This window comes from Rattus rattus, chromosome 14, assembly GCF_011064425.1.
Source record: "Rattus rattus isolate New Zealand chromosome 14, Rrattus_CSIRO_v1, whole genome shotgun sequence".
Classification (NCBI taxonomy): Eukaryota; Metazoa; Chordata; class Mammalia; order Rodentia; family Muridae; genus Rattus; species Rattus rattus.
The window spans coordinates 17,886,953-18,031,131 of NC_046167.1; the positions used below are offsets into that span (position 1 = coordinate 17,886,953).

A 144,179-nucleotide genomic window follows, 5' to 3' on the forward strand; every position below is an offset into this window, starting at 1 on the left:
TCCTCTTCCTCCTCTTATTCTTCTTCTCCTTCTTCTATGAGACATCTCTGAAACAATGTCCAGTGACAAAGGAACCAACTTCAGTGAACAAACTAAAAAGCAGTTTAGTCAGGTGCGGTGAGCACCATTGAATTGCCGCTTTCCCTGTCACCTAATTCTTCTGGACTTCTCAAGAAGATCTATGAGACTTAGAAAGTGGAAGTCGGCATGGTAGGAGGCTTGAGAGACTGAGGCAGGATTGCAAATTTGAGACCAGCCTTGACACCATAATGAGTTTGAGGCCAAACTCAGCTATATATACTGAAACTGTGTTTCTAAAGAATAAAATCAAAGTTGACAAATAGCTGAATTTATGGTATTGGTAATACTGTTTTGAATGTCAATCTGATTAGCTTCCATTAAACAGTTTGACCTCTGATAATTTGGGAATGTCTATACCTTGAATAGTGCCTCATGCATTTTTTTCCGCTTTCCCCAATTCTGACATATAAGCATTATAAGGTTTTAGTTTTTTGTTTTTATTTTTATTTTTTTTTGAGACAGGGTTTCTTTGTGTAGCCTTGGCTGTCCTGGAACTCTGTAGACTAGGTTGCCCTGGGTCCCAAGGATCTACCTACCTTTACCTCCCAAGCACTTGTAGGGGGTTAAAGGCACACCACTACCCGGCACATTGTAAGGTGTTTTTTTTTTTTTCCTCCGTCTTTATTAAATTGGGTATTTCTTATTTACATTTCAAGTGTTATTCCCTTTCCCGGTTTCCAGGCCAACACATTGTAAGGTTTTTAGTACATTATGCCAGAGTCTATTTTCATCAAGTACAAGTATTTCGGAATATCTCAGATCATTTCAGGAAATGACATCAGAGAAAGCTTGCCCTTCTATCTGATTGGGAAAGAAGCTGCCAAGTTGTTTTAAAGACAGGGTTTCATGTAGCCCAGGTCTGCCTGCACCTAGCTTTGAGGCAGATGACCTTTAATTCCTAACTCTCTTGTCTCCACCCACCAAGTGCTAGGATTATGGGTGTGAACCACCACACATAGCCTGATTCCAAGTTCTTATAGTATGGACGTGTTCTTCTATGTGACTGCGTAAGTGGTGAATGCCTGTGGAAGCCAGACTTCAACCTCAAGTGCTGTTTCTCAGGAGCGATCTCTTATTCTCCAAGACACAGTCTCACTGGGACCTGGGACTCATGGATTGGGGTAGACAGGCAGGGCAGCAAGTCCCAGGCACCTGCCCATCTCCACCTCCCCAGTGCCGTGCAATCACGAGCCCGGGTCACCACACCAGGCTTTTTGATGTGTGTTGTGGGGGTTAACTCTTATTACCAACTGTACCTTTTCCTCTGTCCTCAACACCACTTTCTTACCATTTGTGTTATAGCCAAGTCTCAGAGCCTTAAACCGTGCATTTATCTCTCTCAACGCAATAGGATTGTGACACCTGGTACGACATACCTGTTGAAGACTTTAAGTTAAATTTAAACACAGTTCTAGATGGGATCTAGACCACTGCTGTATAGGATCATCCTCCAAGCTAACTGGCCACCAACCATTTTCAGGAGTATAGCTGTCCCTGGTTGCCAAAGGTCATCACTGATTGGCTTGTGGACTTCTGGCATTCCCTTTGGAGGAGCCATTGCATGGGCCATAGGACCATCATCTGAATGCTGAACGTTCAGCCACCCTTCCCAACCAGTTATGTGCAATACTGCCCCAACTGAATGTGACCTTGGTGGTGGGGATTGTGGTGGTGGTGGGAAGGACTAGGGTATATAGGTGGGGGAAGGATGAGAAAGGGGATTCCATCTACACAGTTAAGATGTATGTGTGTGTGTGTGTGTGTGTGTGTGTGTGTGTGTGAGAGAGAGAGAGAGAGAGAGAGAGAGAGAGAGAGAGATCTTCATGAGTGTTGGGTTAGATTTTCCAGTGTTCCCCAAACCCTTCATCCACTGCTCTGTAAATGATAACTCGATGGTACTCCAGAGTGAACTGTGGTGGAATTTTATATAATTGGTTTGTCCTGAGGACTGTAGAAGAGGGTAGAGGGAGTTTATAAGTCCTCACGAGAAGGAATTTTAGCAATACTTAGTAAATCTTTGAAGGTTTTCTTTTGATTCTCCCGTGATGGCCGTAAGCCCTGCTGCAGAGCATGGAGAAAGCTGATCTGCACACAGGCCTGGTTGGTCAGAAGTTTTACCCCATGAGGCAGGTAGGCCTGTTTTGACTGACTTCAAACAGAAAGACCGCTGTATAAAAGTGTTAGCAGAATCACAGCGTTCACGGAAAGATAAAGGGAATAGTCAATGTGTAAAGTCCTGGGTTTGCTGCTCAGATCTTTCATCGTCTCTCCAAAGAAAATTTCACGGCAGCAACTACTGATTCCCAGGAAGCAAATTTGATTCCATTTTCAGTTTGTGTTCATTACCATTCTAAGTGTGTGTGTGTGTGTGTGTGTGTGTGTGTGTGTATGTGTGTGAGAGTGTGTGTGTGTGTGTGTGTGTGTCCCTGCGTGGCCAGAGGACAGCTGTGGGGTTGCTTCTGTTCTTTTCACCTTGTGGGTTTTGGGAGTGGAGTTAGGTTGTCAGGTTTTTGTGGCCAGCACTTTTACCACAGAGCCACTCTGTCAGCTCATGGCTTTGGACTCCTTTAGATCCTTTAAGTACACTGTAGCTGTCTTCGAACACACCAGAAGAGGGCATCAGATCTCATTACAGATGGTTGTGAGCCACCATGTGGTTGCTGGGATTTGAACTCATGACCTCTGGAGGAGCAGTCAGTGCTCTTAACCGCTGAGCCATCTCCTCAGCCCCAAGACCTGGACTTCTTGAATTGGAAAGAACTTTTGTAAAATAATTATTTCTTCCGAAATTAAAAAAAAAAAAAAATCAAGAAAGAGAATGTGCTCAAGGCCCTTACATGGGTTCCTTCCTCTTAACTGTACTTTCCAGTTTGACTCTTAAAATTGTTAGGATTTTCACCCAGCTAACAGATGGGACCACTTAACCAATCTGACTTAGTAAATGTTGGGGGCAAAGGCAATAAAAGTTGGCTGAGAATACATATGGTGTGTTCATGTAACTTTTCTTCTCCTGAGTAACTGTCATCTGCGAGACTTACCGCCCAGTCTGCTAACCTAGGTCTAGTCCTGGAAGCTTCTAGCCTCCATACAATCTAATGTTTTCAGCCTCTGAGACTGACTACTGAATAAACTTGCCCTTTCTAGTTCTTTCTGAACTCTGCCTGGCTGGTCAACTCAGCCGTTCTGGTTGGAACTCCTCTCCAAGCTGACTGATTCGATCTGGCTTCTCTCTGCTTCTCCTCAATTGCTGTTTGACTTTAAACAACTGTAGCAACCTGTTTTGATCGTCAGTCTCCTTCTCTGACTCTCGTTTTGCCTTCAGCTGTGTCTAACCTGTCCTCTCTGTGCAACCTGTCCCTCTATGACTGTCACAGTAAAACTGCTTCTCCCTCTTCTGTACCGCCTCTTAAGTAGCTCTTCCCTTTTCTCTTTCTTCTTTTGAGAGTTCTGCATAACCTGTCAAATCTTTCTCTGATTCATCACTTTGCTACTCAATTAGACATCACCGTTAAACACGGGGGCTTACTTCTACAAACTTTACATTTACTGTCTGGGATCAGAGGTGCGCTAAGGGCGCGCCTGTATTCCATCCAGATTAAAGGTGTGTGCTAAGGCCTGCAGATATTGCTTCAATGGTCTTGAGGGTTACTGGAAGGTCTACTTTGTACCCCAACAACCCCGCTGGCTGAGTCCCACTTGCTTGGTTATCAGGGTATATACTCTTAAATTTATAACCTGCTTAGCATCTCAAGCTAGAATGCAGAGACCATTATACAGGAAGGCCATTCTGGACCACATTTTACCTAAAGTATGGATACATTTATTTGTTGGAACAGAACCATACAAGTTTAAAACAGGGCAGACAAGAATCCTGAGCTCCTCCCAGCCCCGCGGGCAGGGGCAGGAGCCAAGCTGCAGAGGCAACGAGGCTGCCAACCTTCCGAGTGGCTGGTGTTCTCACGACTTGGCCCAGCACGCACGCACCGTGCGGTGCACACCCCACTCAAAGTCCCAAGGGCGGAGTTCGGGCTCTGGGGCCTGAAGACTTAACCGAACTCCATCTCATGTCTAGGTGCCGGAATCAGGCACGTGGTAGCCCAGCCGCAGTTTCCGCCCTGTTCTCCTATTCAACTCTACCCTAGGCTTCGCGTGTCGCCGCCCAAACCACCGTAGCGCAAGACGGGTAGGAAAAGAAAAAACCCAAACCGGAAGCCAAGATGGCAGCCTCCCTCCCTTCTCTCGCGAGACGGGAAACGAGGGGGAGGTGGGGCGAGCGAGAGATGCACCAATGAGATAGCAGGTCTCCCGTGACTGACAGCACCGGCGGCCTCTCGCACGCCCCGCCCCGGCTACGGAGCTCGCTCTCCTCTCCCCGCGCTCTCCCCGCCTCCCCTCCCTCCCCTCCCGGCTCTTCTCTTCCCGTTGAGGTGGCGGCCGGCCTCGCCTCTTTCTCAGCTCCGTTTTTCCTCTCCTCGCTTTTTTCCCTCTTCCCCCCGGGGCCCAGAACGGCCGGACTTCTCGCTCCCTTCTCTACGGTGGCCTCCGAGCCCCTGTGTGCGCTCCTTTCCCCGCCATGAATGAGGAATACGACGTGATCGTGCTGGGCACCGGCCTGACGGTGAGCTGCGACGGGGAGACGTGTCCGGCCGGCCCCTGCCGGGCCCGGGGCGAGGGCGGGTCCGGTCGGTGTACACTAGCCCCGCCCGCGCCCGGACTGCCGGTGTCTGCACCCCATTGGCGACTGTCCCAAGTCGCCCGTGTTGGGTCGTCTCCCTTGGGAGGGAGGTCGTGGCTTGGTGGGATGCACTGATTTGAAGACGCCCTAGTGTGTTAGGAAAAACCAGGATGTGGAACCCGGGACGTGTATGTGGGAAGCCAGCCCATTGGGAAGTTGAGGGCTGAATCGCCCAACAGCCGGAGAGAAACAGCCCGGTCCTCCTGCAGGAAGGAAGAGGAAAGGGAAAACAGCTCGTGCTCCTGGCACTTCCCTTTTGGGTGGATGACCTCTCCCGCTGGGAAGCAGGCGAGCCCCGAACCGAGCGGGAGGGAGTCGCTGCTGGCGCTTGCCTTTCTATGTGGCGAGCCACAGCAGCTCGCTCAGCTGGTCACTTGGCGCAGAAAGCCAGGCAGAAGAATGATCGCTGATTGGTGATTTGTCCTAGAGTTTGGCCAACTTAAACTTTCTAGAGAAAATAATGAAACGGGTTTTTTTTTTTAATTCCTTTTTCTAATAAGCCTTAAGTATTGTTTTACCGTCCTCTCATCCTCTCTCTCTGGGAATGGGAAATGAATTTTCTCAAAACTTGTCTATTAAACACTTTTCACGCCGGGCCCTTGCTATGTTTCCCTTTTGTTCGGTTTATTGCGTGTCACCACTGTTTCTTGAGGAGGAGGAGGCCAAATTCTATGTACTTCAGGCAGGTTAGAAAGTAAATGCGCAGCGTGAATATGCTGGTATATAAATGTAAGGGGCTATCTAATGCTACAGTTATGTTTTCGTATCTGCTTAGGTCTGGAAAAAATAGAGACAGGTTTTTATATCTTGTGCTCCCCCCACCCCCAGCCTCCGCTGTAACAAAAGAGCTAATCATTTGCAAAAAGGAATTGGAAAGAGAACCAACCATTTTGACTATCAATTGCGGTGTGTGTGTGTGGGTGGGTGGGGGAGTTGAGCGTGAAATTATGAGTGAATTACTTCATCAGGAACATTGATGTATGCATCCTATATGTATGTCCATCAAGTCTCCAAGTCATTTAATAAGAGCCGAGGCTTTTGAGTTTGTTGAAATGGATCGACATTTCTTAGGATCAAATTGATATCTTTAAGATAAAACACTCTGAAATAACTCTTTTAGAGAAAACCTTCATTTTTCTATTTTTTTATACTTTTAGGAGAAGCTTAGTTTTCTCTTTACAGCGATCAATGATGATTGCTAGAAGAGATTGTTGTATTCTGACAAGGTCTCACTATGTAGCCCTGGTTGACCAGGAATGCAGAGCTCTGCCTATCCCTGCCTCTGGGCGTTGGGATGAAAGGCAAGGCCAAGAGGTCCTGCGAGGCTCAATGAACATGTGATTGCCCAAAGAGTAGACTGTCAGATAGACAGCATTGCTCATCTACAAAGCCATCTACTTACTTAAAATGTGAATGATTGAGTCAGTCGATCTCTCTCTCTCTCTCTCTTCTCTCTCTTCTTTCTCTTCTCTCTCTCTCTCTTTTCTTTTTTGGGGCAAAGTCTTTTTGTATAGCCGGCTATCCTGGAACTCCCTATGTAGATCAGGCTGGCCCTGAACTCAAAAGTGATATTTCTACCTTCTCACTATCCCAGTGGTCAGTGCTGGGATTAAAAGGCACATACCATCACACCCGGGGTTGGGGTAGGGGGTGGTTGTCAGTTGGGAAGACTCAATGCCTAAATTAATCACTCTACCCTGCTCTCTGCAGGTTTACCTTTTTTAGTGCCTAATTGGGATTCCAATAGTACAGCATACTGAGTTGTTTGTGTGGCCTGTTAGCTGGCCCTGTGGCTGCCAGTGTATTGTGAGAGCCAATTATTTCCTTTTTGTATTGTCATTGCTAATACTTCATATTTGCCCATTAATAAGGTCGGTGAACTGTAGATAAGTGAGTGCACAGCCATCATGCAGGCTTCCACAGGCCTAGTTTAGAAGCATCATTTTGTATCAAAGACAGCACATCTCTTTAACAAAGTAACACCCTTTATTTAAATTTTCACTTGAATTGTAAATTTCTTAGTGATTAGTGGATACATATGTAACTAGAATTTAGAAGAGTTTCTGCTTTCTTACAGCTGGGCTAACTTTCTTACCGGCCTTCCTAGATACATACTAGATGGTCTTTGAGAATTGTATCAGTGTAGGATTGTGATCATCACTGGCCCATCCTTGATAGAAGTAGTAATAGGGGGATGATATTAGTAGGACTTGGGTGAAATCTTGAATTAGGTTAAGTCTTGAAGAGACACTCAGTCAAAGTTAAAAAAAATCACAAATTAGAAGTAACTTTGAATATCAGAGTGTACACACCATTAGTGTTTGACTTGTAGACATTCAGTGCTGGAGATTTAAGAACCTAATAGAAGGGTGTATGCCAAATGTATAATATTAGCATGTCAAGGGCTTTGAGTGAAGGAAACTCGTTACTTCAGTGTTGCTTGGTGTTGGCATTGTTTTCTATCAGTTACATTCACTTTAGTCCACAAGCATTGAAAGTAACTTTAGTAAAGAAGACCTTTAATTTTCTATGAGAAATAGCAGATTCTGTGTTACTCTCTAAGGTTGAGAATTATCACTTTAAAGGCTGTGAGGTCATGGTACACACCTTTAATCCCAGCACTTGGGGGCAGAGGGTGGGCACAGACACAGATGGACCTCTGAGTTAGAGGCCAGCCTGGTCAACAGAGCTTCAGGACAGCCCAGGCTACACAGAGAAACCCTGTCTTGAAAAAGAAAAGTGGTAGTACCCCTCCCCCCTCCAAACCTATAGTGTATGGACAAGCTTTTCTGCTGACACCAGAGTAAGGAGAGTGACAGTCTTGGTAACCAGTGTTTTGTGAGGCTAATTTTTGTGCTGTGACATAAGGAATGCATTAAGTCCTAGCGAGCTTTCTGGGGACTTCAGCCCCTTCAACTAGGTTCAGGCTGCTTTGCCTTTTGAATTATTCAGTCTCATTTTTGCTTCCTATCCCTTCTTTGTTGGTTGGCTGGCAACTTCTGCATTTCTATGCTTTGAGCATGTGTAAGCAGACTTTTACCACATAATTGGCACACAACACATATGGGCTTGGTAATAAATCACTGAGTTGTGCTGGATTAGTTTATTTGAAAAGAGCCAGCTCGACAGCCATTTGTGTTTCCCGAAGTCTTTGTTCTTGTTTTATTTTCTCTAAAGTAAGCCTGCACATTATGAGCAGAAACATGTACTTTGGCGTGTAAACAACTCATTCTCAGCATTATATGCTTGAAGATTATTTTATATCCCAGAGTACTCTCCATATTATTTCTCTTTATTAAAACATATTTATCAAATTCTAGGTTTTGTGCTTGATTTGAGAATCCTAAACTATAATTTAAATTTTCTCAGACTTAGATTTGATCTTGAAAACCTTCGCCATAGCTTCGAGAGGTATGGACAAAGGACTTTGTGTTCCTTGCAGTAGTAGTCACAGGCCAATGTTTTCAAATTCTTTAAAATCAAACTTTTTTTTAAAAAGGTTGAGTATTCCTAGCCTAAAAATGTTTAATTTAGAGTGCTCCAAATGAATCAAGACACAGGTGGAGGAGTAATAAGAGGAAATGTAGGCTCTGAGGCGTCTATGCATATAATCTCAGTACTGAGGAGCCAGAGGCAGGAGATTGGAGTTTGTAGCCAGCGTAAGCTACATAGTGAGACCCTATCTGACTTAAAAAAGAAAGGAAGCACGAGAAGTTCAGATAGAATCCCCAGAACCTCCATAAAAGGAAGTTAACTGACTTTGAAAATGTTGGTAAGCCTGTTGTGATGGTATACCCCTTAATCCCACTACTCAAGAACTCTTAAGTTCAAGGCCAGCCTGGTCTACGTAGTGAGTTCTGGATAGCCAGGGCTACATAGAGAGACCCCATCTCAAAACAAACTAATAAAGTATTGGTAAGCTTCAAGTAGCAGGGGCTAGTAGAGTAGATGGTGGAGTGGGAAAAGGGGCTTGCTGCCAAGCCTTGCAACTCGAATTTGATCCCTGGGACTCACAGGTCTCTGCTCTCAAGTGTTCCTATGACTTGCAATTTGCCCATGGTATCCATATGCACACATACAAAAGTGTCAATAAAAATGTGTGCAGAGCTAGGCAAATAGTGTCAGTATGCTGCTTGTGGAGAAGAGAGGGCCTCCAGATTCAAAACAAAAACCAAAGCGGTATTTGTTCTAAGTGACACTTTGGAACAGGTTTTTACGTTATTAGGCCCCTTATCTTGGTGCTGAGCCTTCTGTTTTAGGGCCATGGCTATGCATGTTTGTAGGCGTGTGAAGAGTTAGATGGAGATGCTATTCAGCAAAGTGTGCTGTGATGTCTGCTTTTATTAAGTGAGAATGTGGTGTTTTGGTCATACTCTTTTTAAATGCAAGAGCCTGTTATTCTGCTTTCATATATGTTGAACAGTATATCCTAATATGTTACTGAAAGAAGCTGGGGAGCTGGGTGAAGTGGGCCACAGCTTTAGTCCCTGTGCTGGGAGGCAGAAGCAGGCAGATCTCTGAGTTCAAGGCCAGCCTGGTCTGTCTACATGATGTGTTCCAGGAGAGCCAGTGTATATAGTGAGACCCTGCCTTGATAAAAAGGAAAAGAGAGAGACAGAGACAAGGTATTGCTTTTAAGTAATATTAGGGCTGATTATTGTATTTGTAAAATGCTTTCAATTCTGTTTATCAATATGACATTAAGACAGTGAATAGGTAGACAGAGAATGGAAAATGTTTTGTAGTACTTATGTGCATATGCATAGGTTTATTAAGGACTTCACATTTCTAAAATATATAAAGATCTTTTATAATGTGGCACAAAAATCCCATTTAAGAAAACGAGTCAGGGCTTGAGAGGTGGCTCAGCAGGCATGAGCACTTGTTACTCTTGCAGAGGACCTGGCTTTGATTTCCAGCACCCACATTGTGGCTCACAGCCATCTGTTGTAACCCCAGGCCCAGAAATGCATATATATACATGCTGGCAAAACACTCATGCATATAAAGTCAAAAAAGTAAAACAGAAATAAATTTAAGTGTTTGTAAAAAATGAGTCAGTGGCACCAGTGCTTACCCAGAATTCCTAACCTCCAGGCAGCTTACAGTGACGTACGTGCTCTGCAGCTACAGCCATCTGATGCTCTCTTCTGGTCTCTGGGCACATGCACATACGCATGCGCGCACAGACACATACATACATACATACATACACACACACACACACACACACTAATATGTGTAACTATCGATGAAATATTTTAAAAATTAAATATTGCAAACAAGGGGGGAAAGGGCTGAAAGTGTGATTAAGTTCTAGCAGGTTCTGCCAATCATCAATCAGTTATAAAGTGTTCTCAGCCTCATTTCATCAGGATCCATGAGGAAACCACACCCTGGTCAGAGTGACTAATGGGCCTGAAATAGGGATTTTCATATATGTCAACGCAGTGAGTCTGCAGTCATAATGGAAGGCTTTCCATGGTGTGCTGTAACAAATGGTGTGCCCGAAGTGGCCACAGAAGACTATTTAACTAGCAAAGAACTGGAAGTCAGTGCCCCACCAAGAGGAGAGTGTTCCCATGGTGTATTCACTCGGTGGAGTCCTCTTGCTTTGCTATCAGAAGTGCAGTTCCCTAGACTGGCTGCTTCCACAGCACCTGGGAACCTACCAGAAACACAGAGACAGACACAGGAATCAGAATCTGCATTTTCACATGAGCCCCAGGTGACTGTCTCTTGACAAATGCTACTCTAGTAGCTGCTCTTCAGAGAGCCGTCCCAGACCAGCTTTATCACCATCACCTATGTAGGAACTTGTTAGAAATGCAGGTTTTCTACATGGACTGACCCTGGGCTCCAACCTCATAGGTAGCAATGAATATCCTAGTAAGAGCATCAGTGGAAGGGGAAGCCCTTGGTCCTGCTAAGACTGAACCCCCAGTGAACGTGATTGTTGGGGGGAGGGCGGTAATGGTGGGAGCATGTGGAGGGGAACACCCATACAGAAGGGGAAGGAGGGGTTAGGGGGATGTTGGCTGGGAAACCGGAAAAGGGAATAACAACCGAAATGTAAATAAGAAATACTAAAGTTAATTAAAAAAAGAAAAAAGAAAAAGAAAGAAATGCAGGTTTTCATCCCCTCCTTTCCTAAGCAGCCCAAGAGGCAGATCTCAGTTTTTATTAGACCTTGGGGAGCTATGGATTCAGCCCGAGTCTCCAGAGCCTGCTTATAGTACATTTTTCAGCAAGACAGTAGATTGTGGCAAAGTAGGAAACATATCGAGATCCTCTGCTTGCAGGATTAAGCAGAATTTCATATAGGACATAATACTTTAGGCTTTGCAGGCCACATGGGCTCGGTCACAACTGCTGTTACTGGGAAATTAGCCACAGACTGTCTGTATACAAACAAGCATTGTGATACCCCTGTAAGATTATTTATAAAACGAGTCTGCCAGCTAGATTTGACCATGTACCCAAGAGGCCCTGTTCTGTAACAAGAATAAGTGGTTCCTTGTAAGACTTCAAACAAGCTGTATATGTCTTTGGCTCTAGCACTTACGAAGCAGACGAGGTGGATCTTGGAGTTCAGGCCAGCTAGGGACACACAGTAAGACACTGTGTCAAAAGGCAGAGCAACACCAATAAAACAAATCTTATCTGGGGGTATGTGTGAGGAAAGCCTAGGACAAGCACTGTCAGTCCTTAAGCACTGTTCATCTGTTTTGAGATGGGATTTCTCACTGGCCCTGAACGAATCTGGGTAACCATGGAGGCCCAGGGCTCTGCCTGACCTGAAGCACCAGCACTGGGCTTACAAGCCTGTGCTAGCCTGCTTGACCTTTTTATGTGGGTCTGGAGCTCTAACACTGGTTCTTGTGCATGGAAGGATTGTAGACCAAGTTGTCTCCTCAACCCATCCTTTAAACACCCTTGTGTTGGACTTCAAAGCATCTGCCAAACAGCACAGGGGTAATGTATTTTAGCTCTTACTTTCAGAGGTTTCAGCTGCAATGGCTGGGAGGCTGTAATGAGGCAGAGCAACCCACATACTGACACAGAATACATGTGCTGGATGGCTGTCTTTTCCTCCCTCCATACCAAATGCCTGCACCTTCCTTCCACATGACAAGGCTGCCACGGTCAGGTTAAGTCTACCCCTGCCCCGCAAATACACTCAGGAAGTCTAGTTTACTCTAAACAACACAGATCTGAGTGTTAGAATGTTTCACTTAATGATATGAAAAGTCTTGTCTGCCTTGTAGTATGGCGTGTTGGAACATGCTAGTACTTACAGTGTGTGTGCCAGCCTAGTAGTAGGAAAACTCAGTCTTACGATAAAAAGAGGAGAATCAAATGTAACCTTTATTCTCCTGTAGTAATTGTCATCTTGGAGCTGACTGCCCCCATCTGCTAACCTAGGCCTGGAAGCTTCTAGCCTCCATACAGTCTAATCTAGGCCCAGAATGTTTTCAGCCTCTAAGATTTAACTGGTGAATAGACTCACCCCTTCTTAGTTCTTTCTAACTCTGGCTGGCTGGTTCAGTTTGGCTGTTCTGGCTCAAAGTTCTCTCCATCTGATTGGTTCAAACTGGCTTTTCTCAACTTCTCCTGAAGTTGTTAAGGCTTTTCCTGGCCTTAAACTAAGTCTGTTCTAATCTTTTCCCTCCTCGTTCTCTAGCTCATTCTGTCTTCACCTGTGTGGAGCTTGTTCTCTCTCTGCAACCTGTTTGTGCACCTGTCCTGGTAAAACTGCTGCTTTCCTTTCTGTCTGCACTGTTATCTTTAGGAGGACTCCTTTCCTCTCTCTTCTCGTGAGAATTAGGAGTATCCTATTCAGTCACATTTTTCTTTCTTTTTTTTTTTTTTATTATTAATTTATTATGTATAAGTACACTGTAGCTTTCTTCAGATACACCAGAAGAGGGCATCGGATCCCATTACAGATGGTTGTGAGCCACCATGTGGTTGCTGGGAATTGAACTCAGGACCTCTGGAAGAGCAGTCAGTGCTCTTAACCACTGAGCCATCTCTCCAGCCCCAGTCAAATTTTTCTGATTCATCACTTTGTCTGCCACTCAATTAGACATCACTTTCAAACAAGGGTGCTTCCTTCTGCAAACTAACTTTACCTTCACTGTTTGGGATTACACTGCGCACTAAGGGTGTGTCTGCATTCCAGCCAGAGGGATTGAAGGTGTGCGCTAAGGCTGAGCCACACCACAACAGGAAACAGCTCTTTTCAATAAATAACACAATCTTGGGTTCACACTGTGATGAAATATGCTGCAACAATCAGCAGTTACCCTGTGCTGTTAGATGGGCTTTCCAACATTATTTTGCATTCATAAATTGTAATTATTAGTACAAATGATGGGTTTTATCTCTATTATTTTTTATGCTCATCGTCTTTTCCTTCAGTGTATGTTTATGCACCCTGTACTTGCCTGGTGCCCATGGAGGCTAGAAAAAGGTCATAGTTCTTGGAACTAAACGTTGTAGACGTTGGGAACTGCCTTGTGGGTGTTGGGAAACAATCACAGTTTTTCTGAAGAGCTTCTGGTGTTTTAACCTCTGCACCATCTCTGCAGCCCTCAACTGCTGCGTCCTTGTAGGTTTCCAGGGGTAGATCTGTGTCAGGTGGTGAGGGAGTGAAGAAAAGAGTCATCACACACATGGGGTGGCCCGTGCTTTCTGCTGGAGAAGACTCAGCCTCCCGGAAGCTCAGTGTGTGTTTTATATAGAATTGAATAGAGATGGTCATTGGGTACATCTGAACAAGGAGACCTGGTTTTAAGAGGTTCAGTTTTGAAAGAATTTACCAAAGCCAAATAGTCATAGTTTGTTAGTTATTTCAAATAAAGATGTTACCTCATGTAAGTTTTTACATTCAGTCTGTAAATGAATGGCACTGAAGGTTTTCCTTGAGCTGGATTTTGTCACATGCAGTGTAAAAATGGGTGCTACAAGTGTGCCTTTAAGTTAAATTTCAATGCCTCATAAAGGCCTCAGTGAATGCTTAGTAGAAAGGAACAGAGTAACAGGATGCAGTGAAAGCTGCCTTTGCTCTGTCTGCCCAGTTAAAAACCAGCTCTTCTGTCCTAGTAGTGGGAATCTTATTTTTACCTGGGAGCTCACTGGAGTCTAGGAGAGGCCTTAAACCTACCCGTTTTGTCATGGCGAACAAATGTTTTAATTACTAAGAGAAGGCATAGTGAGTCTACTTTTAATAAAGAAGACACGTATACATGTTGGGTATGCCTTCTCTTTTAAAAATATCCATTTACCTTTAGGAATGTATCCTGTCGGGGATAATGTCAGTGAATGGAAAGAAGGTTCTTCATATGGATCAGAACCCATACTATGGAGGAGAAAGTGCATCTATAACACCGCTGGAAGATGTAAGTCTCTGCTCATACCTCTTTGCAGTAGGGTTACTTGTGGTGCCCTCTTTTGCTTTTGGACCTGGTCTTGGTTTTGGCTTATTATTATTACTGCCATTTTTTGTGGGGTAGGAGGAGGGTTTGAGACAGGGTGTCTTTCTGCCCAGTCCTGGATCTCTATACAGACCATGCTGGCTTCAACTTCCCAGAGCTCCCCACCTGCCTCCACTTCTGTCTGAGTGCTGGGATTAAGGGTGTGGAGCACCTCGCCTGGCAGTTTTGGCTTATTAAATACTATTTAATATGTTGGCAGCTCCGATTTCTTAAGAGCTTCTAGTGTGGTGGTTGTAAAAGTGTTCAGTGAGGACGAGGAAGCATGGGGAGGGCTATGCCCAGTGTGCCAGCCGACTCCATTGCCAATACCTGGTCTGATTATGGCTTTAGTCTCTTGTCACCCTGTATTCCTCATCGCTGTTTCAATTGGAGTTGTGTTTGTGGGGTTAAAGTCAGAGCTGAGAGTCTAAGTTACTGCTGTTTGCTCCACTGTCTTTTCTCCTTGTCATTTTCTCCTCTTCCCTTTTTGAATAAGACATGAGTTATAAGTGAGTTTTTCTAAATTTATCTGAAGCTTGTAAACATTTGCATGTATGGAGATTAATACCTTTTTTTGTGAAAATAATGTATATTTTCCCCATAAGTATTAAAATCACTGCCTCATTAATTTAATACATATATCAAATATCCCTTTAGGAGTATAGGAGAGTTGAAAGTACTTTATTACCACTGTAGCAAAATCTTCCTTCTGAATCTAGAGTTAACATTTTGGTGCAGTCAGTTAGATTTTGTTGTTGTTGTTACTTGTTACTGTTTTTTGTTTTGTTTTTTTTTTTAATTTTCAAAGTTTTGTTATGTAGCCCTAGCTGGCCTTGAACTCAAGATTTCCCTGCTTCCAGTGTGCTGGATTATGGGTCTGTGCCATTAGACATAGCTTTCTTGTGTTTTTGTTTTGTTTTGTTTTGTTTTTCCAGAGCTGAGGACCGAACCCAGGGCCTTGTGCTTGCTAGGCAAGTGCTCTACCACTGAGCTAAATCCCCAACCCCTTCTTGTGATTTTGAAAAGTTGAAAGTAATAAAGACATTGTGGCACTTGACCTAGATATTTCAGCTTCCATCTATTCAGGATGACATTTTTTATATCATCATAATGTCACTACATTTATGAAAATGAACAGTATATTCAGGTAGTAGACTATATTCAGATGTCCAGTAGTCCAGAGAGTGATAGTTAGCTCTTCAGTAAACTTGTCTTTAAAGCCAGGATTCCCTGAGGGTTCAAGCATTGTGTGTGTTTCTTCTCTCTGTTCTCCGAATCTACAAGTCTCACCACCTTTCCTCTGTCTTTCTTACCTTTGGAGAAGTTCAGGCTATGAGTCTGAAAAAACTTGTTGATAACTTCATAAACTATATTCTGGGAGGCACTCATTGAAGGTGAATGCGTGCGTAGCGTTCTTTGGTGACATAATCATTGGTGTGTGTATGTTCACACTCATCAAAGTGTATACATTAAGTGTGTGCAGTTTTATACAACTGTCGTATTTCAGTAAAACTTCAGAACTGCAAGTTAACAGGAACTAATTCTATCGTTTCTAGTTTTGAAATGTGTAACATTTCTTTATTTAACTTGTGTAGCTAGAGAAGCAAAAATAGAGGGAATGAGTTTAAATGATTCTACAATAAGTGGGAAACAGACTCCTGCAGTGCTCATTAATCTTAGCATCATCCATAAATTAAATACTGTGTTTAATTACATAGTATATTGACACCTAAAAGCCTTATCGGACTAAATAGAAGTTTTTCTCTGACAACAGTTTATCTGACTCAGACTAATGCCTGTACTTTACCTCTTGCTGCGTTACACCGTAGCCACTCAGTCTAAAAACGACTGGTAACTTTTGATGAAAATTACATTTGTTACATTATTGATATTTTTGTTCTGCTTTTAGTTATACAAAAGATTTAAATTACCAGGACAACCACCAGCATCGATGGGGAGAGGAAGAGACTGGAATGTTGACTTAATTCCCAAGTTCCTTATGGCCAATGGTAAAGAGTTCTGATATAATTTGTGACAGTGTACTCAACCTGACCTGGATGGAGAGGCTGTTACCCCAGGCTGGATGCGCTGGGGCTTGTTTAGGCAGAAGTGGTTTAGCAGTGTGTTCCATTGTAAGTGTCTGCAGTCAGATTAACAATGGAGGGAAGTGGGGAAAGAAGCAAAATCATGATGTGGCACAGTGCCTATCAGAATTGAAGATTTTGTAATATATATAAAGTTCTCAGGAAATTACAGACATTTCACACTTGCTGCAGGTCTGGTATGGTGCAGTACAACCAAAATTCTCAATACAGTAACATTGTAAATATTTGTAAGACTCCCATTTTGAGGCTTACTTGATAATCTACATGAATACATGAAACCGAGTCTTACATGGTCAGTTAAAGGTTTTCTAATTTGTAAGCTTTTGAGATTAACTTCACATTAAAGGTCTCTGTATTTTAGGAGACTAAAGTATCTTGTACATTTTCTGTGGTATCTTTTTTTTTTTTTTTTTTGCTAGGATGGTATTGCATAGTGAACCAGGCATAGTGGTATATACCTGTAATCCCAGGACTCAGGAAGCTAAGACAGGATTGCTAATAGTGTGGGGCTAGCCTGTGCTACAAGTAAATTTTAGGTCAACCAAGTCTCACGTGGGATGCACTGTCTGGTGAAAAAAATAAAAAAAACAAGGAAAAACAAATTTTGTTACAAATTTATTTCCTATGAAATAAAGCTTTACTTTTTCCTTTCTTTTGTTTATGTTTTATAGTTTGTATTAGTACAGACTTTGTCTTAAATTTAAATAATAACGGAATTCTTCTGGGGTAAATAATCAACCAGTTTGTATAATCTAGGTAACATTAACAGTAAGTGGAAAAGAAACAATTTACATGGTCAGAGTCTCAATCAGATTTGGTTTTATAGTGCTAGGGATTGAGCCACCATTTAGACTTAATTTGCTTGATGTTTTGATGTATAAGATAAATCTATGTATATATGTATGTGGTTCCAGTTAGCATGTAGTTTTCAGCCTGTGTACACAGTGGTACCTGTCAATATCAACAACTCACACATTCCTTTCTTCCGTCCTCTTTTTTTTTTGGTTCTTTTTTTTCGGAGCTGGGGACCGAACCCAGGGCCTTGCACTTCCTAGGCAAGCGCTCTACCACTGAGCTAAATCCCCAACCCCCTCTTTTTTTTTTTTTAAAGATCTATTTATTTATTATTTATGAGTACCCTGTCACTGTCCTCAGTCACACCAGAAGAGGGCATCAGATCCCATTACAGATGGTTGTGAGCTACCATGTGGTTGCTGGGATTTGAACTCAGGTCCTCTGGAAGAGCAGTCAGTGCTCTTAACCACTGAGCCATCTCTCCAGCCTATCCCTCCTCTTTATTGTACCCCCTACATACACATTCGTATGTAGGAAGCATTGTGATTCTTTCCCAGAAGCCTTTTCTGCTTATTGCTGTGTTTGGATTTGCCTTTCCCTGTACCTTTATTAACTTTTGATAGTATTCATTCTGTTTCTGTCACTTTGTTATTGAAAGTGAGATTTGGATTTTTAACATAAATCTGTTGTCTATTAGAGGGCGGGGTGAGTTTTAGTTATTTACCAACTCCCCTGTTTCTTGGTGAGTTGGCCAGTGTTGTGCTCGGCATGTTTATAAAGTGTTCCCTTCGCAGTGAACTCTTACAGTTGATTGCCTGTCTCAGGACACAGGGTAGCCTCTCAGTGGGCCTCTGCTGTAGTTCTGCTCCAGGTCTTGTGTTACAGAGCGTTCGCTGGTGCTTTCCATTGCGCTTTTGATTGTGGTGCTTCCTAGGCTTAATACACTGACTGTTTTCTTTTTAACTACGTGATCCTAAGAATATCAGTATTTGCTGTCAGAGATTTTTTTTCTTTTAATTGGATATTTTTTATTTACATTTCAAATGTTATCCCCTTTCCTGGTTTCCTAGCCATAAACCCCGTATATCCCCCCACCCCGCCCCCGATTCTATTAGGGTGTTCCCCTCCCCAACCACCACAAGGTAATCCTCTGCTACATATGCAGCTGGAGCCCTGGGTCTGTCCTGGGAGCTCTGGTTGGTTGGAGTGGTTTAAAAATATATATATATATTCATTTTATTGCCATATAAAATTGCCTCTTTTACTGTATAAATACATGACTCTATGGTATGAAGTTCACCTACTTTTATCTCCTTTGAAAACTTTCAAAGAGGCTGGCCATTTGGCACTTGGTACCATTTATTGTTACCATTTTGTCTTGAAATTTTATCCTATTACTAGCCCAGGGCCTTCTTCCTCAGCCCTCTGACATGGTTGTCTGATGTGCCATATTGAATTATATAGTCAATTTGTAATTGTGGGTCTTCATATTGGGGCCAGTTGATACAGGTGTTCAGTGTACCTGAACTCCGCTGCATGAGTACCTCCTCATACTTTATTTCTTGACTATATTTGTTTTAGTTGTGGAGTTTGAACATAGTGGCTCATACATGATGTACTCTTCCACTGAGTCATGTCTCCAGCCCTAACGACCCTGTTATAGTGCTCCTTTCAGAGCAGCAGTAAGATGGTCTTGGTCTCATAAACGTGTTGGTGATTGGTGCATGAGCCTCCTAAGGCTTACAGACAGGTGATATTCCTAATTGTGATCTTAAGCTATCTGATGCCGGTGATAGCTTCTAATAAATATAAGTTGAAATATTGTCTGTGTCTGAAACAGAACAGAAGTGCAAAGTTGCCTGAATCACTTGCAGTAAAGCAGATCTCTTATCACTGCTGGTTCATATTTCATGGCCTTTGCGCATGATGGAGGTTCACTAGCCTACAAGTTGTAACATTGAGCTTAAACATGTGCTTCAGGTGTATATTCTAGCCGTACCACTTAAAATGTGGCTTTGGAAGCTTCTGGTAAGACCTGCTGTACAATGTCAGGAAAAAGTTGGGGGGCTTTAGTAGCAAGTTTTGCTCCTTTTTAATGGTGGTAAGGTTTGAGTGACAGTTTGCATTACGTGGCTTTTCTAGGTCAGTTGGTGAAGATGCTGCTTTTCACAGAGGTCACTCGTTATATGGACTTCAAAGTCATCGAAGGGAGCTTTGTCTACAAGGGAGGGAAAATCTACAAGGTTCCTTCCACTGAAGCAGAAGCCCTGGCATCTAGTACGTAATTCTCATTTTATTATCACAATGAGATTTCTAGTGAAAAGGAATCTCAGAAATCCATTTATCTAGGCACAAGTACTTACTGATTATGTCCCAGTTAACTTTGGTGTTTGTTCCATTTAGAAGAAGCCAGGAAAGGATATAAAACTAGGAGTTTTCCCATTTTTATCTTACTACCAGCTGTACGTTGGTAGGACTGACTCAAGGAGAGAGCTTAGGGTTGCATACATCGCCCTGTCTCTCATGTATATCATACTTTTTTAAAAAATTAATTTTTTTTTTTTTTAGACAAGGTTTTACTATGTAGCTCCAGCTGCCCTAGGTCTAGATCAGGTTGGCTTAGAACTCATAGAGATCCACCTGCCTTTATAGTCAAGTGCTGGAATTAAAGGTACGTGTCACCACAGCCAGTGTATTTCTTTTAAAGATTTTTTTTAAAAATTTATTTGCCTCTATATATGTGTGTGCACCACATGGGTGCCTAGTGCCAATGGAGGCCAGGAGGAGGCATTAGATCTCATGGGACTGGAGTTACAGATGGTTGTGAGCGACCATGTGGGTGTTGTTAACTGAACCTGGATTGGCTGCAGAGCAGCAAGTGCTCCTAGCTGCTGAGCCCTCTCTCAGGCCTGTGTGGAGCAGTGCACTGGTTGTTAAAGATTTCATTAAGCAAGTGTCCTACAGTGCAGTCACTACCTAAACTAAGTTGTGGTTACGTCTTCCTTGGTGTCTTGGTCTTTTCCCATGAGGTCTAAGTGTGTCGTAGCATTCAGAGGTGGAAAGCAAGCAACATTCATAATTTGGGGAACTGGCTGAGTCACAGATCAGCATTGTTAGAAGAAGAACATTGGTATAGATGCATTTGGATCAATTTTTTTCAGCATTACTTATTTTGTGTATAAGATACAGAATTTTTTCTCTGAAAATGCGTACCATTTAGTAAGGTTTTGCTGTGCAATTGAATATTGTGAATGACCTGTTTTAAAGTGTTGTGCAGCTGGTGTCCAGGTTATGTAAATGATATATGTTGAGTCATGACATTGCTGTTTAAAGTGCCCCCACATTCTTAGTTTCTCAGTCTCTAATTCCGTGTGCTTTTTGAAAAAATATTTTTCAGGCTTAATGGGACTGTTTGAGAAACGCCGCTTCAGGAAGTTCCTAGTTTATGTTGCCAACTTTGATGAAAAAGATCCTAGAACTTTTGAGGGTGTGGATCCTAAGAAGACCTCCATGAGAGATGTGTATAAGAAGTTTGATTTGGGCCAGGATGTTATAGACTTTACTGGCCATTCTCTTGCACTGTACAGAACAGATGAGTAAGTAGGCTGATGAGTGTCATTGGCTTGGCTCTACAAAGGCAGCGGACCATCTGCTAGCGGTGCTAGGAGGTGCTTTACTGCAAGTGATCTCGGCAACGTTACAGGTCCTGTACTGGATCAGTCATATTAGAGTGTCGATGACAGACAAAGGATGAGGATTCCAGTCAGGACTTTTGGGGTTTTCAGATCTATATTTTTCTTGAAACTTTGAACTGTGAGACTGCAGACTGTGAAACTCCAAATGTGAGACTTTGGACTTGTGTGTTGCTGTTTGGTCCTGGGAAAGAGGTTCTGGTTGCAAATGAGTGTGTGGGTGTTTAAAGAGAAATTAGGGGATAGTAGTTTGAAATCAACAAGAAAGAAATAGACTTCTAGGGGTTGGGGATTTAGCTCAGTGGTAGAGCGCTTGCTAGGGCGCAAGGCTCTGGGTTCGGTCCTTAGCTCAAAATAAACAAACAAACAAACAAACAAACAAACAAACAGACTTCTAATGTTCATTTCCTTTCCCCAGCTACTTAGACCAGCCATGTTGTGAAACGATTAACAGAATTAAACTTTACAGCGAGTCTTTGGCAAGATATGGTAAAAGCCCATACCTCTATCCACTTTATGGTCTTGGGGAATTGCCACAAGGATTTGCAAGGTGAGTGCTTGTTTTACCCATTACCTATAGCCCTGAAGATCCTAGACTTACTTCATCCTGACTCATGAAGGTGAAAAACGGCTCTGAAAAATGAAATGCTATTAGCTTGTTTTCTGTTTTGGAGATTTTTGTTCTTATTAAAATGAAATTTATGCACAATAAGCCCAGAGCTTCAGTTAAGTGAAATGTAGTTTGAAAAGTGTATACACTTTATAGACATGTATCATCGCAATTCCAACTACACAGAAATGTTTTCCTCCCACACAAAGGTACCTGAGATCATAGTTAGTCCCCTCCACATAGAAGAATACATTCTGTGCTCAGTGCGTATAAGATCCCCTTAGGTTGGTGCATGGGCCGGGGACCCACCTATACTGAGAGTCACAGTATTACATACATTGCATGGTTAGACCGCAGTCTTTGGTGGGATGTCTGGATTTCCAGTTTAGGGCTATTATGAATGAAGGTTTTATGAGAGTTCTGTGCACAGATAATATTGCTGACTTGATGTTGAAAGTATGATTTCAAAAGTAATAAAGCACTGCTTTCCTGAGCACTTGTGCCATTATTATACACACAGCAGTGAGGGTCTTATTTATTCCATACTTGGTACTATTAATTGACATTAACATTACATTTATTAATGTGTGTATAAGTGTGTGTGCATGTATATGTGTGTGCGTTTGTATATGTGGGATGGTTGCGGGCTCTGTCCTACTTAGTAGTTCCTGTGAATTGAACTTGATGTGAGATTAGTAAGTGTCTTTATCAAACTTTTTTAAATTTTTTTATTAATTTTTATTTATATGAGTACAGTGTAGCTGTCTTGAGATGTACCAGAAGAGGGCACCAGATCCCATTACAGATGGTTGTGAGCCACCATGTGGTTGCTGGGATTTGAACTCAGGACCTCTGGAAGAGCAGTCAGTGCTCTTAACTGCTGAGCAATCTCTCCAGCACCCTTTATCAAACTTTTTAATTAAAATTTTTTTGATGTTTTGAGACAAGTCTTTTGATGTTTTGAGGCCGTCTCTGTATGCGTCTCTGGCTGTCATGGAGCTGGTTTGTCATCCAGTCTGGATTTGAGCTTAGAGATTGCCTTCCTCTGTCTGTCGAGTTCTGGGAGTGAAGGCATGTGTTATAGTGCTCAGTTTTAGCTTTACATTTAATCTGTGTTTTCCGTGTGTGTGTGTGTGTGTGTGTGTGTGTGTGTGTGTGTGTGTGTGTGTGTGTGTGTGTGTGTGATGACATAATTTTACCTTTTAAAATCCTTTCATACTGTGTCTGTGCACGTGCATCTTCCCTATGGAGCAGAGGACAGCTTGTAGAGTCTGACCTTTCCTTCTACCATGTGGACTCGAGGCATCAGACTCGGCCATCAGGCTTACCTGCAGACAGTGTCCCAGCTCCACATCTCGCTGGCCCTCATATGGCTTCACTTTGCATGCCTAGAAAACTAATCTTTACTGCCATTTCATGAGCTATTTGTAATTTTGTTTAGGGATTGTCCAAGTCTTTTGCCAAGTTTTAAAGATTTGAGTTTTTGTTTTTCTTGTGGGTCATTTTGATGTATTCTAGCTCCAGTCTTTTGTCAGACCTGACACATTACAAATATTTCCTTCTAGTTGGTGCTTGCCTTTTATAAGAAATTTCATAGTTTGTGAAGCTCACTATGTCAAACGTATTTACATGTGTTTAATGCACTTTGAGAACTATGGAATCTTTGCTTGGCCAAAGGGCACGAAGAGATGTTAGAGCTTTGCCTTTTCATGTAACTGTCATCACTCCTCTTGAAAGAATGTTGATGCGTAAGTGATGGAGGGCTTGGGCCTAATTCCTAAGCCCTGGGATTTAGTTCTAGCTGCATTGTGTGTGTGCGTGCGTGTTAGCCGCATGTTGACATCTAGTTGGAGGTTGATTGAGTTGTCTTTGCCTTTTCCTTGCTGCCCTGCTTACTGTAATGTTGTAGTGAAGTCTTAAAAGTCAATTGGTATGGATCTTCAGATTTTATCTTGGCTATTATATTAGTGACACACAGGCAAGCACATCTGTGCCACATCTCCAGATTAGATTTTGTTTATTTGGAAATATTTTGCCTTCATTTTGAAGGACTTTGGCTCTTGCTTGTTTGCATTTAGCACATTGAAACTAGTATGGCCAGGGCTGCTTTTGACATGAACGAGAAGGCGGCTGTCTCTGTCTCTGAACCCAGGGACTCTCCTTTGGATAGTGTGGATTTTTCTCTTCTGTCACTAATCTGGCTTTTGGGTTTTCTTCAGTTTTTGACAGTCTTGCGGTTTGAATATTTAGATTATACTTCTAAAAGAGCCAAATTCAGAATTTTAGGTCATTATTTCTTAAACTATTTGGTCATAGTCTGCTTCTCTTTTGGAGCAGCAGTCTCTTGTGTGTGAGGTCCTTGGTGTTCACACTCTTTCATGAGTTCACTGAGGCTCTGTTCATCTGATTTTCTCTTTTTTCATTTTGGGTGATGTATTTTCATTTGTCCTAAATATTATCACTTTTTCGGGTCCTTTTTTCTATGTAGTACTAAGGGAGTACTGGGAGTATTGGTCCCGGGGCTTTACTCTGTTATGCAAGATTGCTACTGTTGAATTATTCCTTTTTTAGTGTGGTTATTTTTTTATATGAAAGAAAAAAGAGCTATATTCCTCTTTATCTCCCATTAATCTCCCCTGGGTTTTCCTTGCCCTTCTAGTTCTCTTCCACATAGACCTGTTCTACTCCTGTCATACATGTATGTGTGTGTGTATGTATTTATTGTGTTACATTATACATTAGAAATATGTTTAGAAAAATGTATTCACATCCAAGCCCTATATTTGAGAACTCTGATTTAAGTTTTATTTTGCTTAACATCATGATGATTCAGATCTCTTTTTATATACTTTCATTTTTATCTATGCTGGACTACTCCTTTCCCTTCATTTACCTCTCAGTATTTCCCTTTCTCCCACCTGTCAGACACTTTCTTCCTACACTTGCCCTCATACTTCCGTGTTGTATGTGCTTATGGTCCAACACCCTTATAGGAGATACTATAATCCATCTAGATTTAAGAAGGGAGATTTTAACAGTTCTTATAATTGTGAACATAATTAATTGATTAAAAAACTTTTTTAGGTTAAGTGCTATATATGGAGGTACCTACATGTTGAATAAACCAATTGAAGAAATCATTGTGCAAAATGGAAAAGTGGTTGGCGTAAAATCTGAAGGAGAGGTAACTATTCCTGTGAAGAAAGTATGTTGTCTGCTGAACAGCGTGGTGTAGACGTTGATGTTAATGTTGGATAGACACACGCACGCTCTTCATTTGGGTCTGCCTGTCTGGTTAAAGTTCTTTTTTAGTATTAGTATTCTATATATTAGGAAGTATTTTGTTCTTCCTTGTCTTCCTTTTAGGTCTCACGTGTGTCTTCAGGAAGCTTCAGGAAACAGAAGTGGGTGTGATGCATTTGTCGTAGACTGAGCCTTGACGATGGCATCCTCTGTTTACAGTGCCATAGCACACATGCTTCCTTCCTCCTTGCACACACGTGATGATAATGATCGAATAATAATCGAATTCCTTCTCATTACCCTGCCACTGCCCAGGGAAAACTTAGAATTATTGGCAAAGCTAGTTTAAATGCTTACCTGTAGTTCAGTAATTATGAACTTATGAAGATAATATAGTTGTTGGTTTCGAGATTTTTTTGGTGGTGCTTGGGGTGGACTCAAGGACCTTATACTTTGTAGGCTTGCCCCAATATAATGTTCTAAAAGGAAAAACACTATAAACACAGATTAAATTCTAAATTATTTACCCAAGTAGTTATTTTGAGTAATGCTCCAATGAGCACTGGTGTACAATTACCTATCTTCAAGACCTTGCCTTCAGTTCTTTTGATTATATTTGAAGAGGCTGAACCGCTGGATTAGCTTATTTTTATTTATTTATTTATTTATTTATTTTTTTTGAGAAATTGCTGTGCTGTGACACCAGGAAAATTATGCTCCATTTTCATGAGGAGTGCGCATACCCTGCTGTCACTTGGCTTTGGTAGTAGCCATCCTAATAGGGGTCTTGTGGTCTCGGTTTGCACATTACTGGTACTTTTAGTGATGTGCTACTTAGCCATTTGTAGAGCTCCTTTGGAGTTATGTCAAATTCTTTGTCCTTTTTGTGTGAGACAAGATTTCTCTGTATAGCTTTGGCTGTCGTGGAACTTGCTCTGTGGATCAGGTTAGATTTGAACTCAGATCTACCTGTCTCTGGCTCCCGATAGCTGGGATTAAAGGCATTTGCCATCACTGCCTGTCTCTTTGCCCACTTTTTAATCAGGTCTTTTTAAAAAAAAAAATTGATGAATTTTTCTTGATCTACTTTGACTCTTACTCCCTACCAGATATATTATTCACAAATATTTCTTGTCATGTTTCTGTTTCTTTTACCTGAATACACACAAATGAGTCTTTGTTGTACTAAAAACTCACTACCAAATTATAATAAATGAAGGTTTTCCTTACATTTTTTTCTCTTGAGAATTCCCCCCCCCCCCTCGGAGCTGGGGACCGAACCCAAAGCCTTGCACTTGCTAGGCAAGCGCTCTACCACTGAGCTAAATCCCCAACCCCTCTCTTGAGAATTTTTGGTCTTTATAGTTTGGGATAAGTTTTAGCTTTTTTCTTTAGTGTATTAATAGCTTTACAAGGACAATGGTTTTGTTCTGTGTTTTTGGGTCTCATGCAGGTAGCCAGACCTCACTGACCTAAAGTATAAACAGATTGGCCTCAAAATTTGATCCTACCCCTGTGTCTAAGCGCTGAGATTATAGGTGTGCGCAACATGGTTTTAAGACTTGCCATGTCCCGGAATTGATTTGTCAAAAGTCACTTGCAAGTATGCTATTTATTTCTGGCTTCTCTTTTCTGTCTGTGCGCCAGTACCAGGTACCAAACCGTATTGACTGCAGTAATCTTTAGGGGAGTCCTCCATCTGTGCTCTTATTTCAAGATGTTTTAGTTACTGAATTTAAGTCTTTAGCATTCAATATACATTTCCAGATTGATTTAGAGAGTTTAACCTTCCAATACACGAATGTTGCTATGTTTCCACGTCATCTCTACAAGATCTTTTAAATGTTTTGTTACAGATTGCTCGCTGTAAGCAGCTCATCTGTGATCCCAGCTATGTCAAGGATCGGGTTGAAAAAGTAGGCCAGGTAATCAGAGTGATCTGTATCCTTAGCCACCCCATCAAGAACACCAACGATGCTAACTCCTGCCAGATCATCATTCCACAGAACCAAGTCAACCGCAAGTCAGGTGAGTTTGAAGGACAGACGAGGGTAGAATTTTGTGAACCTTCTTAGTGTTTCACCCAGATTCCTGCCTTTACTCTGTACTGGAGTAGAGACTTTCCTGTAACCTGGGAAGCCACGTGTGGTCCTCCTAGCAGCAGTGCAGGGAAATGAGCTCAGCCTTGTAAAGACACTGTCTGGAATCGTGGCTTCAGGTCTGGAGTGCATGGATGACTCTTGAGGGCTTCTAGTTTTACTTGTTAGTTTCAAGTCAGGACTTCATCTGAAATTTCAACTCCCAATTTTGATTTAAGCAGTGATTTTCAACAGAGGGTGTGTATTTTGGCTGGAACACCACATCTCTGATTTCACTCAGATGTGGTTTTCAGTAGTTTCCCCCCTTCCACATAGAAACTAAACCACATAACATTTTTACTAAACAATTTTTTAAAAAATGATTCTCAGAATCTCAGACCTGTAAAAACTTAAAAGTTTCAGAAATTTCTACATTTGAAATTACTTAGTTGTAAATACATTGAATCTAGTAAATATGATTTTCAAAAAATAATTCACTTAGGAAGATGTGACGAGAAGAATGCGTGGTCCTTGAGCACAGGCCCCAGCCATGTGGCAGAGTAGGCTAGAATAGATCTTGTTATATCCAGTCAGAGAAGAGCCTACCTCTGTGGCCAGCGTATCTGTAAATATATTTTGTATCTGAGTTTTATATGTGGGAGCATGGGGCTGAAAGGAAGAACCAGACCAAACTTCTAGGATGCTGTTATAAACCCCAACACTAAATGTAAAAGTTAACTTGGGAGTGTCTGCAGACCCATGGCCGCCTCCTATATGTCCTTCCACTGTCTGGAGAGGACTGACTGATAAGTGTAAGGTCATAATCTGACCTTAAGAAAAATGTTAACCATCAATCAAGGTAAAACTTTAGCTTGTGTGCGCCCTCATTAACTTTTACTTCTCGTGTCTCTTCGTGACCTATTTGGACTTTTTGTAAAATGCTGAATTTTTTTTAAGAAAGTAAGGTTTTGTCCTCACTTTTTTTTTTATATTTTCTATCTTGGAATAACCTTTGACTTTAGTACAAAACTGCCATCTAAAATCCTTTCTCATTGGAAAGTTTTTTAAATTTAATCATTATCAGATATATACACTATAGAATTTTTATATGCTTTATTATCTTGATTAAAATATTTTAAATTATATAATAAGTACTTAATAAATCAGCTTAGTGCTGGGTGGTGGTCCATGTGTCTTTAATCCCAGCACTTAGGAGGCAGAGGCAGGAGTGAGCCAGCCTGGTCTACAAAATAAGTTCTAGGTCATCCAGGGCTACACAGTAAAAGGCCATCTTGAAAATCAGATTTCTTAACTATTCAAAACCTTTCCAAACGCAGGCTCATAGAGTGGTAGAAAAATCCCTTTAAGGTAATTTTTTTTGGAGACAGGGTCTCATTGTCAGGCCTTGAACTCACTACATAGACAACCATACACCCAGCTACTATCATTTTTTTAAATATTTGATGTGAGCCATACCTAGGGCAGTGTTCATTGCCAGGTTTGGCAGTTCATAGTCACATACATCCTCAGTCTCTTAATACTTTACAGAACTTTTTCATGGGAAAACCACCCTGGAGGAGGAAATATTTTGACTCATGTTTTTAGAGTGTGGTCATTCATGGCCTCAGTGGTCATGTCAATGATAGTATGACACAACAACTGCTTCTTACCTCATGGAAACTAGGAATGCAAAGAAAGACAAGAAACGGTCTTGGGCACAAGATTATACCCTTCAAAGATATGCCCACAGTTACTTACTTCTTCCTGCTTGAGTGGTTTTTAACCCCTTTGGGGGATGAATGGCCCCTTTAGAGGGGTCCCATTAATCAGATATTCTACGTATTAGATATTTACATTAGAATTCCTAACAACATTATCATTATGATGTAGTAACAAAGATAATTTTATGGTTGGGGTTGCCACAGCACGAGGAACTGTTTCGAAGGATCACACACAGCATTAGGAAGGTTGAGAACCACTGTGCTAGACCCCATTCTCTAACAGCACACTCAGCTCTGAGCTCATGAGTGGGCCAGTGATACTGATACTCTCATGATCCAGTTATCTTTCAAGAGCACCACTAACAGAAGACGAATCCTTCAGAGCATGTGTCTGTTTTGAGTGACATTTTATATCCAAATCATACCATAGTCAAGAGAAATTTCATTAAATATTTGCAATTTGCCAAAATTTAGTTTATCTCCATATATAACACATTGAGATGACAGTGCCTGTTTCAAGTAATTTTAATTTATAACGAAGTGAAAGCATGTGATACTTGAGTGCACTTATGTCCAGAGTTTACAAGTGTCATGTATGTTGTTATTTACTTCTAGATATCTATGTTTGCATGATCTCCTTTGCACATAATGTGGCAGCACAGGGCAAGTATATTGCCATTGTAAGTACAACTGTGGAGACTAAGGAACCAGAGAAAGAAATCAGACCAGCTTTGGAGCTCTTGGAACCAATTGAACAGAAGTGAGTATTGTGCTCATTCATGTCAATTAAAATCAAAGCTGAGATGTTGGTGTCCGTTGCATGGTCAGGTAATTCAATGCCTCTGGCTTAGAAAATAAGGCAAAGCAGTGTGATACGAATTTGTTTTTCCCCCATATAGATTTGTCAGCATCAGCGACCTCTTTGTACCTAAAGATTTGGGAACAGATAGTCAGGTGAGTGTGATGATCTGAAAAGATTTACTAGTCTTTACTGGGGAACATCCATTCCTAAGTAGTCTGAGTCTGTTTAATTCTTACTTCCAGATCTTTATTTCCCGTGCCTATGATGCTACCACACACTTTGAGACAACCTGTGATGACATCAAAGATATCTATAAGAGGATGACAGGGTCTGAGTTTGACTTTGAAGAAATGAAGCGCAAGAAGAATGACATTTATGGAGAAGACTAACAGCAGTACATATTATGTAATTAGGACAAACTTAAAATTTGGCAAATAATGTATATTGTATGAAATCAATATTGTAAGCCCTGCTTTTATGATCGAAGTGGAGATTGAAGAGTGCTATACCAGTGAATGCTCCCTCACTTTTCTAATATCATGTATTAACTTGTTTTCATGGAATGGCTAGTCAGAATTGGTTGGTTCTGTTCAGTTTAACCAAACTGCATTTTTTTTTTTTTTTTGTAGTGAAGGAGCTGTTCTAAACATATATTGATATCGATAGAGAACTTGATACAGTACTTGTATCTTTTAATCACTGTAGCCTTTACGATTGTGTGATGTTGCCCAAGAGCTGGATCCATACAATTTGTGCCATCCTGATATTGGGAGTCAAATTGAATATCCTTTGGTTTCTGAAAACGTTCAGTTTTCTCTATTTTGTTATGTCAAGTATTACAGCAGGGCCCAGATAGGAGAGCCACATGTTTTGTTTATGTGGGTATAAACTTTAACCAAACTTCAGACTTAGGGAGTTGTTTGGAGAAGCCAATATGTGGTATTTTAACCTACAATTGCTGAGAAAGGGAAAGCAGGTAAAAATATAGAAGCACCTTTTATCCCAGGTATGGCTTCTTCAACGGACCAAGCTGCAATGCAGTATTGATTTGACAGAGCCTCAATTTCGATGATGTCTGTTCCAAAATGGCTCCAAATGATTTCTGTACTGCAAAATAAAGCCAAACTCTGGAAACCACTGCTTTTGGTATTGTGTGTCTATGTCCTGCACATGCAGACTACAGAACAACTGCTGAAGAGGCAAGAAAGATTTGGGATGGGAGCCATTTCCTGGCTTCACTTTAGTAGTTGCATTTCATTAGTTACCAGGCTCACTGGTGACCTTAGTAGTTGTGCTCCCTCACCCTGTCCTGTCTATCATTAAGTACTGGACAAGCACCAACCGGTTAGTTTCATGGTTTGTAGTCCCCTACTTAAGGTTACTAAGATTGGTGTTACCCCAGTGTTTTCCTCCTTTACTTTGTGACCTCAACTCTGCTGTCCACATTGAGAGCAAGTTAATACTTTCCTTTCTGCACCATGCATAGCTTTAGGAAGCAAAAGACCATGAGGGCAATAAAATATAACCAAGGATCTATAAGGAGGATTCTTTCCTAAAGGTATCCTGGTGATGGCTTAAATCTTGCTAATACATTGCACAGAAACTACAAACGACTGCTTTTTTAATGTCTTTATTTAAAAAAAGACAAAACAACAACAAAAAAACCCAAACTAGGTATAAAAGCCTTTGTTCCAAATAGATAGTATACAAATGGTTTTTTTCTTGTTTGTATTTTAAAGATTTAAGAAAGTTCTAATACCATAAATAAAGGATTTCTTCCTCAATTGATTTTTTTTGTAGTGCTGCATTAAAAAACCAAGTGTAAAAGTGTAGAAATTTGTCATTTATGAAAAAAAAAAAAAGTTTTTACTATGTAGTGTTTCTTATGTAACAGCAAACAACCATTACAGACTATACGTTCTACAGTGTGGCAAAACCTCTGAAACATGCGGTTCATAAGCCTCTGACCACACGCAAAAACAGCCATTTTTCAAAATAGATTTAGCTTTAGCCACAAAAACGTGAGGTTCTTGAGTTTTGATATTTAGCTCAATAGTTTTGAACGCATTAAGTTTAGGTTAAAAGTAACTTACAATATTCAACATTATAACCCAAAGTTAATGGTGACTACCGTCCATGATGAAATGAGACATTACAGCGAAGTAGGAGAAACGAAACATTGATTATTCACTGAGAGCTGTCTGTATGTATTTGGAGTTTTTCAGACACAGGAAAACATGACTTTCTTGTTGGTGTACTCCATATCTAGTCTCAACTCCAAAATCACCTGTAGAAACACAAAGTTGGTAAGAAAATGACCAAAAAATTAAACTGGGACGACTATACAATTTAAAGAGCAGTTTTTGAACAGCATTCTTTCCATCAGTGGCAGTGTCTGTTGCCAATAACTCCACTTTTCAAGGGGAGTTTTACAAAAAGTTCTTACCAATAGCTACTCCTAAATGGAGCTGCTATCTTTTGTATATTTTCAGTGAAGTAGTTTACATCTGTAACGAGGATGCCATGATTTTCAAAGATTTCTGTAGAGACCGCAGGCTTGTCTGTAAAGGAAGAAAAAAAAAATGACAAAAGGCCAGGATGTTTCGCTTTTTCAAGGTGGCAGAATTAATTAAAGTGAGAAGAAAAATGAAGGCTTCAGGGCAGCAGTACAGGGTGGAGGGAAGGGACATAACTGACAATTGTACCAGGTCCAGCAAGGACTCAGAGATGTGTAAGGTAGGATATGTATGTGCAGGACCTGATTAACACTGACTGCAAGAGTTAACTAGAGAAACAGCACTCCTTGGCAAGCATCCTATGAAGTGTTCAAAACACATGCTATACTACTAGCTACGGATACTCATGTATCCAAGGCATACAATAGCTAATTAGGAAGGCTATTTGTATAGCTGTCCTTGGTTAGCATTAGCTGAGTAATGAAGAGTAGAATTTAGCTTATATTTACCTGTTAGGAAGACAGCAAACCTGGCACTGATATGTTGAATTTGCAGGTTTAACAAGCATTTCAAAATCTCAGCTTTTGTTGATGATGGAGAATCACAGTTGTGATAATGAAGTAAGTCAATGATGTTTACACTCTGATATGACTTTAGAATTAAGTTCTTTTTATGTGCTATTGAATCTACCCTGGAATATACAAAGAAATGTTAGTAGCTTTTCTTGCTTAAAAAAAAAAAATCATTTTAAAATGTGTATCTGAGGGTAAGAAGGTGCACATGAACGAGGGGCCCTAAGAGTCCAGAAGAGGGTGTCTGCTTCCTGGGACCTGGAGTTAGCAGTTTGAGCCATGCGATGTGTTGGATGCTGGGACTTGAATTTGGGACATCTCTCAACTACAGAACCATCGCTAGCTGTCTTTCATTTTAACACTTGGTGCCAATTCCCTGTGGCTTTTGTTCTTGATGTTCTTGTACGCACTGTCCCGATTAACTGCCTCTAGACATTATACAATAATGACACCTTTGAAAATACAGATTGTAACCTTGGGCCTGATTCCAAGGCAGAGTCACAACCCATGTAACTACTGCCACTTCAACAATGTCTGCTGGCAACTTCAAACTTCTCAGGCAGTCACACAAAGACCACGTTCTCAACTTATCTTAGCGGACGTTTGCACTAATTATATGCAAACCAACAAATCTCTCCTCAGTCAGGGAAAGGATGTCTTGCTCCACAGTTCAGGTTGGCCTTCAGTTTGAGGTTTCCCTGCTTTGCCCACAGCGCTGAGATCACACTGTGCTGCCATGCCTAATAGCAATAGGTCCACACTTAAGTCTTGTTTGTGGTCAGATCACCAAGCTCAGTGAAACTAAGCAGCAGCCAGAATTTTCTTAATTTTTTACCTCCATGAAGTCTTTAACCTTTTTTATTTCCTCCTAGAGGAAAATGTTTTTAGTTCTTTAAATTTACCTTTCTGTAGACGTGTACCTGATACTTTTACTACAGTCATGGACCATGCTAAGCTTTCTTCTAAACATATGCTGATTATCTGGGGATGGAGAGATGGCTTCGTTGTTGAGAGCACAGCTGTTCTTCCTAAGGGTCCAGGTTTGATACCCAGCGCCTATATGGTGTCTCACAACTCTCCCTGGGGATCCGATGCCCTCCTCCTGGCTTCTGGGTGGTACAGGCATGTAGACAAAACACCCACATACAGACAACGTATGAAAAGGCTGGTTAGCAAGATCCTGTGAGTTTCCAGCCACGCCCTCCAGTATGCTTTGCATCGTTCAAGCTCCCTACCTTGTTAGTGAACCTGTTTTCCCTCTTTGCTAGTTCCTGCACCAAGGAAGAACCTGAAATGCATGTGTCTGTGTGCATCTCCATGGCAGTATTAGTGTAGCATATGTGCGCATGGATGTACAAGTACCCATGGAGGCCAGAACAGGCCACTGGATCCCTTGGAGCTGGAGTTGCAGGTGATTGTGAGTCACCCAACACAGATGCGAACATCCAAACTCCTGATGGAACAGTGAGTGCTGTAATGTGCTGAGTAATCTCACTAGCCCGTTCTGCTAGGTCTCATGCAGTTACATGTGTCCCTAAGGTCTGAAGAAACCAGTGTTGAAAATATTCAATAGTTTAGTGCTCAAAGTCTGGAATGGATGTTTAGCTTTAAAATTAACTAGGACTTTACATACGGTCATGTTTGTTCTCTGGGAATTACTGTGTTCTACTGTGTAAACTGGTGTGAAGTGTAAGAAACTTTTAAAACAATGCCTTGTCCATTTTATCCTCCTTCAATCTACTGAACTTAAGCTCCCTTCCTATCTTTCTGTTCCCAGAAAACTCAGAGTCACACTTTGAATGCGTAGAAACTTTAATAGCTCTAGGTCTCCTGAGCAAAATAGTAAAAATTAATTTTCTTAAAAAAAAAAAAATCACTGTTGATGCTAGGGATATGTGCGGAGTCAGCAAAGAAACTGCTGAGTAAGCATGACAACCTGAGCATGGATCCCCAGCGGCCACAGAAAAATCCACGTGTCATAGCGCACATCTGTAACTCCAACCCTGCGGGGGTGAGGACAGGCTCAATGCCAGCCAACAGACGAGTAACATGTCTAATGTGACCTCTTCAAACATAAGCTGGACAGTAACAGAAGACACCTGCTGAGCCTGCCAAGCTCCATGCAGGAGTCAGCAACCTACACAGACACGCACACACCGAGACAGCGCACTGCTTTAGATTAGAGAGACTTCCTGCTAAATCCGCTAACCCCTGACAACGCAATATATGAATAAGTATCCAAAAAAAAGCACTATCAGCAAGTTAGCTCACTGTATTTCTGTAGTGTATGGCAGCAGAGAGAGCCTCACTGAACTGTGGGCGTTTTAAATCCCGACTCAAAATGTGGCTGTAAATACTTTTCACTGAATGCCCTGATAGAAAAGCCAAATCCTAGAGCTTTCCAGCAGACAGAAATCTTAGGAACGTGCTACCCATTCTAACACTGTGGCTGTGGTGCCTGAGTTACACTAAGGCATATCAAACACTGGAACTCAGGTTTCTGCACCCTTCTTCACACATACTTACCGGACATCTTCCTTGAGCTTTTTGTTTTCTCTGTAGTGAAGCAGCCACTTCCACCTGCTGTTTTCATTTAGTTTTTCTAGGGTTTTGAGCACCTCCTTCAGTTGAACTGTAGAGTAGGTTCAGCAAGAAAAGGTGTGTCTTAGTCTCGGTTGTAAGGCCACTGCCACTTAAGAACAACTAGACCCTTGTATCTACCTTACATGGCTGGGCAACCTCAGGGATGCTACAAACTAGTTCTGTCTGGTCAGGCTATAATGGGAAAGGGCATCTTAATAGCATGATCAATGCATGCAGCCATTAGGAAACAGAGATCGCCACCACTTTTTAAGATTTGTTGCAGCACAGAATGGTACCCATCATATATGGGAGCAAAGGCATCTCTCATTCACTGAGGGAAGAACTGGAATCTGAGCAGATGATTTAATAATTGGTCTAAATTTCTCTGAAACTCTAGAAATATAGTTCCCAAATGAAGCAGCTATAATGTGCCTGGGTTATATGCACAAGGCTTTGGTATCCGGCTTGTGCATGCCTGATTATTGGGCTCTGTTCACAGTAGCTAGGAACTAGAATTAACATAAATGTCCATCAACTGAATCACTATATTAAAAGTATGTAGGGCAGCCATTGGCACACATTAAGCCCTCAATATATAGTGATTTCTTTGTGATGAAACTGTCTGTGTTACTGGGAAATAAGAAACCAACCTAATTCGATTTCAAAGTTAAAGACCAACCTAAAGATAAACTTTCTAGTATGCGATCATCTGATACCACAAAGCCGCCTGACCGAAACAGCTCTTGGTAGGTGTCATTCAGAATGTCTTCAGGGCTGTCCACTCCAGCAAAGACGACACTGGGGAAGTGCTTTAGCTTCAGTAGAGAAGGAATCTGTTAAGACATAAAGGGCTTCTATGAGAAAAGGCACATTCAGGCAACGTTTAACATCCCCATGGGTTTCAGGGACCATGAATAGGAGAATAAAATATCTTCAACCAAGACTGACAACTTTGAGACACATGAAGAGTAGTTCTGAACTTCTCATGAGTGGCCATTAGTTCACCAAAATTAATGAAAAAGAGGACTCTGGAAATAGTTCACGAAAAAAAGAACATGTCTGAAGTTCAGGGGACTTATAATCAGCTCATGTCCCTGCCTACTGGCAATAGGAACATGCATCTATCCAGTGTCCACAAACTGCTTCTTGGGACAAGCAATTATTTTTCAACTAGCAGGTAAATATAAGTTCTTTTTTTTTTTTTTTTTTAAATTTTTTTTTTTGGAGCTGGGGACCGAACCCAGGGCCTTGCGCCCTAGGCAAGCACTCTACCACTGAGCCAAATCCCCAACCCCATATAAGTTCTTTTAAAGCATGATTTCCTTACAGATGTACAGTACTGAGTACATCTTCTCATAGTTCTTCGTCAGTTGACACACTTTATCAACCTGCCCCACAGAACCTGGTGACTGTACAGTATACCACACTGTACTCACACAGTATCTTCCCACCAACTGGTGACTGTACAGTATACCACACTGTACTCACACAGTATCTTCCCACCAACGAATCAATGGAAATGCCAGCTATACCCTTCACTGAATAACAATGACTCACAATACTAGAACACATTTTTTATTATGAGATTACAAACTTGGGCTGGAGAGATGGCTCAGAGGTTAAGAGCACTGTCTGCTCTTCCAGAGATCCTGAGTTCAATTCCCAGCAACCACATGGTGGCTCACAACCATCTGTAATCAGGTCTGGTGCCCTCTTCTGGCCTGCAGGCATACATGCAGGCAGAAAGCTGTATGACGTATACATAATAAATAAATAAATAAATGTTAAAAAAAATCTTTAAAGAGAGATTACAAACTTACTTGATGTAAATGTGCTATTATGTCTTCATTTTTGATAATAACTAATAGTGTCTCATTTTCTCTGTGAAAAGCTTGACAGAAATCCAGAAGTTCAATTTCTGTATGGCCTCCTTTCTTTAGAATGCTCTGAAAGATTTACAAACAACTGTTACTTGAAAAGGATACTTGTACAGAACTTTTTGATTTTTGGAGACAAATAAAAAAAATCTCTCTGTATATATAACCTGGGCTGTCCTGGAATGAAGTATGTAGATCAGGCTGGCCTCAAATTCAGAGATCCAGGTGTCTCTGCCTCCCAAGTGCTGGGATCAAAGCTATGTGCCATCATGCTCTGGTACCACTATTTTTGGATTTTATTTAAATCAAGCCACCGCCTGGGCGTGCTAGAGCGTACATTCTTGGCACTTGGGAGACTACTCAGCAACACATCTCAATATGAAACAAGCAAAACTAACAATATGCTAAAAAAAAAAAAAAAGCAAAATCCTATTTCTAAGGCAATGTAAGTAGCTACTGTTCTTCCTACTAAATAAACACAATTATGAACTGGATTTCAGTTTTTAGCTTAAAAATGATTAGTATGTGTTTCTGTGTATGTATGTAAGGATTCATACACACATGCCATGGACTGACTACATGTGGAGGTCCGGTGGTAACTTTCAGGATTTGGTTTTCTCCTACCACATAGGTCCTGGGGCTCAAACTCAGCTGTCAGGTGTGCTGTCTGGTCCCTCTTACTGAGCCATTCTAACAGCCCAAGCAAGAAGTTTATTTTAATGATAAAGCAGTTTATAAAATAGCAAAGGCTGCTTTAAAGAAAAAGATTCCAAAATAATACACATATATGAAGTTCAAGAGTGAGACTGGGCAGGTTTGGTTATGTTTTTACTTAATGTTGTTTTTATAGCCAGAATCTTAGCAAAATACCAGCGCATTCCTTTATTACCAATGAGAACCAATTTGAAGAGCTAATTGTTCCTTGGCTGTCCATATCTGAATAAAAGGGCAACTCACTTTAGAGTACACATTTATAGGTAACTATATGCTCTGACAGGTTAGCACTTTACCTCAGGGGCTCCTTGTGCAGCCTACTTGGGAAGGCTGACCGTGCAATATGAAAGAACCTCAACCACACCCTCCTTTGTGCCTCTTATGTAATGCGTCTGCATGAAGGATTACAGCTTGGACACCCCAACTACACTCCACATGCAGTCTGAACCTTTATTGAAATGTATTACTTTGTCTGCCTTGGATCTCCAAACAGGTAAATGTTTGGCTGTTTTATTATCACTCCAAAGGGACAGCAGACCTTCTGACCAAGGTCCTTTAATCGTCTACTGACTGCGCTGCCACTGCTCACAGATCCTATCTTACAAACATTCCTGTACCCCACCACTAAGAAACAGCTCACAACACTTTGTTCTGTGAGCTAGGATCTCTCGCTGTAGCCAGGCTTCAAACAATGTGATTCCCCCACCTCGGCCATTCAATTGCAAGGATTACAGGAGCCGGCTGTAATCCCAACAAACATTGTGTTCTTGAATGCTTATTATTTTCAAGCTAATTTAGGATGTGTTTACTTCCTTACTTAAAATTGTACCTTACAAACATGTTACTCTTCATTATAAACAGTGGCCTCATGGTGAAATACTGTCATCATTCACCATAGAAACAAGAGGATGCCATGGACAGTTATGAGCCTCTGTGTTGGTGCTGGGTACCAACTTCAGGTCCTCTGCAAGAACAGCCAAGTATTGTTAACAGCTGGGCCATCGGTCTGATCCCCGCTAGTATCTTTCCTCACATGGCTCTCTCATGTCTCCAAACTCATCTCTTGACGGTAAACTATGTCCAGTAGTGCTGACCAGCCTCTGTCACCCTTGCAGGCTGGGTTCTTGTCCCTTCTAATCCCTCTGTCCCAAACCTTGTGTCTTTTGCCACCCCATGTTTTTCTCTGCCTTACTAAGCCTTTTGTGTAGGATGCATCTGAATTAGTACAAAGATTACTTTTCATAAAATGTCACCATGGTAGATATGCCTTCATTTCAGAAGTCATTACCTACTTTCCTCCAGTATACACACCAGAAAAAAAGACATTTGGTGTGTGAGTTCTGTGTATAAATAAATGTGGGTGCCAAATTTGATCTTCTGGTGTCTTGATCTCCACCATTTTGATATAGGGTTGGCCACCAAACCTAGAGCTAATCTATCTAGCTAGAATGGCTGGCCAAGCGAGTCCCAGGGATTAACAAGTGTTTGCATTACAGGCCATGGACACAGCTTTTGTATGACCACTGTGATCAGGCCTTTAGATGCTTGTATGGCCCACATTTTATTATGCCATCACCACAGTACTGGAATATAATTTTTCTTTTAAACAACTGAATGGTAAAGTAATAATGTGATCACTGAAAACTAATGTAACCACGGTGAAAGTCTGGCCTTTGTCTTGATTCACCATTAGCCTTTTCACATTTGCTCTGTTGGAACTTCTGTTCCATTTGGGTTATTGACAACACCTGCCATGTAGTATGCAGAATAAGAACAGAGATTAAAAACTAAATATCATATCCCATACCATTTCTTTTTAAGCCCAAACTTCCAAGTTTATTACTTCTAAAATAAACTAAAATTAGAAGATAACGTAGAGTAAGCTAGTACTTTACCTTTGTTCTTAAAAAGAATGACTTATCTTCTGTTTCAACGAGGTAGAACCAGAAAGGGCTCTTACAAGCCTCTCTCATAACTCCTTTTAGTTTGACATGTAGAGTGGCACACAAGTCTGTAATCACATCTCTGTAGGATACCGACTGTCTTGGCTGGCAAGTCTCCTGGGACACAGCTTCTGCAGAAGCTGCATTTACCTCTTTTTCTTGGGAAAGAATTTGGTTGCTATTCATCATTACCTTATTAAATTCAGCATATTCATTTAGAATAAGTGAAATATCATTTCTAGATTCTTTAAAAGTACTGTTGTATTTCAGTTTATTGAGGTGGAATGGAACAGTCTGACTTCTTTCAGAATTTTTAAGATTTCTACTTTGGCTACATTTTTCCTTCCAAAAAGCAGCAGCACTGTCCAGACTGCTGTGTGAGTAGCCTCTTCTGTGATGAGGACTCTGCTGCCTGGTGTCTGAGTGTACAACTGTCACCAAGATGGGGCTTCTGCTCTTGCGTGGAAGATGCAGACCCGAGGCCTCAGATGTTGGTGTGGAAGGGAGTGTTCCAACCGAGAACTGCATTTGTGATTCCTTAGGGAAGATGGTGTTGGAAGGGGAAGATTGCTGAGAATCTCCCTTCTTTATTATCTGTTTTAGCTTATGGTCAAAACGCAAGTACTCTAGGTCTAATGTATTCTGAGTAAGGTCATCTGCTACATGCCAGGTGCTAGTCCAGGAACTTAGAAGGTCACAGTTTGCACTCAAATTCCGATGCCTCTTCAGGCTATGCAACCTTCTTGTGGTATCTTTGAACTCTTTTGTTATAGTAAAGTTAGCGTAAGTCTTGGGGACACCGTGGGAATCTGGGATCTGGATGTAGCGTGGCATACACTTAGTATTTGGCGAGACAGGACGTGGTTCTGTTTCCTGGTTTCTGGGTGGGATGTGTGTCTCAAGCGCTGAAATTTTGCTAGAGCAGGCCCAGGTGTCATCACTGTTGTTTAAGCTTGTAAAAGAGTCACAGCTATCTTTTACAGCATCTTTTTGGCTTGCGTGATTACCTCTCAAATTCTCCATATCGAATTTGCAGTTTTTACAATCTAGAGAATCCTGAACAGAGTCTCCAGAATGTGGTCCATGGCACATGGAAGCACTTGCACTTATCTCTGTATCCCTGCTCAGTGTTTCAGCATCTGCCTTGGTTTCATGCCCCATGCTAGGGTCACTATGTTCTTTGTAGTTGCCACAAACAGAGTCAGCTAATGCTGGGACAAAGGAAGCAGAAGGCTCTTCACTTTTACTGAAGTCTACTATATTTTGGCAAGAATGAGCATTTTGGGAGAAATCACCATTCAGGAGCTCTGTTACTTCACACTTTGTGTCCTGCGGCAGATGAATTGTTTTTTGTTCATCTTTTGCAGACATGGGATTGGACTGAAGGGCAACAGCACTGAGGTCCATCCTTTCTTCATGTAATTCTGTTCCAATATTCTTAAGCAAGCTGGCCATTCTGACTACTGGTATTTCCTGTGTTTGAAACCCTGGCTCTGCACTTACTGGAGTTGTGTAGTCGGTGCACTGAGCACACTCAGAGGAAGACGCAAACTCGGAGTCTTCTGGATGAAAGTAAGCCTGAACGTCAGTTTTGTCAATGGAGGCAGAGTTCACTGCCCCAGCCTGCATATTACTATCAGCCTCTGCTTTTATATCACTGTCACAAACATTTTTCTTAATGTTCTGAGAACTAGTCTGTTTTAATGACATATTCACTATTCCATTTGTGGTAACAGAAACCAATGTGTCAGACAAAGGTTTATTTTCAAGTTTTCTAGGACTACATGATGATACACTGGACTCCAAGGCAAGGGATTTCATGTCCATATTTCTGTTCACCATACAATCTGCCTCCAGTGAATTTCCTGATTTTACAGGTTTCTCAAGAGGCTTAAAATTACCTCCATATTTGGCAGGTGAGGTAGGCTTATTTAACTCTGTATCATAGCACTGTACCTTTTCTGAGAAAGATAAATTCTCATGCTCACTGGGGACAGTGACCTCGGTTACCTTCCCAGGCACAGCATCTCTGCCCTCTATTTCTGCATTAGTTGGTATCTGTGGCATTTCAGCTGAGAGCTGCACTTGTGTTTGAGCTAACTTATCTTGTTCCTTTGGACTCTCAGGACCAACAAGACTACTTTCTTTTTCTGGTATAGTTAAATCTCCTGACTTAATCTGGGAAAACGTGTTAGTTTTCTCAGACTGTGAGCCTTGCAGTTTTAAACAACATGGAGATGACTGTCTGTCTCCAGTTTGTACTATGGGGTCAGGACTTGAGGCTGGTGACACTTCTATTAGAGGGCCAAAGGGAAAGTCCGAGGTGACATTAACTTTCTCTGCAACCTCTGGGGTGTAATTTTTTGACATTTCTTTGGATTCCACAGGATACACTGAGATGCAGCTAGCTGAACTTATTTCTCTGTTTTTTATGTGGCTCCCCTGTTGTTCTGGTTCAACCATTTCTTCAGGTCTACTCTGTTGTCCTACATTTGATCCTGTGGCCCTCTGGAACTGTTCGATTTCACCAGCTGCTATTTCCTCACTGGGGCTTGTAGGCGGTGATATTGTTAGAGTTAGATCAATATCAGCATCTTCCCCTGACAACTCCATGCTAACCTCTTCCCTATTCAGTGATAGATCAGTTTCTTTGGGAAATACTGAATTAAAGATTTGTAAAACCTTCTTTTGGTTTAGACTACTGTTGTCACTGTTCATTATTTCTGAAGAGCCACCTGCTACATCACTCGTCACTGAAATACAGTTAGGCGACTGCTGTGCCCTCAAGGTAACAGAGGTTGATGAAACCACTTTAACTTGCGATGGTTCTAGAACCTCACCTAAAGACATGCTCAAGCCATTCTGAGTCTGTAGAGAGACATCTTGTGGGCACTTTGTTTTATCACTGGCTAATGAATAACTAGAATTCTTAACTAGTGAGAGTGCCTCCATTATCAATCCTTTATCAGCTGGTGATGTCAGAGGAATCTCTTTCTGTAATAGACACAGGCTTTCAGGAGGTGTTTCCTTGTTTACTGAAGAGGCAGAAAGGCACTTGCTATCTTTATATTCTGACATGGCAAGAGATGAAACATCCCTAGGGCTCTGTGTTTGTCCCTTTTCCAATGCAGACACAGGAGACTGAATACTCAAGGCAGGGGGTACTTGTTTAACCAGCTCGGTATTAAAACCTGTAGGTTTGTCGGCTGTATTTACTTCTGTATGTACTGGTACACTGGCACTTTTTTCAAAAGCAAGAGTAACTGGCTCAAGATTAACCATCATACATTCCACACTATCATCCCTCCTTTCCACAGAGGGCTGACATTCGTTATTTATGAGGCTGCTATGCTGGATAACATCCTGTACAGCACCTGTTTTGATCAGCAGTGATGGGTGAAAAGTATCAACTTTGTTCTCAAGGTTGTGGAACACAGACTTCTGACGCATCGACTCACTGCTGGCCCCATCGTAAGCTGTGGTCAAGGTGGCTTGTGTGACAGAGTCACGGCAAGAAACCACCTTTGTGCTCTGACAGGCTTTATCTTCACTGGGAATACAAGTTCCATTACTTTGGGCACTTACAACACCTGAAAGCACAACATTAGAAGTCTCTAGTTTATTTGATAATTCTTGTTTGGCTTTACCTCCAGTTACCTGAAATGACAAAAGATTTTTTTTAAAAAAGAGTTCAACAACAACAACAATAACAACAACAACAGAGTTAAACAGATAAGAAAAATTACATATATAAAAACGGCAAGGGTTTTGTTTTTTGAGTCTTAATATGTAAGAAATTATCATAGGGTAGAGATAAACAAACCCGTACCATTAGGGATGTGTCGGCCCCTTTTTTGTGGCGCACCCTTGTATACATTAAATGAGCACTCTACCACTTAGCTATAATCCAGCTTGTGGGGTATTGGCATATCCCTGTAATTCCAGCATTCAGAGGGCGGAATCAGAAAAATATTGAGTTCAAGGTAGCTGGCTATAAAGTAAAGTATGTTTCAAACAAAGAAACACACACACATTTAAAAAAACAAAAGAAAAAGCGAACAAACATCAGAGACCAGAATTCTGTACTTTTTCAAACCAGCCAACCAAGTCTTAAATGTGCCAGGTGTAGTGGTGTGTGCCTTTAACACTTGAAAAGGCAGAGGCGGTGGGCGGGCTGGGCGTGAAGGCGGGCGGGCGGGCAGGCGGCAGGGCGGGCAGGGGGTGGAGAAGATCTCTATGAGTCTGGAGGCCAACCTGGTATGCAAGGTCCTTTCTTAATATATAAACATGCACACTCGCACTACCTATTCCCACATTTCTTTCTTTCTTTTTTTAAAAGATTTATTTATTAATTTTATGTATATGAGTACAGTGTAGCTGCCTTTAGACACATCAGAAGAGGAAATTGTATGCATTACAGATGGTTGTGGGCCACCATGTAGTTGCTGGGATTTGAACTCAGGATCTCTGGAAGAGCAATCAGTACCCTTAACCACTGAGCCATTTCTCCAGTCCCTATTTCCAAATTTCTATTTCCCATCTGTCTTTTAAGAAACAGAGCATTAGAAAAGAAGTAGTTTTTAAATTTGCTGTTAGCAAAAAGATAACATTTAAAGCCCAAACTAATCTTTACTTCTTAAACAGTAATTTTCAACTACAGTATATAAACACTTGACATCTGGAACTTTCCCACAAGAGAGTAAATAATTACTATCCCATGTACTCTGAATAACTGATTTTATAAGTAAGGGTAAGGGTTCCTCCTCAATTCTTAAGTATCTTTGATTAAAGCTGGAGAAAATTACTTTTCGCTTCGCTGCCTTTTATTCTACACATCAATATGACTTCATATGATAAAAGGATGGAGTTAAACAGTATTTTTTTTTCTTTTTCTTTTTTTCGGAGCTGGGGACTGAACCCAGGGCCTTAGCAAGCGCTCTACCACTGAGCTAAATCCCCAAGCCCGAGTTAAACAGTATTAAATGGAACTTAGATTATCAGCAGGACGTCTCAGAACAATTATGATGAACTCATAAGGAAGTTCTCTTGTTAAGTCTCCACATGGTCTTGACTGACCATGAAAACCACAGATGGATACCGGTTAACACAGGTGGCGGTATCTGGGGTCCTATGCTCACAGCGGCCATGTGTAGAGGCATATGGTGAGAGTGAAGATTTCTGCTTTAAATATCATAAAAACATTTTCTGTCAGGAACTATGATGTCAGTTTTAAAAGAAGAATGGGAAAGAAAAGTCTTGGTGACAAGAAACCTGAGACTATTTTTATAGTCCTCCCAATGACACCGTATCTGCAAGTACCCAACCAAAATCCTAAAGCAACTATGCCTCTTCGTGAAACGCTGGACAATCTTGGTATATTTATTGTATTATTACATGTACATCTAAATATATACTAACACATATGCATTTAACTACAGGTATAACAATATTTCTAAAATAACATCTATTCAAAAGTTGGCCAAGTATACACCTAACCACAAACAGCATGCTATTGGCTTCTAGCGTCTTTTACCCTAAAGTGTTCTCTATACCACAATGTGTCCACTTACGGAACAAGGGAAGGCCATGTCTCAGTCATGAGCTTTGTACGTGCAGGCATAATACCCAAGAGAGCGCTACCCCTGCCCCCAAACTCTCAGAAGCACAAGCTGGAGCACCTGTCACCTGTAACCCAGAATGCTCTGATATGAAAGCCCTTAAATGCTGACATGATACTTAAGCTTTGCACACTGATCTATCCCAAGTTTGGGGTTTTCAGACAGTGATGGTCCACAAGTAAAGTCTGAGCAGTGTTCTAAAATCTTAATTTTTCTGAACATTTAACCAGTATATACTATAAAGATTATTAAAAACTACTCATTTTAATTATTTTATTTTTCTCACCAACTAGTAAGTTTGCTAGTAAAGAGGTTCTGAATGTTTTTCACAAGCGTTCTGAGTATAATTTTACTTAATATTTAAATTTTAAAAAATATATACTATTTTTATTCTTGAATGTCATATGTATTTTGGACGTATTCAGCCCTTAATCCTCCTCTCTCCCCTTTTCAAGATAGGATCACATGCAGGGAGTCTGGTCTTGAACTCCTGATCCTACTGTCTTTACACATCAAGTACTGGGATTACAGGCTTGGCCATGCCTGACTTACACTTTATTTTTTAAATAATAACAATAAAATTATTATTATTCCTTTTGTCAAGGCTCATGTATGGAGGTCAGAGGATAACTTCTAAAGATTTGGTTTGCTTTCCACAGAGGATTCCAGGGTCATAGTTAGGTTGTGGGACTTAGATAGTAAGTATTGTTAATCTGCTAAGCCATCTTACTTAGCCTTCTTTATATTCTATTTTATGTTTTAAAAATCACTCCTAAAATTAAGACTGGTAATTGTCTCATGAAATTACTTCTGTCAAATCAGGTAGTAGTGGCATGCACCTTTATCCCAGTACTTGGAAAACAGGGGCAGGGGCAGGGGCAGGGGCAGGGGCAGGGGCATCTCCGAATTTAGGGCTAGCCCGTTCTACAGAGTGAGTTCCTGGATAGCCAGGGCTACATAGAAAAAACTGTAAAAACAACAAAAAACAATTTCCATCTTATCAAAAAGGCACTTCATAAGAAACTAATATGAACTTATATTAATAACTGAAATCTGCCTAAGTATTTTCTTACAGTTGCTCTTAATCAAATTTTATCTATATCCTTGAAAACGGACAAAATTTCTGAACCTCATTTTCAGAAAAAAAAAAATTACTTAGGTAGAAAATATTTGTCAGATGTGCATATAATTACACCTAAAGATACTGACACAGAAACAAGATTGTTTGGATCTGAATCTTGGTTTGGTGAATTTATAATTTAACTTTAGACAATTTCCTTAGCCTCAGTCTCTTCATCAGTTTAGTAAGTAAGCTAACAGCCTCCTCATTCGTTCATTCACTTATCTATTTAACCTCGCGCGCGTGTGCGTGGACGTGTGTGTGTGTGTGTGTGAGAGTGTGTGTGTACACGCACCAAGAGTTCTGTGGAAGAGCAGCAGGTGTCCTTAACCACTGAATCCCCTCTTCAGCCCAAGTTAACAGCTCTAACTTTACTTGCCTTCTTTCAGAATTAACTGAGTTTCTGTGAGTGAAGGCTTGGAACACTATGTGGTATACAATGCTATAGAAATGCTAACTTTGCTAATAATGACGGCCACTTGGGATACGCACCTTCCGAGGTTCATTCTTGACCTTTCAAGTCTCCCACTGACTTCATACATGATACAGTCTACCCAATGTGAGAACAAGTTCTGTAGGTGCCGTTTGGGCTCTGTCAAGTTATCCTAGACTAATCCTGGGCCATGAGCTTTACAAAGTTTGGTTACCACATCCTTATTTATGGTAGATAAAATGTGGATTATTTGGCCTAGCTGACAGGGAAGGAGTAAAGCAAAGTATGCTTTCCATACTTAAAGAGTAATTACCCACGGATGACTTTCTTTAAAGGGGTGGTATGGTAGAATTCAATTATTGGCCTTCCAAACGAATTCAAATATAGTCAAGTTTAGTCTGCTTTCCCAAAGTCCTTACTAACATTTGATCCTTAGCATCTGGGCAAACCATAAGTGTGTGTCCCTGTGGTACATGTGTGTAGGTCAGAGGTCAACTGTGGTTGCCATTCTTCAGGCTTTATTCACCTTGTATTTTCTCTCCCTGGCTTGGAGCTCACTGAATATTCTGGGGATACTAAGCCCCAGGGTTTAGTCTGTCTCTACCCCCTGCCTATTCTCCTCGTGCTGGGGTTATAGATGCACAGGTCCATGCCTAAGACATGGGTGCTGCAGATTTAAACTCAGGTCCATGTTTGCAAAACAAGCAATTCATCCATTAAACTATCCCCCTAGTTAGTCACTTCTTTTAAAACAAGTTCAGAGTAAGTACTTTGTTCCAAATTATAATACTCATAAGTGACAAGCTGGGTTCCTACACATATACTGGATTCCTTTCTCTTACCCAATTAAGATGGCAGATAACACCTAGCTGTGGACAATGAGAGGGACACTTTTTAAAAAATGTTTGGGAAATTAAAATACTTTACTCAGCTGGATTTTTTTTCCTGAAAGATTACCTTGTTTTGAATAGTTTTACATATAAAATAAAAAATTATCAAAAAAATTAATACCGGCATTTAAAATAACATCTCACCTCAGTATTACAAGAATAGTTGAAATTCTGGCTTCCTGAAGTATCCAGGTGACACTCCCCTGTAAATACTTCTTTCTGGTCATTCTGTACACAGAGTTCCAAGTCTCTGGTAGTTGGTGGATTAATGAAAGGAAGCACGCGTTTAGGTCCAGGAAAGGTCATATTGGTGGCATGACCAATGTGTGTTTCCTTAGTCTCCAACAGAGGGTCTACAGACCCTCCAACAGAGGGTCTTTCCACATTGGAAAACTCCTCAATTTCACTGTGATCCAAAGATTCTAAAGACCTATTTATGCATACATATTTTGCTGGATTTTTGTGTTCTACTACCTTTCGAGGTGACCCGACGGCTTTGTTCTTTTTGCTGTAGAACAGAGCTACCCATATATGAAGTAAAAGCTTCACATCGTCCATATTTTCAGGAAAATCAGTGTTCCAGGGTCTGAGATGTTAAAGAAAATGCAATAAATAATGCTGCTTTTAGTTAATTATCATAAACAAGTTCCTTTATCAGTAATTTTTGCGCTCATTTTTATTTTAAAAATTATAAATATGAAACAGTAAGGGTTAATTTAACAAGTATAACCCAATCATTTTAAAGAGAAGAAAACAAAGGATCAAGAACACTAAGTGACTTATTTCAAATCATAAACCTTATATGGAAGAACAAACAAGTCTCCTGACTCTTGGCCTAGCATTTGTCGTTCCTAACACCCAAACGCACTCTGGAGACAGCCTGTCTATTGTGGTATGTACTAATGGTTCAGGTGACTCTTCAGATTCTTATAGCTTTAGTTTGGATGAGAATGGCTAGTTCCATTTAGTTTTCATTTTTGTCCCTTATAATAGTTGGAAAAGTATGATGACTAGAATATTCTCTGGGCAATGTAGCAAAAACTACTCTTTTCAGATTTTAGTTCTAAATAGTATTATGAAACTATAAGGAAAGTTACAAAACATTTCTGGCCTTAGGCAAAATGACAGCAGACAGTTTAAGTGGGCTGAACTGGAGTTAAGAGAACTGCAGAGTTAAGCTACAGTTATACAGGAATCAGAGTTAATTAGATAGTCAACAACTACCTGTGTGAACCCATGCAAGGAAAGAAATCTGGTAATGTGGAATGACATAGTTAATATGAAGTGATACACAAATGCTGAATGACATTCTGTAGTGTTAATTCTTGTTAACAATAATGGCTACCATTTATTATGGCGGGTAAGTCACTGCAAAAGCCTAGTAATATATTAATAACCCTCAGGACACAGCTTCCAATAAACCTGATAATATATTAATAACTCTCAGGACACAGCTCCATTAAACCCATACTCAAAACCACTATCCAGACTAGTCTACCACTGACATCTTGAAATTTGTTAGAGATATAGACCCCAGATGCACCACAATCTGCAGCTCGATGAGACTTCTAAAGGAGTTGTATGTACAATAGACTGAGAATCACTGCCTAGAAGCACACACTCATTCCAGGTCCCAAGAGGCAATAACTACGAAAGCCGTTAATGAAAGCTCCAGAGACCTGTAGTCTACTAAGTCTATTACTGCTGCCGTGACTCCATGCAGTCTGCTAAGTCTATTACTGCTGCCGTGGTTCCATCTTCTCTTTTGTTTATCACAACAGGGTTTCTCTTGTCACCCTGGCTGTTCTGGAACTCACTCTGTAGATGAGGCTGTCCTTCTCTGCCTCTAAGGTGCTACCACTGCCTTCTTAGGGAAGACTTTACAGAATCATTCATTCATTTAAAATAATTCACGCTACTCAACTAGTAAACATTGAAAATGAAAATCCACTTACAATGTTAAATCTACTTTAAAGTTCTCCATGAGATCAACAACAATGGCAAAAACCTGTCATTGTCCACTCTCAGGAAACACACACTTGACACTACCAAGGTTTTATAAAGTCATTATTAGTCTTACATCTTATCACAAAAGTCAACAAAAGCCTGTATCCCTCGTACTTACCCATGTAATGCTCTCACAACAGTTTTCTCCAGTGGGTTGCTGGTGTATTTGCTGTCTAAGCTGAAAACATATTCTCCTTCACATTTGAAAGTAATCTTAAAGGAGCCATCACAACTAAGAATAGTATGAGAGCAAAAAAACTCTCTAAGGCTCGAAGATACAAACAGACTTTTGCGCTTGGTCAATGAATCTTCAGAATGCTTTTGAAGAGGGGAGGTGTTCTGTAGATGCCGAAATGGCATGACCTTTCCGATAGGTGTTCCAGCCTCAGAGCCTTTGGTCCCATTCTTCACAAAGCCAGGGCTTGGTAGCTTTCGCGGATGCAGATGTTTCTTTGACTGCTCAGCAAGGAGCAAGGCGTACGAATGCTCCACAACAACAGAGTTCTGGCTGGCATCTGAAAACTCCTGGGCTTCCTCATGGGGTGCTGACTGGGCCACAGCGAGAGGCTGAGCACTTGGCACCAAGTTTTCTTCTTGGCTATGAGTTAAGTTTGACTCTGAACTAATCTTCTCGTCAGAGTACGGTTTGGGTAGTTGTACAGCTTTTTGACTTTTAACTCCCTTATGATATTCATGGTCAGAGGCACCATGCGATGCACTTTCTTTAGTCAGTAAAACATTGTTCTGAGGCAATTCAGAGAAGCAGGGAAGGCTCCTGAGCTCACAAGATGGTATAGGAGAAGCAGCAGAGCTTAATGCCAGATCAGCTAACATATTTAGGGCCTGGGAGTCACAGCTGACGATGGAGTTCTCAGGAGGCCCTTTAGGAATCACCGCAATGCTTTCTGGTTGAGAAGTACTTAGTAGGTTAAGTCCATCTTTTTGACCGTCTAATGACATTTCTGATTGAAGATGTAAAGCAATTTCCTTTTCGGCTTCAGAATAAAACACAAAAGGACAGATGTAATTTTTGTTCTTCTTAGAATAACCTGCATACTCCTATGTCTTAAGTGAAAATTAATAATCAACTCAATAGATTTATGAAAAGATGGGAAAACCAAACACCAGAGTCTTGACTACAGTGTGCTTACAAATAGTTAAAATGTAATTTAGGAATTTGAAGTATATATTATATAGTTTGCTAGCACAATTTCTCAGAAACCATTTCCCAAAACCCAACTGAGTTCAAAATAGAGACATTTAGCTTTATAATGATAGGTGTAAAACATTACAAAAGTGGTGAGTAGTCAACCGTCATTAATTTTACATTTAAAAAGTTTACTTTTGGGGTTGGGGATTTAGCTCAGTGGTAGAGCGCTTGCCTAGGAAGCGCAAGGCCCTGGGTTCGGTCCCCAGCTCCGAAAAAAAGAACCAAAAAAAAAAAAAGTTTACTTTTAGCAATAAAGGCATTATTAATTGCAAAAGAAGCAATCTTCTAATAGTTTTCTTTCTGTAATAAGATATTTGCCCTTATCAGAAAAATTACATTCTCGAATGGTTTGCAAGGCATTCTCTGTAGACTAATCTTTCTTAAATGCTGTTATTATAAAAAATAAAGTTTACAACTATACTACATAAGAATTCCCTTTACAGACAAATGGATGAAGAGAAAAGCCAAATGAAGTCTTTATCATCAATCACAGGAAGTATGAAATGAATCAACAACCTGCCTACAGAAGGGCAGTTTATACATTTAATTAATTAGTGCAGTTAAGGAGAGAAACATCTCTGGCCTATCATGTAGCATTTGGAATGTTAAGAGTGTTGGAGGAAGGGGTTGGGGATTTAGCTCAGTGGTAGAGCGCTTGCCTAGGAAGCGCAAGGCCCTGGGTTCGGTCCCCAGCTCTGAAAAAAAGAAAAAAATAAATAAAATAGAAAATCTAAGAGAGCTAGGGCAGAAAAGGGTCCACAGCAGAGAATTTTCTTGATGGCTCTTGAGATACATTGGAGATATGAATTTATTTTATGACCTAATGCACTTAACTCACAGTGGTTTGGTCTGCTTCTGTTAACATTGTAGTTTCCATTTACTCATTCATTACCTGTAGGTTATGGCTAATATGATAATGACTATTGATAAGAAAAGTAGTGTAAGAATGTACTATTTAAAACAATTATTGATTTGTTATAGGTTCTCAATCAATTAAAAGTGTAACAATGGCGATGAGAAAGATGGTTCAAAGGTTAAGAGCATTGTCTGCTCTTCCTAGAGGATCTGAGTTCAATTCTCAGCACCCACATGACAGCTCACAACTGTATGTAACGCCAGTTCCAGGAGATCTGATGCCCTTTTCTGTCCCCACCGAGTACCAGACATGCACGTGATACACAGATATATATGTAGGCAAAACAAATACATAAAAAATTTAAGAATACAATAATGATAATCTACATTTAAGGCACAGATAAGAATACTGCCAAGTGATAATTCAGGAAGAAAGAAACTGTATCACAAACTTTTAAAAGGACAAAAAATGAATAGTCAAAGAAAAAAACCTGGCTTCAGCATTTATTTTATTTGGACAGACAAAAGTTAAAATACTATAGATCAGAATTTGACTCAGTCTAGTCATGTTTCACCTGGTTTTTATTTTTTGAGCAGTTTTTTTTCTCCATGTAGCCCTGACTATCTTAGAACTTGTTCTGTAGACCAGGCTGGCCTTGAACTCACAGGGTCTATTTGCCTCTGCCTCCAGAATGTTGGGATTAAAGGCATGAACCATCATGCCAGGCTTACCTGGCCTCCTAAACACTTGATATTTCAAATGTTAAGGAAAAAAAAAAACAAAAAAACAAAAAAAAAAACCAGATTAGAACAAGTGATCGCAAAACGGAGGAATAAAAGAGTATTTAAAAGCCAGTAAGTATGTATTCTGTTTATAAACTCAGTTATCAAAGGATTAGAAGAGTGTGAATTAGATTCTATATTATTATGAACAGAAGAATTAGATTTCTGAGGATCAATGTTGTTGTAAAAATATAAAAAATAAAAACGCTGTCTTTTACCCGCTCTAGATCCAGCACTGCAGTGCCCCAACATATCTGCTAAACATCTTAAGTCTCAGCCAGCAAAGCCTCTCACCTGTTCTGCTCCATCCCATATCACACTGCTGAAGGCCTCTCTCTGAGCCTGGCAGCAACCTCTCTACCTATCTTGTTCCCAAGGCAGCTTTCCATGCCAGAAACACACATCTCAACTCCATGGCAGCCCAGACCAGCCACCGCACACTTTCTTACATTTAAATCGCTACATGAAAGAACAAACAACCCAATAACCTTTGACCCAATTGATAAGATATAACTGTCCACTTAAACATACGAAGCCCTGCACACATCCATCCCTTAAGAACAGTCCTAACAACTTGTAAAGGTACAGCGTGGAATCTTAACGTCAGCTTCCATGTTCTCTCTCTCAGCTGGCTACTCTCCCGTCTCCTCCTCTTCCTTCAAACTTTTCTCCTGCCCATCCTTCCTTCTTGTCCAATGACAGGTCTCATTCTAACTTGTACCTGCCTCACCTGTGACATCATCCCACAGATCAAAGCATAAGAAAATGTTTACAAAGAGAGAACTCCACTGGACAAAACCAGGAAGAACTGCAGTCAAAAAACTTATTTTCAGCTAGGAAGCAACTAACCAAACAATTAGAACCCACAGGGAAAGACTACATCATAAATTCCCTTCTGAAGAAAGGAAGGGAATCAAATTTGCATTTCTGTGCATTTTTAGAACGACAGATAAGCATTTGGCTTTGTTGTCTTAACTTTTGGCTCAGGATAAGCATTTTTTAAAATTTCAATCATAAAACAACATTAAAAGAACTTAGAAAGTTCATCTCTAATTGTGCCACTCCAACAGAAGTTCTGTGCTGAATTTCATCTGTAAAAAAGTCTAGTGGTGGCGGCGTACACCTTTAATCCCAGCACTCAGAAGGCAGGGGCAGAAGGGTCTCTGAGTTCAGCAGCAGCTGGTCTATAGAGTGAGTTCCAGTATAGCCAGGGCTACATGAAAAAACCCTGTTTCAAACCTCCCACCCCCAAAATAATAAATAACCCATGCACACACACATGTAGTAATAGGTGAGGGAGGAAGTAGGATCAGGGAAGTAAAACAGAAAATTATATATAATGTACACAGATGAGAGAACCAAATCTTGTTTAAACAGGACATACTAACAGGATTCAGTATAAAAATGAGGTGTACTGGAAAGACTTGGGAGCTGTCAAGATGGCTCAGTAGTGTAAAGGTGCTTGGCTAACAAACTGTGTTTACCAGAAACCCACACTGTGGGGAGAACTGACTATTGTCTGACTACTCTGACCTCTACAAGGGTTCGTGGCAGGCTTGTGCATGCGCACGCACTCGCACTCGCGCTCGCGCTCGCGCTCGCGCTCGCTCTAGCTCTCTCTCTCTCTCTCTCTCTCTCTCTCTCTCTCTCTCTGTCTCTCTCACTCACTCACTAGAAAATCAACAGACTTTGCAACTTGGAAGAAGAAAGACATTACATAAAGAAAAGTAAAATTAAGGAGAGAAATATTACTAAGGGTAGGATGTTGTATGTTCAGTTGTATCAAGGTTAAGCCCGAGGTGACAACTGTACTTTCTGATAAAGAAGTAATTTCTAGCAGGTGGAAATACGGGACTAATACAGTCAGCTTTTAGCTTACGTACATACGTTTATCAAACATAAAGTACATAAGTTTACCTTTACCTTAAAATTCCATTTTTTTAAAGAAATAGTTTGGATTACTGCTTATATTTATTTTCAGACCCCTTACAGTCTTTTCTAACTGATTATAAAACACTAGCAGAGGGGCTGGAGAGATGGCTCAGAGGTGAAGAGCACTGACTGCGCTTCCAGAGGTCCTGAGTTCAATTCCCAGCAACCACATGGTGGCTCACAGCCATCTGTAATGGGATCCCATGCCCCCTTCTGGTGTGTCTGAAGACAGCTGCAGTGCAGTTATATGAATAAAATAAATCTTTAAAAAACAAAACAAAACACTGCATATACTATTTGCAGCATATTTGGTCATAAATACAGATGTTTATACTTTAACTTAGAAAATTCATGTTCAGGCTTTAAAATTTACTGCATAAATCCTAAGTTTCTACATTACTTAAAGAGAATTATATGTAGTTTGGTCAAAACTGTCAACAATCTAGAATAATGTTATTTGGTGTAAAAGGCAGCAATTCAATGTTATTTTACTTTTCTATGTCTTAAGCAGTACAGTGAGACACAGGGCTCGGTATAGCTCAGTGGTTCAAAGCACTTGTTGCTCTGGCAGAGGATCTGAGCTCAATTTCTAGGGCCCACATGATGAGGCTCACACATATCCCCATTTCTAGTTCTAGGAGATCAGACCCCTTCTTCTGGCCCTCACAAGCAATACGTGCACACGGTGCATAGACACACGTGTAGGTAAAACACTTATATGTCTTATACGTATAAATCTAAAACTTATATGAAAAAAGAAACCAAATTATTTGCATTATGGACCAAAGTTATTAATCTATTTCGATTGCTATTATATATTCCAAGAGGGTTTCTTACCAGGTTGGAGCTTCTTTCTGACTTTGGTATTCCGACGGCCTCTTGCTACATTTACCTTCCGTTTTTGTGGAGACTTTTTAACAGGTGGCTTAGGCCGTGACGCAACTCTTCCTGGAGATTTCTCTTGCTTCTTTGCCCTTTTGGCATTTGTAGGCACTGGACCATCTTTAGATACAGAAACATCTTGCTTTTTTCTCTCTAGTCTGGTTTTCTGTACAATTTGTGCAGTCAGCACTTCTGCACCTTATGCAGAAAAAACAAGACAGTTTAAGTGTATGTATATGGATGGCCCAGAAACTTATCAGCATAACCCTTTCCTTTATTTTCTTTGTGTGTGTGTGAGTGTGAGTGTGTGTGTGTGTGTGTGTGTGTGTGTGTGTGTGTGTGTGTTAACTACTAATAGGAAATAGACTAGGGTGTTCTGGGGTACCACTAAGAGATTTCAAAAGTAAAGCACAAGGCAGGGAAATGACTAGTAGTTAATCACAGGGTCCAACTTAACACTCTGATCTTGGTGAGCAGTATATTCTATATGCTTCTTCTTTTTAGGCATTAACAGTTCCAAATTAAAAACAGAAAACCAAAGATTGGCTAACATTTTCCATCAAGAATGAGTATGTATGGGGGTTGGGAATTTGGCTCAGTGGTAGAGCGCTTGCCTAGGAAGCACAAGGTCCTGGGTTCGGTCCCCAGCCCCGAAAAAAAAGAAAAAAAAAAAAGAGTATGTACTTTCTGGTCATATAATCCCTGCCTTAGTTTTCCACCTCTTCTTATCTAGAGTGCCAGAGCCAAGAGATGATATATGTATGTATGAATGGGAACCTTAGGTATATATAGTGTATTGACCCTTTGCTTAGGAGTGCCCATAAAAAATAGGATAGTTCCCTACTTTTGGAGAAAATATAATAAACATAACTTGAGATGATACCATATAAGTCATACAGTTGGCCATACTGACTGAAGTTTATCTGTTAATAAACGGTGAAGATGGAGCGTTGGCTTAGTAGTTAAGACCGTATACTGCTACTGTGCTAGACTCCCAGCACCTGGGTAACAGGTAGCTCAAAATGACTTTCAACCCCATCTCGGGGTTGAGGGTAGTAGTGGGAAGTGTCCAGTTTTTGATGTTATCTTCTGGTTTCTGTGGGCACCACTCCCAATTAAATAAGAAACCTAAATAACTTTAAAAATTGATTCTCAATTTTAAGGGGTACCATGAAGTCCTTCCAGTTTGTTTCTAGGCTACAACATACTCCATTTTAGTAGGATAGTTATAAAATTTGGGTGATCCTTTAAAAGCTGTTAGCACAAGCTGGGCATGATGGCCCATGCCTTAATCCCAGAGCACAAGAGGCAGGGGCAGCCTGTTTTTGGGCCTGCCTGGTCTACAAAGAGAGTTCAGGACAGCCAAACCTTGTCTTAAAAAGACAAAAACAACCAAACCCAAAACCAAACAAAAACCCATTAACACAAAGGACTAGAACTTGGGTCCTGAACCATTTCAATACCGGTTTTCAGAAGATCCCCTTTTCCTACCACCTGTCAGAGCAAATCAGACAGTCATCTTTCTAATATGTGAGAGCCATCTTTACTAGAGAAATGTTAACTTCCAACGGGCAGGCTTTTAAGATTTTTCTCTTTTGGTTTCCAGCTTTTATCAAGATCACTGGTTTTCTAGTTTTCATATACGTACAAATCACTCAGGAAAAAAAAGTGGCATTTCTAACAAACTTCTAACCCCCTCTGCTAAGCTCTAGTTCACATGGATACAGTCGACAGGGTTAGAGGTGAAGTTGTGATATTAATAATCACATTTACTATTCTTACCTCTTTTTCTCTGAGGAAACTGCCCTTTAGCCAGCTTTAGCGTTGGGTTGCACGACCTGTCTGTTCTGGGTGCAGTTCTTTTAGAAGTGGGGCGGCCCAGGCTCACCCGCTTACTTGGCAGTGTGATAACTGACGTGCTAGCCTTCCTCTTTGGCTGAACTCTCTGATTTGAAGATGGAGTCGATGGAGTCACACCTTTCTTCTTCACTTTCAACGTTCTCCCAGACTTCTCTGCTGTTTTAGTTTCTTTTCTTATTTCCATCTCTGAGTCAAGAAATTCAGGATCTGGTGTCATAACTAATGAAAATCCAGCATCACAAACCCCGTCTGAAATACAAGGGAACTGAGGATGCTCTGGCAACAAATCCAAAGCAGCAGACAGATCCAGAGTATACCCAGCAGGGTCTGAAAAGTAACACTTCAACTGAGCCAAGGCCTCCGAAGGGCACGTTTCAGGTGCGGGAACCAAGTCAAAAGCGTGGGGCAGTTTCCCAGTGGACGCAGCATCTTTCACTCCACCCTGAGGAGGAGCCATCAAGGAAAGGCTTTTGTCCACCTTGTACAGCTCTTGAAAACTATGTTTTACTAAGATGTTTGGAGGGATCGCTTCTTCAGAAAGTGACTTCTTTGCTTCTAGAAGTGCATAACTAAGGGCAGGTAAAATAGGTATCACTTTCAAAGAGATGCCATCTTCAACTTTCAAGTCCTTTGATCCTAAAATATATACACACATACATCAAAAATTCAATCAAGACACACAGGGAAAAAATGCTACAGACATCAAATGTATTACCAGGTTAAATACATTATTGAAGATGAAAACAAAAAGGGCAACTAGTAAGAGTTTTATGGATATAAAGAACATCTCTGTGCATTTATATCACACACACAGAAAAAGATTTGATATGCAAATAACTGTTCCAAGAGTAAACAACCCTGCCTCCAGCTCCACCTCACTGACAAGGGGCTGAGACAGAGCCCGGTGGACACTAACGGTAGCAGCAATGCCCTGACAACAGGCAGACTGTATCCTCCTATGTAATCTGTATTTTACCTCATTCCCCTTATTCTTTGATTCATTTTGCTTTTTTGTTTTTAAATCAAACAAGTAATCTTACAAATGAGAAAAAGTAAAATGTTAGTTCTTTATGAACAAGATTCTAGAACATTTCAGTTACCAGTAATATAAACCTACAGAAACAAATGGAAATAGGAATTATGACATCTTTTAAAAATTATCTCCAGAACTGTGAAATACCAATTAGTCCTAGTTAAATACAATAATGCTGTAGCAAATACTGGAAAAGGTAAATGGGGCAAATAATAAAAAAGCAAATGTAGTAAAGTATTAAAACAAAGTTTATTTCTTCACAGCTCATCATTCAAAGTACAAAAAGGAAAAGGAAATATAGGAAGGTCTGTATGTATGAAAGGGGCTGGTCCCCAGATGGGTGGCTTACCTAAGCTGTGGAAGTGCACCTGGAACTCAGTTAGGGCTAGGTTAGGGTTACCGCTTCCTCTGGGCAGTGGTGGTGCACACCTTTAATCCTAGCACCCAGGAAGCAGAGGCAGGAAAATCTTTGTGAGTTCTGGGCCAGCCTAGTCTACAGAGTGAGTTCCAGGAGAGCCAGGACTATACAGAGAAACCCTGTCTGGCTGGGGAACAAGAAAAACAGAAGAATGAAACTGTCTCAAGGTGAAAGGTATGAAAAAGTAAGCCCACACTGTTTTTATTCATTTGCACAGCACCTGTGGTCTTCCTGGGTACAGCAATGGTTCTTTGCCGACCCCAAGAGGAGAGCTAAAGGCTGGGGTGTCACTCACTAGAACAGATAGAGTTTAAGAAGCACGATGAGGGGGCTGGGGATTTAGCTCAGAGGTAGAGTGCTTGCCTAGCAAGCACAAGGCCCTGGGTTCGGTCCACAGCTCCAAAAAAAAAAAAAAGGAAAAAAAAAAAAAAAAAAAAAAAAAAAAGAAGCACGATGAGGCCCTGTATCCAATCCGGGCAGAAAGGAAAGAAACCAGGAGGAGATAACAACATAAATAACCATAAATAAAGCTTTTAAGATCTTTGTACTTTTTATTGAATGATTACACACATATGTACAAGAGCTGGTATTGAACCCCTCTGGAGATAAGAGTTATGGGCTGAGCCACCTAATGTGGGCTCTGGGAACCAAACTTGGATCTTCTTTTTTCTTTTTTTTTTTTTTTTTTTCCGGAGCTGGGGACCGAACCCAGGGCCTTGTGCTTGCTAGGCAAGTGCTCTACCACTGAGCTAAACCCCCAACCCCAAACTTGGATCTTCTAGAAGAGCAGCACTGAACCATTTCTGCAGCTCTAAAATAAAAAAGAAATCTAACAAAAAATAAAGTAGCATGGTATGGTAGTTGAGAAGCCCTGGATGAATCAGATTAATTTTGTACAAAGTGGTCTGTTTCCTCATCTTTGAAATGGTTATAAACAATACTTTAAGAATTGCTAAATGAATTATCCTTGGAAAAATACAAAACACAATAAATGTGAACATTCTTTGTCAATCTGTTTGTATAACTGGTTGTTTTATTTGTTCCAAAATATCAAAAAGTACTGTTCTCTTCTTTTTTTTTTTTTCCCGAAGCTGGGGACCGAACTCAGGGCCTTGCGCTCCCTAGGCAAGCACTCTACCGCTGAGCTAAATCCTCAACTGTTCTCTTCTTTGATCACCAGAATATACATATATTTTTAAAAATCAACTCTAAGGGGCTGTAGAGATGTCTCATGAGTTAAAAGCAGACCAGAGGATCTGAGTTCAGGTCCCAGTACCCAAAGAAGCTCAAAACTACCCAAAACTCCTGTTCCTGGGGACCCAACATCATCTTCTGGCCTTCAGGGTCACTGCATGCATGTGGTACATACATACATACATACATACATACATACATACATACATACATTCACATAGGTAGCATACTCATACATAAAGTAAAATAAATCTTTTAAAACATCAACTTTAAAACTTTTTTGTACTGGCTATAAGTTTAAAGAAATATTAATTTTAGCATTATCTGTAAACACACACAGAATAAACAAAAATTGCTTTGTTACAAATTTATTTGTTCAGCGCTTATTTTTTTCAGATGTCTGGCATACATATGCTCTGAGGATATATACAATGCAGACAAGGTAGATATTATGCTGGGGATGAAGCCCAGTGGTAAACAGCATACTCAGAATCCCAGCATCAGAAACCAAAAACCAAGCCCAGTACACTAACATATCTGTATATCAAGCACACCCAGATGTGGTGGCCACAGCTACAATCCCAGGTGATGTGGTCCTCAGGATTAAATCCAGAGCTTTATGCTTATGAGACTAGCACTCTTACCAACTGAGTTAACCGCATCCCACAAGTATTTTAATTGCAACATCACACACACCGTGATACTGTATGGCTGTTTAGGCACTATATGATTTGACTTGCGGTAGTCTGAATTAGAATGTCCTTCATAGGCTCAGATGTTTCACTGTTGGTCCCCAATTGATGGCAGTTGTATGGGAGGTTTGAGGGTGTGGACTTGATGGATGAAGTATGTTGTTGTGGGCAAACTTTGAGGTCTCACAAACCCTGTGCTAGTGTTCAATTGGCTTGCAGTTCGAGCCCCATGCCTGCTGCCCCCATTCCATCTTAGATCCTAGCTCTCTGGAGCCGTAAGCTCAAATAAACCCTTCTTTTTGAATGTTGCTTCATTATGGTGTTTTACCACAGCAATAGAAAATCACTAATGTATGATTAATATTTTTGTCTAAGAGCCACATGTTTGTCCTCAGGGTCAATACCATGTTGGGAAGAAAGGATCTATAGTCTACATAGCAAGAATAGCCATGGAAATTCTGAGTCATAGCTTTTTGACAGACTGTGGGAAAAGTATGCCCTAATGGATTCAATTTTGGATATGCTGAATTTTAGAAGTTTAGATACTATGCTAGATCTGTATGTGGAGACACAGGTCTGAAGCTTAGAGGCCACTTGCACAGACAGTTGCTTAGGGAAAAACACGGGTAACAAGTACTCTGTGCTACTAAGTCATGGAGTAAGAGAAGGACTGGGAAGCACCTAACCCAGCAGGATGAGTGGACTGGGAACCACTGGAACCTCACCTGCTGCCTGAGATGCCTGGAATAAATGCAAAGCATGTAGACCCAGCTGCTCATCTCCAAAGTCTGTAAAAGTAAGAATCAGGACAAAAGAAATGTAGGTTGTTGATCTTATGAAACAAAAATAAAAACATTAAAATTTTCTCCCCAGAAAGCTTGTCCTTACCTGGTTCTGGAATTAAGGCTGATGACGTAAGTAAAATGAAAAAGCCCCTATCTTCTAAGCATTTGATGAGTGCCTGAAACATAAAAATAAAAGTTAAATAATTAAATGAATAATTAAACAAATTAAATGAAAGAGGATAGTTCAATCTCATTACTCCTGGGAGAACTACTATAGACTGAACAGGACTCATTTTTGAAAGGTGGGCTTTCATAAAGGTCTCCACTTATCAGTGTCACCCGCACCATTTGCAGCTATTGAGGGCTCTGCATATTATATAGACTGTTCTAGTGAAACTAAAGTGACGGTCAGGACGGGCTGTCTCTTTCCACCCATGTGGAAAGGAAGCACGTGCCCCTGACTGGAAGTCATAGGGCAAACTATCACACAGAAAAGGGCAAAGCTGGAAGAAAGTGTCCTGAACAGCATTTAAATCTGGCCTTACTATCCAGACTGAGAAGTAAGATATAAATCTCTCACTGACGAAGGCCATCTTAGATTAGTGTTATTTGCAACTCAGAGTATTTTAATTCACACTACCATTAAGACAGGTCACTGTCCCAAAACACACACATGCATGCCTGGTTTTCACTTTACTATTGTAGGAACAGACAAGAGCTGACTTGCTTCATTACTGCCAATATTTGTATCATTTCCTTTGTAATATTCAGAAATTATCAAAAAAGGTAGCTCAACTCTGGGTGAAGCATCTATCATCACATAAAGAACCCTGGCTAACATGACAGCTTGTGTTCCTTTGTTTAAAAAATTATTTTATTATTTATTTATTCTATGTATATAATGCACACTGTAGCTGTCTCCAGACACGCCATAAGAGGACACTGGATCCTATTATAGATAGTTATGAGCACCATGTGGTTGCTGGGATTTGAACTCAGGACCTCTAAAGGAGCAGACAGTGCTCTTAACCACTGAGCCATCTCTCCAGCCCCAACAGGATTCTCTAAACCAGTAGCTGTTCCTAAGTCTTATTTCTTCTATTATGAAAAGGAAGAAACAACTTGAATAAACCCCTGGATAACGCTTTAAAGTGGCTTTCGAAGAAACATCTCAGAAGTGGTATCGTGACTAACGCAAATGCACTAGATATCTTATCAATGTATCAAGAAAACAAAGACTTTGAGAATAAAAGAAACTTGTTCTTTTAGTCAGGAATATAAACTGACTAATGAGACACAAAGGTAAGCTGAGACGTAGGGAAAATGAAAACGTCAGTTACAATAGTATGCCAGTTAACATTAGCAGTGAAAACCCTACTGGTAAGCTAATTTACTCAGTGACTTAAATACCAACTTCCTACTTTAAGAAAAAAATTAATAATTATACTTGAGATTAGTGATTCTTACCAATTCCTTATTTTTAATATATTCCATTAGCTTATCTATGTTTTCTCCTTGTTTGTTTGACAATTCAACTTCATATAAATCAAAGCATAAATCTTGACAACAGACTGTAGAGGGAATCAGAAATATAGAACATTTTAAATGTTAATTTTAAAAATTCCACAATTGTATCACATTTTGATCATTTCCCACTGCCCTCTCTTCAGGACATGTGCATATTGTACTTGTGTATGTACGTACATATGTACACAGAGGGTCTCACTATGTATTCTTGGCTGGCCTGGAACTTGCTATATAGACCAGAGTGACCTTGAACTCACAGAGACCTGTCTGCCTCACAGTTGGGATTGAAGCCACATGCTACCACACCTTGCCTCAGAACAAACAATCTTCACAATATTTAGTTTTTAAATCCTTTTAAAAATGTACTTTAATCCTAACATTTAAGAGATACAGAGGCAAGCAGATATCTGTGAGTTCGAGGCCAGCCTGGAGTAAGTTCCAAGGCAGGCAGAATTATGCAGAGACCCTATCTCAAAACAAAACAAAAAAAATTCTCTTACATTGCTACAAATTAACAAAATAAATGCTAGACAAAAATATCAGTGTTTCATGAATTACACGACCCAACATTTTCTCATATTTTGTTTATTTTTGTTATTTTTGTTTTGAGAAAGGGTCTCACAATGTTGCCCTGGTTAGCCTGGAACTTTCAATGTAGACCAGGCTAGTCTTGAACTCAGTAATCTATTCGCCTGCTTCTGCCTCCTAAATGCTGGCCTCATATTTGCTGTGAACTTACCAGTACATAAATTCAAAACAATAAAAACTGTTGTGAATGTATGGACCACAGAGTGGACAATAACTGAAGACAGCCCAGGATATGTAGTATGCCATTACATCTGACAGACCTTTCTGCTCCAAGTAATTCCGTCTTCTAAAGGCAGCTTCTGGTAGGCTTTCTTTTAGAGAAGACACTTTCATTACATGCTTAAAATCTAGTTCCTGAGGCCTAAAAAACAAAAATCCATAAAGCAGTGTAATAAATACCGACATAAGCTTATCACTTTCTGACACAAATACAAACAGAAATATCATCAGAAAAAAGTACTTAAAGGGCTGGAGAAATAGCTGCTAGGAGAGTGTGTGTACTGCCCCTACAGAGAGCACGAGCTTAGTGCCCACACCCAAGGGGGGAGCTTATGACCCCCTCTTTTGGTCTCTATTGGCACCTGCACATACACTTACATACCCACACACAAAGCATACATACACACAGTTATTTCAAGTCATTAATTTCTGGGTTAGATTATAATTATAATAATTTATTGTATATTTATATTATATAGTATTTATAAACAATATAGATTCTCACACATATGACCCACAGATGATGTATAAAACATGTTTACATTTTCTGAATACATGTATTTTTAGAATGGCCAAAATACCTAGATGTATTAAAGAATTATGTATTCTGAAACTGAAAAATTTCAAAAAAATTATACTAAGATTCTCTGCATATTGGGCCACATCATAAATTGAGTCACATGCAAATCTTCATTCTATCTTCTCTCAAGAATGTTTTTCTTTATAATTTATTTTCAAATAGTCTCAGACTATTTGTAAATAAATTATAAAGAAAAAAAAAGTTGTAAAAACAGCAGAAACATCCCTACACTTTATTATGCTGCTCTCTGCGTGCTTTGATTTCTTTCTTTCTTTTTCTGAGAGGCATATCTGATGCCTTTTATGTCCAAATACTTGGGGTTTCCCCCCAAAAGAACATTTCTTTACACAACTTACCAAAAATTAAGAAATTAACAATTGTAGACTACTATTAACTTATCCAATTTTTGCTAAGATCCTTCAAAAACCAAAACATGAAGCCACTGACAAAAACAGATTGAGCAAGTTGCATATATGTTGTAGGATATTAGGTCACATTGTAAACTCTGAGGTTGTGACTTTTATTTACTGGAAAAACCAGTTTTTAGTTGTGGTGTGCTTCAGCCTTAGACCACACTTTTAATCCAAGAGCTTTCTGCTTGAATATTATAAACAGGATTAAATAAAGTCAAGAGAAGCAACCAACCAGTTGACAGGAAGTCAACATAAGATTACTAAGAGAGTAAGTGGGAATTGAGAGGATGGATAGAGACGCACAGGAGGAGGAGAAAGAGACAATGAGTTTAAGGAGGTTTTGGAGATGACGTGAGAGGGCACTCCTTCTGGGATGCTGGCTGAGGAGTTTGATCAGCCTTTCTGAGCTAACAGGCTTTCACCCCAGCATGTGGCTCCAAGTTTTCATTAGTAAAAATATAATGATTGAGATTTTGCTTAAAAACAACACATATATACTCATGCACACACACATGCACATGTGTGTATACACCAGTAACAATAATAATCAAGAAAATGTGCTAAATAATCAAGAAAAAGATGCTAATCTTTTTAAGGAGGATATGGAAGAAGTTTGAGGGAAGAGAGCTGGGAGGGGCTAGAGGTAAGGAAGGGTATATGATGTAATTCTATTTTAATTAAAAGCACATTTAAAAACTTAAAGAAAGCTGGGTAATGGTGATTTAGCCTTTAATTCCAGCACACCAGGAGGCAGAGGCCACCCTGGTCTGCAGAGCAAGTTCCAAGACAGCCAGGACTACACAGAGAAACCCTGTCTCAAAAAAACTGAAAGACCAAAACCAAGCAAACAAAAAACTTAAGAAAATAGATTTTCAGTTGTCTCTTCTGCAAAGTCTGCCTTTTTTAAATTTATGATTAATATGCAAGTTGTAGGAAAATGCCGAAAAATAGGCAAATAACCAAAATTTTACCCGTTTTATCATCAACTTGAATACTATATGCCATCATTTTTCCTAATTTAGTTTAGTAACTACATTGTATGGCAAAAAAGAGCTCTTCTTCTTTTAAAATTTTCTCACAAAACTCTTACTTTCCTAACTATGAGCTACACTACCTGTCTCTGCTCTGTTGTTATAAGTAGCCACAGGGAAAGGAACTCACAGAGTCCAATTACCACATGTCAACTAAAGTGCATCCAGGCTTTAGGAGTAGGGAGTACCTACTACTAAAAGTATGAAGAGACCAAACAAAAAGATTTCTTAAAGATGGCCCTCACAGTTCCTCAGAAGAAAAAAAAAAAACCAAAACTTCACTATCATAATTCATCATATTACAAACAGATTTAACAGCCACTTTTAGTATTTTTTTTTCAAATAAGGGAATCATATGACTATTAGAACATAAGATATTATAAATCTTATCTTAATGAGTCAATAATAGAATTGAGTGGCTATAATTTGCTGTATTATTTGCTCTCTGAACAAATCTGATTTGTTTTAGAGAAAAAGCAACCTTTTAATATAAAATAATCTAGGCAGGCATGGTAAGAGATCCAAGTAGCTCCAGTTAATCAGGAGGCTGAAGTAAGCCCTTAAGTTCCAAGCCAACCTGGGCAATGTAAACCCCACCTCAACTACAGCAATGTAAGTATTTTCTCTTTAAGAATTAGAATTTAGGGGTTGGGGATTTAGCTCAGTGGTAGAGCACTTGCCTAGCAAGCGCAAGGCCCTGGGTTCAGTCCCCAGCTCCGAAAAATAGAAAAGTTAAAAAAAAAAAAAAAGAATTAGAATTTAGGTGATCTGTGTACTTGTACTCTGCATACTAGATCAGAGGCATGCTAGCATAAAGCCAAGTAAAATCACTCTATTTCACACCAATCCCACGATTGAAGTGATTGAAGACGATGAAGTGAGCACCCAGCAATGGAAAAACAAAACCTGTATCAAGGATGACAGCCAACATAATACTCACAGTTGTCCGGGAGCCTCTGTGCGGTAAGCAGACCGAAGAGTCACATCACACAGCACACAACCCTGAATAATTAACTGCCCTTTCCAAGGAGAGACCAGCGCTTTAAGAAATGAGGACAAAAGGCTCATTACATTGTGAAACATTTACTACAACAACAACAAGAACCTCAAGAACTAATTTCTTACCATTTTTATTGAGCTCAAGTCTAGAAAGAAACAAAAAGAGTATTTTATTAGAGAAAGAAAAACAAACCCAATAAACAAAGCATGCATTTATTATTTTATTATTACTCACGTGCTTTTATAAGTGGGTGCTGCCATCTTTTAGGTTCCTTGTACTGAAAAGCTACAATTATATAAGGACAGGTCTGTCTGGGTCATTTAATAACAGTGTTGCCTGAAAGCTCATAGAGGTAATTCTGAAATAAGGAAAATAAATATTATTAGCACTATGGAACTGCTTATGAGGTGAAGTTTATCCCTACCTCAGCCAAACCTGAAACTTAGGACATTAGATTAAGAAATATTTTTTAGGTACAATTTACTCACAGTGATTTAGTTTGAAGGCACAAAAATGACTTCTTTTGCAAGAAACTTTGTAGGTATCTGCATCCACGTGGCGGTCATAGCCATAAGGTGGCCTAGGGTAGGTAATTACCTATGCAATTCTCAGACACAAACTTGAGTTTTCCCTAGAATGAAAACATAAGAATCATCAGAAGTCTTCAAAGAGCAACAGTGTTCAAAGGAAGGGTTACTTCAAAAGTAGCCTAATAGGGGTGTTTTTTCTCCAGTAACCAAAATTAAATTTACACTTCTTAGAAAAATCTTAGAGCCATTAATGGTTTTAATCACCCATTGGTACTTTAAAACTTAAAAAAAAAGAAAAGAAAAGAAAAGAAAAGAAAAGAGCTGTGCTTGTGAATCTTTGAGGTTTTCATCACACAAAGGATACACACACACACACACACACACACACACACGATCAGACCAATTATCTTTAATGAAACTTCACTGAATGGTTAACTAGTGAGTAATAGAAAATATGACAAATGAAATCTAAATTATCAAGATGAGTTTCTAAACCAAAGTATTAATGAACTGTAAATTACAGCAGCACCCTGAATGTCTTCAAGGAGAGAACATGTAATAAAGTGACTCATACGCAGGTACCCTTAACAAGCGAATGATCAGTAGAATTTCCCTAGGTAGATAAAACGAAGAACCAGAAGTCAAGTTTACTGACAATGGACGCATAATTCAGGAGTAAAATGCTTGCACTGTGTGGGCAAATATGGTAAAGACTTTAATTTTTATTCCTAGCAATAGAAAAAAAAATCAAGTTTTAACATATGATGAAATGTCACAGAACAATTCAATGGGGGGGGCTCACAAGCCTTCTTTACTTGCTGAGAAGCTACTGACAGATGATAGCTTGTGGGGGAGGGACCTTTCTCTTCAAAAGTGTGGTCCTAATATGTCCACGGCACTCCAGTGGGTGGCCACACTCATAATTTGTGTGTGTGTGTGTGTGTGTGTGTGTGTATGTGTGTGTGTGTTTATGTATCTCCAGCACAAACTGGACTTGTGGGTTACTTTAAAAAAAAAAAAAAAAAAAAAAAGGACAGGAAGTTCCAGAAGGGGCAGGAAGTAGAAGATGGATCTGAGGAGTTAAAGGGAGTATATATCAAAATATATTAAATAAAATCCCAAAGAATTAATAAAAATATTAAATAAAAAGGACCAGGGGCTGGCTTAATGATTAAGAACACTGGCTACTCTTCCAGAGGATCTGGGTTTAATTCCCAGCACCCGAATAATAGCTAGAAACTGACTTTAACTCTAGTTCCAGAGGATCTGGCCTCCCCAGACACTAGGCACACACATAGGATACAAATATATGTGTAAGCAATCACTCATGCACAAAATAAAGACAAACCTGTATACTGTACACTATTTACATAAATGTCTAGAATAGACAGATCAAAAAAAGTAGGAAATAGTCAACTAGACTATTTAAATTAGTGGTGATTTTACAAATACTGGAGACACCCACCCCCCACAATCATAGTTTAAATGGGTGAATACCAGCACACAGGAAATCAGCAGAAATCTAGCCACCATATATTATGATCCTTTTTGGTCCTTAAAGTTAGTTTCAATTATCTCTATTGCCTGCAGGCTATGTTTCAGAAACATGAAAGGCTGAACATTACTCAAATGTTTAAAATACTGTGCTTGTCCACTTACTGAGAAACTACAAAGCACAAATTCCTTGGCTAAGGACTTCAAATGTCATTTAATTCTCACAGTAATTCTACAAAGTTACCTATTTTCCAAACGAGAACACTAATGCATAAAACTTTCATGTTAACCATAGTTTTAAACTATTACCTATTTATATCATTGAATTCATCAGCTTCTCTTTCACCCTTTTCTTCCTGCCTCCTTTCTACTCTTAGGACCACTGGAATCTGCTGAACGCCTTATACTCTTTTACCCTAACATTCCACAGTTGTCAAGTTTGCTCAGCTCTATCTTGTTCTCTATTCTATGTCATTGTGATGGTATAAAAGATCCATACCAAAGTAACAGTCTCTGGGCATTTATAGTCAAAACTCAATTATGTCTAAACTTCTAACTAAAAATTATGACCTGCTCAACACTAATGAATCTGGCCTTTATTATAGTCATCTTAGGGAACTGACTAAACTTTATTTTAATTTTGTAGAGAAGAAACTCACTTTCCTCAGACCTATATCTAGCTGGATTGCTCAGAGGGGTAACAGCACATCAATAAAGCTATTTTGATTATAAGTCTTAAAATGAAATATTTACTGTTTATTATAAATCTTCAAATAAAAATTATAAATCTTAAAATAAAATTTCTATAAACTATAAAGCAACATACAATTTGGTTGTACTTATGGCTTAAAACAAGCTCATATAGAGAAACTTTTAATTGATGTGGAAATTTATATAGTTTTATCATTTCTTTTCTTTCTTTCTTTTTTTTTTTCTTTTTTTCGGAGCTGGGGACCGAACCCAGGGTCTTGTGCTTGCTAGGCAAGCACTCTACCACTGAGCTAAATCCCCAACCCCAGTTTTATCATTTCTATTAACAAAGATGTCATAAGCAAAACCAAACTATAAAAGGTCACGAGTCCTTTCTTGAAAGAAAAATTAGTATTAAGTCCATTGTACATTTTATTCCTATTTAGATGGTTAATTTAAATAGTCATAGGCTTTTCTGTTATTTTACAGTCCTTATATGTTATTTCTAATTATTTTTTAGGTAAATCTGTCTTTGTTCTTCGTAACAGTTTTCTTCCAGAGGGCCCAGACTCAATTCTCAGCACCTGCTTGGTAGCTAACAACTGTCTGTAACTTCAGGGATCTGAACCCCTCTTCTAGCCTCTGTTGACACCAGGCACACATGTGGAACACAGACATAGTATATGCAGGCAAAACACTGGGACATATTAACACCTCCCCCCCAAAATCCAATTCAAAAACACAAATGCAAAGCTGGGCACAATACACTTGGCAGAGGAAGTAGAACCTTCAGTTGACTCAAAACACAAACCATCAACACTTGAAGTACAAATATAGTGATCCATCTCCTATGGTGCAATCTGAACACTACTTAGCTCAGACTCAGCCTTAGTAAGCTGTAACTATAGACATTGCAACTTAAAAGTTTTTGCTTTACACATCTAAATTGTAACTGAAATTTAATCATTCTACTTTTGACTTGGCACGTTATTTTTTAATCCTTGCATTATTCAAATGCTCATTTCTCTGCTCCAATATCTGGTTGCGATCAGGATGTGGCACTGTTATTCCAGTTATCTCCTGTCTCAGTGTTGTATAAACACAACTCTATTTATTTCCTACTTTGGAGAGAAAGAGAGAGCACAAGAGCAGCTAATGATGGAGCAGTGGTGAGAACAGGGCTGGACTTCCAAGTCCAGCAAGGATTGGGATAGAGAGGGGCGATCTGGCCATGAGGTGAGGGACCAGTATGAGAAAAGGAATGAAGCAGAGAGCCAGATCAATACTAAAATACAAGGGTCTAAGAGGTGTTGGCTCAGAAGCAGATCTATTAGTTTGGAGGATGAGAATAAGAGGATGAGAATAAGAGGTGTTGGCTCTGAAGCAGATCTATTAGTTTGGAGGATTAGAAGAGATTAACACTTGCTCAGTTGTTGTGTTATAAAACTTATTTACACAACACCCAGGTGCTCTAACACACCCAGCATCAGAGGTGAGGAGGCCACAACTGTCCATACACCAGGAGTACCTGGGTCACCCAGGATGCAGGGACCCCCACCGAGCCAGTGTCTCAGGTTCCCTTCCAGTCTGAACCACGACTCTGAGCAGACCTTGAGCACTGGCTCCACACCCAGTCCCACAACACCCAGAGGAAGACCAGCTCCCAGGTGTTCTAACACATCAAGGATCAGAGGTGCTCTGAAACAAGATCACAGGATCACAGAGGAGCTTGATTTCCAGAAAATCAGACACAACCTGGATCTCACAGGATCACAGGATCACAGAGACAGTTGGTCTCTGAGGAGTTCTGACACAACCAGGAACACAGGAGGGACAGGCTGCAATCAGAGACAGCAAGAGCAGGTAACACTAGAGATAACCAGATGGCCAGAGGCATGTGCAACAACATAAGCAACAGAAACAAGGCTACTTGGCATCATCAGAACCCAGTTCTCTCACTACAGCAAGTCCTGGATACCCCAACACACCACAAAGGCAAGATCTGAACTTAAAAATCACATCTTGTGATGATGATAGAGGACTTTAGGAAGGACATAAATAACTCTCTTAAAAAAAAAATGGGGGGTTGGGGATTTAGTCAGGGGGTGGACGCATGAATTAGAAACGGAAAGAACCTGGGTTCGGACCCCGGGCAGGAAAAAAAAAAAAAAAAAAATACAGGAGAACACAGGTAAACAGGTAGAAGCCCTTAAAGGGTACAGGAAAACACAACCAAACAAGTGAAGGAATTGAACAAAACCATTCAGGATCTAAAAATGCAAAGAGAAACAGTAAAGAAGTCACAAAAGGAGACAACCTTGAAGATAGAAAACCAGGAAAGAGATCAGGAGTCATAGATGCAAACATCACCAACAGAATACAAGAGATAGAATGGAGAATCTCAGGGGCAGAAAACATTGACACAATAGTCAAAGAAAATGCAAAATGCAAAGAAACCTCCTAATCCAAAACAGCCAAGAAATCCAGGACACAATGAAAAGACCAAAACTTAAGGATAATAGTTATAGGAGAGAGGTTAGATTCCCAACTTAAAGGCCCAGTAAATATCTTCAACAAATTTATAGAAGAAAACTTCCCTGACCTAAAGAAAGAGATGCACATGAACATACAAGAAGAAGCCTACAGAACTCCAAATAGACTGGGACAGAAAAGAAACTCCTTCTGTCACATAATAATCAAAACAAAGAAAGAATATTAAAAGCAGTAAGGGAAAAGGGTCAAGTAACATATAAAGGCAGACCTATTAGACCTTTCATCAGAGACTATGAAAGCCAGAAGATCCTAGACAGATGTCATACAGACCCTAAGAGAACACAAATGCCAGCCCAGGCTACTATACCCAGCAAAACTCTCAATTAACATAGATGGAAAAAAAAATCAAGATATTCCATGACAAAAACAAAGTTACACAGTATCTTTCCACAAATCCAGCCCTACAAAGGATAATAGATAGAAAACTCCAAAACAAGGAGGCAAACTACACCCAAGAAAAAGCAAGAAAGTAATCTTTCAACATGCCCAAAAGGAGACAGCCACACGACAATCACTTTTCCTTACATGAACAGGACCCAGCATTTTGCTGCATACAGGAAATGCACCTCAGTGACAAAGACAGACACTACCTCAGAGTAAAAGGCTGGAAAACAATTTTCCAAGCAAATGATCCCAAGAAACAAGCTGGAGTAGTCATTCTAATATCAAATAAAATCAACTTTCAACCAAGAGTTATCAAAAAAGACAAGGAAGAATACTTTATTCTTATCAAAGGAAAAATCTACCATGATGAACTTTCAATTCTGAACATCTATGCTCCAAATGCAAGGGCACCCACATTCATAAAAGAAACTTTAATAAAGCCCACAGCACACACTGCACCTCACACAATAATGGAAGACTTAAACACCCCACTCTCATTAAAGGACAGATCATGGAAACAAACTACACAGAGACACAGTGAAACTAACAGAAGTTATGAACCAAATATCTATAGAATATCTCACACTAAAACAAAATATACCTTCTCAGCACCAGATGGTACCTTCTTCAAAATTGACCATATAATTGGTCGCAAAACAGGCCTCAACACATACAAGAAGATTGAAATAATCTCTTGATTCCTATCAGATCACCACAAACTGAGGCTGGTCTTCAATAACAACAAAAAGGACAGAAAGCACACATTCACATGGAAATTGACCACTCTACTCAATGATAAGTTGGTCAAGGAAAGAATAAAGATAGAATTTAATAAAAAGGAAGGCACAAGATACCCAAACTTATGGGGCACAATGAAAGCAATGCTAAGAGGAAAACTCATATCTCTGAGTGCCTCCAAAAAGAAACTGGAGAAAGCAGCTTGACAGCACACCTGAAAGTTCTAAAATAAAAAGAAGCAAATATACCCAAGAGGAGTAGACGGCAGGAAATAATCAAACTCAGGACTGTAATCAACCAAGTAGAAACAAAAATAAATTATACAAAGATCAACAAAACTGGGGAGTTGGTTCTTTGAGAAAATCAACAAGATAGATAAACCCTTAGCCAGACTAACCAGAGGGCACAAAGACAGTATCTAAATTAAAAAAATCAGAAATGAAAAGGGAGACATAACAGAAACTGAGGAAATTCAAAAACTTATTAGATCCTACAAAAGCCTATACACAACAAAACTGGAAAATATGGGGGGAAATTAGCAATTTTCTAGATAGATACCAGGTACCAAAGTTAAATCAAGATCAGATAAACCATCTAAGCAGTCCCATAATCCCTAAAAAAGTAGAAGCAGATATTAAAAGTCTCCCATCCAAAAAAAAGCCCAGGACTAACAGGGTTTAGTGCAGAATTCTAACAGACTTTCAAAGAAGACCTAATACCAATACTCTTCAAACTATCCCACAAAACAGAAAGAGGAATACTACCCAATTTGTTCTATAAAGCCAAAATTATGCTTATACCTGAACCACACAAAAACCCAACAAAGAGAACTTCAGACCAATTTCCCTTATGAATATCTATGCAAAAATACTCATTAAAATTCTCGAAGACTGAATCCAAGAACACATCAAAATGATCATCCATCATGATCAAGTAGGATTCATGCCAGAGATGCAGGGATGCTTCAATATACAGAAATCCATCAATGTAATCTACTAGATAAGCAAACTCAAAGAAAAAATCCCACATGATCATCTCATTAGATGCTGAGAAAGCATTTGACAAAATTCAACGTCCCTTCATGATAAAAGTCTTAGAAGGATCAGGAATTCAAGGCCCATACCTAAACATTGTAAAAGCAATATACAGCAAACCTGCAGCCAACATCAAACTAAATGGAGAGAAACTTTAAGCAATCCCACTAAAATCAGGGAGCAGACAAGGCTGCCCACTCTCTCTCTACCTAGTCAGTATAGTATTTGAAGTCCTAGCCAGAGCAATTAGAGAACAAAAGGTCAAAGGAATACAAATTGCAAAGGAAGGAATCAAAATATCACTATTTGCAGATGATATGATAGTATACTTAAGTGACCCCAAAAATTCAACCAGAGAACTCCTAAACCTGCTAAACAACTTCAGAAAATGACTGGATATAAAATTAAATCAGTAGCTTTCCTGTACTCAAAAGATAAACAAGCTGAGAAATTAGGGAAACGACACCCTTCACAATAGCCACAAATAATATAAAATATCTTGGTGTAATTCTAACCAAGCAAGTGAAAAGATTTGTATGACAAAAACTTCAAATCTCTGAAGAAAGAAACTGAAGATCTCAGAAGATGGAAAGACCTTCTAGTGCTCATGGACTGGCAGGATTAATATACTAAAATATAGTAATATAGTAAAAATGACTATCTTACCATCTTACCAAAAGCAATCTACATCTAAATTCCAACTAAATTCTTCACTGAGTTAGAAAACAATTTGCACATCATTTGGAGTAACAAAACACTCAGGCTAGCGAAAACAATTCTCAACAATAAAAGAACTGCTGGGGGAAATCATGATCCCCAACCTCAAGCTATATTACAGAGCAATGGTGATAAAAACTGTATGGTATTGGTACAGAGACAAGCAGGTAAATCAATGAAATAGAATTGAAGACCCACAAATGAACCCACACACCTATGGTCACTTCATCTTTGACAAAGGAGCTAAAACCATCCAGTGGAAAAAAGACAGCATATTCAACAAATGGTGCTGGTCCCACTGTTGGTCAGCATATAGAATGGAAATTGATCCATTCGTATCTTCTTGCACAAAGTTCAAGTCCAAGTGGATCAAGAACCTCCACATACACTGAACCTAATAGACTAACCGGATACACTGAAACTAATAGAAGAGAAAGTGGGGAAGTGCCTCAAACCCATGGACACTGGGGAAAATTTCAACAATGCCTTATGCTCTAAGATCAAGAATTGACAAATGGACCCTTGCAAAATTGTGAAGCTTCTGTTAAGGCAAAGGGCACTGTCATTAGGACAAAATGGCAACCAACAGATTGGGAAAAGAGCTTTACCAATCTTATATTCAATAGAGGGCTAATATCCAATATATACAAAGAACTAAAAAATCAAATAACCCTATCAAAAAATGGGGTACAGAGCTAAACGAGGAATTCTCAGTTGAGAATGTCTGTGAAGCACCTAAAGAAATGTTCAACATCTTCAGGGAAATGCAAATCAAAACAACCCTGAGACTCCACCTCACACCAGTCAGAATGACGAAGATCAAAAACTCAGGTGACAGCAGATGCTGGGGAGGATGTGGAGAAAGACAACTCCTCCACTGTTGGTCCAATTGCAAGCTGGTACAACCACCCTGGAGGTTCCTCAGAAAATTGGACATACTACTACCTGAGGACCAAGCTATACCTCTCCTGGGTATATACCCAAAAATGTCCCAACATATAACAAGGACACTTGCTCCACTATTTTCATAGAGGCCTTATTTATAATAGCCAGAAAAGCTGGAAAGAACCCAGATGTCCTTCAACAGAGGAATGTATATAGAAAACGTGGTATATTTACACAATGGAGTACTATTCAGCTATTAAAAACAATGACTTCAGGGCTGGAGAGATGGCTCAGTGGTTAAGAGCACTGACTATTTTTCCAGAGATTCTGAGTTCAAATCCCAGCAACTACATGATGGCTCACAACGATCTGTAATGAGACACACTCTCTTCTGGTGTGTCTGAAGACAGATACAGTGTACTTATATAATAAATAAATCTTTAAAAAAACAAAACAAAACAAAGACAGTGACTTCATGAAAATTTTAGGCAAATGGATGGAACTAGAAAATATCATCCTGAGTGTGGTAACCCAATCACAAAAGAACACACATGACATGCACTCACTGATAAGTGGATATTAGCACAAAAGCTGGAATTACCCAAGATACAATCACAGACCATATGAAACTCAAGGAGGACAATCAAAGTGCAGACGCTCCAGTCCTTCTTTAAAAGGGGAACAAAATACTCACAGGAGGAAATACAGAGACAAAGTGTGGAGCAGAGACTGAACCAAAGGCCATCCAGAGACTGCCACACATAGGGATCCATCCCACATCCAGTCACCAAACCCAGTCCCCAATGAGAATGCCAAGAGGTGCATGCTGACAGGAACTTTATATAGCTGTCTCCCAAGAGGCTCTGCCAGAGCCTGACAAATAGAGACAGATACTCACAGTCAACCACTGAACTGAGAATAAGATCCCCAATGGAGAAATTAAAGAAAGGACTGAGGTAGCTGAGGGGGTTTGTAATCCCATAGGAAGAACAATAATATCAACTAACCAGACCTCCCCCCACCCCTTCCACTTCCCAAGGACTAAACCACCAACCAAAGAGTACACATGGAGTGACTCATGGCTCCTTGTTCAGTATCAATGGAAGAACCCCTTGGACCTGTGAAGGCTCAATGCCCCAGTGTAGGGGATGCCAGGGCAGGGAGGAAGGAGTGGGGTGGCTGGGGGGGAGCACCCTCATTGAGGCGGGGGTGGGGGGTGAGGGGTGGGATGGGGGATTTCCAGAGGAGAAACTGGGGAAAGGGTTAATATTTGAAATGTAAATAAAGAAAATAACCAATGAAAGAAAAAAGAAAAAATTATTTAACAAAAATATAGTCTCTGTCTAGATTATTTGGGAGGTAGTTGGGTTAGAGAAAAGACTACCACTACTAAATTCTTTACAATATGAACTCAATAATAATTTGTAACACTTATTTTAACTGTCTTCTGAGTTGAGCCCCATCTCAGTCATCTCTACAGAAAGCTAGAAAGGCAGTCATAATTTATTTCTATCTTCAATTCTTGATACAGTCCTGTTCCTTGTTAATGTTCTAAACAATTCTAAAGTGAACAAATGTTTACCAAGCGTCTAATTTGCATATGACTAAATCTGTAAAGTTTACATTTCTCCCAAGTCTTGGGTATGTCCTAGCTTTTGCCAATGCCACAGAGACTGACATCTATTTAATTCATGCTGGGTGGCGGTGAGGAATGCCCTTACTCCCAGCACTTGGGAAGTAGAGGCAGGTGGATCTCTGCAAGTTCAAGGCCAGCCTGGTCTACAGAGTGAGTTCCAGGATAGGAAGGTCTACACAGAGTAAAACCCTGCCTCAATAAACAAACAAACAAACAAACAAACAAACAAAGTACCCTCCCCCATTGTACTACATTTATGGACTGCTCTTCCAGAGGTTCTGAGTTCAATTCCCAGCAACCACATGGTGGCTCACAACCATCTGTAATAGGATCAGATTCCCTCTTCTGGTGTGTCTGAAGACAGCTACAGTGTACTCATATACATAAAATAAATAAATCTTGAACGTATCTTACAAAGCAAGGGGCAGAACTAAGATTTTTAAACTGCTTTCATCTCTCTCTCTCTCTCTCTCTCTCTCTCTCTCTCTCTCTCTCCTCTCTCTCTCCATCTCCCCCATTCCACCCCAAATGCCCTGAGCATAGAGGTGAAATATGTCCTGTAACAAAATGAACTAGACATCAAGAGTTGGGGTCAAATAGCTCTTCTCCTAAGAGAAAGTAGCTATACATTAAAGTGTGTATTTCATCAAGCAATAGTGTCTTGACAATTAATAAGAGATTTACTTCTCCAATTAAATGTTATATTTTATTAAACAAAACCAGAAGTATGCCCTAAGCACATTTCTTATGACAAAAGCAGTAATTAAATCAGAAACCAATTTTAAAAAGACAAAATGAAAAGCAAAAGGCAAGAAAGATATATTCTTGGAAGGAAAAAAATAAAAAAAGTCTTTTCGTAAATGAATATAAATGCAATGAATAAGCTATATAATGCAAACACAAATATCCCAATGTGGTTTTCTATAGAGATTGAGATGATTTATCTGGAAGAACAAAGAAGAATCCTGAGCTTTCCCTGGTCTCCCCCACCCAAAAGAAAGTACCAATGTATATCATAAAGCTACCATAACTAAAACAGTATGGTAATTGTAAATAGGTCGAAGCAGAGGGTTCAAACCCAGGGATACCGGGCTGTCCCAAACGTTTTCCTTTCTTATTCACTAGGAAAGTTTAAAAATTAAAATGATTTTTCAATTATTAGATGAGTTAAAATGTTTAGAAAACATTGTTACCATCCAGTGCGGCCTTGGAGAGTACCGGTGCGGCCTTGGAGAGTAATGAAAACCAAATCTGAGGGGAATGAAATTTTAAAAGTAAAATCATCCCAGGGCTTTTAACAAACTGCCTAGCATTATTATAAAAATTTGATTCTACAAACAGTTATCATCAGCACCTAAACCCTGTTTATAACAGCTGCAGGTGAAAAACACAGCTCTGAAGAATTGTTATGGACTGGAGAGATGGCTCAGCGGTTAAGAGCACTGACTGCTCTTCCAGAGGTCCTGAGTTCAATTCCCAGCAACCACATGGTGGCTCACAACCATCTGTAATAGAATCTGATGCCCTCTTCTGATGTGTCTGAAGATAACTACAGTGTACTCAGATAAATAAAGTAAATACATCTTTGAAAAACATTTTATATATATGTATAAGAACTTTTATAAGAAAAATCTTAAAAATGTCCACTGACAAGATACGACCGATAAACGTGTCCAACATATTTGTGCTAAACGGATATGCTACAGGTAACAAATAGTACCAGGCAAGTTTCCTGGCGGTTTTCAAATTTCAATGTATTTAAGCAAATGTTTACAGACTAGAAGAGATGCCATTTATGTTTATTTGAAAGAATGTAGGAAACGAACTGACAACACACTTCCAACATCATTGTCCTTAATAGTAATTACTGAGAAATACTCAGTTACCTTTTATTTTTTCTATCTTGGGCTCTCTAGGTATTGATGTACACTGATAACACTGAACTATCCTTTACCAAACCATTTTCCAGTACGAGAGTATTCGCTTACACTATCAGGTGTATGTGCTTTGTCCTAAACCTCTTCGGTAGGCTTTCCAACAATCTCAGATTCTACACTCTGACATATTCACCCCGCCTTCCTTTTGCTCCTCTGAGGGCGGACACTGTTGAGTTCCCAGGTGCTTTTGTATTATACAGGTTTAGGAAAGACTTTCATTGACTTCCCGTTCTAAGTTTCCCCTCAGAAAGAGTACGGTACAGAGTAGCTTAAAGTAAGGCGCGTCAACCGAGACTTAAGAGACCCGAGAACTTTCAAACCAACTCCAGTTTTCAAAGTTAAGCCACATTTTCCTACCAAGTGCCCGCCGGCTCGCCTCTAACCAACGCCGGGACCAGCCTACTGCAACATTCCTTCAACGTGGCTGCAGCCCGCTGCTCTCTTCCATATGGGGAAGGCCCATTGTACGTAATAAACAAGTGTAAACCTTGTCATGCGTTGCCTTGGATTCTACGGAATCCAGAAACCCGACCTGAGGGTTTCCCCAAAACCCCTCAGGGGGAGGAGGAGCTAGGCCAACCCCAAACCAAGGCAACGCTTCAGTGCAGAGCCGATCACCTCCCTTGGGCATGGAGCTGCCCTGTGACAGGTGACACAAACAAAACGCGCCCAGCTTTCTGCCTCAGAGTGCAGACACCCATTCCCACGCCCTCCACAGGCTCGGTGGAGACCCTGTCTAACCTTACCCTCCTCTCCAGGTCGGAGCATGGGGGCCCCGCGTCCCGGGCGACCGAGGCGTCTGCCCAGTGGCCCCGCGCGCCGCCCTGCCCGCCCGCCCACCAGCCCTCAATCACCACGCGCGCCCCACGAGCCCCGCTCTTCCTCACCCGGGACGCCCCGATCCCTGAGGGAGCGTTACCTGTCCCCGGCGAGGCAGCCTTCCCTGAGGAGCCGAGCTCACAGCTCAGTGTCCTTCCCATGCTTTAACAGCCCGTCCCTTTCTCCTCCTGGCCCCTCGTCCTGCCGCGTCTCCTCGAACCTCGCCTCACGAACCCGGGTGTCTCCCGGCCGCGCGCGCACGCTCCGGTCCCTCACTCAGTCTCACAGGCGAGAAGCGGCTTCAGAAACCAGCCCGGCGCTGGGAACGCGTCCGCCCTCCGGCACCCCCGGGCACCAGTAACCGGAAGTGAAACCTCGTGGACCGTGAGAGAGGGAGGGGGCTCAGAAGACAGAAAGTGAAAACTAAAGCGCCGTGGGTCGCGTCACGGGGGCCAATCACGGAGAGCACGCCAAGGCGCAGGCGCGACCGCCGCCGGCGTCCACGTTGCTCTTGCTTTTTCTTTTATGCGCAGGCGCCCGGGAGGGGCAAAGCTCGCTCTGGATTGGAGGACCTAGCTTTCCCTGGCTTCTCGCGAGATGTAGGCGGCCGGATATAGAAGGCGTGAGCAGGAAGTGAGGCTCCTCAGCCGGAACCTCCTCTAGTGTATTGTGGGTTGCTCATGGCCGCTTTCTGGCTTTTTCTTTTTAGGTGCTGTACTGGGTCAGGGCGGGATCGTTCAGAGACGCTTCCATCTTGTTTCATTGCTGAGGCCATCTTAGGTTGAACTAGAAATGATTTTCTTGATGAAAAATTACCCAACTATTTTAGGTCTTTAGGCCAAGATGTCACAGCTAACATAGTTTCTGTCAAACTGCTTGCTTTTGAACCTCCCCTTGTAGCTAAAGCGCCTAGGTACAGTCTGGAGTAAAAAAAAAACTGAGTTGGCTGGAGTAAAGACAATCAACTAGCTATAAATTGAAGGTCATCTCCAGTGACTCTGGTAATGCAGTTTGATCTAGCCCAACTGGAAGATGTCACTACTGTTTGAATTTGCTGAATGTTAAATCCATACAAAACTTAAGTTCATTGTGGGAGTTCCCCAGACGGATTTGAAGTTTATCATCTACGTGAAGAGCGTTGAGGTCACCATAATTAACAATTCAAGTCTTATCCTTACTACAGATAAGTACCGCGGAGAGAAATTCAACAGTACCAAGGACCTTGAGCTGTGAGTTGAAATTTTGTTACCAAGAGATAAGATTTCATCATTAAACGGGCTAGTATACATGTGGCAAATTCCGTATTAAAATCTGAGATCGTTGTCATGAGCAAGGAAAAGAAGGACCCTACTCATCGCTGAGTTCACTGTACGGGTGCATTAAATTATAAGCTGCCACAGTTATTTCAGGTAATAACGGGGGGGAAATGAATGAAATGCTAGTAAATGGAGTTGGAGGCGGGAGACTGAAACAGAAGGAAAACACCAAAGATTTAACAAAAATGGGATGATGGAAATCAAAATCCAAAGATGAAACTGACCAAATGAACTTTGGAGGTAAAGTGCAAAGCACCTCACCGGTGAAAATGTGTTCAAGATTTCAGTAAGACTGCTATGAAAGTGAAAAAAACAAGGAATATTCACACACTACCCAAGGGCTAAGAAGAGTCAGGAAAATGCCTACCACACAAGCATGAGGACCCGAGTTCTAACCCCATAACTAATGTAAGGGGAAAGCCAGCACTAAGGAAATTCCTGTCTAGTGTACTTGTGAACCCAAGGCCAATGAGAGACCTTAACAAATAATTTGGACAGGTCCTGAGAAATAACACCCAAGGTTGGCCTCTGATCTCTTCGCACATTGCACATATATACCCACGGACTTACAAAGCATTTACTTGAACACATCTCTCTCTTACATACAAACACCATAATGCCCTTTCTTAGTCATTGTTCTATTGATGTGAAGAGACACCATGTCTTAGGGTTTTATTGCTATGAAAAAGACACCATGACCAATGCAACTCTTATTAGGACAACATTTAATTGCGGCTGGCTTACAGAGGTTCAGTCCATTATCATCAAGATGGGAACATGGCAGCATCCAGTCAGGAATGGTGCAGTTGAAACTAAGAGTTCTACATCTTCGCCTGAAGGCTGTTAGCAGATACTGGCTTCCAGGCAGCTAGGATGAGGGTCTTGAAGCCCTCACTCACAGTGACACACAACAGGAGCAGTGTCATTCCCTGAGCCAAGCATGTACAAACCATCACATTCGACTTCCTGGCCTCCATAGGCTTGTTCAAATATATGAATTTATGGGGACCATACTTAAACATACCCCAATGCAAAATACATTTATTCCAATTTAAAAAGACCCCTATGTTCTATAGCAGTCTCAACAATGTTAAAAGTACAAAGTGCAAAGTCTCCTTTGAGATTCATCCAATCATGTAACTGTAATCCCCAAAGCAAGACAGGAAACCAGCTGGGCAAACTCCATGTCTGATGTCAAAGCAGTTTTCAGATCTCCAACTCCCTTTTTGTCTTTGTTGACTGCAACAAACTTCTTTCTCTAGGGCTGGTTCCACTCCCTGTTAGCAGTTTTCCTCAACAGATAAGCCATAGCTCTTGCATCTCAAACTTCAATGTTACAGCTTTTTGTTTCAATGTCTGGATCCACACATGATCTTCTGGGCTCCTCCAAAGGGCTGAAGTCACTTCTCCAGTTCTGCCCTCTGTAGCACTCTAAGCTCAGGCTGATCCACTCCACTGCCACTGCTGTTCTTGGTGATCATCCCATGGAGTCTTCTGCTAGGCTTCACCAATAGCCTCTCATAGGCTCCCTTCATGGCGCCAAGCCTCAATTGCTTTGCATGACTCTTTCCGTCCTGGGACATCAACTCTTAACTGCGGCTGCACTTTCACCAATGGCCTTCCATAGCCTCTCACAGTACCCAGCCTCAGCTGTTCTTCATGACCTCTTCATGCTTCAAAACCAGTACCACCTGGGTGACTCTTAAACATTATCATGTACACCTGATGCAGGCCATTACCTCAAGGTCATTATTCCCTTAATTCAATTTAGTATCCTTGAACACAGGATTCTGCTCCATTTCACTTCCTGGTGCCCCTTTAATACTGGAACCATATGTTTTCTATTTTTCCTTTCACAGCTTGCTATGCTTGTTTAAAATGCTCTTCATGAGACTTAACCAGAGAACAAAATCTATGACAGCTGTTTCTGAGACTTCCTTTGTCAATGCAATTAATTTGAGTCTCTTCACCTTAGCCTCAGGCAGATGCTTTAGACAAGAGCAAAATTTGACACACATTCTTCACCAAAATACCACAAAACAGTCTCTAGGACTGAAATTCTTCACTGCACCAACCTGTGGGGGTGGGGAGTGAGGGGGTTCAGCGGAGACCTGGGGAGGGAGACAAAAGAATGGGGGACAGGAGGCACAAAGAAGGAGAGCAAGTCCATTGTCTGATCAAGCTCTCAAACTTTAAAAAGACAAGCAAACAGGAAGGCCCATGCAGGGTCCAAGACTAATTTATCACTGTCACCACCCTTCCTGTAGCCATAAACCATTAATTGCAAGTATAAACTGGTAAGAACAGACAGCTGGAGACAGAGGCTGAAAAGTGATAAGAGCAGATAACTGGCTAGATTTCCTGAAGACAAAAGGCTGTAAAAGTTTGCCTGAGAAAATTCCTGAGACAGAGCTTTCTTGGCTCCTGGCACTCCACTGAAACCTCTTGGGCCAGGTCCGCACAATTCAAATCACTCTCAGTAACAAAGTCTTCCATATTCCTACTAGGATAGCCCATTAAGCCCCATTTAAAGCATTCCACCACTTTCCAAATCCAAAGTCCAAAAATCCACATTTTTCCAAACAAAAGTATGGTCACTCTATCACAGCAATATCCCACTCCTGGTACCAACTTCTACTACTACTTCTTCTTCTTCCTCTTCTTCTTCTTCTTCCTCTTCTTCTTCTTCTTCCTCTTCTTCTTCTTCTTCTTCTTCTTCTTCTTCTTCTTCTTCTTCTTCTTCTTCTTCTTCTTCTTCCTTATCATCAATTTATTAATTATTTTTTTTCATCTTTCTTTTCTTTTTTTTCGGAGCTGGGGACTGAACCCAGGGCCTTGCGCTTGCTAGGCAAGCGCTCTACCACTGAGCTAAATCCTCCACCCCTTTTTCCATCTTTATTAACTTGAGTATTTCTTATTTACATTTCAATTGTTATTCCCCTTTCCAGTTTCTGGGCCAACATCCCCCTAACCCCTCCCCCTCCCCTTCTCTATGGGTGTTCCCCTTCCCATCCTCCTCCCATTACCGCCCTCCCCCCAACAATCACGTTCACTGGAGGTTCAGTCTTGGCAGGACCAAGGGTTTCCCCTTCCACTGGTGCTCTTACTAGGCTATTCATTGCTACCTATGAGGTTGGAGCCCAGGGTCAGTCCATGTATAGTCTTTGGATAGTGGCTTAGTCCCTGGAAGCTCTGGTTGCTTGGCATTGTTGTTCATATGGGGTCTCGAGTCCCTTCAAGCTCTTCCAGTCCTTTCTCTGATTCCTTCAACGGGGGTCCCGTTCTCAGTTCAGTGGTTTGCTGCTGGCATTCGCTTATGTATTTGCTGTATTCTGGCTGTGTCTCTCAGGAGAGATCTACATCCGGTTCCTGTTGGCCTGCACTTCTTTGCTTCATCCATGTTATCTAATTGGGTGGCTGTATATGTATGGACATGTGGGGCAGGCTCTGAATGGGTGTTCTTTCTGTCTCTGTTCTAAACTTTGCCTCCCTATTCCCTCCCAAGGGTATTCTTATTCCCCTTTTAAAGAAGGAGTGAAGCATTCGCATTTTGGTCATCCTTCTTGAGTTTCATGTGTTCTGTAATTCAAGCATTTGGGCTAATAGCCACTTATAAATGAGTGCATACCATGTGTGTTTTTCTGTGATGGGGTTACCTCAGGATGATATTTTCCAGTTCCATCCATTTGCCTATGAATTTCATAAAGTCATTGTTTTTGATAGCTGAGTAATATTCCATTGTGTAGATAGATGTACCACATTTTCTGTATCCATTCCTCTGTTGAAGGGCATCTGGGTTCTTTCCAGCTTCTGGCTATTATAAATAAGGCTGCTATGAACATAGTGGAGCATGTGTCTTTGTTATATGTTGGGGCATCTTTTGGGTATACACCCAAGAGAGGTATAGCTGGGTCCTCAGGTAGCTCAATGTCCAATTTTCTGAGGAACCTCCAGACTGATTTCCAGAATGGTTGTACCAGTCTGCAATCCCACCAACAATGGAGGAGTGTTCCTCCTTCTCCACATCCTCGCCAGCATTTACTGTCACCTGAGTTTTTGATCTTAGCCATTCTCACTGGTGTGAGGTGAAATCTCAGGGTTGTTTTGATTTGTATATCCCTTATGACTAAAGATGTTGAACATTTCTTTAGGTGTTTCTCAGCCATTCAGCATTCCTCAGCTGTGAATTCTTTGTTTAGCTCTGAACCCCATTTTTTAATAGGGGTATTTGTCTCCCTGTGGTCTAACTTCTTGAGTTCTTTGTATATTTTGGATATAAGCCCTCTATCAGTTGTAGGATTGGTAAAGATCTTTTCCCAATCGGTTGGTTGTCATTTTGTCCTAACAACACTGTCTTTTGCCTTACAGAAGCTTTGCAGTTTTATGACATCCCATTTGTTGATTCTTGATCTTAGAGCATAAGCCATTGGTGTTTTGTTCAGGAAAATTTCTCCAGTGCCCATGTGTTCGAGATGCTTCTCCACTTTTTCTTCTATTAGTTTGAGTATATCTGGTTTGATGTGGAGATCCTTGATCTACTTGGACTTAAGCTTTGTACAGGGTGATAAGCATGGATCGATCTGCATTCTTCTACATGCTGACCTCCAGTTGAACCAGCACCATTTGCTGAAAATGCTATCTTTTTTCCATTGGATGGTTTTGGTTGGTACCAACTTCTATCTTAGGGTTTTACTGATGTGAATAGACACCATGACCAAGGCAACTCTTATAAGGACTACATTTAATTAGGGCTTGTTTACAGGTTCAGAGGTTCAGTCCCTTATCAAGTCGGTAACATGGTAGCATCCAGGCAGGCATGGTGTAGGAGTTCTACACCTTTATCTGAAGGCTAACAGCAGAATACTGGCTTCCAAGCAGCTAGGGTGAGAGTGTTAAAGCCCATGTCCACAATGGCACACCTACTCCAGGGCCACACACACTCCAACAGAGCAACACCTTCTAATAGTGCCACTCCCTGAGCCAAGCATGTATAAACCATCACACACCAATCCCGAAGCAACTCATAAAATAAAGCATTCATATAGTTGAGGTCTTGATTGTAGTTCCATTATCATCAAGGCAGGGCAGATACTGAACCAGTAACAGAGAGCTATGTCATGATGTTAGGCAGAGAGAGAGAGAGGGGGGAGGGCTAGTTTAAACTTCAAAACCCACCCCCAGTGACATGTCATTCCACCCCTACCAAGACCGTGCCAGACTCCGCACTGGTAATAACCAATACTTCTCTAATTGGATTTAAGGCTTTCTTAATAAGATAGTGGTCATGCCTAGTACTAAAAACGTAGCCAATTACCCAGGGCTGGTGATGTCATGGATCTTGAAGAACCGTAACTACCTCTATACCAGCCTAATCACTAACTATGTTCTAAACCTTTATTCATATGCCCACAGATAACTCTAGTCCTCATCTCACACCAGGGAAACTTTTCTGTGTGACTGATAGAGACCATTACAGAAGACCGCAACCAATCAAAATGTAGAGTTGTGAAGCCCAGTGTCAATGGATTCCTCTACAATACAACTCCAGCTCCTAAGGCTTGAGGAACATTGTGGAAGAGTGGATGGAAAGACCGTAGGGCTAACACGAAAGGAGAGAATCCCAGGAGGCCTCAATTGTACAGAAAGGCCTACAGGCAGTGAAGGAGGACTGAAATCAGAAGATAAAAGTTTTCCCCTGAAAAGGGCACACCAATTGGTTATCCAGCACTAAAAATGGTCGTCCCTGAGAACATACACGTAAAATACGAAGAAGGATGGATGTTCTTAGGCATTTAGGAGTGTGTGTGTGTGTAAAACAACAGCTCATGAAAGAACAGGCAATGAATTTGAAAAAGAACAAGGAGAAGAATAGGGGAGGGGTTGAGAGGAGGAAAGGGAAGGGGGAAATTATATAATGATATTAATCTCCAAAAAGTAAACAAAATAGTTTTCTAAAAAAGGAAACAGTCAGCTGGGCATGGTGGTGCACGCCTTGAAATGCAGCACTTGGAAGGCAGAGGCAGGTGAATCTCTGCGAGTTCGAGGCCAGTCTGGTCTACATAGTGAATTTCTCCACAGCCAGGGCTACGCACAGAGAAACCCTGTCTCAAAAGGAGAGAGGTGGGGGTAGGGAGAGGGTGGGTGCGTGGGGCACACAAAAGAAAGCCTCCTGGGGGTCTGTAGGACCCAGATTCTATTTCAAGCATCCACATGGTGAGTTACAGCCTATAACTCCAGTTCTAAGGGATCTGATGCCCTCCTTTGATTTCCAAGGACACCAGGCACGCAGTGGTTCATAGCCGTATGTGCAGGCAAAACATATATACATTTTTCAACTAAGGCCTCCTGTTGAGTCCAAGAAGTGACTACAAAAAAATAAAGCAGCGTATCAACAAAAAATTTAGCTCAGTAGCAAACATATGGCTGATGTGTAATTATCACATTATTGGAAAGTAACAGAGTAGACAGTAAAAACTATAGCGTAAGAATTAGTCCCTTCCAGAGAATGGATTGCTCGGTTGTTTTTTTTTTTTTTCCCTATTAAGAAAGAACAGCTTATTGTTGACTCAGTCACGTGTTTAGTCGCCACTCTTTTGCAGATCTATAACGAAAAGGAGCAGGCTGGACAAAGAAAAGTGCAAAAACCCTGTGGCTCAAGGAGAAAGGGGCAGCAGGAAATGTCTGGTTGGAGCGAAGCCCCGGGATCACGGAGACAAAAGTTTAAAGAAAACCCTGATTCTAAACCAAATAGAGGGGTGACTTCAAGGCGAAACCACACCTGGCTAAGCTCCCAAACCCGGAAAGGATCACAGGGAAGCTTAGGCAGTGATGGAAAACTATTAACAACAGAAAGCGCATGCAAATAAAACTGAAGGGCGGGGCCAAGTTCAAGCCCCATCCAGTAGCTTGGCAGCTTCTGGGAGAGATGACTGGATTTTTAGGAGATTCTGGGTTTATAGGCAAAAATACAAGAAAGGGGTCCTGGAATTTCCCTTTGCAGCTAAGGAAAGCTGCTGAGGCCAGGGACGTCCTTTCATGGAGGCCCAGAGAAGCCACTGTGTAAAGCCGTGAAGCTGAATCCTCTATTGTGTTTGAGATCCCAAGAAGATGGACAACCCAGACTCCTGGGATGCCTGCCAAGGGAAGCTGAAGGCTGGGTATGGAACCAGCACAGGAGAGAGGTTGCAGTCAACAAAGCTGAAGAGAGTTGGAGATCTGAAGAGCCCTTTAACGTCAGACGTGAAGACATAGAATTTGGGGTTTGCCCTGTTGAGTTGAAGTGACATCAATGCTTCTCGCCCCCACCCCCCTTTTACAAAACAGACGAGGTAAAGGCAAGCCGACTCTTTTTTTTTTTTTTTTTTTTTTTTTTTTCTCTTTTTTTCGGAGCTGGGGACTGAACCCAGGGCCTTGCAGGCAAGCGCTCTACCACTGAGCTAAACCCCCAACCCCGCAAGCCGACTCTTAACAGGAAAACCACAGACCACAACTCTTACAAAGATGCAAAAACTCCTGAAAAAACATGGCACCTTGTAGCCAGCATCACAGGAAAAATTACAAAGATCAAATAGTACAACAGGATAAATCAATCTTAGTGCAAGAGCACTTTAGTACCAATGGCAATCAATGACATACCAAAGTACAAGGAATGGTTATTAAAAGCAATTAAAAAGATGAACTAGACAAAATACATCCTTTCATGATTTTACAAAATACCTGAATAAACTAGTATTACTAAGAAGCTTTTTAAGTAATGGAGGACTCTCCAAAGTACTCATTCTAATACGCTGACTGGTGAACCACTGAATGCCTTCCCATTCTGGTCAAGAACAAGACTATATCTGTCTGTTCCCAAGAATTCTCTTCAACATTGTACTAGAACTTACAGCAGAGACGGTTTGGCAAGAGAATATAAAAACTGCATTTCTATGAGAAAAGAAGTGAGACACATTTATTTGCCAACAGCATGTTTACTTGTATATGTCCAAAATCGACAGAATGCCTATGTGCTACCACAATTAGCACTGATAAGTGAATTCAGTGAGGTTGTAGAATGCCATTTTTTAAAAAAAAAAAATCCATTACCAATTATGATTTCAACGTTTTATACTGGAGAACATTAAATTTAAGAAAGGCATTTCCGACAGGATAGCAAAACTAAGGTGTTTAGAAATAGGTTTCACAAAAGAATTAGAAGACACGTGCACTGAAAGCTACAAAGAAATTTTGAAAGAAAGTAAGGCAAATACTTGAGCAGTTATCCCATGGGTTGAAGGCCAACTTTTACACCGCAGGGCAAATAAAAAAAAAAAAAATGGTCAGAGCTAATAGCACCGCTGACAGGGGTCAGAATTAGAAGGGCTTATCCGGGTTGTTTCAGATAGCAACTGGCAGAGGGTGCTGCCTATGACAGCCAGTGATTAGAGAAAAGAGAAAAAGAAAGAGATTAGAGAAAATCACACACACACACACACACACACACACTGAGTAGATGAAGCAAAGCAATCTCCAATAACTTCACACATACAAAGACACATAGCCATATAGATAGACTGATGGATATATATATATGATATATATATATGATATATATATATGTGATATATATGTACATTCACACATTGAATGGCTGGAGCAAAGTTTCAGCAAGCAGACTCCAACAAATATACATCATATATACATATGTACAAATATTCATGTATACACATGTACATATATACACATATACACATTTGGTGGATGGAACGAAGCTACAACAAACTCCAACCACTTCACACACACACACACACACACACACACACACACACACACACACACACACATTTGGTTGATGGATGCATGGAGCAAGGCTCTACCACTTTATTTTTTCTCTCAGTTTATATTTCCCAGCAAAATCTTTTAAGGAGTACAGAATTACAGTGCAATTGCATTCTATTTTTCTTCTAGTGAATGACTATGAAAGGGTAGTATGTTCTCCAATACCTTTACATGAAAAAAATTACATAATGAAGGTAAAGAAAACAAATTATCCCCAAGAGCCCTCAAACATTCACTACTAAGCAACTTGCTGTGGATTGACAAAGCATAAGCAATCAAGGTAATTTTCCCAACCAGCTTTCCTATTAGCAGGCAGCAATTTGCAGTACCCCAGAAAGGATTAATTATTTTATTTTTCAAAAGACTTATTTATTAATTATATATGAGTACACGGTAGCTATCTTCAGACACACCAGCAGAGGGTATCAGATCCCATTACAGATGGTTGTGAGCCACCATGTGGTTGCTGGGATTTGAACTCAGGATCTCTGGAAGAGCAGCCAGTGCTCTTAACCACTGAGCCACCTCTCCAGCCCTATTTTATTTTTCTTAAAAAGTAATCTTATAAAAAAATCTTAAAAGAATCACAAATCTGAATATATATATATATATATATATATATATATATATATAACCCAATCAGCCATTGCTACTTTAAACCCTGAAAATGCACATCTATTCATCAGCAAATTTTATTAAGTCACATCAGGAAATGGGTATAAGAAAGCAATCATAACCAGTCCAGCCTCCGCGGGAGCAGAGCAGCTAACGTGGGTTAGACTGCTGTTGTCCTTGTTCCCTAACCTCACAAAGGCCCTAGCTCACCTGATAAGAGTGTGTTTTTTTTTTTTTTCTTCTGACTTCAAATTGTTCCCTAAGGCTTTCTACATTAGAGCCAGTAGCAAAAACATCTCAACCCAGCTTCACTAACAATTTTATTTTTCCAAATGTTTTCTAAGGGTGGTGGTCATTGCTGACAAACTGCATCTGCGAGTTCTTTCTTAGGGTAGTGATTGACTCTGCTCCAGCAGCAATGCCTGAAAGGGACCAATCACTATTCTGTGATGCCAGAGATGCTGCCCAGTCAGGGGCTGGAGGCCCCCTTAGAGTTTTCATACAGGTTAAGAGGGATGTGAGCGCAGCAGGCAGAGCAGAACTCCACAGCAGTCTTCATGACATCCCCAGGACTGTGGTCCCCAGGCATGCCTGTCTGAGGCACACCCATAGTGATTGAGCTGGGCTGCATTCCCTGAGTTGTTCCTCCTGCATGGCCCTTGACACTCATACTTTGATTCAAAACAGTGAATACTCTTAAGTCAGTGCCTCCCCTCAGACCTGTAGGTTAAATGCATTCTTGAACACAATCCCAACTGATTTTTTCGTTGGCCGAAATAAGATAAGCAATCTGATCTTATAGTTCAGGTGAATGCTACGGTTCTTATATAGTTATAAAAACACATTAGAAAGGACGACGTTGACTTGCATTTCTTGATTTCTGAATTTCTTACAAAGTTATGGTAGAGAAGGAATTAAGAAAGGAAAAGAAGGGGGATGGAGGGAAGGAGGGAGGAAGAGAAGGGAGGAGGAAGGGGAGGAAAGGAAGGAATGGAGAGAGGGAGGGGAGGAGGGAGGGGAAGAAGGAGAGAGGTGAGAAGGGAAGGAGAGAGACAGGGCACTAGATCCTAGATCAAGGGTTATTACATCATTAAAGTCTGCAAGTTAAAACATGGAATTTCATACGAGATTTCCACCACTTTCATAAATGCATGACTAACAGAAAGATAAGATTCTAAATTAGTTTAAAAAAGGTCGGGGTTGTTTCAGGCTCATACAACCTTTTTAGCATCAATTTTGTTGAGTGCAAAAGAAGCCCTGAACTTAATAGAACAATTTTGAACATTTACCTATTTCAAAGACCTTACAATCTCACATTTGATGCCTGAGTGGTGGGTATTTCCATTTACAGAAGAAAAGCTGAGTAAGATAATTCTCTGATCGTTAAAAAGATACAGAATGGCCTCCTTTGCCTAAAGCCTGCCATGGCAGTTGGAATGAAATGCAACTTCTTTTTTAAAACCACGTTTCTTACCTTTACCTCTGAGAGATGGTCCTGTCTATGGTGACCCGCAGGGATTTACCAGTATATTAGATTTGAGAACTGTTCCATTCTGAGTAGCCTTTCTGAAAGAACTAAATATCAATTAGATGCTAGCTTCTTTCCCCTTTCTGACAGGAAGGAATTAGCAGGATGTGATAAACACAGGACTTAAAGCTAGGGAGTGTGAGTGGCTGGAGAGATGGCTCAGCGGTTAAGAGCAATGACTGCTCTTCCTGAGGTCCTGAGTTCAATTCCCAGCAACCACGTGGTGGCTCACAACCATCTGTAGTGGGATCAGATGCCCTTTTCTGGTGTGCCTGAAGACAGAGATGGTGTACTCAGGCACATAAAATAAATAAATAAATCTTAAAAAAAAAAAAAAGCTATGAAGTGGGAGAAACTGGATCCTGAAAGCCCTTTTAGAATGACACCCTGAAGGCTACTCTGGCAATGGATCTGACTCACTCAGCTTTCTCAGACTGGCTATACTCATTTTCCCTAGGTAAGCGCTTTACCACTGAGCCAAATCCCCAGCTGCAGTCATATTTAAGAATTAGATATTTGGGCGGGAGAGATGGCTCAGTGGTTAAGAGCACTGACTGCTCTTCCTGAGGTCCTGAGTTCAATTCTCAGCCCCCACATGGTGGCTCACAACTCTCTGTAATGGGATCTGATGCCCTCTTCTGGTGTGTCTGACAGGTACAGTGTGCTCACATACATTAAATAAATAATATTTTTAAAAAAGAATTTTTTTTGCGCCCTTGCTATAACCTGTTATTGTCAAACTTTAACATTGGTGCCAAGCAGACAGGCATAAAGTGGCATCTCATTGGCCAACCAAACATTTCTTCCTCTGTGAATTCCCATTCCTGCGCTTTGATTAAGGGTTCCCCACCTCCTATTGTTTTGTCTTTTTTCTCACTGTTCTAGAGAATTTAGCTTACAGCAGGGCTCAGCCCTCTCTGCTGGCTTCATGCCTGCAGGAGCCTTCGTTCTGTGGCTGGTGCTCAAGTTCTTGTGTACTTCTGACATTGGCCCTTCAAAACCATCTGATTTTATATGACTGACCAGTAATTCCCCTTCTGCCTTCGTGTTTGTGTGTCTTGTACAAGAAATTCTTACTACGACACCACAACAATCTTCTCTTATCATTACATTTTTCTTCTGTTTTTCACACCTGGCTTAACCCATCTAGAACTAATTTTGCGATGTGAGATAATTTTCTTTTATCTTTTAAAATATAGAATGGCATTGAGCTCGTCAGCAGTTGTTGATTGAGTCCTCCTCTCTTCTTTCCTTGTTAAACGTTTCCTGCTGAACGACAAGCTCTTCCGTGTGAGCTATTCCAGGACCCCCTCCAGCATTCCACATTATCATATCTGTGTGTTATGAAACTGTTTCGGTTTTTGTGCTTCAGGGTAAGTTTTGTATTCCAATACTCAAGCTAGCCCTTCAAGAAATCTCAGTTCTGGGCAGGCTAGGGCTTGCCTGTAATCCTTTATACTTGTGAGGTAAGGAAAGAGGAGTGTGTGTCTGAGGCTAGCCTGATACAATGCAGTGATATGGTGCCTCACAGCAGAAAAACAAAAAACCAACAATCTCTCCAATCACCAAACCGTAGTTCCCAATATGTGGGAGTCTCTAAATGTACCACTCTCCAGTTAGCTGTTATCATCCTTTCAAAGTCTTACCACACAGATTTTGAAAATTCACATGTATCAAAAAATAACTTAGGCTTGTTGCATTGTTTTAGCTTTGTATCTCTGTGACACTCCTTGATTGGACATCTTAAATGGAGAAATTATTTGTGTTGGCTCATGGTTTCAGAGGTTTCAAACCATGGCTTATTGGCTCCATTACCTTGAGTCCAAGGCAAGGCATTATGGCCACGATGGCACATTGAGGAGGAGGAGGAGACTGTTCTCTTCATAGTGGATAGGAATCGGAGAGACAGAAAGTAGCAAGGACCGTTCCAAGTGACTTACGCCTCCAGTTAAGCCCAAGCCCTGGTAGGCAAGTCCAGCCCACTGACTTTGGGCTGCACGAGGCCAAAGATAACTATAAATGTGACCCAACACGAAATGATAAACTTATGTAAAACATTATGAATGTTTTGAGACTTGATCTTCACAGTTTGGGGACATAAACTCTCTATGACATTGTTGTGTTACACTGTGAAAAGCCTGGACATTTCTTTGGGTTTCCAGCACTTTTCCAAGTAATACCACCAGTTTGGGACCAGGGCTTCAGCACATGAATGTGTGGAATATATTTTATATTCAAACCCTAACAAGTAGTTAATTTAAAAATTCACTAACTTATTAAAAATGGCATTGCTAAATGAATAATAGAATTTTATTAATATTGTACAGATTATTTAATAGGTTAAAGAGATAATTGCAGTTTAATACACAATTAAAGGAGATTTACACAAACATAATGAATAGATTGTTATTTAGTAAATATTTTGGGAATAATTCCCTTACAGTTTAGAGAACTTTTAAATCTTATATTTTTTTTCTCTACAGTGCAACAAATTTGAATTCAGTCATTTGGTCAAAGGATATTAACAAAAAAAAAGAACATGATATTCATATTTTGGCTGTTAGAAAATACATTTTGGCTATGTAAGAAAAAAGGACTATGGTGGTTTGAATATGCCTAGCCCAGGGAGTGGCACTATTTGGAGGTGTGGTCTTGTTGGAGTAGGTGTGGCCTTGGAGTAGGTGTGCCACTGTGGGTTTGGGCTTTAAAACGCTCATCCTAGCTGACTGCAGGTCAGTATTCTCCTGTTTGCCTTCAGAACAAAATGTTGAACTCTCAGCTCCTCCTGCACCATGCCTGTCTGGATGCTGCTATGCTCTCAACTTGATGATAATGGACTGAATCTTTGAACCTGTAAGCCAGCTCCAATTAGATGTTGTCCTTATAAGAGTTGCCTTGGTCATGGTGTCTATTCTCAGCAGTAAAACCCTAACTAAGACAAGGAACTAATTTTAGAGAATGTACATAAACACTTTTTTTTTGAATAGGATAAATTTCTTTACAGATGGTTTAAAAGGGGAATTGAACTCAGGACCTCTGGAAGAACAGTTGGGTGCTCTTAACTGCTGAGCCATCTCTCCAGCCCCCCCCCCTTTTTTTTAAAAGACGTAAACACTTTTAAAAGGGGGGGTTTCTGCAATAGATACTAAAGTCAAGCATCAGAATAAAGGGAAAACACTACAAGCAAGTAATAAGCAAATGATTGCTTAAGGAACACGTAGCAAACATTTATATAACACATGTACAATATACATGTATATATTCATATATGTTCTGTGTAGCCTATATTCAGATTTGCAGAATACATGTCAGGGAAGCAACGCTGAAGAAAATACAAACATCCAGACATTATCACACTGACGAGAAGGAATATAGAATTACACTGAAGATATGTGAAAATAGAGGCCTATTATATCTGCTTAAAAACGTAGAAACCTTGCAAAGAAGCACGCAAAACAGCTGGGAGATAGCTCAGTGGGTAGCGGGCTTGCTGAACCGTCTGAGAGGACCTGAGCTAGATTCTCAGAACTCAAGTTAAGGCTGGGCAGTGTAACCTGTCATTCATAATCCCAGCACTCCTGCACCTAGATGGGAGGTGGAAGGGGAAGGCTCTCTGAAAGCTCACAGGCCTGCGGTTTGCAGGGGTAGACAGGTGATCCTACCTCAAACGAAGCCAAAGGTCCTCAAGAAGTAACAAGGACAGCATTCTCTGGCCTGCAAACAAACATGTAGTCACGTGCACTCACATATACACCCTACAGAGAGAAAACAAAACAAATGCCGCCCCCACTCCCGGAAAACAAAACAAATAAATCCCAAACAAAACTACAAGAGCCAAAATTTGATAGACAAATGGCCAAAAAGATATAGCTACTTTTACTAAAAGGTTTGCAATTGTATTCCAACATTTCCCCAGGAGTTTGGGTTTCCAACATATAACATTCAAGGCTTCCTAAATACAGTACCTGTGGTCCAAGCTGAAGATAGTTTCGCGTCATCCAAACATCTTTACCTCAAAGGATGACCTTGCAGTTCTATTTCCAGTGATTCTGACGTTTTCGTGTTCAAGTCCTAAGTTATTTCCACTCTGAGCCTCCGTACAGGTCAAGATGAGAGTATCTCCCAAGTATCTTACTTTTTGGTTGACTTGGAACCCACCGGGAAGACTGGTTTCTCCTTTCTGCTAGGTTGCTCCTAGAGCTCCAGGTCCTTTCTGCTAAACCGGTTAGTGAGACACCGGATTAAAACCGTCCACCAGGAAACGTGGTTTTCTTCACTGAATAGCAACTGAAAGTTATGATTTATTTGAAAAAAAAAAAAAAACCCAGAAAAATCAGCCATTTTGGTCACCATCTTCAGTAAAAAGCTCTTCTTGAAAGTTTAAGGCATGAAGGGACTGAATATTTTGCTCTGTTCTATCAGTGTAAACCACAGCCGAGCACATATTGCACATGGGCACGCGTTTGAGGAACTCAACACTTTGCACACGAACGTATCTTTTACAAATGACACCGGGATTTAAGCTTTTCTCCTAAAAAGGACTTGTTAATGGACATATTCGCACGCGTCCACACGCAAGCACGTGTTGCACGCTTCTGTTTTGCATGTCACCCTTAGGCGGTGACAACTGAGTGGGGACGCTCAGACCGCACGCGGCAGATACAGAAACTACAACTCCCAGCGGTGGCCAAGGTAGCAGTCAGGCTCCGCCCAGCGGCCTGCGCTCGGGCCGGCTCCGGTCCCGGCTTTGGTCCCGGCTTAGGTCCGGGCTCAGGTCCCAGCGCTCAGAGTGACAAGGCCGGTAGGCAGGGGCGCCCAGCCGGCGAGCCGCATGGAGCCGCGCGCCGGGGACCGCTGCTTCCTGGGAGATGTGGGTACGTGCTTCGCGCCGCAACGGCCAAGGGCACCACACCGGGGCTGGAGTCAGGACCGCGAGACCAGCTCTTGGGGACAGAGCAAACTCATGGGTGGCCTTTGTCCCTGAGACGGGCATCGCGGGTCCTTCCGAGTTGGTGGTCAGAGGCGTTGGGGTGGGATGTAGTGATTCCAGTAAGGTCCGGGTGATCCTGGTCATCTCAGCCCTGCGTTTAATGTCTGTCGCCTTGTTCCTGGCCGGTGCACTGTGTGTCCCTGGCCGGAGCTGGTCTTCCCTGTGATGCACCAGGTATGGAATTCAGAACCGCCAGTCTACCAGAGCACCGGCACACCTTGGGGAGCATGCGGGGTCGTTGCTGAATTCAGCGGCAGAGTCTGGGAAGTGTGCATTGGAACACACGGGTTGGCAGCCTCATCAGGACCCCACTGTGGTCACTGCACCACCTCCCGGGCGTTTGGTGCAGTGTATTGCTTGCCGGGGTTACAGCATCCTACACACACACCCAGCTGCACCCAGAGAGTCTGCTCTAGAATGAGGTCACGGCCCAACACTGTGACATACCTGGTGCTAAAGAAGTGTTCTCTGTACCCTTGGGGCTGTCTTGATCTATAAAATGGATTCGAAGGCCAAGGGGCGTTCTTTGGAGAAGTAAATTTTTTTCTTGCTTACAAAAATAATAATATGGCAAACAGAAAGGACAATGGCATTGTACTTCGGTAGCTTGAAAAGAGAAAGAAAAAAAGAAATCCAAAATGTTCCTTTACACCAGTTAATAAAGTAGTGTGAAGAAAACCGAGTTAATTTAGCGACTGGAAAATTGTAGTCATAACAAGGTAGATCTTTCAATTGACTTCTGCAAAACAAACACCTTCAGAACGATCAAAGACTCTCTAATAAGCACCTGTTTTTCTTGGCACCCTAGGCTGACACAAGACTTTGACCCTGATAGCTTGGTCAGTATTTGATTTCGTGAATATGCAATGAATGGCTAAAAACAGAAGCCTCTCAGCATACATTTTATTTTGTTCAGGTAGGGGTTACTCTGGCATTGGAACCAGGCATGGGGACACTTACCTGTAATCCTAGCCATTGGAAAGTAGAGACAGCAGGGCTGTGAGTTTCAGGCCAACCTAGGCTTTATGCCACAATCTTGTCTCTAAATATTAAAAAAAACAAAAACAAAAACAAACAAAAAAAAACCACACAAAAACAAAACACCACCCCCCCAGTATATTTTTTGCATAGCTTGTGGAGAAGAAAATCATATTCTCGATTAGCGGGCACATGCATGTTAGGGTTCTTGGATATTTTTGACATTGTAATTTTAAAATTTTAATATGCATCTCCCAAAATGTGTCCTGCTGGTATTTGTATTTCTGGCCTAAATGAATAAGTGGTAGGTGATGGCTCCAAGACAGTACCTCCTTTCCACTAAAAGTGGAACCCACTTGGGAGAACTTTAACTGTGTAACATTCTGACTTGTGTCTCTGCTGTAGGGTAACCAAAATATTTATGCATACCACTTTTAGATTGCTTTCCTTTCTTATGTAGATATATTCCTCTTTTCTCAATTTAATGAGGTCTTTGGAAAGGACAGAAAAGACTTTCTGTGTGTCATTAGGAACCCCTGGCTTGACCATTCTTATCCCTGTGACACGCTCAGTCTTAGCAAGGATTCAGGATGCTTTTCAAGGCTTAAGGTGATTCTCTGAATGGTTAGAATGAAAACTTACCCTAAAATAGAAATTCAAAGAGAACTTGTTGACAAGCTCTAACCGGAGTCTGAAAAGCTTTCAAAGGAAATAATACTAAGTAACAAACACCACATTCTTATCTTCCCCATAACTTAGCCCTGTGAAAAGTTCCCTCCTTCAAGAGAGAACCAAGGTGGCTGATTGCAAAGGAAACCCTTTTCTGAAGTTCTTCAACAGGAAGGAAGAAGATAAGGCAGGCCTGGAGGTTTCGCTGGTAATCTCAGCTGGCTAGGTGGCCCAGATAGGATTGTGAATTTTACACGCTAGCTCAGGCTACTACCAAGAACTCTCTCTCTCTCTCTCAAAAAAAAAAAAAAAAAAAAAAAAAAAAAAAAAACAAGAAAAGACAGGATGAGAGCTCAGGGCTTTGTGGTGTGAAGCCCAGGCTCGCTGGCTGGGCTATAGGAACTAAACCCTCACTAAAACATTTTAGGTCGACTAAAGGCAGGGAAGGAGACTGGTAGTAAATTACTGAGTAAGTGAGGGCAGGAAGGGAAGGAGGAAGATCACGCGTTCCACGTAAGCTTTCAGCTGGGTCTGCAGTGGAGAGGCGTCACTCCTGCGCCAGGTTCCTGGTTCTTTTACTTAGTTGCCAATCTGTTTCGCTTTCTCTTACTCCCTTTCACTTTCTTTTCCTTACTTAGTCCTTTCAAATTGCTGCTCCCTGTTCCTCTTCCGGGGCTAACATTTTTTTTTTTTTTTTTTTTTTTAACCTCATTGTACGTTTTTTAAAAAAAAAATATAGACTGAAATTATCCCCCCATCCCCCCCGCCTGTTTACATCGAGTACCTTTTAAAGTTACATCATAGGCTAATTGCATTGTGTTTTGTTTTGTCTAAGACTATTTTGGAGATTCATAATTAAAACACTTAAAAAGATATGCTAGAGAGATAAAAACCAACAAAAGGCAGCACAAATTTAAAGTAAGGATTTCTACAGAGAAAGAGATCTGTTTTTCTCTTGGGAGTCCAAGTCTGTTAAAATTTAAATAGAGCACAATTAAAGCCAGATGATAATGACGACTAGCACTTATTAGGTGTGTTCTTCAGGCCATTCTTGGGCACACAAATTATGTTTAGTGTCATAGGGTCCTGAAGTACAGGCACTGTCATCCTTACAGTGGGGAGGAGGGTAAACCTCCCAGTGTATAGAGGGAACCCCAGGAAGACAAAGAGGCTTGTCTGTACCAAGGCTTGCATCCCTTGACTGCCTTTGTAAGGAGGTTTGGAACGGTAAACGGCTTGTCCATTTGGCTCTCCCTGCTTGTGTGTCAGTTCCACAGTATCTCTGAAGTCCTCAGCTCCAGAATTCATTACTAAGGGCACAGATCTTAGTTTTCCAAGGCTCTGGGAATAAGTCACCCAGCCCTCTGGACTTTTTCCCTGCGAGCTAAATAAAGCTATGTGTGTCTTGAAGCATCCCTTACAGCATTTGTTCCCATTCATAGACATTCTTAGTTCTTCCCTAGTGGTATCCCAGCATGTGTGGCTGGCCCCTCCTGTGTCTATATTTATTCATCTTCATTTATTTGTTTGCTTGTTTTTTTTAGATAGAGTTTGTCTGTGTAACAGCTCTGGTTGTCTTGGGAACCAGCTCTGTAGACTAGGCTGGCCTTGAACTCACAGAGATCCACTTGCCTCTGCCTCTCAAGTGTTGGGATTACAAATGTGTGCTGGCAGCCCCCCTCCCCCATTTAAATGCTTTTATTTTTAGTTATAACATGGTGTGTGTGTGTGTGTGTGTGTGTGTGTGTGTGTGTGTGTGTGTGTGTATGTATGTATGCAATGCCTACCTCAGACCTCCTGGTGTTGGAGTTATAAGACACTTGGGAACCAAACTCAGGTCCTCTGGAAGAGTACTATTTTCTCTTAACCACTGAAGCATCTCTTCAGATCCAAGTACACCTTGTTTTAATGCTATGCTGAGGATTGAACCCAGGCTCTGCGCATGCAGTCAAGCTCTCTACGAACTGAGCTTCATCTCTAACCTTCACATCCCCTTCAGCGACTTACTTGGAAAAAGATTGCCGATTCATATCACATCGAAGAAGGCATCCCTGAGGTTTGACCCCGATTCACGGTCAAAGTGATGGATCACTTTGCCCTGCTTACTGATGAGAGGTGACTGGGCCGGAGAGAGGCAGCTTCAGTCACAGCCACGATCCCTGTCAAAGTTAAGGTCAAGTCCAGCCTACCACTGGACATGTCTATAGTATATTGCGGAGGAGGGTCTCTGGAAAGTTGGCTTGCTCTGCACTGGGCAGGTTGGGGCAGGTCAGCCATAATCCTAGTTTTCTTGGAGAGTAGCTGTGCCGGGGCTAACCACCTACATCTTGAGCTCATGCAGCAGGTCTCTGCCCTCTGCAATTAAGTGCGTTGTGGAGAGATGGGCAGGAAGCGGGTAAAGACTTTGCCGCTTGTCCTGGTATGAATACTCACACCATAGTTGTCAGGCCAGAGGAGTCCCTGCCGTTTATCCGGAGGCTCTCTGCGGCTGTCTCTGGCTTGCCATTTAAGCGTGGGCTCCATCTCAGACGACCAGGAACTGAGTAGATAAACCAGGTAGCAACTCAGTTTGCCAAGGACGGTGGGAGCCAGAGACACCGCTGCCTGTGGAGCGCTTCGCAGAGATTTCCCACTAAGGCGAAGCAGGGATTCTAGACTGTGTTGAAGAAAAGACTTTGAAGAGGAGTCAGTATGAAGTTTATTAAGTTGAGTCTGTTGAGAACTATTGAGATGTGATAGAATATTCTTTGGGGCTTGTTGGTCATTTGGTCTGGGCTTGTTGGTGAATTCCAGGTTCAGTGAGAGACTCCATCTCCTAAGACCATAGGAAACACAATTAAGGAAGACCCAGGGAGCCCACCTCTGGCCTGACGTACATGTGCACATCTGTACATGTGAACCAGCAGTGCGCACACGAGAAATAGAAGTCAGTGGAAGACTGTAACCCACATGGCCATCTTGGTATTTGGCTACGTGAGGAGGAGGGGAGAAGGGAGCAAGCTGGTAAAGAGAGAGCAATTATATAGCGAAAATTGAAGATGGAGTCCCCGCCCCAGAGGGAGCTTGCTAAAGCAGTGCAGGGGCTCAGGTTTCCAATGCAGCACCACTCTCAAGGGCATAATGCGGAGATTCAGAAACGGGGCAATTTACCATAATTGCACTATTGGCACTGGGTTGGACCAGCTTGACCTGAAGCCTGACCAGCCGGTTTCCCAATTGACTGTATTTTCTGTGCTTGTTTTACTCTTCAGGAATCTATTTAAGGCTCACTTCCACATGTTATTGTTCCCTTACTTTTCCCGTTATCCTTCCTGCTGATTGCTACTGATCTTTATGAAGAGAATGTCTTATTCTTCCCTGATTTATAACCGTAGGAGACATCCAGTGGTTTGGAGAGTCAGACTAGATGACTAATGCCCTTCCCTGCTCTAAAGCCATCTTTTTTTCTGATGTCAGTGGGCATGCTCTTCTCTGGATTTTTGTTACAAGGGCTACTATTTCTTACTTAGACTTGGAATAACCTGGGAGATACACCTCTGGTTATTTCTGAGAGAACCTTTCCAGAAAGGTACAACTAAGGTGGGAAGACCCAAAGGAGTGTGGGTGACTCCAATCCAAGAGCTGGGGTCCCAGATGGAATAAAAAAGAAAAAGGGCAGAAAGTTGTCCGAACCCTAGTGTTCATCTCCCTCTGCTTCCTGACTGTGCACACAGTGTGTGAGCTGCCTCCTGCTCCCAATGCATGCCTTTCCAAAGTGATCCAAACCCTAGCGTTCATTTCCCTCTGCCACATTTGGCTTATCCACTAATTTCTTGGTGAACACTTGTATAGTTTCTATATTTGTTGTGTGAAGGCTTACTTAGAGAATTAGAGATAACTCAAAGGCAGCTGTATGTCCACCGAGGAATGGGTGATAGCAATGGGAAACTGGAGCTCACTGTACAACTTGTAAGCAGCTGCACACAGGAGATTGTCCTTTGTAGGCAGCTCATTTGGTCTGAGCCTCTTCTAGGCTTGGCTTATTTGAGAGTGTCTCTCATCAGCCCTTACTATTTATGTATGTATGAAGAGTGAGAGACCTTATGAATCTGGTTAGTTTCAGGAACTTCCTGATGCTACTGAGTTGTTTGCTTCCTGCTTTTTTTCCCTTGGAGAGTGGAATGTTTCACCTCCCCTTAAAATATCCAGAACTTCCAGAGCTTCTCGGATTAAATGTTTATCTCAGAGACAACTGCTATACAACATATAGGTATGAAAAAAATCTCTTTGCAATTTCAGTTTGCATTTCTTTAATGATTAGTGATGTTGACAGTCTTTTCATATGTTTGTTGACCATTTGTATGTCTCCTTTGGATAAGTGTTTGTTAAAATCCTTTGCCCATTTTAAACTTGGATTGTTTGATTTTTATGTTATATTTCTTCTAAAGATAGATCATATAAAGAAAAAAAGTTGATTCTTTTTCAAATTGTATATTTTATACAATTATAATTCATTTCAGCAATTCCATCCCTTCATCCATTCTTCATCCATTCATCCATTCAACCAATCATTCATTCATCCAGCATCCAGGTGAACACAAGCAACTTTGTTCAGCTCTGAACCATGTGTACGTCCTAGCTGCTGGGAACACAGTACTGCATAAGCAAAGCTTGACCTGCGACCTTTGTGATACTTCCATGCAGTTGCCCGGGTACTTGGGAGAGTTTGCTTTTCAGTTCTTATCACTGGGAATGTTCTTTTGTTGCCTCCATTGTGATGTTTTGAGTTGTTGCCCGTGACTAGGAGCTGTTTGTTATCCCATCTTACACATCTTCATATATGGAGCAGGAGTGCTGATTCCATGTAGATAAGCTATTAAATGGTTACAGGGCAGGAACTGCACATGACACGTTAGCTCCACCTCAGGGACCGTTCTGGTTCCAGTGGACTCTCCTCCTCTCCTTCCCTTTCCCCTCCTCTCCTCCTTTCTCCCCCAGTGTGGAACTGCTGAAGCTATAGAGCATATGGCTATAAGGGGTCAGGGGTGAGAGATGGGCTCCCAGTATGAGCCAGATTCATAGTGCAGACACCCTTATATGCCCTGGCAAGAACCTTGAGCTCCACCCTCTAGCTAGTGGGGATTGTTTATGGATTTTAATAGGAGCACTGGGACCAATTACATGGTCACCTATGGTGTCTTGGCTGCCAATGGGCCCCGGAGCCTCGGGTGGATTCCTTTGTTTTGATGGAAGCGAGAGGGTCTTAGTAAGGGTTCTGTTTTCTCTTTAGGTTTCTGGGTGGAGCGCACCCCCGTGCATGAGGCCGCTCAGCGGGGTGAGAGTCTACAGCTTCAGCAGCTGATCAACAGTGGAGCATGTGTTAACCAAGTCACTGTGGACTCCATCACACCCCTTCATGCAGCGAGTCTGCAGGGCCAGGCCCAGTGTGTGCAGCTGCTGCTGGCTGCTGGCGCCCAGGTGGGTGACCATTTGGCATTGACAGCCACCTAGTGGCAGCTATGGGGCTTGGTGGGACAGACTCAGGAGAACCCTAGAGAAAAGACTGTAAGGTGTGCAAGGATGTGGATAGACAGGCTGCTTAGGGTGCTGAAAGCCATGGGAGGAGGCGAGATGGTTGCTGTGGACCAGAGCAGGTTCATGGATGGGGCACTTTTAGCAAAGTGGTTTAGCATAGCTGCACTCTGAGATGACCAGGTAGACTCTTCTGTGAGTACCTGGGCCCCAGGTTTAACAGCTGCTGTGTAGCTGTGTAGGTTTTTTTTTTTTTTTTGTTTGTTTGTTTTGTTTTGTTTTGTTTTGTTTTGTTTTGTTTTGTTTTGTTTTTTAAAGGAGGTTGACCAGTTGTCCTTTTTATTAAAAGATGAGTAAGTGCTAAAAGGTGACCTGTTGCTTTAACAAGTGTGGAAGGAAGGAATCGCTGTGTAGGTTTAACACAAGGATATTCAGGGTGAAGTGCAGGCATAACCACTGGGGTGAGGCAGAGAAAAAAGGTAACAAAACAAACTTCTGGCCTGGCTGCCCTCCCTGGTGTGCATATTCACGGAACAGTTAGTTTTCGCTGTTGGTGGTTTTCATCCTGCAGGCTATCTGTCTGCTTGTAGAGCTGGCAGGATCTGTACTGGCCCTAATTGTGCCTGTGGGGAATTCAGGACTCTGGTCTTGGACAGAGCTCACCATGTGAGTGCAGAATGAACACAGCATACATCTACCCTTCCCTGAAGCTTGGGATGGACTACATTTCAGTTTTCAGTGTGTACCCACCTAGAAGCCTAACTAGGATACATTCTAAGTGCGTTTTCCCAGTCTAGGGCATTGGCTCCTTCCATGAGGCATGTTAAGCAGTCTGGAACATTTCTTTTTAGTCAAAGCTCAACTTAAAATCCATCTTGAAACTTGCTTCCCCAGCCCCAAGCTCTCTCTTTTTGCCCTCTGTTTATTATTTGCTTGGGGCGGTAGGGAGGCTGAGGCTGAGTTTTCTCCAACGCTCCAACGAGAGATTTGTATATTTAGGAGGCTCCTACATTCCTACCCCAACCCATGCATCTTTCTCTTTGAACTCCCTCCCATGGCTTGGTGTGGATGAGCAAACTGGTAATTTTAAGACATTATCTTTGCAAAGATGGACCTGCCTAAAGATTACAAAGTTCACTGCACTCATTTGCCTAACCCTTTGACATTGGCTTCTGTTGTTTGAGGTGGACGCACGCAACATTGACGGCAGCACCCCACTTTGTGATGCCTGCGCCTCAGGCAACGTCGAGTGTGTGAAGCTCTTGCTGTCCTATGGGGCGAAAGTCAACCCTCCTTTGTACACGGCATCCCCGCTACATGAGGCCTGTATGAGTGGTGAGTCCATGTGTTAGGGACCAAAATTATCCAAGTATAAAGCAAGTATCTTCATACTTATCTATAAGTATCTAAGAATAAAGCACTTAGAGCCCAAAGGAGGAGGTTGGCCTGTGTGGATTGATATGGGGAGTCACCAGTAGGATCTCTTTGTTCTTGTCTTTTTAAAGAAAAGAATTCAGTCAACAGACACAAATAGTTTAAGCAGAAGTTCATTTATCAAAGCCAAGAGGAAACAAGCACCGCACAGAGAGATTGGAATGGGCCACCCCAAAGTATGGGCAGCCCAGAGAGTTCTGAGTTGTAGATCTTAAAGAAGTTTTTATGAATATTTGGGAGTTAGGTGGCATATTCTCCCCCTAAACTATGGTGGACCAGACTTTTCATTTTAGGAAATTTCTCCTTATGATCCCCCGAGGGGGAAAAAGCCCTACAAAAGAAGAGATAGGGATCAAAAACCTCAATGCTAGCAATAGTATGATGACACCAGGTCCTTTGGGGACGTGGACCCTCCACTAGAAGAGAAGAGGGCCCAAGCATGGATCGGAACTTGCCCTGAAGACAGAAGGAGGAGCAGGAAAAAAGGCAGGAGAGGTGCTGGGGGTAACTTGCTTAGTGAGAATGCCAGAGATGGGTTCCTTCGTCCAGGAGATTGTCTAGCTTGCCAGCAGCCACGTGTGTTTTCTGCAGCCTGGATGCTTCCCAGATATGGTGCAGGGGGACTTGGAGATGAGGGTCAGGATGCTCTTGGCTCCCTGTGTCCAACTGGTTTCCTGTTATCTTTTGTTCTCAGCAGGAAAGTGGACGACGTGAGTCTTTTCTTTCACCACTAACTGTGCTAAGAATTCCTAAGGGGAGAAGGGAGATGCCGTTGGATTCTCCAAGGGCCATGCAGAATTACCATGAGATATAGGCTCCCCTTGGTTTCCTGTAGGGCCAACTGCTAAGTTTGTCCTAGGCTACCATTTCCAGTGTGTGTATTCATGAACATCTCCATCTTCCCCCTACTTATTTCAAGGGAATTCTGATTGCGTGAGGCTTCTCATTGATGTTGGGGCCAACCTGGAAGCCCATGATTGCCATTTCGGGACGCCTCTACATGTTGCCTGTGCACGGGAGCATTTGGACTGTGTCAAAGTGTTGCTCAATGCAGGTATGCTGCTGTTAGCCCAAGCGAACTATTTACCTGAGCAGATAACTCAACCTGCACCATGCTAACAGATGGCTGGGTAGCAGAAGCAGATAGACTGGCTCTGCTACTCCACAGAGGGATCTTGGCCTCTATAAAACTGGAGAAATAAAACCTATTTTCCCACGTGTTGGGAATAATATCTTTTATAATACCTGGTATATAGTCACTGCTCAATAAATGCATCTGATTACCTATTCTCTCTCCTCTTTCTCTTTCTCTCTCTCTCTCTCTCTCTCTCTCTCTCTCTCTCTCTCTCTCTCTCTCTCTGTGTGTGTGTGTGTGTGTGTGTGTGTGTGTGTGTGTGTGTGTGTGTGTGGGTGCCTGCAGAGGCCAGAAGAGGGTATCAGGTTCCTGGAGCTGGAGTTATAGGCAGTTGTGAGCACAGCATTTCTCAGTCTAGCAACACCTTACACTTTAAGGCTCTTTCATAGCTTTTTCAGAAGAGCAAAGTTTCCTTTCCAAGTGTCACCGTTGTACCTCCCCTGATGCTCCATTGGCTTAAACTAGGTCTTATTGTGATAGTCCAGCTTTGTCAAATTTAGAAGGAAAGGGATTGTACCAGTCAGAGCCCATCCTGGAGCTACGGGTGGGTCTGTCTTCTCACTCGACTCCAGCTTTCAATAGTTTTAAATGGAGATTTCCATATATCTAGGAAATTGAGGATGAGTAGAATTTGGGGAGGGAGTGTGTGTCTCCTTCCTCCATGGAGGCAACTAAGTATTGAGAAAAGATGCAGTCTGGGGCAGAATATACCAGAAAGGAGAAAAGAGGGTCCTGAGCCTTGATTCAAACCAGAGTTGAAGACAGGAGTCAGGAAGAGGTAGACCAGATGTCACTTTAGTTTCTGATGGGCTCCCTTAACAAGATTGTGTTTTCTATTTTCTCCTTTAAGTACTTTTTCATGGGGAAATATTTCCATCCTATATAGAAGCAGAAAGAAGTAGCATAGTCTTATGGACTTACATAAGCTTTACAAAATCAGTGAAAATCTAGACGGCTGAGTCTGAGCCGTAAGCCTGTTGAGAACCTAAGGAAGCTACATTCTGCATCTTCCGGAAAAGATGTGGCCCCATGCTTGTGCCCGTCAAGGGTCCTGGCTCTGCTGGGGATCTGAGTCCATATATGACGTGATCATATCGTACTACAAAGAGGTGGCTGCTCCTTTTCTTTTTGTAGGTAGAGAGGCTGAGTTAAGGAATTAGACTGTGTTTGCAGAGGAAGAGGGCTGGTGAGGATCAAAGTCCACTTGTTATGGTTAAGTAATTTTTCACCTTATAGTAAATATTTAACTCTTCTGGAAGCGTCCAGAGGTGGGTAGATGAGGACTATTTACCCTTCCATCTCCTTGGCAGAGCCCGTGTTACTGGGCACTAAGTCATTTATGCTGATGGCCTAGGATTGTGGCCGTTTTCAGCTGTGTGCTAGGGTGTGTTAAGTCAGCCCTCACCTCTCTGGCTTCTGTTTTACTCTGAATCACATTAATTTTGAAGTGAAGGTTTTAGTAATGAGCCCGCTTTGACTCCTTTCTCTGAAGCTTGGAATTGACAGTTCTTAATGGCCAGAAGTAGTTGTTTGTCTTACCATCTCCCTGCCTGGCCAAGACACGAACTGACCATTGAGCCACAAAGTCCCTCCCTCCTGACATTCTTCCTTCCCCTCTCCTTCTGCTACTGTTCCAGCTTTCTAATAAAAAGTCTGTTGGTGTTGGCTCACTATCCCCCCTTTTATTCAGCACTAGTTGGGCCTACACATATTGCTGTGTGCTGTGCACACGCATTATGGGAAACTGTTCACAATGTTACTGTTCACTTTGCGAAGGCCACTTTGGAAGAATCACTCGATATCCATAGACTTATTGGAGGAGCCGTGGTAGCCAACAGCAAGGAAGGAGGGGTGGCTTTAGATCTTTCCTACTTCCTCCTTCTCTCCGACCTTAAGGGAGCTTTTTGCTTCCTTGTGTCTTTCTCCATTGTTAAAATCAAGAGGATCACATCCTTTCCTGGATGGCTCTTGCCAGAATATTGCAAGAGTCAATAAGAAAAAAACCACTTGGACTCTTAAGTTCTGTGAGCTCTACAATTTGATTTTTATCACAAATCATGTCTCTAGCATTAACGTTTTGTTTTGGCATGATGATTACAGCAGCCTACTTATCCCTCTAAGCAGGTATTGGAAGGAAACCATCTGAGGCAAGAGAATGGTGGGAGTGTTGGTCAGGTTTTTCATTCCTGCCTTCTCATGGCACTCTAGCTCCTGTGTGTGACTCAGGCCTTCTTTTAGGGGGAAACGGTCAGTTCTGGTGACTTGAGGTCTCTGGATTCTGCCCTGGGGGAACAGAAAGTGTTCTCAGGATCACATCGTGGCTGTTGGGATAAGCGCAGCTCTTAGTTCCTTTAGAGGATTGAGCAGATCTTAAAGCAGAAAGCAGGGTTTCCCAACTAGGAGCAGTGAACCCAGCACCTATAGTGCCCACTGAACACTGGTGCATTGTTGCCATAGCTCTGATTTTATGACCATGGTTTGAAACTGTAATTTGGGTGACTTATGGATGCAGAGGTATTTGCTTGGTTTCCTTAAAATACTTTCCCTATTGTTAGCTATTAATTCTTCACTGGAGGAGACTTTGAAGACATTAATATCTTCTTCCAAGCAATTTCTGAGGCCTTAGAAAATCATTATATAGAACTGGTGATTGGTGTGTATCAGGAAGAGTATTTCACGTAGACCATTTTTTTAATCAAAATTTTAAACATTGACCTTAAATCTTTTAATGTCTTGTTATTGAACGCATATGGTTCAGGTGTGCATACCAAAGCACACACATGGGAGTTGGAGGTAAGACAGCTTTGTGAAGTTTGTTCTTTCCTTCCCTCTCTTTGTGGGTTCTAGGGAACCAGCTCAGACTACTGGGCTTGGGCCAGGCCATCTCACCAGCCTCAAAACCCCTTTTATTTTTTAAAATGTATTTTATGATGCTGAATTTAGCCATATTACCTTGAACGTGCCCACTCTGATTTGATCTCGGAAGCTAAGCTAGGTCAGACTGGGTTAGAACTGGAATGGGAGATCTAGGAATACTGGCGCCATAGGCTTAGAATGCTGTGTCTAGCTGCTAATTCCTTGAATCCTTCTGTATGCCTCCAGAAAGATGAGGGGAGTGGAGCTGATTTCACAGCTAACACTTCAAGCACATTTCCCCTTTTCTCTCCCAGTGTATGAGAGAATATATTTTAGGAATATTCATTCTTTCACCCAACTAGTTAATTGTTGAGCCCATCATGCCTGTGGCAGGGCAGTTGTGTCACCAGTGTCTATGTCTACAGGATGAACCTCTGGAAGTCTAGGGACCTGTGAGAACAGTCTACAGGGTACCTTGGGGTATATATCATATTTTTTTTCTTATGAAAGTGAGGGATGTATCACATATGGTGTGTGTGTGTGTGTGTGTGTGTGTGTGTGTTGTATATTATGTCTCATATATATCCCTCATGTTGATAAGGAAAAAAAATAAGTATTAATCTTGAATTTTGAGAAGGTACGGTGGAGTCTGTCTTGATTTTGTTTTCTGGGCGAGGGTTGCTTTTGTGCCCTGACAAAGGGTGATCTATAGCTTGGTCTTCCTTTTGGTTCCACGTGCTCCCCCTTGGTGACAGACATTCTCGGGTGTGGTTCTCCAGGGGCCAATGTGAATGCAGCCAAACTTCACGAGACGGCGCTCCATCATGCGGCCAAGGTAAAGAATGTGGACCTCATCGTGATGCTCATAGAGTTTGGTGGCAACATCTATGCCCGGGACAACAGGGGCAAGAAGCCCTCGGACTACACGTGGAGCAGCAGCGCCCCAGCCAAGTGCTTTGAGTACTATGAAAGTGAGCCAAGTTCTGTTGTGCAAATACTCCCATACCCCATGCTGCCAGACCCACTGTCATTCATCTTGAACCCCAGGTTGTTAGCCTTGAATTTATGCTGACCACTTTGAGTTGAGCTCCTGTCCTTGGTCACTAGGATGTACTAAGCTGTACCTGTCTCTGGCGACTGTGCTGAAGCATCAGCTCTTATTATGTTCCTGAGGCCTATGGGTCCACTGAGGAAAGGATCCTAGAGTTCATGAGCTAGCTGCTAACGTCCCTGGGTTAAACCCTTCCCCCATGCCTGACTTGGCTGGATGTGTGACCAGTGGGTCTCTTAGTCATAAATTAGTTCTTTGCTAAGTCTATTTGCTAGAAACTAAGTGTCAAAAACAAACCAGTGACCCCTCCCACAAGACAAAAGCCCCAACCCCACGAGACGAATCCCTGTGGCTATCACCGGAACCTTATTGCCTGGCTTCTTGCCGCTGATACCTGGTTATGTGACCTTTCAGAGATGACATAGGATCCATCCAAAATTCTTGGGCTCTTCCAGTTCTGCCTTCCCAGGTTGCGGGTTATGCTTCTTCTAGAAACAATGCTCATGTGGTTTTCTTTCTTTCTTTCTTTCTTTCTTTCTTTGATTTTTTTTCTTTTCTTTCTTTGATTTTTTTCCCCCAGAGACACCTCTCACCCTCGCACAGCTCTGCAGGGTGAGCTTGAGGAAGGCCACTGGTGTTCGAGGGCTAGAGAAAGTCGCCAAGTTGAACATCCCTCCCCGGCTCATCGACTACCTTTCCTACAACTGAGCTGCAGGCAGGGTGATGGAAAGGCTGGTGACTGGCCCGGTTGTCATCTTGCTATGCCTAGCCCTGGGGTTTAAAGACTTCTGCCTGTTTCTCTGAAACACCATCATTGCTGTAGATAGGTTGATGCTCCTTTGTGTTCTTTCTGGTTGTCTTTTTCGATGTCTCCTTCTGAACCCCAGAGGAGGTCTCTGAAGCACCAGGAGGCCAGTGTGTGACATCACAGCTGTGGATGTAACCCTTGTTATTCCTCCGGAACTAATGCTGTCAGTCTGAGATGGGCTCGGTTCTCCATGTTTCTCTCTTCGCCGACCACCCTCAACTAGAGAGACAGTTCAAGGTGGACAGGGAATCCTGGGGACTCAGGACGCTCATGTTGATTGTCCTCTATCTGGGTGCCATGACACAGAAGCATGAGGTTCCAAGCACTTGACCCTGTGGACTGGAATACCACCTTGCTGGCATCTTGCCACTTGGATCGTTTTTCTGGGGCAGCAGCTGACACTTTCCGAGGTCTAACCTGCACCCAGGCATATCACTCAGGGGCTTTTCAGTTCAGAGTGGGGAAGGGCTCAGACTTTGTACCCCCACAGCAAGCAATGTGTTTTGGGATGACTGTTTCATCAGGATGATCCCATTTGTTTAGGCAAATTCCTAAAAATATTTTTGAGCCTTTTATATCCCGTGCTTGTGCCGGCACTCAGAGGGCCATACAGCACTGCGGGGTACTTTTATCTCAGCGGCTCTATGCTGCCCCCAAGTACTCTCAGGCCCAGGCGGCCCGCAAGCCATTCCAGCGTGGCACCTTGCCATGCTGCTCCCTAGTGTGAGTTCCGGCACCGGAGGGCCATATGGAACTAACCATAATTTATCTCTGGTTAGTGTCTCTCCCAGCGGCTCTCTGCTAGTGGAGAACTCTATGGTTCCAGATACCCGGTAAAATCAGGGCTCTAGAAGTCCAGCATGGGGCTGGCCTATAGTGGCTCCCTGCCATGGACTCTGTCCACACTCCCAGCAACTGCCCCTGGTAGTTAAATTATAAACTCCCAACTACCCAGTAAAATCAAGACTCCACAAACTAACCCAACCGTTAGATTTATATGTTAAATTCTCAGTCCACAATGCATCCACACAATAAACTCACAACCAATTGAAAAAATATAAACCACCCACCTACATAAGAAAAATTGACCTATAGAAATCTATCCCTTAAGAAATAGTCATAACAACCTGTATCTAGGTAGAGATGCACAGTGAGGATGGATTATGTCTGCCTCCATGTTGCCTCTCTCCTCCTTTCTGCCTCTCCCACTCCTTCTAAAACTTTGTTCCTGCCTCCCTTTCTTCTCATCCAATGACAGGCCTCATTTTATCTTGTGTGTGCCTTTACTTGCATAATGAAATCAACCTACAGACTGTCTTCAGTATTAGGACTCAAATCTGTTAAAAAGTTTATGATGGAACCTGGAGGGATAGCTTGGGACTAGAGCTTAGTTCCCAGAACCTACATAAGGCAGCTCACAATGGCCTGTTACTTCAGCTCCAGGGGATCCGACACCCTCTCCTGGCCTCCTCAACACACACACACACACACATATATGTACACACACACACACACACACACACATATATGTACACACACACAGAAACACACACACATATATGTACACACACACACACACAGAAACACACACGCAGATAAAATCTTTAAAAAAGTTTATGTTGGAGAACTTTTAGTATACACACACACACACACACACACACACACACACGCACAGAGACAGAAACACACACACACACAGGTAAAATAAAATCTTTAAAAAGGTTTATGTTGGAGAACCTTTAGTATACACACACACACACACACACACACACACACACACACACACACACGTATACCTGTATACCTATCTATACATTGTATATATGCTGTAACAAGATTTGTATTGATCAATGCAAACAATATAAACAATAGTTAATCTGAAAGCGCAAAACCGGGCTGGAGAGATGGCTCAGCGGTTAAGAGCACTGACTGCTCTTCCAGAGGTCCTGAGTTCAATTCCCAGCAACTACATGGTGGCTCACAACTCTCTGTACTGGGATCCGATGCCCTCTTCTGGTATGTCTGAGGACAGCAACAGTGTCCTCACATACATACAGTAAGTAAATCTTTTTTTTTTTTTAAAAAGAATGTGCAAAACTTTATCCAGATGAGATTCATAAGCCAAGGCAGGAAAAGTGGTCACAATTCCTCCCTATAATAATAAAAAATGAGTCCTGTGCATTGTGGGCGGAATATTAAGTCTTACATTCAGACTGAATTTTTCCTGATTGACATTCTGTGTCTTAATAATACCGATAATACCCCACATACATTAAGGAGAACTAGAGAATTTTCCAGTAGTCATTCTATACCAGGAAAAGCCACCTTCTTTCTGTGAGTCTTAGCTACAGGTTATGAGGAAATCCATGGAATTGTAATAGCAGCCATTTTTTAAAAGGCACTGGATTCTGCCTATTTCATCTGTGTAACAGAATCTTGCCTCTAGCAATAAAACCCATGAATAGCTCATCTGTTATATCTTTTGGTATAGAAGAAGGTTCTCGCACCATTGTTGTCCAATAAAAGTGGTTGGATAAAGTTTGTCCTTGTGTCTTATTTTTGGGGACAGATAGACCAGGCCCGGCTTCATTCTGTGTGAGGTGAGTGAAGTCCCTCCCGGTCCTAGGCACCTGATCACTAGGATTTTGGGTCCTGGGCCACTCTTGCTTTTCCTTTCTTTTTTTGAAACAGAGAAAAGCTCTATGTAGCTCTAGATGTCTGGGAACTCAATTTAGACCAGGCTGTCTTTGAACTCAGAGGTCTGCCTCCCAAGGACTGAGATTGAAGGCATTCACCACAATGCCTGGCTCCTTGTCCATCATTAAGCAGGGCTATGATGATAAAAAAATTTCTTTGCTTCCCTGGGCCTGAATTGTGTCAGGTATAAAGTTGGGGTAATAGGTCAGGCTTAGATCACAAAATTGATCTTGACCGGTTACCCTTGGCTAATCTCTTTAACCTACAGGTGAGGGAATGAGAACCATTATCCTGTCCCAGGCTTTTGTGGGGCTGAAGTCAGGTGACTGAAGGATGCTTTCATAAGCCTAGAGTGCTCCCCATGCGTGAAAGGCATATATATGGTTATGATTGCTTTCTGTGTTTATTCACGTTTGAAGATCTTATACCTGTATAAATCATTCTCTTCCGACCTTGAAAGGAAGGGCATATATTTCAGGGGTACTGTTGATATCTTGAAACTTGATGTGTAGTTGACAATTTGGAGAAGACATTTGTAATATATACAATAAATGATATAATCAAAAATATAAGACTAGCTAAACATGGAAAAACTCTAGGAGTTTGAAGCTGACCTATACAGCCAAGGCTACATCATGAGACCCTGTCTCAACACACATGCACATGTACACACACACACACACACACACACACACACACAGAGGACCCTTCCATATGTCCCCCCCCCACGCACAGTGAATATACATATACTATACACAGTACATATACTCACCATAGAGAGACACAATCACACACCATATACACACACACTCACTACATACATCCACCGTACACACACACACCACACACACACACACACACATTCACTGCACACACTTACTATACATACACCATACACACATTCACCACACACATCACACACGCACAACACATCACACACATACTACATACAAACACACACTTAACACACACATTCACTATAAACGCACATGTACCATCACACACACCACACATTCAACACACACACACCGCATATACACCACACAAACACATACACCCACACACACATCACACATACACTCACACACCACATATACACACCACTCACCACCACACACACATTCACTAGAAACACACAGCATACACACATACCACACACACTCATTATACATATTGTATGCGTATGGATGCTTTCCCTGCAGATATGTCTGTGCACCACATTTGTGCTTGGAGCCAGTGGAGGCTGAGGAGGATGCTATCTGCTGAAACTAGACTTAGAGCTGGTTGTGAGCCACCACGTGGGTGTTGGGAATTGAACTCAGGTCCATTGCTCTTAACCCCTGAGCCACTGAGCCGCATCTCCTGCTCTTCTTAAAAAAGTGAGTGTACAGCGAGGCGTCGTCAGCAGGCAGAATGCCTTTCTTTTTAAGAAATGAGGAGAGAACTGTACGAGCATAAACTGGATTCTCTGCTGTGGAGCAGTGGTTTGGGTTACGTGGTCTCTGTTTTTACATCGGCATTGGCTCTTCCTTTGGACCTGCTCTGATATAAACTAAGCCTTGCCGCCCTGGTTATCCACTTGGCTCACAGACTCACCCTCATCTCTGAAGGAAATCGCCTTCAGGGACCACTGCTCCCGCATGGCCCTCCCCTTAGAGAATGGCAAGCCTTCTGTTTTAGAGGCGCTCTCGACAGAGTCGCCAGGTTTAAGCCCTGCATGTGTAGAGATAAAAACAAAACAACCAAACTAAAACAACAACAACAACAATAACAACAAAACCCACCACTATCACCACCAACAAATAACTCAAACCAGCGCTTCTAAGTAAGGGACCATTCTGCAGTTGTGCCAGCTGTCTAGCTCTGGGCTGGGCTGGGCTGTGGGACAACCCCATTCTTGGGTACCTGGCCTCTGTGGGTTTGAGGCATGGGGCTGGAGGGGGGAAAAGAAAGAGTGCTGTTGGCTCCCAGAACCTGTTTATATCTGGGTACTTTTTAGTCTTCCTGGTAAGTCTTACCTTTCCCTGTACCTCTGAAAGGTGATTAACCATCTAACTTCTAGGTAAGACGTCAGGGATTTTGGAAATAATTTGGACAAAGAGAATGCCTTCGCATGCTCGGCTCTTCCTGGTTGCTCAGGAGGTCTGCTTTCTTTCAGGGGTGACACTTCTGAGTAGAGGAGTGAGCGGGAGAGTTATTTTATTCACCAAAGAGATTGTGAAAATGGGTCTGAGAACGAAGCTCTCGAGCTCACATCTGTTGCAAGCAGCTGAGCTGCTCTACAGGCTAAAGCTGCACCACAGAGGTACTGGCAAGCTATAGCTTGTGCCTACCTTCAGGCAACTCCATTTCCTGGAAAGGCCTAGAAATCATTCCCACGATGGCACCACACAGCCTTGACAGCTAGGCTTCAGTTGTACCAAGTCTTGTTATCCTGGCGATTAGAACGAAAACATGTTTTCGGTTGGTCCAGTTCAAACAGCATCTCCGAAAAGGTTTACAGGTCTGCAAACGACGAAGAGATTCCTATTCAGCCTTGCTCTCTGTTATTTGTTTAAATAAAAGTTTACTTCCCTGCAGCTGATCTCCAGGTCTGTGATTCTTGTGGTCGTTGACTTTGAAGCTGGGCAGAATTTGCTCCTAAGCACCAAGCCAGGACGTTTCCCTCATTCACGGGTCTGCAGGCCAAGGGCTCAGCAGCAACTCCTCCCAGGCAGTAGTGCTTCTTGGCATTAACCTAGGCCCTGAGGCTCATTCTGCCCCATGAGGGACACAGCCAGGCAAGACAGGAAGTGTCCTGGCTGCTTTTGTGTGTCAACTTGACACGAGCTGGAGTTATCACAGAAAAGGAGTCTCAGTTGTGGAAATGCCTTCATGAGAGCCAGCTGAAAGACATTTTCTCAACTTGTAGTCAAGGTGGGAGGACCCAGCCCATTGTGGGTGGTGCCGTCCCTGGGCTGGTAGTCCTGGGTTCTATAAGAAAGCAAGCTGAGCAAGCCAGGGGAAGCAAGCCAGTAAGAAACATCCCTCCATGGCCTCTGCATCAGCTCCTGCTTCCTGACCTGCTTGAGTTCCAGTCCTGACTTCCTTTGGTGATGAACAGCAATGTGGAATGCTGAATAAGCCCTTTCCTTCCCAACTTGCTTCTTGATGTTTGTGCAGCAATAGAAACCCTGACTAAGACCGGAAGGGACATTCATTACTGGGCTCCTTTTCCCTCCTTAGCTTCCCTTTTATTCCACCTTTACCTATGTTTTATTTCATGTTCTCCAGTATGCAACAATAATATAAAAAGAAACATAGAAACAGGTCTGGCAGAGTTCTGAGTTGTTTTGCAGGGAGAAACACAGAGAGAATCCTATGTGCAGCCGGTGGCAGGCAATGGTCTAGTTCCACAGCTTAAACTCTTCTCTCTTAGTGGGGATGGTATTAGGGCTTGAAGCCTCTGGGAGGAATGAGACTGGAGGTGGGGCCTTTATGACTAGAGCTTTATTAGTGACTCTTTTCCTTGCTGTGACAAAAATACCTGACAGAAGCAACTTAAGGGAGAAGGGTTTACTTTGGCTTATAGTTTATAGGAATACAGTCATGGTAGAGAGGCCGGAGCTCTGAAGCTGTGATATGTCTCCACATCTGGGACAGAGAGAGAGAGAGAGAGAGAGAGAGAGAGAGAGAGAGGAGAGGAGAGGGAGAGAGAGGAGGAGGAGGAGAGGAGGAGGGAGGAGGAGAGGGAGGAGGAGGAGAGGAGAGGAGGAGAGCAAGCTCAGGCCATTTTAGCTGGACTGGATTATAACTCTTGAGGCCAGCAAGGCCCTAGTTCCTAAAGTTTTAAAATCTTTCAAAACAATGCCACCAGCTGGGAACCATGTATTCAAACATAAGAGCCTGTTTGGGGAGGCTGTTTTAGCCTAGCTATAATAGTGCCCGCGGTGGTTTGAGTATGCTTGGCCCAGGGAGTGGCACTATTAGGAGGTGTGGCCTTGTTGGAGTAGGTGTGGCCTTGGAGTAGGTGTGCCACTGTGGGCTTGGCCTTTAAGATCCTCATCCTAGCTGCCTAGAAGTGAGTCTCCTCCTAGCAACCTTCAGATGAAGATGTAGAACTCTCAGCTCCTTCTGCACCATGCCTGCCTGGATGCTGCCATGTTCCCTCCTTGATGACAATGGATTGAATCTTTGAACCTGTAAACCAGCCCACAGTTAAATGTTGTCCTTTATAAGAGTTGCCTTGGTCATGGTGTCTGTCCACAGCAGTAAACCCCTAATTAAGACAGTGCCCTTATAAAAGGGTCACTAAGAGAGTTGCCTTGTCCTTTCTGTCACACAATGAGCAGTGCCATGCATGAACCAGAACACAGTTCTCTACAGAGGCACATTAAGTGATGTTGGTCTCCCCAGCCAGCCAATAACAATGTATGGTTTTGTAGTCAATTAACAATTTGAATATAATTGACTGACTAAGACAGAGCCTAGGTTTGGCCACATCTTGTCCAGGTAATAAAAGAGAGCTGTCAAGCCACAGAAGGCACTGTTTTACTCAGCACTGTGGGGATGGAGGGACACCATGGGAATCTACCTGCTCAGCAGTGTGTGTGTGTGTGTGTGTGTGTGTGTGTGTGTGTAACACCATGGGAATCTATCTCGTTGCTGCAAGGAATTATAATTTGTCCAAAAGATCAAAGAGTGAACGAACAGGATTAAACTTCGCGATGGACTGTACAACGTACAACACAAAACACAGGCTTTTACTTTATGCTGATCTTGGGAAAAGCAGGAGAAGGGTGAAGAGTAAGGAGTGTCTGCCAGACTTTATTCATCACGTTGTTTTGCTATTTGTTTGCTTGGTCCATTGGCATTCATAAAACGTAAGGTTCTCTTAGTAAGAAAGGTGAGGAGAAAGCTTTATCGAAATGCTGGAGGTTGTATCTTGAATTTCTTCAAGCTATTTTTGAATTTTTTTTTCAAAATACAGAAGTTCCTTGTGTCCGGGAGATAGCTGCAAACACAGGACCTGAGTTTAATCCCCAGAATCCACTCAAAAATAAAAGCTGCGTGGGGTAGGTGGTGTGTGCTTGTGATTCCAGTGAGGGAGAAGGAGAGACAGGTTGGTCCCTGGCTTCTTCCTATATTCTCCTGAGCTCGTGGAGAAAACGTCCCGACAGTAGTTACTTTTCTCAGAGTAGTCACCTGGGAGCATGCCACTAGCCTGCAGACATTCTGATTTCCCTGAAGGATCAGAGGTTCCAGTTTCTGAGAAGAATTTCCTAAGAAAATAACATGCAGCCAAGCGCTCACTCCAGTCTTCTTATGTGGAAAGAAACTGTCACCTCTCCATCACTTGTGTGGAAGCAGTGGCTTCCTGCCCCATGGGGCCATTGCATTGTGGGATTAACAGTGACATGGGAGGCTCTGTCCCCAGGTGACCATCTGGTGGGTAGGACATTTGCTTTGAGTTATTGTTTCCTGTGGAAAATAGAAGTAGTCCCTCCTTGGAGGGTGTTCAAAGGGAAAATTTGATCCACTTGGAAAGATACGCTACACAAAAGAAAGATGGTTCAAAGTTGCTTGTCCTTATTCACGCACACGGTAGAGATGCGGAGAACACTTTTGGATCCCTTCCATTCATCAATCATTTACTACAGCATTCGGAGCATGAGGAAGAAAATAATGAGTCTCACCTGGTCTGAGGAAACATCTGTTCTCCATGGGCACAGAGTGCATAGGGTTACTGTGCTCAGTAACGCAATCTCACACACGCTTGCCTGAATCTGGAAGTCTAACGAGGGGCAGCAGGCAGCAAAGAGAAACCCAGATTGAAGGTCTGCAAAGCTCACTTCCTAGTTAGGGGATATTTCTCCAAGAAGTGGAGAGTGGAGCCCACAGTTGAAAAGGGGCCTAGAAATCTAACATGGTGAGATCTGAGCTGCAGGCTCTTTAAAGCACCAGACTGTACAGACTGCCAGTTAAAGCAAGAAAGCGGACTGTGTAGAGGAGACTGCAATTCAATGGATTGAAACAGTGGTCCTAGAAGGATTGCCCCTCCATCTACGCACACCCCACCAGCACCTCTGGAAACCTAGCAGAACGCTAACCCCTGAGATTCATCTGAGACTAACTTGAAATTCAAACGGTGAATTTTAACAAGGCTTTCCAGCTACTTCAATGACTGCTACAAGTTGAAGAAATAAAACTTCTTACCCAACACACACAGAATCCTGTGCTCAATCCCCAGCACTGCTCAAACCGGGTGTGATGACACACTCCCCTAATCCCAGCACTCAGGAGGTGATGGCAAGAGGATCAGAAGTTTCAAGTCATCTCATGGAGCTCTACGTCAGCTTGGACTAACACCCTGATGAAGAAGAAAGAAGAGGAGGGGGAGGAGGAAGAGGAGAAAGAGGAGGCAGCAGAGGAGAGGAAAGCGAGGGGGGAGGAGAATAGCAGTAAGAATGAGAGGAGAAAAGGGAGGGAGAGAGGGAAGAAAGGAAGGTCTGGGGCTTTTTAGCTCTATGGCCAGTCTACCGGCTATGATCCTTGTCCTAATGAAGGGAATTTGGCCCATGTATTTTTCTCATTTTCCTCTGCTCCCATAGCTTGTAAATTTAAAGAGTCAATGTTATAACTAATCTAAGAGTAACAGATGCTAATCACAAGGAATCTTCAGCCTTAAACCAGAAGATTTTTTTTTTTTTATAGAAAAGATAAGGAGGTGGTAGGCCATACTGCCTATAGTATATTGCAGAAGCTGGTGGTTTGTTTCCTCCTCCTTTTCCTCTTCTTCCCCTCCTTCCCTCCTCCCCTTTCCCCTCCTCTTCCTCCTCTTCCCTTCTCCTCTTCTCCCCTCCTCTTCCTCCTCCTCCCCTTCTCCTCCTTCTCTCCCTCCTTCTCCCCCCTCCTCTTCTCCTCCTCCTCCTCCTCCTCTTCCTCTTCTCTGCTGCTGCCAGGGCTCAGATAGTAAATATTTTTAGCTCCGTAGTCCACATCACCTCTCTGTGTAACTACTCTGCCATTTGTGACAAAAATCACCCTCAGATAAGCGAGCATGAGGCTGTGCTCCAATAAAACCTTATTTACAAAAACAAGCGGTGACTCTAGACTTGGTTCGTGTACTGTAGTCGGACAAGCTACTGTGTTGGGCAGGAAGTTTTATTTCTTGGTGTATAAACTAAAATATATCAAGGGAAGCATTTCATTACTCTCTTAACCTTTCATAGCTTCCACTGGCTGCCATGACACCAGTCACCATTACCCATGTTCTAGACAGGAAGAAAAAGGAAAAGCTGGAGTAAAGGAGTGTCTGCCTGACTTTATTCACCATGCTGTTTTGCTATTTGTTTGCTTGGTCCATTGACATTCGTAAAACGTAAGGTTCTCTTAGTAAGAAAGACTAGAGAGTAAGTGGATCTTAGCCCAGCAGTTGCTAACACCGCTCCCCCGACCTCCATTGAATCGTCCAGGTCTTCCCAATAGTACCGTGTGAAGCATGTTGCAGGAAATTAGTCCATAAAGACTTCTTAGTTACCTGTTTCTGGTCTCTCTCACCGAACTTCATTTTTGAGTTCTTAGGGAAGAAGGCAACCTCCCAGTCTAATTTTCAAAAGGATGACTTAATATTTCCAACCCTTGTTTAAAAAAATACAAACCGCACCAAACCCTCCCTCAACCCCTTTCATGTGACGTGGAGTTCCAGGTGGAGAGCAGGAGAAAGGAGGAGGCTGGAGAGGCAGGAAGAGGACTTTAAGTGTTGCTCGCGGGGCAGTAATAGTTAGCAGCTTTAGGAGAGGGGAGGGCTGAGCTCAAAGCGGCTCCAGGCTGTGATTGATGGTGTGTGATGGGTACCAGGAGTTACCTGCCTTGCTCAAAGGTTTGCAGAAGTAGTTTTCGTGATGCCCCTTGATCACCGACTTCAATGCTATGGAAAAAGCATTTTAATCAAAGGCAGGACTTCTACTCAAAACCCAGTTATTGCTGCTTCATTTTCCACAGTCTTGCCAGGGATGGGATGATGACTATCTCTCCCAGTCTCCCAGTCTCTGCCTCTCTGTCTCTGTCTCTCTATCCCCTTCTCTGTCTCTGTATGTGTCTCCCTGTCTCCTAGTCTCTGTTTTTCCCTGTCTCCCAGTCTCTCTATCTGTCTTAGTCTCTCTATCTCTGTCTCCCTGTCTCAGTTTCTGTCTTTCTGTCTCTCTGTCTCTGTGTCTCTCTCCCTGTCTCTGTCTGTCTCTGTCTATCTGTCTCTCTCTCTCTCTGGGTGTGTGTATGTGTCTGTGAAATGCTGGGGATTGAACCCAGGGCCTTGTGCATGCTAAGCAGGCACCCAACCACTGGGTCACACTCCCAGTGTTGCAGAAAGCCCCTCAGAGACCTCCAATACAACAGCTTCTCTACCTCGGCTCTTTCTCATCACTCCTTCCCAATTTCCCAGAATGCTTCTTTTAGTCAAAAGAGGATAGGATGGGAAGAAATATGCCTAAGTCATCACTGAACCAGGTAGAGTTGACAGAGCAGGAGGACAGGACATGCTCCTCAAACTTTCCTCTGGGACTTAGAAGCTGCCCTAGATGGTGTACTCTTAGTTATTAAACAAGTTCAGTAAGTCTTTCTGACACCCAAACTAGTCATGGCCTCTTCCTTTCTAATTCTCCGTTGGCCTAGTCTCTTCACTTTTGCATGATTTATTTTCTTCCTCTTCCTCCTTTTCCTCTTCTTCCCCCTCTTCCTCTTCTTCCTCCTCCTCCTCCTCCTCCTTCTCCTCCTCCTTTTCCTCCTCCTCCTTCTCCTCCTCCTCCTTCTTCCTGTTATCATCATCATGTTTATAGATAGGATCTTACTATGTAACCCAGGTTGACCTCGAACTTGAGATCCTCTTACCTTGACCTTCTAAGTGCTGGGCTTAGGCACCATCGTGCCTGTGATGGTTTGAAAAGTTTCAGCCCCCAAAGGCTCATATGTTGGATTACTTGGTCAGTGGAGAATGGCACTATTTGGACATGTGGCCTTGTTGGAGGAAGTGTGTCACTGTGGAGATGGGCTCTGAGGTCTCCTATGCTCAAGTTCTGTCCAGTGTGACACACAGTCTCCTGCTGCTGCCTGCAGATCAAGATGTAGAACGCTCAGCTCCTTCTCCATCACCGTCTCTGCCTGTGTGCCGCCATGCTTCCCTTCAGGATGATGATGGACTGAACCTCTGAAACTGTAAGCCAGCCCTAATTAAATGTATTCCTTTATAAGAATTTCTATGGTCATGGTATCTCTTCATAGCAATAAAACCCTAAGACATTGCCCATTCCTGCTCTGCCTGTCTTTTTGATTCACTGTTAGACATGCCTGGTGTGGATGGGACTTTGTCTCTCCCAAGTTCATACCCAGGAGCACTTCCTTCTCGTATAGTTGTAGGGTAAGCCTTGAAGGAGAAGACTGAGTCTCTATGCAGCCCCAACAGTGGGCTCTGGTCTGATAGGACTACTTGTATGGATTTAAAGTGACCTGGGAGAAATACCCTTGCCGAAGGGGGGTGGTGATCAGTCCATGGACTGAATAAAAGTAGAAAGTGAGCAGAGCATTAATCAGTTTTTATTTCTACTTGCTTCTTTTTTTTTCTTGCCTCAAGTTTATTTGTAAAAACAGCATAGGACACTGTCGTCTGCACATAGTGTGTAGGTAGGTGTGTCACAGCGGTCTGTCTGTCTTCACACTGGCAGGAGCCTGTTCTATGGGGCCTTCACAGGGGCCTGGACACCCTTGGGAGCCTGAGCTGGAGCTGAAGCCTGGGCCTTAGCTGGAGCTTTGGCCCCTGCCTTGGTTTGAGCCTTGGGCTTTGATTGGCAGAGCCTACGACCCTTGGCCATGTAGCTTCGAATCCTCTTCCCAAGCTTGGGGTGAGCCATGAAAGCCAGATGGCTGAGTTTACAGCTGGGGCCCTTTGGCATCTTGGGCTTGATAGCCTGAGGCGTCACGAGGGCCTTGATGGTCTCTGTGCGTGCACTCACTGCCTTTGCATTGTTGACCTGCATCTTCCTCAGGCCTTTCTTGTGCTTCTTGGCAAAGCGCATGTTCCTCAGGAACTTGGGGTCAACCCCCTTAAAACATTAGTATCTTTGTGACCGGGGTTTCTTGATGCCATTTCTGTGCCATTTACAGGACTGTTTGTGTGCGGTGTGGTTCTTGGACTTGGTCATGTCTGCTCGGTAACCTGTGACTCCTGCAGTGCCTGGGACCAGAAGAGAAAGGGAAAGGCCAGCAGTGCAGCCTTCTACTTGCTTCCTGACCTACTCTCACGATTGAATCCCCCAGCCTGTGAGCCAAAATAAATTCTCTCATGGTGTTTCTTGCTAGCTACATGGTTGCAGCGACACAAAAGTTATTTACATACATACATGTATCCATCCATCCATCCATCCATACATACATACATACATACATACATGTGTGTGTGTATGTGCACATGCATGTGTGCGTGCACGTTTTTAAAAGAACAACAGGTGTACAGGCACACACTGCTTGGCCTGCACTTCACTCTGAAAAGACTTTAGTGGGCTTCTTAGCTGCAAGAAAATTCCTTTTCCTTTTTCTGGGCTCAGACGATTGACAACCCTGGTGCATCTCCTTAGATGATCCCTGAAGAATCAGTCCCCTTCTGGGTCCCCATGAGCATGGCTTGTAACTGTACCCAAAGCACCTGGCCTTTTGATTCATCACAGTTATGCTCGTATTTGATTCTAATAATTTTCGAATGAGCCTTTAGAGGTAATCAAACACAAAGTGCACACCCTGCCCCCACAATCCTATCCCCAGCCCGTGACCTGGCTCCCCCAGGATGTTTGCTGATAGGAAGGTAGCAGGAAGTGGTTCTTGGGGTTCCTGCCTACGCCTGCTGTGTGTTGGGGGGGCTTGCTTATCCTCACCAGAGATCTTTCCGAATCCTATACATGCTCTCCACAGGGCTCCAGCGTCTCGGCAGCTTTCTCCGTCATTCTCCAGCTAGACCCAGCTTTGATATTGGGTGACAGGTAGAACGCTGTGCAGATGCCAAGGTGCCCAAAGGTGCTTACTTGGAGAGGGTGTTTCTGGGGTCAGCGTGTAAAAGGTTCAGCAGTATTTGAAATCTGGAATCTAAATTTAGCCACATTGTGGGGTTGAGAGGTGAATGAGTAACTGTTTTGAAACCCAGAGCAATGGGGATATCTGGCAGAGGGCCAAGGCCTTTATGAGTCCAGAGTGCCTGCAGAACAGGGTCAGAGAAACTATAGTTCCCTGTCACAATCCAGAGTCAGCCATGTTAGAAATGGAATAACATTTGGAACAGGACCTGGCCTACCTGGGTCCCTTGTTTCTTCTCACTGCCACCTTACTGCCAGTGCCAAAGACTTCCGCGGTTGTTCATGACTCCATGTCCATCCAAGAAACGATGATAGATAAAGAAAAAACCCCAAAGATTCATAACTGCTATTCTCAACAACGCCAGGTGCTTGTGCTGGGTCTGTAGAAGGATGTGCCCATCATCCGGCAGACATGAGGGAGGAGGGGCCCAGGGAGTGGTGTGCCCAGAAGTGACCACATCCTGCTCCCATGGACAGTCCCAAGCTAATGGCCACAGGATGGTTAAGCTAAACGGGTCACCAAACAAACCCAAAAGTCATGAATCTAGGAAAGGGATAGATAGGGGAGTAGTATGGGTAAGTCAAGGAATCACCCTAAAATATCGCCACCCAACAGCTAAGCACAATCTTGGGACCCCGAGTTGTCAACATGCATATGTTTTCTTTCTGTCTATTTATATATTTATATTTTTAAATGGAGGAGCACTCTGTCTGCACCTACACCTACATGCCAGAGGAGGGCATCAGATCCCTTTATAGGGGGTTGTAAGCCACCATGTGGTAGCCAGGGATTGAACTCAGGACCTCTGAAAGAGCAGCCAGTCTTGACTGCTGAGCCATCTCTCCAGCCTCACAGAGTTTCTTAAATGATTCTGGCCTTGCTCCGAAGGGCTGCCCAGGCCTCGATTTGTAGCCAGTTTGCTGTTCAGACATTTGGCCACATGGAGGCACCAAAGCCCCAGTCTGGTCAAAGTATCCTCCTGTCTGTCAACTAAGGGGGAAAGGTAGCTGGGGCCGGGTCTACCGGGTGTTGTTGAGACCACCCTTCCCGCTCTCCAGTTACGATCCCAAGTAACCTCATGGCTCTGGGACATCGTATACAGTTGAGTCCTGGTAGTTGGAGGCGGCAGAGATCTCGCAGGTCGAAACTGAGCTAGTGGCTTTAGGAGAGTGTTGCCTCCATGGCCCTTGGACTATTTACTTGGATGATAGGGAACGCTTTCTGTCTTCAGGGTTTTTTTTTTGGTTTTAAGTAAAATTTAAGTTTTTGTAGCTTTGTAGAGCTGTAACGGACACCATTCTGTAAGGTTTAGGGGTACAGTGTGATATCGTGATATGCACCTGCTGTGCAACGGTCACCACAGCCAAAGTAGATACTGCATCTGGGGTGGCGGGAAGCCTTTAGAAGACTCAGCAGACTTCGAGTGCACAACACAGGGTACTGAACACCGGGCTGTGCTTCAGTGCTCCGGGACTCTTCCTGTGCAATGGAACTCTTTCACACTTTGGCTAATTCAGTGTGTGTGTGTGTGTGTGTGTGTGTGTGTGTGTGTGTGTGTGTGTGTATGTGCACGTGTGTTTGCCTGTGTGTATGTATGTGTGCACGTGTGTGCGTGTCAGTGTGCACATGTGTGTGCACATGTGTGTATATGTATGTGTGCATGTGTGCATGCACATGTGTGTGCATGTGTGTGTTTATGTGTATGTATGTGCATGTGTGCATGCAAATGTGTGTGCACATGCATGTGTGAGTGAGCCCGGACGAATGTGAATGAGCCTCCAGTGTTGCTTCCCAATCATTCTCTGTTTTTCAATTAATTTAATTTAATTTTATGTTTGTATGCATGTGTGTGTGTGTGTGTGTGTATGTGTCTGTCTGTGTATGTGCATGTGTGTGCACATATGTGTGTGTGCATGTGTGTGTCTCTGTGTAGGTGTGTGTGCATGTGTGTGTGCACGCGTGTGCATGTCAGTGTGTGCACATGTGTATGCACATGTGTGTATGTGTGTGCACGTGCATGTGTGAGTGAGCATGCACGAATGTGAATGAGCCTCCAGTGTTGCTTCCCAATCATTCTCTGTTTTTCATTTAATTTAATTTAATTTTATGTTTGTATGCATGTGTGTGTGTGTGTGTGTGTGTGTGTGTGTGTGTGGTCATGTGTGTGTGTTCTTGTCTGTTTGTGTATATGTGTGTGCACGTGTGTATGTGTGTCTGTCTGTGTGTGTGTGCATGTGAATGAGCCTCCAGTGTTGCTCCTCAGTCATTCTCTGTGCTTTTCATTTAATTTAATTTTAATGTTATGCATATGCCCACACGTGTGTGTGTGTGTGTGTCTGTATATACATGCATCACATATGTGCCTAAGCCTGAGGTCAGAAGGGGCATCAGATCCCCTGGAACTGGACTTAAAGAAGGCCGTGAGCTGCTGTGTGGGTGCTGGTTACTAAGCCTGGGCTCTCTGCAAGAGCAGTAAGTGCTCTTAGCATCAGAGCCATCTCTCCAGCTCTCCTACTTTAACCCTTGATCTCTTCCTCAGCCCAGAGCTCTCTAACTGGGGTAGGCTGTCCGTCTAGTGAAGCCCAGGAGTCCTCTGTCTTTCCAGTGCTGGAATTCAGTGTGTCCATATAGCTGGATTAAACAAGGTTTACTTTTATTACTTTTAGTCGTGTGTACGCATAACTAATATAAGTACGTCTGTGTGTAGACGCGTCTGTGTGCAGACGAGTCTGTGTGAGCGGAGGCACACATAGCGGCCAGAAGCATTGGATGCCCAGGAGCTAGAGTTTCAAGTGGTTGTAAGTTGCTTGATATGTGTGCTGGGACTCTAACTCGGGGTTCTCTTGACTGCCAAGCCATCTGCCAAGCCTCCAATTCAGATTTCAGTCCTGCAGGAAATATGCCAGGGCTGAGCTTCTGGGTTCTGATACCTGTTTGTCCTTTCCCTGGCCTGTGCCACCTTAGGTAAATCAGTTGCCACCCCAGTCTCTACCTTTGTCTCTTGCTAGCCCTTTCCTGTCAGTGTGCCATCAGCCCATCTGAGAGAACACAGTCTGCTCCAGATCTGTGAGCTGAGAAAGCCTTCCATTGGCGTCTGCTCTGGGGGATGGTGGTCGGAGATGACATCAGCCTGAGATCGGAAATTTCTAGAAGTTTTGCTCTAGAGGTCAAGTGGAAGTGGTTGGAGATAGGGGTGGGAGGGTGGCTGAGTTTTGGTAGGGGAAAATATTCAGAACAGAACAGAACAGAGCCCCAGATACAAATTCCAGTCATTCCTTGTAATAGCACAGCAGGCCAACAGTACAACAGAAAGTCTAGGTGGCTCTGTTCAGGCACCTCCAAACCTTTCTTGGCTGATGAACAACTTAGAGCCACAGCTTCCATTTAAAGTGTTTTTTATATGGGCGAGAGTGATGTCTCGGTGTTTAAGAGCCCTGGCTGCTCTTGTAGAAGACCTGGGCTCAATTTCCAGCACCCACACAGAGGCTAACGACCTTCTGTAACTCCAGGTCCAGAGTTTCTGACACCCTTTTCTGTCTTCCAGGGGCACTACATGTGCAAGGTGCACAGACATGCATACAGGTAAAATATCCATGTGCACAACATAAGATAAAATTTAAAGTGCTTTTTACAACACTGTGGGTTGTTTTGCATTTGAACATCTGGATCTCTCTCTGGGCCCCCGCCTCTGAGCAGTGGTGTGCAGAGAATCATGGGGGCTTTTGATTGGAGGAGACACAGTCCTAGATCACCTCTTCATCTGTAATGATTCTGTCAGTCAAGGATGGAGGTCCAAGCATCTGTATTCTTTAAGCCGTGGTAACCAGGTGAAAGGATGCCATGGCAACGGGAGGAGGGAATAAGTCCTTCTCACTTGTGGGTATCTCCCCGGCCCTCTGCTCTCTTTTGAACATGACTTCTGATTTGAATTCGTATCTTGGAATACTGTAATTCTGGAAAAGGGGATGTAAAAATAGCAATTCTTTGGAAGCAGTGTTTTCCCATCTTGTGTTTAGTCTAGGGTGGTGTGCTGGCTGTTCCAGGACCGTGGCGGAATGCTGCTGGTAACATGTCCCCTGGCTCCACAGAGCTATCCCCGTGCACACAACTCACATGATCTTGCTGTCAGTTCTAAGTGCAGGGTTTGTAGGGTGCCACCAAATGCAGGGTTGGCCCAGGACACTCATTTCTTTGGCCCTGATGGGCTGTGTAGAACTGAAATTCTGCCATTGTGTTATTCTAAGAAAGTGAGAAATGAAGGACTCCTAGTGTGTGAAATGCAGTCTGAGGTTTAGCACACAAAGTAAGTGCTTCAGATGGTCCCTCATGCATGATGAGGAGACTCGATAGTCAACACTGACATGAAGCTGTCTGTAGACGGTCTTTCCCACCTTCCTGTTACTGCTACTGAGGCTTATGGTCCCCTATGATGGCTCACTCTCTTTACCTGAGGCCACTGGTGAAGGTTAATACTGTCAGCTTGACAGAATCTAGGGTTACCCAAGAGACAAACCTGTGCACACATCCGTTAGAGTTTCTAGACTGGGTTCATTGATATGGGAAGATTCATCCTAAATGCGGGTAGCACCATCCCATGGGCCCACTGGGGCCCTAACTGGAAGGAATAAAAATGAGAAATCAGATTAAGAACCAGCATTCATCCTTCTCTGCTTCCTGATTGTGCCTGTAATGTGACCAGCCATGTCACGTTCCCACGGTCACACCTTCTGCACCACTGGGGACCAAACCCTAGGACTAGGGACCAGATAAACTCTTCTGTAAGTTGCTTTTGTGGATTTTTTTTTTGTCACAGCAATCAGAAATGTGTCTAATGCATTTTCCTTCAGGCTGGGCACTCCTTTGGGGGGGGGTGAATACTGGCCACTTTCCCCAAACCTGTGAAGTCTCTGTTTTCTCCATGTAGTCTGCAGAACCAGTCATAACAAGTTTATGGAAACAGGAAAGGGTAGAGTAAGTCAAAACATGCATTTTGGCCTCAAAACAAACCCAGAAACAGACTCAATTCCAAACCACTTCAAGCTATGACGTGACAAGGCTCAGAGGCACGGCCTGTGGGTTCTGTTTCAGCCTTGAAGAGAGAGGGTCAGTATTGGAAGTTCACAAAGGGGGGGGATACAACAGGAGAGGGGATAGTCCCTCACACCAGGGCTGAGAACTTAAGTGTTCAGACACAGCTTCCCCCTCTGAGCCATCCAACAGAGGAGAGAAAATGGCCCCCTGGGAGAACAGGGCAGATAGATGGCCCCTCTGCCGCTCTGATCAAAAGGCAGCCTTCTCAGGTCTACTGCCACACTCTTCCTTCTCCCTGGCCTTCAGGCAACCACAGCCTCTCTTGAGATGGCCTTCTGGTGGCTTTGCCTATCGACTCTTTGCAGAAGAGCTCCCGGCTTATTTAATTAATTTAGCCCTTTCTTCATAGGCCCCACGGAGAGTTGGGCCAAGGCCCAGGGACACCCCAAGTCCTGGCTCATTCATTGCCCTTTCTTTCCACTTGCTTCCGCAGCCTGCCCTGCCACAGCCAGGGGCCTGGTGCTGAGGGTGGAGATGGCTTTCCTCCGATGTCATCTGCTCAAGTGCATGGCCACTGGCTGTGCAGTGGAATGGTGGGCGTGGGCCTTTCCTGCAGGAGGAATGATCTTGTGGAGGGTCAGCGGACTGTCTGCTCCTCTGACCTGTGAGACCTGGGCATAGAACTAATTGACTCCCTTTTTAGCATAGTGCCGGGAAGCCCATTAGGTTGAGCAATAGCTTTCCCGAGACTGTGTTTTGGGAAGAAAGAGGTCGATTTATCCATTCATTGACTCAACAAATCCATCCTTTCAGCACTGAATGGGGACCTATGTCATTCTAGTCTCTCTCTGTGGATTGACAGGTAAGCTAATCCAAACAGCTGGCTCAAGATAGAATGGGGGCTATGTACTTAGGGCTGTGATGGTTAGCAGCTCCGAGCTCCAGATCAGCCAGGCTGCAAAACCATGGGGGAAAGAACAAGTCTGGAGCCTGACCCTTGGCCAGCAGAGGCTGCAGCTGTTACTGATTACCATGCCTGCCTCAGCCCCGGAGGGCTGGCTGCCCTTTCTCCAAAGAGGAAATGCTGATGCCGCCCACAAATTATAGAGAAAAAGTACAAGCTTGTGGTTTTGTGGAACCAGCCAAAGTTCTGCCTCCAAGGCCTGGGCCTTTCATATTCAAGGGCCTGAGCTGAGGTGAGCACTACCAGGGCTTCAAGCACATGACTCTCCTATCTCCTCTCCTTGTTGAACATGGGCTGCTTTAGAAGAGTCAATGTAAAACCAGCCTCTTCCTCACCATACTTGTGATGAGAAATGGGGCACCAGAGTCTTTCAGAACAAGGAGTTCCTGGCCAAGTTTTTTAACCCTCCCAGCTTTTGTGTAGTTGCCAAGAGCTGGGAGGATAGTTGTACTTTTGTCTCCAAAATTCTTGTGTGTGTGTGTGTGTGTACACGTGTGTGTACATGCGTTCACATGTACACATGTGCATGTGGATAGAAAACAGAGGTCAACTACTGGTCTTGTTCCTTAGGAGCTGTCCACCTTCTCCCCCTCCTCTTCTTCCTCCTCCTCCTTCTCTCCCTCCTTTTTCTCCTCCTCTTTTTCCTCCACCTCCTTTCTGAGATAGGTTCTCCCACTGCAACCTGGGTTTTGGGGAATCAGACTAGGCTGGCTGGCTACCTGTCTCTACCTCCCCAGTACTGGGTTTGCATGTTATATGCCACCAGCCTTAGCTTTTTAATGTAGATTCTGGGGATCAAATTTGGGTTCTCATGATTGTGTGGCAAACACTTAGCTGTTTGAGCTATATCAGCACAAACCTCCAGAATAGTCTCTCTCTCTCTCTCTCTCTCTCTCTCTCTCTCTCTCTCTCTCTCTCTCTCTCTCTTGAAGATTTATTTATTTATCTTACATATGTGAGTAGGCTGTCACTGTCTTCAGACACACCAGAAGAGGGCATCAGATCTCTTTACAGATGGTTGTGAGCCACCATGTGGTTGCTGGGAATTGAACTCAGGACCCCTAGAAGAACAGTCGGTGCTCTTAACCGCCGAGCCATCTCCTTAGCCCCCCAAATTCTTTCACAGCTATTATTATTTGATTGAAAGCAAACCAGTCAGTATTTTAACTCATTTTAGTGGAGCCCTGTAACATGCAAAGTGTGGTTCTAAGTCTTTTACATGGATTAAAATGTTAAATCCTGGGGTTGGGGATTTAGCTCAGTGGTAGAGCGCTTGCCTAGGAAGTGCAAGGCCCTGAGTTCGGTCCCCAGCTCCGAAAAAAAGAACCAAAAAAAAAAAATGTTAAATCCTAAGATCTTCTCAGTGGGTTAGAAATTCTTGTGATTTCCCTCCCCCCTCCCCAGATCATGGCTAAGGGAATCGAGTCCCAGAGAAGTGTAGAAATGCATGGCAGGCACCCACTGGTTAAGGCAAACTCTTAGGATTCCCACTGGGCCACTGGACTCCAGAACCCACACTTAAATCATCCTCTGAGTCCATCTCCCAGGGAGGAAACCAACCAGCCAAGGCCACTGCTTCCTTTTGGGGTGCCCCACTGGCTTCCTCTTTATAGGAGATCGCTGAGTCCTGTCTTGACGTTGCCTACGGCCCTGAGCAATGAGCTATGGAGACTGACAGCTGACAAACAGTGGTGTATGAGCTGTCTGGGCACAGGGCGGGGACCGCTGCTCTTAAGTGGCCTTCAGGCACACCTTTTTGCTTTTAAATATTCCATTCTGATCTATGCCTCCAGAGTTTCATGCCTGTAGCAATGCTTTTTGATCATATTCGCCTCTGCTCCTGCCTCCAACTCCTCCCCGCTCACCCTGCCACACCCCTCTCCTAGTTATTTTTTTAAATAACCCATCCCACCTAATTAATGCGGCTCATATATTCATGGGTGGGAAGTCCATCCACTGGTGCATGGTTATCCCACCAAAGGCCATATTCCCACAGAAACTGGACTCTTCCTCCCTTGGTAACCACCAACTGTCAATAACTACCCAGTTAGAGGTAGGGGCGGTAGCCCGTCTCCTTCCACCTTGGAATGCTTCATCTTGTGCTGATCTTATACAAGCAGCCACAGCTGTTGCGAGTTCACGAGCGCCAACAATTCTGTCAAGTCTACAGGTCACTGTTTCCCCTTAGTCTTCCCCAACTTCTGGGTCTTACAACCTGCCCCTCCCTTCTCCTCCACGATCCACACAGATGTTCCTCTTAGGGGTGAGTACCTCACAGTCATGTATTTTCTGCACTTTGAGGCACTTGCTTGACTGTTCTGAGTGTCTCTTACTTAACACGATGTCTCCGGAATGCCCTTCACAGGGTGACTCCTTCCTCCTGTTTGTGTGTTTGAAAACAGAATCTCACTATGGCGTCCTGGCTGACCTGGAACTTACCACGCAGACCAGGTTGGCTTTGAGCTCACAGAGACTGACTTCTCTCTGCTCCAGAGTGTTGGGATTTCTGCTGTTGATTTTTTTTTCCCCAAGCTCCATTGACGTCTTGCTCAGAACTCTTGAGTGGCAATGTCAAGGTCTTTGTGCAGTATTGAGGGCCCCGACTTACTTGGTTATCTCCATGTTTCCTCACCCTTCCACTGCTATCTATCTTGACTTATTTCTTAGAGTTTCATACAGGTAGCAATGTGTTTTGAACGTATTCACCTCCCACTCCTGCCCCCAACTCCTCCCCATTCACCTCCTGTATCCCTCCCCAACTTATGTCTCAAATAACACAACGAACCTAATTAATGCTGCTAATCTATGCATGGGAAAGCCGGCATTCCCTCTACCCTGCCTCCAGGAGCTGGCTTTTCCATTTAACCGAGACATCCGTAACCCTTTGTTCCTCCTATGGTTTACACATCCATCCTCATCCTCCCCCTCCAGTGGCTTCTCGGGCTGGTGGACCTCCTTAAGTCTCTCCCCATTCCCACACAGGGCTGGCTATCTCGCAGACTAGAAACTAGGATTTATCTTCTATCATCAAGAAGAATCGATGTGAGAGGAGGAATGGAAGCTTAGTCCCATGGTGTCTGGGGTAGTGTTGTTTAAGGAGTCCCATGGGGTTCCTCATCTATAGCCACCTGAGAGCAATGGGAAACCACTAAATGGGAACCATGCACAGCTAAAGGTCAGCAAAGGATCTGGGAAGCCGGAGTTACTCTACCCCCCACCCCCCGGTAGCACATTTCCTACAAAGAAACCCACTGTCTTCTCCTTCCTCAGATCCCTACACCCAGACAGACGGAGGGACTGCATAAGGGTAGAAAAGCAAACCTAGTCTCGCAGCCTCGGTTGCCCAGGTACCCTTTATTGAAGTTATCTGAGGGATTAAATGATTGGTTAGGGACCGCACATTTAAAAACTCTGCTTGTGTGCTCAGACCCACGTCTGGTCCTGAGGGGAGAAACATAACAGCACGGAAAGGCCAGAGGCCAAGTAAATGGAAATCTGGCTGGATACAGCAGGCTGCTGTTGGTGGCTGTAGCCAGACAGGGAAATTGAGATGGTGTGAGCAGAAATGGTTGGAGGGCTAAGGCTTTTTCTATGAAGTGATGGAAGGATCCTTTTCCAAGGGGCTGGGGGGCCTCCGCAGACATGATCTCATTACTCTCCCCATGGTCCCCCTGCCACTGAAAGCCAGGGGTCTGGGCCAGTCTAGCGCTCAAACTTAGCTCATTTTCCTAACAAGGCCTCTTTCCCTGACAGCAGAGGGATTAGACAGTCTCTCAACTCCAACCCATGACAGCTCGCTACGGCAGTCTCCTCAAACTCTAAAACACTTGAATTCCTGTGCGCGAAAAATATGCCTGTGGAAGGTGGGGGAGGGGCAGCTGTCCAAAGAGAATCATTTCATTCTGTATTGAAGGGTTGCCTATCTTACCTTGCTTTGGCAAAAGGGGATGCTAGCCACTCAGTGAGACAAACTCTTGCACCTTCAAAGCTCTCTCTCTCTCTCTCTCTCTCTCTCTCTCTCTCTCTCTCTCTCTCTCATTCTGGTGAAAGCTATGCCCCCAGGAGCATTCCTGTTCACTCTCTGTGTGATATAAGCTGACGGACCAATTCCAGAGGCATTCCTTCATTTTAGTCTTTTAAACACATACCCCATGCATCGTCTTAAGCAAAGCATGCTAGGAAGGATATCCATTATCTTTTTGTTCTTAAACTACAGCTATGAACTGACCATGCTCAGGAACATACCCCCTTCCTAATATACTTTCCTATGTGAGTCTATAGTGCATCCTAAATGAATTCCCATAGTACTTTGGTACTTTGGAAGTAATTCCCATGCTCGTCTTACCTGCTGCAGGTTTAAATATCCACTCAGATCCGTTGGCCACACTTTGGTTGCATTTGTACTCACTGAGATGCTAACCCACTGTGGTCAGTTATGGGGAAAGAAGAGACAGGGGATTGAGAGTACCCAGTGTTGTGGGTAGAGAACATCCAGGATCAGTTGGGCAGTGCTGTTGTTTTTAATCTTTTCTGGGACACAACACTGTCCTGGTAAATACAAGGAATCTTACTGGAGCTTTACTCGTGACAGTTGCTAAGTGAGAATCACAGAGCTTGGACAGAAGAGAAACCTTGACAGCCATGAGCAGTCTGAGAAGGCTTCATGAGCTGTGGTTACAAGCTAGTGCCCGTCTACTGGGGATCCAGCATGTGCCAGACATCTAAAGACACCATCGTGTAATCCGCATCACAGTTTGTCCTACTGTCCGTCTTAGTAAGTCAGATCCAGGCCATTGATGTTCTCAAGGGAAGGATGATGTTGACAGAGATGCCTAATAGATGTCAGAGATCATGTAATTACTACTTAATTAACTAGTTTGGTTCATGGATTGAACCCAGAGTTTCATGCAGGATAATCATGTTGTCTGTCGTTGATCTATACTTCCATCCAGAAGATGCATGTGTGTGTGTGTGCATGTGTGCTTATGTGTATACATGTATGTGTGTGAATGTGTGTATGTATGTGTGAGTGTGTGTGTGTACGCACACATGTATGCATGCCACATGCATGCATATGCTTGCATATGAATGCCAGAGAGCAAAACACCTCAAGAGCTGTCCACATTTTTAAATTTTGAGGTAAGCTCCTTTCCTGGCCCGGAACTCACCAAGTAGACAAGTTTGGCTGGCCAATGAGCCCTCAGGAATATCTCTGACTTTCTATGCAGGAATTACAAGTGTACATCACCATGTATGGCTTTGGCTCTAGACATCACACTCCCATGCTTGTTCTTGAAGACAACCACTTTACTGGACTATCTCCACCGTGCTGAAGCAAACACAGTTGATTGAGGAAATTAGAGCACGCGATTGACCCCTGCGTGGTTAACCAGGTCCAGCTTGGGGGTCTTTGTTACCCTTTTTTTTCTCCTTGCTTCCCACTGCAGAGCAGAGAGGCTCACATTTGAGATGGCAGGACAAGCGGAAGGATTGATTTCTCTCCGGATCATGGTGCTCTGTGGTCTGAGGTAGATGAAAGGACACAGTATTTTCCAATGCTACAATGTTTCCTTTTTGCTGCCAATCTAAAGAAACTCGAAAATCTTCACAGTGAGGAGCTCCGGGAGATGCCCTTAGTCCAGCTGGGGAGAGCAGCTAACATGAAAGTGGAGTTAGGAAGGAGAGGAAAAAGCATCCCGCAGCCCCTCCCTTGGAAAAGCCCTGTTCTGTTCCAGGTTTTGATATTTGTTTTGGCCCTAAGCAATATCCCCCTCTGGGGAAAGAAGAACCCGGTGGAACAGGAGCAGGGAGGAGGCCTTAGAAAACCACAGGGCTACTGACGAGGTGATACAAAACACACCTAACCAAAACAGCGAGTTTAGGGTGGGTTAGGTATACGGAGTTCTGGACTGTTCCATGAATATCTAGGCCAATGTGAACAGCAAAACACACCCGGATTCCTGGTTCCTGGCAGATCTGGATTTCCTGAAAGACCTTCTACAAAGTGATCCTAATACTAAAAACAAGATAAAATAAAACAAAAACCACACTGAGTCTCCTCCTTATTGCCTCTCAGAAACAACAGTTCTAAAGCTGATGAATTTGCACATCATAAACAAGGTTTCTAAACGAAAGACTGGTAAAATGTTTTTATTTATTTACATATTTATAGAGAGGGTCTCTGATACCTTCGGCTGACCTTGAACTATGTAGCCAAGGATGACCTTAAACTCTCAATCCTCCTGCCTCCACAGCCTGAGTGCTGGGATTAGTGGGGTACTAGGAATGGAACCAGGGCTTTATGCATATCAGGTAAGCCAACCAAACTCCATTTCCAGTCCCCCCAGTTGTTCATTTCCACAGCCCGGACTGGGTCTGCAGATGTTCGTTCCTGGAAACCCGGCTATCCACCGCTGATGAGTTAGGCAGTACTCACCACCTCTCCCTGAAGCTTGGCAGAACCAGAGTTCTTCCTTTTAATAGTCGTTTACTGCCAACCTCTGCGTCTTACCTTGACTCCTCATGGCTACTAGATAACTCTGGGAATACACGGCAAAGGCCAGCAGACTTGCTTTCAGAAACCCTTGTGAGGATGGTGATACGACAGCACGTGAGTCTTGTAAGATAGATTGCTCTGCCGTTCTGGAGCTTATCCGATGATCCCATCGACATGGCTGACAAATGTGTTGATTCATGGTTTCTTTTGTTCCGTGACCATACAACGTCATGTAATGTGGAAGGTGTCATTTCAGGGTAACTTGAATGCATGACCCTGAGCTGCGCTCACTCATACTTGGCTCCGAATAAACCACTAAAAAAAAAGTTGAATTGTGATGTTTATGTTAAAATTTGTGTGCATTCACTCATCAGGAAATCCTTATAAGGAGTCTGCTTGCTCCTCAGGTGTGGCGCTTGCTGTCTCGGCGTTGCGATCAAATATCGAGCAAGAAGTCACGTAAGGGAGGGAAGGCTTATTCTGGTTCACAATTTGGAGGAGCAGTCTAATGACAAGAAAGGCATGGTGGTAAGTTCCATGGTCTGACGGAGGAGAAAGGACAGACACACTGACACACACACCAAAAAGGTGGAATCAGGTGGGCCACGCACTCTGCTGGAGACGCACCAATGACGTCACGGAAATTCATGATGTCTCTTATAAACCACTGAACAAGGAGGTAGGGTTATTGTATCCAGCTGAGTGAGGAGACGTGTTTATTGTGTACAGCTGAACAAGTACAAGGTGGGTTAGCTAATCTAGGTAAGAGCTCTCTACAGTGAAGCGGTCCTCCACCTTTGAGTCATGACCCCACAGAGGTCACGTATCAGATATAAAATATTCTGCGGGCTGGAGAGATGGCTCAGTGGTTAAGAGCCCTGACTGTTCTTCCAGAGGCCCTGAGTTCAATTCCCAGCAACCTCATGGTGGCTCACGACCATCTGTAAAGAGATCCGATGCCCTCTTCTGGTGTGTCTGAAGACAGCTACAGTGTACTTATATATAATAAATGAATAAATCTTTAAAAAAATTCTGCATATCAGATATTTACATTATTATTCATAAGAACAGCAAAATTATAGTTATGAAGCAGCAATAAGATTATTTTATGGTTGGGGGGGGTCACCACCTCCGGAGGAACTGGATTAAAGGGTCTCAGCATTGGGAAGGCTGAGAGCCACTGAGCTAAACCAAGTCAAACAAGCAAAATGTAACAGGGGGAGAAAGATGTCTGGGGGGCGGGTAAAGAACTGAATTTAAGGGTTGCCTCAACACTGGGAAGGTTGAGAACCATTGTTTTGAGGAAGCAGTTCTGCCTAGCATACATGGGAGAAGTAAGTTTTTGCATACATTGTTTTTAGCTAAAAGGCAATCAGACCAGAAGAAGGCTTTGCCATTGCCATGGGTCTGAGGCACTGGTGTCTTTGACGCCATTTAACCATGGTCATGTCATTACGAAACTCACTCAGGACTTCCTCCACTCTCCACAGGAATGTCAGGCAGCTGGCCACACTTTCTTTCCAGTCAGGAAAGGGTGATGGACACCAGTAATCAGCTTGTTTTCTCTGTTTTGTTAACTCTGGTAACCCCTAGTCCACAGAACGGTAACATTCATTCAATGAACTCAGTGTAGAATATCCTCAGAGACAGAGCCAAAAGTTTGTCTCCGTGCTCATTCTAGGTTCTTGTCAGTAGACTGTCAGGATTAGCCATCCCAGAAGAGTCCTTAGAAATCATCCTGGCAGTGTTTTTTTTTTTAGGACCCATCAACCATCTGCTGAGCTTATAAATGAAATAAGTTGAATGGGTTTAGGAGGTATAACTCTAAACGTCAACCTAGGTGTTGGAGGCTCTGTGTGACAATCAGTACTTATTACAGTTGTCACTCAAGTAGCGAGGAGTAACATGGAGTCAAGAAACGCCCCACCGCCTTCCGAGGTGGATAGTGGGTAGGAATCCAGAAGTAGAGGCTGGACCCTACACTTAGCATTGTCATTGATTCACTTCTGGTTTTCTTCTGCATCTTGGCCTTTTCTCTTTTCAATGGGCTAGATCAGCCTTTCCGTATGTCATCCACAAGTCCAAAAGTGTATGATCACAGCATACCCAGATTCCTGGGAAACGAGGAGGCTGAGCTATGACTCAGTTTCCTCTAATCTGTGAGTCACTCAGAGATGCAACACCAACCATGCCAAGAGCTCTCTTGGACTTTGTGTTGCACCCATTGGCTTTGAATTCCTCAACTAAAAGCGAGGACTTTCCTGGCACTTTCTGACCATGTACTTGCTTATCATGACGGAGGGCACTGTGGAAAGCCGCTGGGCCTTGGCCTTTGAGTTTGATCTTGCAAGTGCCCGGTGAATAAACAATTGTACGTTGATAGTGATGAACACAGAAGCCCTTCCCATTAACCTGACATGGCTCCTTCAGTACTTCTGTAACCAAATGTCACAGAAGAGGAACTTTCCAGGTGTGTAAGCATGCACAACAAGACACATTCTCAAGACCCAGATGTGAGAGGTGATGCGGGGCCCCAGGATTCATGGATCGCACAGGGGAGAGAAATTGTGAGCAGCTGGCAGTAGGTACTGTATCCTACTGGAGGATGAGGTACCCTTTCCTTGCCTCTAGCTGAGCCCCCAAAGCAGTCAGAGGAAAACTTTGAGACCGGGACTGAAGAGATGGGTCAGCAGTTAAAGAGTACTTGAACCAGAGTTCAGATGTCAGCACCCATGTAACAAGCCATTCTACACATAGCTGTAAACTCTGTAAATTCAGCTCTTGGGAGAGTGCTGCCTCGCTGAAAAAACATGAGCCTTGGTCTCAAAAGCATAAGCTCAGCATGCTAGAGGAGGACGTTGGGTACCCACTCTGTAGCTTTGCATGTTTACGGGCACATGTTCCTGTACATACGTGCATCTATACTCCCTCACACACAGATATCCAGATGTAAGGATACCTAGACATACAAATCAAAGGCAAATAGAATAGAGGAGCAGTCTGAGTTTGGAACCTGGGATGTTTTTGACTGTAATTGTTCTTCCTCCAAGGGTCTTAGAGCTGACGACTGGAAGAAACAGAGTGGTTTTGATTCCCTCACTTTTCTAGTCTCTTTTCAGAGGGAGCTGAACTTAGTATGAGTTTATTGTCACTTATTTTATTTTTGGAATGTGGTGGTCATGTTGGGTAGACAATAAGGCTTCTTTAGTGGTAGGTGGAAATGTCACTAGGGTCCTTTCTGGGCCTCCGTTTCCTAACCTGTCAAAAATTAACATTTTATTGCCTTTACCCACCCAACATCTTAGTTACTTTTTTTCTTTTATTGCTGTGACAAAAAAAGACCACACCCAAGGCAACGTGTTTAATTGGCTTATGGTTTCAGATGGTGAGAGTCCATGTTGGCAGAATGGAGGAACAGTTGAATGGCTCATATTTTGATCCATAACCATGAGGCAGAAAAAGAGCTAACTGGGAATAGACGGGCTTTTTTTTTTTTTTTTTTTTTTTAATTTTTTTTTTTATTAACTTGAGTATTTCTTATGTACATTTCGCAAACATCCCTTTCCCTCCCCCCCCTTCCTTATGGGTGTTCCCCTCCCCACCCTCCCCCCTTGCTTCCCTCTCCCCTACAGTCTAGTTCACTGGGGGTTCAGTCTTAGCAGGACCCAGGGCTTCCCCTTCCACTGGTGCTCTTACTAGGATATTCATTGCTACCTATGAGGTCAGAGTCCAGGGTCAGTCCATGTATAGTCTTTGGGTAGTGGCTTAGTCCCTGGAAGCTCTGTTTGGTTGGCATTGCTGTACATATGGGGTCTCGAGCTCCTTCAAGCTCTTCTAGTTTTTTCTCTGATTCCTTCAACGGGGGTCCTGTTCTCAGTTCAGTGGTTTCCTGCTGGCATCCGCCTCTGTATTTGCTGTATTCTGGCTGTGTCTCTCAGGAGCGATATGCATTCACTTTTTGATCATCCGTCTTGAGTTTCATTTGTTCTAGGCATCTAGGGTAATTCGAGCATTTGGGCTAATAGCCACTTATCAATGAGTGCATACCATGTATGTCTTTCTGTGATTGGGTTAGCTCACTCAGGATGATATTTTCCAGTTCCAACCGTTTGCCTACGAATTTCATAAAGTCATTGTTTTTGATAGCTGAGTAATATTCCATTGTGTAGATGTACCACATTTTCTGTATCCATTCCTCTGTTGAAGGGCATCTGGGTTCTTTCCAGCTTCTGGCTATTATAAATAAGGCTTCGATGAACATAGTGGAGCACGTGTTTTTTTTTATATGTTGGGGCATCTTTTGAGTATATGCCCAGGAAAAAATAGCTGGATCCTCAGGCAGTTCAATGTCCAATTTTCTGAGGAACCTCCAGACTGATTTCCAGAATGGTTGTAGCAGCCAACAATGGAGGAGTGGTTTCAGATGGTGAGTTTTTGATCTTAGCCATTCTCACTGGTGTGAGGTGAAAAGGGTTGTTTTGAGGAATTTCCCTTATGACTGATGTTGAACATTTCTTTAGGTGTTTTTTGATTCCCAGCTGTAACTTTGTTTTAGCTCTGAACCCCATTTTTAAAGGGTTAGTCTAACTTCTTGAGTTCTTTTGTATATAGCATGGGCTTTTGAAACCTCAAAGCCTCCCCCAATCCCACTGTGGCACACCTCTTCCAACAAAGCCACACCTCCCAATCCTTCCCAAAGAGTTCCACCAACTGGGGACCAAACATTCAAATATATGAGCCTATTTGAGCCATTCTACCACACTTCATGGATGTTAGCTCATTTATAGTAAGCAATGTGTCTCAAAAAGACTCTGCTTCACTGATATTTGAATACTTGGAAGGCAAGATCTTCTTGCTTGAACCTAACCCTTGGTGGAGTTGAGCTGTGCTGCCAATGTGTGGCCACTGGTGGTATCTGTACTCACCCAACTGGGCTTTAGCAGGGAATGTGCTTGTTTCTCTTCTTTCCATCCCTACTTCTGTCCACAGAGGAGAACTGACTTATGCTCTTATTCCTGTAAGTCCTCTTCCACTCACCACTCTGACGACGTACCACACTCAGCCAAACCAAACCAAACCAAACCAAAGAAAAACAAACTTTGCCTCAGAACTGTAAATAGTTTCGAAACCAACAGAATTCTTTCTCAGTTTCAGCCGTGCAAGTGTTTTGGTTCACTTGAACTGGTCTGCCACACTGGTCTTCCGGTTATACATAGCCCTCCGGTGTAACTCTTTTAGTTTAATTTAGTTAACATGAAGAAGTACCGAGTTTCCTTATGGCCTTTTCATGCACACATAGTTCTCAACTGTTCTCCCCCATCTACTCACTCCTGTTTCTTATGTCCCTGTTCCTCTCCCCAACCCCCACACCATAGCACAGATTCACTGTGCTCAGTATGAGTGAGATCAGACTCCCAGCTAACCCCTCTGCCCTCCAGCCTGACACCATCAGACTCCCAGCTAACCCCTCTGCTCTCTAGGCTGACACCATCAGACTCCCAGCTAACCCCTTTGCTCTCCAGCCTGACACCGTCAGACTCTCAGCTAACTCCTCTGTTCTCCAGCCTGATACCATCAGACTCTCAGCTAACTCCTCTGTTCTCCAGCCTGATACCATCAGACTCCCAGCTAACCCCTCTGCCCTCCAGCCTGACACCATCAGACTCCCAGCTAACCCATCTGCTCTCTAGGCTGACACCATCAGACTCTCAGCTAACCCCTCTGTCCTCCAGTCTGAACCATCAGACTCCCAGTTAACCCCTCTGCTCTTCAGCCTGACACCATCAGACCTTCCTTGGGCAGACCTTCCTTAGGCCTAATCGTGATTCACGCCTCCCAGCCGCATTTCTCTAGTCTCTCTGCTTCTCCATACCTTCTGAATAATGCTGCCAGATGATCTTCCAGAAACATCTCATTCATTGCATCACCCAATCTCCTCAGGACTCTATAGAGTGCGCGTACACTTCACAGGATATTGTAGGCACACACAGGGTTATTATGATGGGAATTTACAGCGTTTCCACCCAGTAACCCCAGAATATCTATTCATGAGTGATGCCGGAACCAGTGGGGCTGATAAGTGCATTTTTATATTCTACACGATAAACACATCTGTGCTTTGTATCATAGAAAGGACTCTGCACAGACATGTTACTAATGGCACTTAAATGGTTTGTTTTGAGTTAACCTCAGAGCCCAGGTGCTCCTGGAGGA

General features: G+C 42.5%; 3 protein-coding genes and 1 pseudogene across 5 annotated transcripts; 2 read left to right on the forward strand and 2 right to left on the reverse strand.

The window, feature by feature from the left end:
- Window positions 1-4,463: 4,463 nt before the first annotated feature.
- Window positions 4,464-30,478, forward strand: Gdi2 (GDP dissociation inhibitor 2). Its single transcript, XM_032885083.1, has 11 exons — window positions 4,464-4,699; window positions 14,113-14,220; window positions 16,205-16,304; window positions 19,338-19,472; window positions 20,593-20,791; window positions 21,306-21,437; window positions 24,582-24,681; window positions 26,597-26,768; window positions 29,155-29,299; window positions 29,439-29,493; window positions 29,584-30,478. Exons 1-11 carry the CDS (start codon window positions 4,655-4,657, stop codon window positions 29,728-29,730), a joined length of 1,338 nt encoding a protein of 445 aa, XP_032740974.1. The 5' UTR covers window positions 4,464-4,654; the 3' UTR covers window positions 29,731-30,478.
- Window positions 30,479-30,957: 479 nt separating this feature from the next.
- On the reverse strand, window positions 30,958-80,413 carry Tasor2 (transcription activation suppressor family member 2). Of its 3 annotated transcripts, XM_032885081.1 has the most exons (19): window positions 80,074-80,413; window positions 67,045-67,187; window positions 66,791-66,914; window positions 66,682-66,701; window positions 66,497-66,596; window positions 63,574-63,674; window positions 62,666-62,769; window positions 61,302-61,374; window positions 61,139-61,201; window positions 56,999-57,712; window positions 55,172-55,414; window positions 49,673-50,549; window positions 47,692-48,133; window positions 39,439-43,143; window positions 36,773-36,898; window positions 35,632-35,785; window positions 34,896-35,001; window positions 32,307-32,488; window positions 31,784-31,902 (listed from the first exon to the last, which is right to left on the reverse strand). In XM_032885081.1, exons 3-19 carry the CDS (start codon window positions 66,814-66,816, stop codon window positions 31,784-31,786), a joined length of 7,155 nt encoding a protein of 2,384 aa, XP_032740972.1. In that variant the 5' UTR covers window positions 66,817-66,914; window positions 67,045-67,187; window positions 80,074-80,413. The 3 variants fall into 3 exon arrangements, with proteins under 3 accessions (XP_032740970.1, XP_032740971.1, XP_032740972.1); XM_032885079.1 differs by lacking the exons at window positions 66,497-66,596; window positions 66,682-66,701; window positions 66,791-66,914; window positions 67,045-67,187; window positions 80,074-80,413 and adding an exon at window positions 30,958-31,628 and having other exon boundaries at window positions 31,788-31,902; window positions 63,574-64,127; XM_032885080.1 differs by lacking the exons at window positions 66,497-66,596; window positions 66,682-66,701; window positions 66,791-66,914; window positions 67,045-67,187; window positions 80,074-80,413 and adding an exon at window positions 30,958-31,628 and having other exon boundaries at window positions 31,788-31,902; window positions 48,022-48,133; window positions 63,574-64,126.
- A 16,541-nt stretch (window positions 80,414-96,954) lies between these two features.
- Asb13 (ankyrin repeat and SOCS box containing 13) lies at window positions 96,955-112,256 on the forward strand. Its single transcript, XM_032884971.1, has 6 exons — window positions 96,955-97,123; window positions 104,156-104,343; window positions 105,582-105,732; window positions 106,751-106,885; window positions 110,602-110,793; window positions 111,454-112,256. Exons 1-6 carry the CDS (start codon window positions 97,081-97,083, stop codon window positions 111,579-111,581), a joined length of 837 nt encoding a protein of 278 aa, XP_032740862.1. The 5' UTR covers window positions 96,955-97,080; the 3' UTR covers window positions 111,582-112,256.
- An 11,793-nt stretch (window positions 112,257-124,049) lies between these two features.
- On the reverse strand, window positions 124,050-124,553 carry LOC116884036 (annotated as a pseudogene).
- Between the last annotated feature and the right edge of the window lie 19,626 nt (window positions 124,554-144,179).

Bases quoted from the DNA above. Each gene is read 5' to 3' on its own strand.
- Gdi2 (XM_032885083.1), top strand. From the start codon at position 4,655: ATGAATGAGGAATACGACGTGATCGTGCTGGGCACCGGCCTGACG. The intron at 4,700-14,112 runs GTGAGCTGCGAC...ATTTACCTTTAG, and splicing joins TGCTGGGCACCGGCCTGACG to GAATGTATCCTGTCGGGGAT. The intron at 19,473-20,592 runs GTACGTAATTCT...AATATTTTTCAG, and splicing joins AGCAGAAGCCCTGGCATCTA to GCTTAATGGGACTGTTTGAG.
- Tasor2 (XM_032885081.1), bottom strand. From the start codon at position 66,816: ATGGCAGCACCCACTTATAAAAGCAC. The intron at 61,202-61,301 runs GTAAGGACAAGC...TTACTTTTACAG, and splicing joins AGCCTTAATTCCAGAACCAG to ACTTTGGAGATGAGCAGCTG. The intron at 32,489-34,895 runs GTAAGTATGTGT...TGTATATTCCAG, and splicing joins AAGCTCAAGGAAGATGTCCG to GGTAGATTCAATAGCACATA.
- Asb13 (XM_032884971.1), top strand. From the start codon at position 97,081: ATGGAGCCGCGCGCCGGGGACCGCTGCTTCCTGGGAGATGTGG. The intron at 97,124-104,155 runs GTACGTGCTTCG...TTTTCTCTTTAG, and splicing joins CTGCTTCCTGGGAGATGTGG to GTTTCTGGGTGGAGCGCACC. The intron at 104,344-105,581 runs GTGGGTGACCAT...CTGTTGTTTGAG, and splicing joins TGCTGGCTGCTGGCGCCCAG to GTGGACGCACGCAACATTGA.